This window comes from Lethenteron reissneri, chromosome 47, assembly GCF_015708825.2.
Source record: "Lethenteron reissneri isolate LAM-NWPU_2019-01 chromosome 47, ASM1570882v1, whole genome shotgun sequence".
In the NCBI taxonomy this organism is placed as follows: domain Eukaryota; kingdom Metazoa; phylum Chordata; class Hyperoartia; order Petromyzontiformes; family Petromyzontidae; genus Lethenteron; species Lethenteron reissneri.
The window spans coordinates 6,090,816-6,234,994 of NC_083825.1; the positions used below are offsets into that span (position 1 = coordinate 6,090,816).

The 144,179-nt window shown below is 51.3% G+C and overlaps 2 protein-coding genes across 5 annotated transcripts; both read left to right on the forward strand.

Moving 5' to 3' along the window:
• Positions 1 to 7,792: 7,792 nt before the first annotated feature.
• On the forward strand, positions 7,793 to 25,111 carry LOC133354433 (PDZ and LIM domain protein 5-like). The gene is given in 4 exon segments (XM_061571254.1): positions 7,793 to 8,158; positions 17,267 to 17,423; positions 21,948 to 22,101; positions 25,088 to 25,111. Coding segments are annotated over 3 exon segments (285 nt in total). The 5' UTR covers positions 7,793 to 8,158; positions 17,267 to 17,316.
• A 3,607-nt stretch (positions 25,112 to 28,718) lies between these two features.
• Positions 28,719 to 115,923, forward strand: LOC133354343 (LIM domain-binding protein 3-like). 4 transcript variants are annotated; one of them, XM_061571109.1, is made up of 16 exons: positions 28,719 to 28,843; positions 64,129 to 64,204; positions 76,197 to 76,222; positions 78,773 to 78,997; positions 81,448 to 81,468; positions 83,316 to 83,497; positions 84,431 to 84,467; positions 85,277 to 86,014; positions 87,514 to 87,633; positions 88,195 to 88,338; positions 89,249 to 89,418; positions 93,576 to 93,870; positions 101,324 to 101,504; positions 107,858 to 107,978; positions 109,337 to 109,452; positions 110,262 to 115,923. In XM_061571109.1, the coding sequence occupies exons 1-16, from the start codon at positions 28,734 to 28,736 to the stop codon at positions 110,349 to 110,351; spliced, it is 2,652 nt and encodes an 883-aa protein (XP_061427093.1). In that variant the 5' UTR covers positions 28,719 to 28,733; the 3' UTR covers positions 110,352 to 115,923. The 4 variants fall into 4 exon arrangements, with proteins under 4 accessions (XP_061427093.1, XP_061427095.1, XP_061427094.1 ...); XM_061571111.1 differs by lacking the exon at positions 78,773 to 78,997; XM_061571110.1 differs by lacking the exons at positions 76,197 to 76,222; positions 78,773 to 78,997; positions 81,448 to 81,468 and adding an exon at positions 71,458 to 71,546.
• Positions 115,924 to 144,179: the final 28,256 nt, after the last annotated feature.

Sequence of the window (144,179 nt, forward strand, 5' to 3'; positions counted from 1 at the left end):
AGAGAGAGACACTGCAAACTCCAGGGTCGGGATCGAACCCACGACCTCCTGTATACCAAGCGAGATTGTTAACATCTTCCTAGCAACCGAACTATAAACCTCCGTCCATTTCACGAGGGCGGTACGCGCCGGTGTGTATACCGGCGAGAAGATAAATACGGCTGGCGTGACATACTACACCTGCAAAAGAAATGAAATAAAACATCTGCTGGATTATACTGTCAAGGTTTACACCGCTGCAAAACACACTCGACCCGCGCTCGTTTCGTTTACAAGCGGTTTACTCTGCTGGTCGAACAGAGGTGGTGGGGGAGATTCAAGAAACTTGCTTCATAGGTCATCGGATTCCTCCAGTGTCATTACACATTTTGATTCTGACACTACGGAAGCATCCCTACGTATAGTGTATAATGTCCTTTACATAAAAAGCACTATTGATGACGTTACGTAGTACATCATTCTTGACTTAAAGCTTTCGTGACTACAGGAATTCATATTGTTTGGGTCTTTCGGTAAAGCCACGTAGATAGAAAAATAATACAAAATATCACGAAGTTTCGATCGCAACACAAGCAATATGTAGTACATGATGTGTATTAAATTCACTGCGTAGTAGGTAAGTACAACTGTATTTCCTGCTCACGTGAACATCGATGCCGGTGATTGCCTCCAGATTTTTACAGCACTGAGCCAGTGGTGAGATTTCGGCTTTCCACATTCCTGTGACGGGGGCGAGTTTAGGTAACCTCTGGGACAACAATTGTTGACTTCCCAATCACAGGTATCGACCTTGGATGAGTCAACCTCCAGTCAGCATTACGAACTCGCAACCTTCCGATTGAGAGCCACTCGCTCTAAACTCCGAGTCAGTCATCTGGCGAGCCGAGAGCGCACTGCAAGTACATCATATGCGATGTAGCCCACAGTGTATGTTTTCACCATTGGAACCTAATTTTCCAGTAAAAAATATAATTGGTGTTTTACCCTCCTATCTGACAACAAAACTGACACCTCTTTTTTACAAGGAGTCATGTTTGCATGTTGCCAGATAGAAGGGTAAAAAACCAATTATATTCTTTACTGGCAAATGAGGTTCCAATGGTGTAAATGCTTACCCCTAGCTCTCATACTTTGATGGTGCATTGTCTTTGAGTTGTGCGCCTTTTGGCGTCATCTGGTCCAACCCATGTGAGACTAGGCTCTAAGGACAGCTGTCTCGGGTGTGGACCAATCAACTTCAAGGACAGTGCATACATTATCAGAGTTATGTTTTACTGTTTGCATTATGACTGCAGGTATTGTGGTCTATGCAAACATGACTCCTTGTAAAAAAGGTGTCAGTTTTGTTGCCAGATAGAAGGGTAAAAAAACAATTATCAGTGTATGTTCTTTTTTTCATTTAGTGAATCCAAAGTCCCGAAGCCAAGCCTTTGCCCTCCGGTCCTGCTGTGTTGAGGCTGAGCAGGCCTCCTCTGAGTTTGTGGATCGGGCAGGCTTAGGGGCCGTCCATAAATGACGTCATGCACCTAGGAGGGGGGGGGGTCTCAGACATTTGTGACGATGTGTGACGAGGGGGGGGGGGGGTGAGAAATGTGACGTCACATCAAAATGCGCAACTTCAAATAAATATAGAATTGTTATAACAACACTAATTGTTATAACAACACTCCTACAACATCAGAGTGCAGCGCCACATTAAATACGCACTACAATGACAATAGTTTAAAGCGATTTGAAGAATTTTTATTTTCAAAATGTAAATATGGTGGGGGGGGGGGCGGCAGAGCTTTGTGACGTCATATTTGAAGGGGGGGGGGGTCTGACTTTTTGTGACGCCGTGTGACGAGGGGAGGGGGGGGGATCAAAAATCGTCCAAAATCGCGTGACGTCATTTATGGACGGCCCCTTATAGGATGTGGTTGCATTGTTTGCTCCACCCCATAGGCACACAACGGACTTGCTCCTATGGACCATCGGTGGAGGTGAGCGAGGCATGAGCCGTGACTGGTCCCGAACCTCTTGAGGGTAGACCCACTCCTTCACGGGGAGCTTGACACCAAAGGGGCTGTTGTGTGGAGGTAGTAATGCACTACAATACGATTTAACGCTTTCGTGACTGCAGGGATTCATCTTCTTGGTTCTTTCGGTAAAGTAACGTAGAAGGGAAATAGTAAAATAATACAAATAAAACATAATAAATAATTCCATTCAGACGCCGTCTCCCCGACAGACCTGCTCTTCACCTGAGGACGGCTGCTTGCGTTGTGGCCGAAACGTCGTGAGAATAATTTTATTATGTTTTATTATTTATTATTTTATTATTTCCATTCTACGTGACTTTACCGAAAGAACCAAGAAGATGAGCACTACAATACGTTATTAAAACTTACGCCCATCTAACCCAACAACCGTAAAAGCACTTTTGTCGTGGATAGTATTGGTCGCAAAAGCCTTCGTGTTCAACTGTTATTCGCTCTGTAATGCACGTTACATTCATACGTTTAATTGTTGGGTGAGAAGTGGGGAGACCAAATAGCCGTTGTTTGCTCGAGTGGCATGGGTTGTTAGCACAGAGCGTACCCGATGCAACGTACTCGATATGCTCGTCATTAACACGGCATTAAAATTAGAAAACATTATCATCACCCGTAAGAAGAAGGATACATTGCCTGCTTGCATGTGAATGATAATATAACTAAATGACTTGATTACTATTAATAGTATAATTGCCCGTCTTGTTTCAGGTTAATAAATATTTTATTTAATGTTAAAGAGCAACATTTAAAGATTGTGCTGAATGTATTTATTAAAAAAAATGTCTCGATCGCCTTTGGTGTAAATTGACGATCATCTCCCAAAAGTTTTCAATGAGATTATTTTTCGTTGAATTAGCACTTTGATGTTAATAATAATGACTTATACATTTAGCAATACGTCCTTAATCTTGATTTGAAGCTTTCGTGACTGCAGGAATCCATACTCTTTGGTTCTTTCGGTAAAGTCACTTAGTTAGAATTAAATAAAAATTCAGAATAAACGTTTTTTGGGTTAGATCGCGTTATTTATAAATGTGTCGTAACCCTCCACCACCCGCCACGGCCAATCAGCAAAAAAGTGTCACGTTGACAAAAGACAAATAGTTCACTACTTTAGCCCACCGGTGTGTTGAAGAGTGAAACATTGTAAATGTTGTGGTCGGGTGGTGGAGGGTTACGACACATTTATAAATAACGCGATCTAACCCAAAACCGTTTAATATGAATAATATTGGCCGCGAAAGCCTTAAGTGTAAAACTAAAATTAAACAACAAAACAATTACGTAAAAATCCACGTGGCCTACCCATCGTCACACGCAGCGTAACAGAGTCGTCAGGCGTTCGGCATAGATCACCACAACGTTCTGTACAACAGTAACATCCACGCGCCAGCCGGCAGGTGGCGTGAGACGCACGCTTTCTGACTTCGTGGATTGCTGCCGCCCATAATCACAAGATACCTGTACCGTACCCGATACCCGGCTACCCGTACCCGTTTGCGACCCTGGTGCGGCCGAGTACGGGTAGGCCGTGAGTCACCGGTGAGTAATCGTTTGTCACTCATTTCCCAACGTCTTGTCTCTTCTCACAATTCAAGTTCCTAGAATCAACCCACCCGCGCCTGCAATATGGCTTCATCCCAGAGGTCGCAATCGGGTACCCGTATCCGTACTCTACCCGATACCCGGCCGGGTACGGGTAGCCGGGTATCGGGTAGGGTACGGGTACCTGATTGCGACCCTGGTGCAGCCGGGTACGGGTAAGGAATCAAAACACGTTTATGACCTCTGGTCACGGTCGTGGGCACGGGGAGGCGCTCACTCACCGAGTTACAGCCCCTGATCACGCTGTGACATTTCGCAGTCATGTGGCGGTGGGTGGGGGGGACATGACGAGCGTATTGGAGAACTCTTTAAGAGACGCTTCGCGTCCTCTCACGCGGCCCCTAACAGATGGACGGAGCGTTTCACGCGTCGTTCCTTGAGTTGGAAAGTGTCAACATAAACCCGTGGGGGAGCATCTTGAGCTCGTAACTTCAGGAGGCGCGTAATGGTGTAATGTTTTGCAGAGATGAGTAGGCCGGTTGGAATAATGTGTAGAGCTTGCCTTTTACGAGGACGAAGCCAGTCGTGAGATGCGTGATTAATGGCGAGGAATAAAAACCGTACATATTCGTGGATTCAGTTGTGCTCTTTTAATACGCGTTCGCCTTAATAAAAGACGTTACGTTTCAAGCCTCACAACGAGATGACATCGCCCATAATGACGTCGTGGGAAGGACGGGGGTTGCTATGTTTTATTTTAGGACAGTTTTTTGTGTGAATCATTTGAGTCTCCATCTCCGCGTAAATATATGTATGTTTGTTGAACTTCTTTCGCACCGTACGCAGACAACCGTCGTGATCGGAGGTGCGGGAACACTTTGATATTTTTTTTTATAATAAACGTTTTTGGGTTTAGATTGCGTTATTTATAAATGTATCGTCACCCTCCACCACCCGACACGGCCAATCAGCAAAAAAAGTGTCACGTTGACAAAAGACAAATAGTTCACTACTTTAGCCCACCGGTGTGTTGAAGAGTGAAACCACAACATTTACAATTTTTGAGTGCTGTGACGTTTCGCTGGTAATTGTATCCAGCATCATCGAGCAATTCGCCAGAATGGTGAGGCTCTGCTGTGTCTCCCGTTCTTAAATAGAGCAGCAGCAGGGTGACGTCATCATTTAACTCATCAGGTGCAACGATTTGAGGCAGAGAGGGGGGTATTGTAATTATATACTAGATTGGTAATCAGGCAATTGTTACGATGTGAGTTGTAGATTAGTAATCAGTTGTAATGTGCGTTATTGTTATAAATAACGCGATCTAACCCACAAACTTTATTATGAATAATATTAGTCGCGAAAGCCTACGTGTTAAACTTTGATATCTTTGCTGGTTTTCTAGAGGCAATGCTCCTAATGGGAACACAGCGTTATACAAGTGTAGTACTAAAGTTGTGTTCATATTGGATCAACTTTCCTAGAGTCACCCCCCTCCCCTTATCCAGGCCCCCCAATAAAAGGGACAGAATGATTGCATTGCTGCTTTAACCTTACTTTCAGCACATGAAACATCATCTGATCTCGCCACTCCACACGGGCGAATGCTGTCGTCATACTTTAAGATAAGCAGACCAGTTGGCATAACGTGTACGGCTTGCATTTCACAAGGGCGAATCCGTCCTGTGCTTGATAATTAAAGTACAAAATACATATTGCCCAGTTTCGTTTTCAGATCCCGTGCTGAGCAGCGACTGATTAGTCAGTGGCAACTTAATAGCAGCTGTTCAATGGGAAAACAAAACTATCACCCGCCATGGCAATGTGGAATTTCACCGTTCGTACGATGTAACCACCACGTTCGGTACGGACGTATATCCCAGATGCAAGAGCCTCCTGAAGCAGAGTAACCAGACTCAGGATTTTCAGTGAAAGTAATTCGCATTCATAATTATCTGTGCATCCATTTCGCAAAAAGGCCTCTTCCCATGTTGATCACGGGCCATGGTTTATCCACTGCTGGATAAACACCTCGCTAACGGCACTTGCCCCAACAGTCTGTGAAGGCTATGCGGGGGGGGGGGGGGGGATCTTCGTCTTGTATGTTGAACTTCTTTCGCACCCTACGTAGCCAACCGTGCCAATGGAAGGTGCGGGGGAAGGATGACGAACTAAACACTTAAAAGAAGTTCTAAAGAAATTAGTTCGTCGATATAGACGATTTAAAAGTACACAGCTCCAGTGGCGTCCTAACACTGGAAGGAAAAGAGCGTTCCAGATGGCAGCGGAAGCGCATCTGAAAGCGCAGCGATGCGGCGACCGTCTTCGTTCGATGTCTAGCGTCGATTGTCCTCTACGATGGATGTCTGCCCTCCAGCCTTTAGCTGCCATTCCGTCAGCAGTCTCGACCGCTGCTCATCAACTTGTCACCGTCATGACGTGTCCTGCACCCAAACCAAACTTACTTTCCTTAGCTGTCAATATGACGAATGGACATCAATCAGAGGTATAATGAGCCGCTAAGAAGTGTCTGTCCTTCGATAATGTTAACTAAACACATTCCTGCGGAGGGAGCTGGTAGGAACATTGGGTTGCTCGGTCAATGGCCAGTGTCAACGGTGGCGTGGTGTATTCCGCAAATATGGCCGACTGTGAGGGCGGGTACAAGCCCGCGTGAGTAGGTTAAACGTTGAGTTTTATAAGGGCACCATGGGGTGACCAGCCCCTCCCCACCCAGCCCCACTCCTCCCACCCCCCCACCCAGCCCCACCCTCCCCACCCAGCCCCTCCCCACCCAGCCCCTCCCCACCCTCCCCACCCAGCCGCTCCCTGGACGACGGACACAATAATCCCCTGTGGGCTGGTGTAACCAGGAGTTTCCTACCAGTATAATAATTGTTCTCAGTAATGTAGTACTACAGAGTACTGTTTACACACACACATATAAGGGCATTGGTCAGAGCCAACCATAATAATCAGTGTCGAGCACCGGGGGGCATGGCACAAATGCATTCGCACATGCATGATTAATGCATCTATTTTAATTAAAGTTTGTGTATTTCACTTTGGTTAAACTGTACATGCCGGGGTGAGCGTTGGCTCGGTGATTACCGCAATGCACTACGGACCCGGCCACTTGAGTTCGATTCCCAGCCACTTGTTAAGGTCAGCGGCAAGTGATGTCTGTCTGATCCCGAGGCCTCCTGGGGGCCGTCCATAAATGACGTCACGCGATTTTGGGCGATTTTTGACCCCCCCCCCCCTTCGTCAAACAGCGTCACAAAAAGTCATTGTAGTGCGTATTTAATGTGGCGCTGCACTCTGATGTTGTAGGAGATTTTCTTTAAAAAGTGTATTTAATTAAGTAGAACGTGTTGTCTATATTTATTTAAAGTTGCGAATTTTGATGTGACGTCACATTTCTCAACCACCCCCCGACCCCTCGTCACACATCGTCACAAATGTCTGACCCCCACCCCACCTCCAGGTGCGTGACGTCATTTATGGACGGCCCCCTGGGTGGGTTCAGCCTCAAATGAGTTTACCTGGTGAGAAGGTGTGTGCTGGCCTTAATAGGTGCTCGCTAATGTGGGGAATAGTCCTGCAAATATGACCACCCCACCCAAAGGCGCTGCCGTGGTGGCCCGGACACGGAGCTGGTTATCCCAGGGTGTCGATGTCATTGTCCGTCAGCGGGGAGCGGTGGCGCAGTGGTTAGCGCGCACTGCGCTGAGAACATCTGTGACAAATATCTGAACCGGTCCCGGGGAGGCCCCTCCCTCCCCTAGGTCGATTCAGCCTTAAATGAGCACCTGATGCGGTGTGTAAATTCAGAACCCGGGGGGGGAGACAAAGGCGACACGGGGGATCTTTGCGACTATTTGTCAAGTGTGGCAGCGCTGTGCACGAGAGAGACCAACATGCGAGCGATGATCTGAACCGGTCTCCCCCTTTGTCGACTCAGCCTTCAAATGGGCTCCCTTTGGTGCGGTGTGTTACACGCATCGCCACTGGGGAGACGAAGGCGGTCGGGCGTGGTGGCGCTGTCCAACCGAGCCCTCTCTCTCGCGGTGCCGTGCCGTCCTGCATCGGTTGCTCCTCGCTTAACAGCACTTGCCCCCGCAGTCGTGCGAGGGCTACGCGGGGGATCTTTGTCTTTGTGTGAGAGGGTGCGCGCGCGTGACGCATCTCTGATGCAATTGCGGCTCCGCCTTCTCGCCACTGCCTCTCTCAGGAAGGGAGCCGTCGCTTGCTGCACGGACCCGAGTCACAACTCTCCATTCTCTCTCCCTGCTGCAGCACAGACAGAGCCACAACTCTCACACTCTCTCTCCCTGCTGCAGCACAGACAGAGCCACACTCTCACACACTCTCCACTCACACACTCTCCACTCACAACTCACACACTCTCCACTCACAACTCACACACTCTCCACTCACAACTCACACACTCTCCACTCACAACTCTCATACTCACTCCCTGCCTGCTGAAGCACAGAGCCACAACTTCCACACTCACTCCCTGCCTGCTGCTGCTGCCGCTGCATCACCCCCTGCCTCGCCACCACGCGACCCAGGTGAGCGAGCTCGCTTCATGTCGTAGGACACGTGTCTGTGTGAAAACGAGCTTTATAGCTCGTCGCATTCCTTCCGTATACGCGCACATTCTGACTCTGTTCGATTTCAACTTACATTCCTCATCCTCACCCGGTTCGCATCCTCAACACCATTACGGTCTTGTCGTGCCATCATCATCATCACCGTTCAGCCACGCTGAATCTACTGCTGGATGAAGGGAGGCTTCGTCTCTCTTCCCCCCAAGCAGCGGTCACACCACTCACGACCATGCGAGGTGAACGAGCCTGCAAGCCCAGCAACCTGGCTGGGTTGCATCAACTCCCAGCACAACTTGTGCCGGCGAGAGTTGCATCAACCAGCGAGCGCTTGTAGATGTCAGTTTCGCTTTGGCCAGCTCTGAGTATAATGATCGTCTGCGCAGCGCGTGAGAGATCACGGCACTTTGCGATTGATTGTTTGCTAGATGTTTGGGGAATAAGCAGGGCTTCCCAACCACCCCAACTAATGATTAAACGATTCGTTACAACCGTTGGGAGACGCCCTTGTAGGAAGCGGGGTCTCCATGCAGCATGTGGGTCGGTCGTGGCTGATGATGACTGGGAGTGCACGCGTGATTATAAAGGTGTGTGGTACGTGTCGCTGTTACAGAAAAGCGAACGTGTAAGTACGCTTGAGTTTAGACAACACGTGTGTGTGTTGTGGTGGGTGTAAAAGAGTCCTCGTGTCAAATCCACCGCTGGATGATGGCCCCTCTCCACGTGTGTGGCTGGAGCCAGGCCACACACACACACACACGGGCCACTGAGAGCACTTTGCCCCAACAGTCTTATGAAGGCCACACGAGGCTGGGGGACCTTTGTCTTTTGTAGGCCACGCACCGCGCTCAGAAACCCCGGGGCCATCCCCAGTTCACAAGTGGCGATTATTTGAACCGGTCCTCCACTAGGTCGACTCGGACTTAAAAATCGGTAGAGTACTTGGTGTGGTATTGTTAACATCGCGGCTAGGGAGACAAAGGCGGTCGGGCGGGCGTGGTTGCAGTACCGGCCTCGCAAACACCACTTGCCCCAGCAGCGTGTTGAAGGCTACGCGGGTGACCTTTGTCTTTGTGGATGTGAGCTCATACGAGTTGTGTCCGTGGGGTGTCATTTGACCATACTTCACCACGCCGGTCATTCGTGTGTCGTGGTGAAGGCGGACTCCGACATGCAGCGCAGTATATAGAGGTCGTGATGATGATCACAACATTATAGCTAATCGGATTCCTCCAGTATGAATACAGATTCTGATTCAAAGCCTGCGGGGGGGAGGCGTTTGGTACTGATCTGGTCACGGAATCTCCCTCCGTTATGAAACGATAATGAGGCGTTTGTGCATCGGCTATAATCGACTGTGAGAAGTTTTAGATTCCTAAAGCTTAGCTGCAAAGATGGTGTGTGCATGAATACCCGAACTGTACGCACTTTGCATCGGGTAGGGCTATTAGAACACGTGTTGGAGATTAATGTTGTCACCTGCTTAGCGTTTTACATATCATCGGTTATTGCAATCTAAATCTAAATGTTGTGGATTTGCTCTCCAACACACCGGTGTGCTGTACTAGTGACAAATTGGCCTCGTTCTGTTTTACGTGACAACCCTTACTAGTTGGCTGTGTCGGGTGGTGGCGGGTTGAACGACACATTTTTACGCGATCTAACCCCCCCCCAAAAAATAAACCTGTATTATGGGCAATCTACGTGGTGTATCTCCTGCTAGATGAATGCCTACCTAACAATACTATCATCACGATATATCATCATCAGTCGTGGGATATCGAGTATGTGATTAAGGCCGTTCACATCTTAATACGATTCATTTTTAGCCACGGCCTATCCACTGCTGAATGAAGACTTTACCCCAATCGCCATCGTCGTTATCACGATTCTAATCGCCACCGTGAGCCGTGGTCTCTATCCACTGCTGGACGAAGGCACCCTTCGCCCACGCGGTCCTTCATCGTTCACGGCCAATGCGATTCCACCAGAAAAATAAGTATAACCCGTAAAAACAAAGTTTTTCACTCTAAATCCTTTATATGCGTGGCGGCTAGAGTCCTCTCGTCCTCTGGCTTGAGATGGCTGCCACCTATGGGTTAGATGATTGTCTGCCAGTATTAAACAATTGGTAATTAAATATTTAATTTGTTTTCCCTAAACAGTGTAAAATTTTGGAAAAAAATTTTCACGAACATTAATTGTCTCGCACAACGAGTCTGTGTGCAAAATGTCAGCTCGATTGGATCACGGGAAGTGGGTTAAAAAACGACCGAAAGGTTTGCACGGTCGTAAGCAAGCAAGCACGCAAGCAAGCGAACTTAATATAAAGGATTTAAAAACCCAAATCCATCATCCCGCGAAAGTCACACGGAGCCGATCATCATCTCGTCGTCGTTGCATCGCCGCGGGCGTGTGTCCTCTCCCTTGGCTCTCATTCCATCACCACTCGTTGCTGTTAGTGCCGTAAACCAAACCAAGTTACGTGTGTGGTTTTGTATGTTGACCATGTAAGGCCCACTGAGCTGTTTAGCTCTTTTTCAGCAGCTACGTGGGCTATCAAAGAATGGTAGCTCAACGAATTTGCCTGTATCGCCACGTGGACGTTTATAGCAGCCAAACACTCTAAACGTGTGGTGACGGTGATTCTAAACGTGGATAGGGAAAAAAAACCGGAGGACCCGGAGAAAAATCCACGGGGAGAGAGAGAGAGACGCAAACTCCCAAGTATACAGCAGACATCATCATCATTAGATCTCCTTTTCCAGTACCAAAATATAATAATAGGGGTTTTCCGCTTTTTTCTGGCAACAAAACCGAAACCTTTTTACAAGCAATCATGTTTACTTTAACCACAATACTTGTGGTCTAATGATGTAGATGCTTACCCCAAGCCCTCATTACTCTGATAGTGGCATTGTCTTTGAGCTGTACGCCTTTTGGCGTCCTCTGGTCTAGCACCAATTGAGACGAGGCTCAAAAGAAAGCCGTCTCTGGTGTGGACCAATCAGTTTCAAAGACAATGCATATACAGTAAAACCTTGGATTGCGAGCATAATTCGTTCCGGGAACGTGTTTGTAATCCAAAGCACTTGTATATCAAAGCACTCGTACATCAGTTGTGATCACGTGACGCTCGGCAGACAAAGCGTATACGTACTACTCGTATTGCAAGACCTCGCTCGTTTATCAAATTAATATTTATTTTAAAAATTTGCTCGTCTTGCAAAATAGTCACAGACCAAGTTACTCGCAATCCAAGGTTTTACTGTATTATCAGTGTGTTTTATGTTTGCATTTTGACCACAAGTATTGTGGTTAATGCAGACTTGATTCCTCGTAAAAGGGTTTCAGTTTTGTTGCCAGAAAAAAGGGGGAAAAATTATTATATACAGCAGACATCGACTACTTGCGTACCAGGCGAGGGAGTTAACATCTCGCCACCGTGGCGCCATGAACACCTTCTTATAGCCACTCTGTGTTCGGTCCAAGCCCCACTTACAGTCGAGTAAATTTTAAGTTTTACGAACGTGGCGACTTCCTGGCACCAATCTGCCACTCGAAGCGCCATCGACAACAGCCAATGGGCGTCTCTCTAATTTGCGTTTGTTCTCAGATCCGTAGACGGTACAATGTGTATGCAGTATTATCAGTATGATTTCCTAGATTTGTTTAACAAAAACAAAATATCTCATGTGTGTAAGGGCCAGCTAGTATTATTGGTTGTAAAACGACAACCGGTAAAACCGGTAACCGTTTTCAGAATCGCTGAACCGTTTCTAGTGGAATGTCAGTGATGGACGCACAGGTTGGGGGCCGTCCATAAATGACGTCACGCACCTAGGGGGGGGGGGGTCAGACATTTGTGACGATGTGTGACGAGGGAGGTTTGAGAAATGTGACGTCACATCAAAATGCGCAAATTTAAATATATATAGACAACACGTTCTACTTAATTAAATAGACTTTTTAAAGAAAATCTTCTCCTACAACATCAGAGTGCAGCGCCACATTAAATACGCACTACAATGACAATAGTTTAAAGCGATTTTAAGCATGTTTTATTTGGGGGGGGGCAGAGCTTTGTGACGTCATATTTGAGGGGAGGGGGTCTGACTTTTTGTGACGCCGTGTGACGAGGGGGGGGGTCAAAAATCGTCCAAAATCGCGTGACGTCATTTATGGACGGCCCCTTGGCACGTGTGGAACGTACAAACAGACCGAACGGCGACCTAAGTCACCGCGTGGTAACAAGTTGCCCCTGCTTCTCACCTTAAAGGGGCAATTATTCACCTACCAACTAAGAGGGAGATCTCGAGTGGTCATTTGGTCTACTCTTCCGCTCCGACCGGACGTGACTGGATGGGATTGATGTACCCCATGACACTTGGCCCCACCACACGTGGATTTAAGGAACTTGCCACTCCCCCCCCCCCGTTAAATTGCCGCGCCTGGAGATTGAATCGAACCTGCGAATACTGGATCAGAAGCTCTGGCCAGTGTGCCTCAGAGGTCGCATACGGGTTTTGATTCCTTACCCGTACCCGTACCCAGCCGCACCAGGGTCGCAAACGGGTACCCATACCCGTATCCGGCCGTACCCATACCCGTATCCGGCCGTACCCGTACCCTACCCGTACCCGGCCGGGTACGGGTAGGGTACGGGTATCGGGTACCCAATTGCGACCTCTGGGATGAAGCCATGTTGCAGGCGCAGGTGGGTTGATTCTATGAACTTGAATTGTGAGAAGATACAAGAGGTTGGGAAATGAGTGACAAACGGTTACTCACCAGTGACTCACGGCCTACCCGTACCCGTACCCGGCCGCACCAGGGTCGCAAACGGGTAGCCGGGTATCGGGTAGGGTACGGGTATCGAGTACCCGGATGCGACCTCTGGTGTGCCTGCTAACCGTCACACCACCGTGGTTAGCTCTTGCTCGGGACATTTGTAACTGGTTTGTAACCGGAGTGTTTGGTGTTTGTCCATTCGTTAATCGCTATTGCAAAACAACGATTTAGCCCAAGGTAGAGTATGTATTACATTAGACGCAGTGGTGACTCGTTGAGTGATGTTCTGTAAGGACTAGCAAACTAAAACTTGTTCAAGTTCGTTTACCCTTAGAAGTGGTGGAACAATCCGCATTGCAAAACGTTCAAATTTGGGCTCCCAAAGGTTTTGTCCATAGCTGGGTTGGTTTCACTTATTGGGCAGGGCCCGTCTACAGTTCCACGTTGCTGGAAGTCACGTACTATAAACACTTCACGAAAATGTCAGATCCCACAATTATCAGTGAACCGAGTAAGTCGCCATACCGACGTTTGTGACCCTGAAGCCAATGGGAAGCAGATGAAGCCGCCGACAGATTACACTGCCATGGAACGTGCAGGTCCAACGTCAGGCCAACGTTGGCATCCCAACGGTTACGACGTCACATTTCTCAAACCCCCCCTCCTCGTCACACATCGTCACAAATGTCTGACCCCCCCCACCCCCCAGGTGTGTGACGTCATTTACGGACGGCCCCTTAGGTTTCCGTGTACCCGTGCTGTGGTTCCGCAAGCGCAGAGTTGGGCATGCGGATGCTCTGTGCTTACTGCCCCGTGTGTGTGTGTATGGACTCTATACCGTACACGTCTGACGGTTGTCCCGTTTTCTCCAATGGATGAATGATTAATGTTGTGCAACCCCCTCCACTACCACCACCACCACTCTCCAGAGGTCGCAAACGTGTTTTGATTCCTTACCCGTACCCGGCCGCACCAGGGTCGCAAACGGGTACCCGTACCCGGCCGTATCCGTACCCTACCTGTACCCGGCCGTACCCCGTACCCTACCTGTACCCGGCCGGGTACGGGTAGGGTACGGGTATCGGGTACCTGATTGCGACCTCTGGGATGAAGCCATGTTGCAGGCGCGGGTGGGTTGATTCTAGGAACTTGAATTGTGAGAAGAGACAAGACGTTGGGAAATGAGTGACAAACGGTTACTCACCAGTGACTCGGCCTACCCGTACCCGGCCGCACAAGGGTCGCAAACGGGTACCTGTATCCGGGTATCGGGTAGGGTACGGGTATCGGGTACCCGGTTGCGACCTCTGCCACTCTCTCTCTCCCTCTTCACCTTGTCCAGACACGTGACAGCAGTAGTGCCGGCACTCTGGCATTCGCTCAATATCCCTTTGATTTTTGTTCGACTTGCAGATGGCAGTGAGGCGGTGACTGTTAGTTCCCTCCATTAAATATTTCGAGCCCACTCTCCCCATCTCAGGTTTCACCTTCGGAAGAGGAGAAACAAAAACTGGCTTTTTTTAGCGAGGGAGGGAATATTTTGCGCGCAGATGTTTTGGCGCGCTGCGCGTGCTTCTTAACAGCTGTGCCGCTCGAGTGATCAGCGGGACGATGGCTATGCACGTACGTACGCTGAATTTCTTTCACACCGTACGTAGCCAACCGTGGTAATCGGAGGCGCGGATACACGTCTTGTCAATTAACCAAATAGTCGCATTGTGATGATCACGATGGTGGTGGGTGGTGGGTGGCGAGGGGCTTAGGAGGCATGTTATTAAACATTACATCACCTTGCAGGGTGCAGTTATTCAACAACGCAATGCACTCAGTTACATTTGCACACTGTACCTGCGTGCCGTGCATGGGGAGGGCGAGACAGGGTTTGAAGTTTTAAAGAGTGACGTCTGTTGGCACAGATTTCAAACCTGCTTCCGCAGACACTTTGAGATGTTGCTTTGGCATTCTATATAGTGTACACTTACAAAACAAAAGATCTATTCACCTTTCCAAAAGCATTCTATCGAGCGACAGCAGCCGTAAAGCGTGTTTTTAAAGCGGAATTCGACAAAGAATGCACAGTAGCAATATGCCTAAAGAAATGAAGCTTTCAGTCGGTGAATGTGACGTGCGGATCAGCGGCGTGGTCGTTGATGGGGACGGTGGAACAGAAGCTGAAAATTGTGCACAGGAGCGCGGAGAGGTACCTGCTGGGGATGTAAACAAGAGTACACACGCATCAGGGGGAACACGCGTGACATTTGTATTGAGACGCCGTTGATCACTTTTCAGGAAAGCTTGGGCAGGACGTGCGTTGCTTGAAGCGATGGTAACTGATGGTCGAGACTGACGACGAATGGCAGCCAACGGAGAGGGGGGTGAACACTGTGGAGATGGAGCGATTGGATCGGCACGAGATGGATTGTAGCTGTGTAGGACTGTGAGGGTGGGTGTCGGGGGAGGCCTTTATCATGGCTGATGATGATGACGAAGACATCACATTCCTCGGCAAGAGGCAAACTGACTTCCTCTCTGCCACATAGCTTCCTCAATCCCCTCCACGTTGCACCAGTACAAACAACCGCAGTATCCTAGACCACAAAACCCAACCCTCCTTCATTGTAATCCGCTTGTCACACCCACCAACCCCCCACTAAAGCCATCTCTTACTCCACATCCTCCACCCCTCCCATCTCACTCACCGCCACATCAGGGATGTCCGTGAAATATCGGGCTAATGTAGAGCTGGCGTGGCTCAGCACATCAGTTGTATTAACAAATCGCCCGTTCATTCTATGAAGGCCAAATGTAATCCACTTACACCTTCCACCGGAACGAACTTCCCTTGCACGTCAAACGATCGACGCCTCGCTGTTAATCTTTTGTTCATCCCTAAAAACTCGCTTGCTTACCCACAACTCCCACTCCATTCCCCACCATCATAATCACCATCATAATCACCATCATCACCATCATCCCCTCTTCCCAACTTCCCTACCCACCCATCGCGCTCGCTCATCGTCAACAACTCACTCTCACTTTCATCGTCGTTTTTTCCCCCCCCACGCATCATCTTCGCGCACTGCCACCGTTCTCATCCACTCACCTCGTCGCATCCCGCCTAAGTCTCTGTTCAGTGCTTTGACCAAGGCGCCGTATGAATTAAAATCAGATGAGGTGTAATCCACCCCCTTCTCCTCCTCCCCCCCTGTCCCTTTCTTCCCCCCCCCCAGTATGCTCTTAGTTATCTCTCCCCTTACCCTTTTCCCCTACCCACAAGCGAACGTTCACGTTCCCCACTCGTGCTTTCCATCCCGAGGATGGGGCAGTGAGCGCTAGGGCCCTGTCGCGCCACGCTTGGGGGCTGTTTGCGGAATTTCTGTTCCGCCGCCACGGCGATCGTCGCTTTGCGTCGGGGCTCGGCTCGCGTCGAGTTTGCGAATAACGAACGAGGCGAGGGCAAAAGCGACGGGCGCGAGCGACGCCGCGCCAAGCGGCACGGCGCGGCGCGTCGTGCCATCGGCAGTCACGAGCCCAGCCGCATGGCGCTTCTGGGGAGGCGGTTTTCGCAGGAGGTGGTGCGGTCAACTTTCATTGTGGTGGCGCTTCTCAACGTGCCTCTTTGAGACTTGAATGCGCGCGTCAAAACGCGACATCGCACGACATCGACGGTGGTGGTGGTGATGAGGATATTGGCTGGGTTTCCAATTAGGAAGTCAGGAAAAATACGATGGGGTAATTGGAATTTAATGTTATTCCTACAAGTGATTCGTATGTCGAACATTCTTCCAGCACTGAGAGAACGCTGCCGCTCACGCGTTTGGTGGCAAGAACCTCCTTGAGCTGCAAGACTCACGGTTCAGGAGAGTCCTGCCAATTTAGCGCAGCAGGGGCGACATTGCTGCTGCTGCTGCTACCGCCCCCCCGTGTAATCCCAGTTGAGTAATTGGCAGGGGTATTTTCAGCAGTGGGGTGATCTGGCAATACTCAATAAACACTGTGTGTACGTTAGCTATGGGAGGAAACTATAGAACCCCGGAAGAAACCCATACCGGACAGTGGGAAAATATACAAAGCTCACAAACAGAAACGCACCCGAGTCGGGAATCAAACTCGGGCCCTTCTTGCCGGGTGGCACAAGTGTTGCCACTGAGCCCATGTGCACGATGGCCGTGCCGCGCATCACTCTGTGCCCGTGTGTGTTTCTGTTGTTTGCGTTTGGCCCTCTCGGCCTTTCCCATCGATTATCCGCTGGGCCTGAAATGCAGCACCTCTGCCTCCCAGTCCCAGGGAACCTCTCCTCTCCAGCAGCTGGGCCGAATCCCGCCTACGCCATGAGCGGATACAGCGTGACCCTGGAAGGACAGCCGCCCTGGGGCTTCCGTCTCCAGGGAGGCAAGGACTTCAATATGCCGCTCACCGTCTCACGGGTGAGTACGCTGTGTGTGTGTGTGTACGTGTGAGCAGCAGCGGTGTAGCGGTTAGCGTGCCGCGCTACGAACCCGGCGATCCGAGTTAGATTCTGGCTCACGGCCGACACCAGTGAGGATTTTCTGAACTGGTCCTGGGCCTCCCCTAAGTCGACTGAGCCTCAAATGAGTACCTGGTGTGGTGTGTAAACATCGCCACTGGGGAGACAAAGGCGGCCGGGCGTGGTGTTGATCACCCACCCCCTCGTGTACCGTGCCGGCCTTCATAGGTGCTCGCAACAGAACCTGCCCGAACAGTCTGTAAAAGGCTATCGGGGGGATCTTTGTCTTTATTTGTCCAGATGTGATGTTTGTGTGTGTGTGTGATGTTTGTGTGTGTGTGTGTGTGATGTTTGTGTGTATGTGTGAGTTGAGCGACACAACAACAGCGAGCAGAGCACTGGGTGGATCAAAGAAAGAAAATTGGCACAGTGGGGAGCAGATGTGGTGCATATGCCAGTCATGCCAGTCAGTCAACCCATAACACTGGGGTCTGTCCCGTGACTTCCTGCCAGCAAGTCCACCTAGCCTGGCACATGGCGATGTCACCGCCTCTTTGTTGCAAAGAGCAGCTGTTGCTGTTCTTGTGTGAGTGTGCACGTGATCTTTGTGACCTGGCAAATGATTCGCGAGCATAATGCACGTCCGTGGCAACTGGAATCTGAAACTGGCCTGAACTTCCCCCAAGATGAAATCGGTCTAGAATTGAGCGGATGGGACCCGTTGGCAAACATGGTCAACGGGGGGAGACAAGAAGGCAGTTGAGATCGGTTTCGAGGCATGCCACCTCCCTCGTTGGTATGTTGTAAATAACTCGTCGCTTGCAAACAGACCTTTGCCTCGCCCGGCCCATGTCCGTGGCTTTAAAGTCCACGTGCATAAGCCGGGGTGCGTAACGATAACGTCCTAAGCTCACGATGTCTGCGTGGAATTAGGAATGCGTCAGAATCGATGGTCGGTGCCCTGCCGTTTACGTTGCACGTAATGGGTTCAAGCGATCGCTCCGGTGATTGGTGACCGCCACATCGACCCCAATGTTAAAAACCGAACCGATTCTTGAATCAAATCGCGGTCCCGAACCACGGCTATTTCATCGCGTCGCTCGGCATTCGCATTGTCTGCATGCATCGTATGTCAGCGTGCATTTGTCACGATTCTGTGGGGTGTTTTTGTACAAGCTAGGCAACGAGTCCGCAACCAAAACAACAAGAAGAGGCATTTTTTTCGAATAAAAACTCAACATTTAAAGCAAGCTGCAGTGCACTGCGGTGAATACGATGGGTCCTGAATAAGCGACAGTCCTCGAAGAGCCCGCAGGTTACTGACCCCTGAGCCAGGCAAACTGACTTGTCGTATTTGTAAAAGCATTGTGTGCATTCATGACGGCGCATGAACACGCAAAGAAGACAAAGTGCTCGCCCGTGATAGCCTTCAGCAGACTGTTCGGGCAATCGCTGTTAGCGAGCGCCTGTTAATGTGGGCAAAGCTCATGTTTACAGAGCGCATCAGGTGCCCATGTACGGCTGATATCACCGAAGAGAGGCCGCGCACCGATTCCGGATGCGACTCTCCGCTGTTGCTGGGAATTGAACTCGGGTTGGCAGTTTCGTAGCGCGAGGCCCGCCGGTTCCCGCCAATGCATACACGTGCACGCTGTGCGAGTGCTGTGTGTGTCTGACCATAGACGTGCACCTACTACGTGCTTGCCAGTATGTGTGTGCGTGCGTGCGCCAGTATGTGTGTGTGTGTGTGTTGATGTGTGGGGAGCGGTAGTGCAGCGGTTAGCGCGCTGCACTACGAACCCGGCGACCCGGGTTCGATTCCCGCTTACGGCCAACGCCGGTGACGATTATCTGAACCGCTTCTGGGCCTCCCCTAGGTCAACTCGGCCTCAATGAGTACCTGGTGCAGTGTGTAAACATCGCAACTGGGAAGACAAAGGCGGCCGGGCGGGGTGTTGGTCAGCCACCCCCTCGTGTGCCGTGCCGGCCTTCATAGGTGCTCGCTAACAGCACTTGCCCCAACAGTCTGTTACAAGCTATACGGGGATCTTTGTCTTTGTGTGCGTGTGTCAGTATGTGTGTGCGTGTGCTCGTCAGCCATTGTGTCTGCGTACAGTTGCGTGAGTGAGTTCTTGTCGTCGTTATATGTGCATGCGTGTAAGCGAGTTCACGTCAGTTTGTGCTTGTGTATGTACGTTGAACATCTTCGCCACCGTACGTAGCCAACCGTGCTAATCGGAGCTCTGCGTGCATATCAAGTGCGTGCGAGTGGGCACGTCGGTGTGTCCTTGCCAGCGTGTACGTGGTAGTGCGTGCGTGTGTGTGCGCGCATGCGTGTGCTTTGTCAGTGCGCTAGTGCGTGCTTACCAGTGTCCGAACGCACTTGTCCAAGTGCGTGTGTCGGCGTGTGTGTGTGTGCGTGCGCGTGAGCGCCGTCGTTTTTTTATTTTTTGGCACCTCGGGATAACTGGCATGGCCCAACGTTCAGCGGGTGAGATATTGCGACCCGGCACGGTGCTGGGTTTTCACAGCTGCTCGAATTCCGTCCGCGCGCAGCGGCGAGCAAAGATAGAACGGCGCGTCACTCGCCGATTTCCTGCACCCTCAACGGGGTTACAGGCACGCACGCACACGGGCGCGCGCGGTAGGAGGATGACCTCTTTAACTCCTGCCGTCAAAGTCACCAGAGGTAGCGTGCGCGTGGGACGGTTGTGTCGACGTTAATTGCGCAGGGCCCAGGATTGGCAACCTGCCGCTTCGGAGACGTTTGCGGCACTCTTAAGGACTGCATTTTGGCTTTTGAAATACCGAATGTTTTTTTAGGCGAATTCAAAAGAGCTGCTCTTCTTGTTAATTTGATTTCTGACCCCTGACCATGGGAGTCCAGTTTTACCAGAGAAGTCCAGTTTTACCATGGGAGTATAGTTTTACCATGGGGGTCCGGTTTTACCATGGGAGTGCAGTTTTATCATGGAAGTCCAGTTTTACCATGGAAGTCCATTTTTACCATGGGAGTCCGGTTTTACCATGGAAGTCCGGTTTTACCATGGAAGTCCGGTTTTACCATGGAAGTCCAGTTTTACCATGGAAGTGCAGTTTTACCATGGAAGTGCAGTTTTACCATAGAAGTCCAGTTTTACCATGGGAGTCCAGTTTTACCATGGAAGTCCAGTTTTACCATGGAAGTGCAGTTTTACCATAGAAGTCCAGTTTTACCATGGGAGTCCAGTTTTACCATGGGAGTCCAGTTTTACCATGGAAGTCCAGTTTTACCATGGAAGTGCAGTTTTACCATAGAAGTCCAGTTTTACCATAGAAGTCCAGTTTTACCATGGGAGTCCAGTTTTACCATGGAAGTCCAGTTTTACCATGGAAGTGCAGTTTTACCATGGAAGTGCAGTTTTACCATGGAAGTGCAGTTTTAACATGGGCAGGGATCGTGACGTGATTTATTAAGGACCACCGTCTCGTGTTCACCACACAGTGCGTTGGCGGCTCGTGAAATATGGAGCTCGAGGTTTTAGCCCCGGTGAGATACCTGCGAATCCCTTTCTCTTGTCATCAGTTGTGGTCAATCCACTGCTGGATGAAGGAACCCCGCCTCCCCCCCTCCTCTCCCAGCAGTGACGGGAGCAAGCTATTGCTGGGCTGCATGCTTTTTGAACATAAGCACTGGGAAGACAAAGACGGCCAGGTCCCGATGCTGGTCCACACCCTCGTCTTGTGCACTGTCCCGGCCTTAATAGGCGGGCACTGAAGTTGTGTAACTCGCCAGGCTGTGTGTGAACTAATTTTAATGCCCATGTAAGGCTCAACATTAGCAATGTCAACAATGTGCTTGAAAAAAAAATGTGCAGAATGGAAAATAATTATTTAAAATGTTCTGGTGTGTGTGTGCAAGTGTTCATTATTTTTATTTTATTCAGACAGGAATGCTGCGGTGAGTCGCGTGACCTTTTCAGGAGGGTCCTGCGCTACAACACATGACCAGTTCACTTATTTAATCTGTGCGAGGAATGCGGAATACCCACATACAAGTCCACACAGACGGGCACACAAGTCCACTGACCGGCACTCAATTCTCCTAGCCCTGTCAGCAGCACGACTGGGAGTAGAAAAAACAAAAAACTCTTGCGATCTATCAACCCTTGCCTCCGAGACACCGGGCCCAGCGTGGAAGAGCAAACTGAAAAAAAACACACCCTCTCCCACAGAGCCCCTCCAGAGCACACCCAGACGAGTTGGCGTGCGCGGGCACTCATCGTAACCCCCACACATCACCACCCCCAGACACGCTGAGACGAGGCCACCACGACGGGCACCGCGGGCGAGGGGGGGGAGACGCAGGTTGTGCCCACCACCACCGTCTAGCGGCGAGACCCTTACCGCCAGCAGTAGTTGCGCCCGAGCAATTTCGGGGCCCCCGCCCCTCTTGCGCCGCGCTGCGCGGTGACGCTGTGCCGACGCCTCCTCCGTGCCCGCCTCCGGCTGCAGGTGACCGCCTGGCAGCAAGTCGGCGCAGGCGAACATGAGCTCGGGCGACGTGGTGACGGCCATCGACGGGGTGAGCACGGCCGGGATGACGCACCTGGAGGCCCAGAACAAGATCAAGGCGAGCATCGGGAATCTGAAGCTCAGGCTTGCAGAGGTACGTGTCCCTCTGCTGCCCGCGGGGGGGGGGCTCTCCTGCAAGTCTGCCGACCCTGTGCGCGGTCGGTGGTTCGTCGTGATCGCGTCGGCCTGGTGGTAAACTCAACTACGAACAGTTTTTTATTTTACCTGGGTGAGGCCCACTGAGCTTGCAAAGCTCTTCTTCAGAAGCGAGCTGACTCTCGCAGACGATAGCCCAACGAAGTGGCTTACCATCGTGTTGAAATGTATATAACAGTGGGCAAATACTCTTAGACGTGGGTTTCAAAATGTGGAGGGAAAAAACTGGAGGGGGCCCGTGTAGAGCCGTACTGAGTCAGGGTCTTATGCCACATCACATCTCGTCGTGGTCGTCATCGTCGTCATCATCAGGGGCGAACCTCTCACGGCTAGGGGAATCTAACCAAAAGCCGTGGAGATTCATGGAGACGGTGAGTGTCCTCTTGAGGTGGATGTGGGATTGGATTGCGAGTCAGTGGAAAGATCTGAGTATTGGGACGACGGATGTGGTCTCATTGCGACACACTCGGGCAATACTCTCGTGAGCGTGTTTCTTATTCCTCGCCACTTGTGAAGGTATCCTCCTGGCTCTCAAGCCAAATTTCTACACGACATGTTGTTTTGTTGTTGTTGCAAGCAACTTCAGAGCGAGGCTTTAGCTGTGCCTAGGAAACGGCCTCGTGATCGGCTGCTCGCCACCCCGTGATCAGATTCGTCGCGGTTCCCAAGCAAACCACATTGTGCGTTGTTCTGTAATTGATTTACATAAATTATCGGCCTAATGAGCGTGCCCCCCTCGGCTGTCTTTGCGGCCTCTGTCTCGTCCGGCCTGACCATGTGTTTCCCATCCACGAGCCGAGTTTTGTTCAATTGCTGCGCTGCAAAGTAAATGATCTTCCGGACGCGTTGTTGTTGTTGTTGTTGGGGTCTCCAGCAGGAACCTTTTACGTCGGAAGTAGCGCACGCACATGCCGGCGCAACGTTCGGTCAACGTTGGGATGTGGTTGGTGGAACCGCTGGGCCAATGTCAGCCCAACGTCACACATTTCCTGTGGATTTAGAACGCGTGGATAATAGTTTTAGCGCATCGGCCTGTTGGCTTTCCAGACCAATATTATCAAGCAGCAGTTGGTTGAGCAGGCACACTCCGCCTTGGATTCGACCACAAGAGATGGTACAGCTTGACCCATCATCGTCACCACCCATCATCGCCATCATCGTCACCACCCATCATCGCCATCATCGCCATCATCGTCACCACCCATCATCGCCATCATCGCCATCATCGTCACCACCCATCATCGCCATCATCGCCATCATCGCCATCAATAATATCTAGTATTATTATCATCATCCTCATTTCAATAATGTTTCACCACGAACACCGCGCCATTTAATAAGTAAAGGTTGAGTCCGATCTAAGGGAGGTAGAGGAACGTTCACGTCATTTATGAATGGGTATGCAACCCAGCGATGAAGTGCACCAATCAATGCACCGCCGCTCCTGTGACACACACGCACAGATTTGTGTTCTGTTGGATCAGGTGCTGCTGCTGGTAACCTTTGTGTCTCGAGGAGAGGCCTAGGAGGTGATCAGATATCACCGTCCACTGGCGTTATCTACGGCCGTCAGTCCACCGCAGCTGAAATAAGTAATATTTAAAACAACTTCTTTTTAACACGCTTTTATGAAAAGTACTTGTCATGGCGGAACTCCACAACTCCAGGAAGTGGTCCCGAAGCTTGCCACAACGTAAGGGACCGTGGTGATTTACAGCCAACGTCAGTTGAGCGTGGACAATTAGAGCGAAGCCGAAACATAACATATAAAAAAGAATGTTTAAAATTTTTTTTTTTTAGTGTCATCAGTATGACATAAGTATACAAAGTTTGCAGTCGATACCACATTGGGAAGTGGGTTAAAATTGAGTTACAAGATTTGAGGATACAACAACAACGACAACAACAACAGAGTGGAGTTAAAAGCAAGCGTGTAATAAGACAAAGACCCCCCGTATAGCCTTCACAGACCGTTGGGGCAAGTGCTGTTCGCGAGGATCTATGAAGGCCAACGAGCCCCACGAAGGGGGTGTTGTGGCCATTGCCGCGTCCCGGCCGCCTTTGTATCCCCAGTGGCAATGTTTACAGAGTGCAACAGGTACTCATGTAAGCTGAGTCAACCTGGGACAAGCCCAAGACCTGTCCAATATTCACGACTCTAGATTAAAAACTCATTTCTTTAGAACTGCTTTTAGTGCTTAGTTTATTGTCTAAGTCCTTCCCCCGCACCTCCAATTAGCACGGTTGTCTACGTAGGGTGCTAAAGAAGTTCAACGTACAATACATGTTCAAATCGCAGTCCGCTCACTTTCACTGCGCAGAGCATGAAAGAACACTCGTGGATAAAAATGAAAACTTGGCAACGCTCATCGTCAACGTTCTTAAAAAAACGTAAGAAATGCCCACGAGGTGACGTTTCGGGCTACGGCCCTTGTTCATGGCACACGATGTGCCGGGTAGGGGCCGGGCAGTCGCCGCTTTGGCAGCGCTGCCGACGCCGTCTCTCCGGATAACTCGCGGAGCCCTTGGGGTGATGAAGTCATCACCGCGGCCGGCGTTCGTGAAAGTGCTCAAAAGAGGCTCGTGCTCATCTCCGCCAAATATAACCTGGGTCTGGCTTCTCTCGTGCTCTTGCGAGCAAGGGCCCAGCACCACCATGGCTCCATTTTGGGACCCCCACCACCACCCCACCCAAGTTACGACTGGACATATGTGAAAAAGAGCTTTATAGCTCTTTGGATTCCTCCGGTATAAATATACATTCTGATAAGTTCACTCTCTGAAAGTGGCAGATCACTGTAATGGTGCCCACCCCACCTCTTCCCCCACACACAAAATATTTACTTCCCGCCCCCCCGCCATCCGAGAGGAGCTGGAGCCGTGCGTGAAAGTCAGGGCGGCGTTTTCCCCGTTACCCTGGGCAGGTGTGGGCTCTCTTCGAATTCTGACCACGCGTGCCAACGTCGATCCGACTGGCGTTGTAGTTTGTTCTGAACGCGGGATAGAGTGCGCACGCTGCTGCCTGCGTCAACGGTTACCTGCTGGAGACCCCAACAACAACAACGACGACGACAACGCCAACAGTGCAGCAACTTGAGGCTGCGGTGGCTTCGTACGTTCCGTTCGGCTCCAGACCTTCCGGCCGTTTTTAACTCGAGCAGGCGCTGCGACTCCGACTTTTACCGAGAGCCATGAATATTGTCCCCGCTTTCCCGTCACGGGATGTTCTGCCGTGCCGTGCGTGTTCATCTCTCTCGAGTGATTTTGTGGCTCGGTTTCAAGTCTTGATGGGCGCGGGGGTACGATGCTTTGCGCAATGTGCTGCTATGAAGCTGGCGGTGATCTGAGCTTTATTTTTGGTTTCGAATTTTTACCAGCGGTGGAGTGGTATCTGAACCGGTCCTGTGGTTCTCCTCTTGACCGTCTCACACTGGCCAGCGTGGTGAAGTATGGTCAAACAACTCCCTCAAACCGTCACCCGGCCACCCCCCCCCACCACTCCTCCATGACCAGCAGTGTCGTTGTGATGGCTTACCATGGCATGGCGCAAAAGAAGCTGTAATTATTATTGTCTGTAGGCCTTCATCCAGCAGTGGATTGAGAAAAGCAGGTGCTTTATGAACGGGAGATGGCAACGATACATCATTTACGGGGAAGTTGTTTTAACGGAAACTCGTTTTTTCAGCAACGCGTGTACAGCTGGCGCATTCAAAGAGGACCCGCCGTCTAGGGCCCGGCCACATTGTCGTGAACGCACCGTCTAGGACGTTATCATTGAAGTCTTCTCTTCGTGATTGTGCCCGCCTACACCGCCTGCATCGAATTCCCATCCGGAAGCCAAAGCCTCCGCAGCTCATCCCACCGTCGGCTTGCGCCGCTTAAACGTTGAAATATGCAGCGGACGATTTTCATATTTCGTGTGCCCTCGCCGGTTTTCAAGCTCCCCTTGCTCCAGCAGTCGAGCATCGGATTCTTGTCTCGGTGTCCCACGTTTGCGAGCACAGATGGATCATGTGTGGGGTTAAAGTAAAAAAACACTCACAAGCCACGTGGGGAGTTTTTTTTTACCCTTTCATAAAATGTGCTTCGTTTTTGTGGGTATTTTTTGTTTATTAGCGATTGCGACATCGCGTTTCGAGAGGCACGACGGCTTGGCAGTTGGTAGCGACGTCGCAAGGTGACGTCACAAGGGGGGGGGGCGTGGGTGGGTGGACCTGGGGGATGGGGGGGGGACTGGGGGGGGGGGCTGCACGATCATCTTGGCCAGAGTTTGGCAAATCCATTTAGCGAAGTTTTTATTTTTAACTGCCAATTAAAAAAAAATTCAATGTATCCGTTTCTTCTCGAGGGTACAAGCCCCCGAATAGATGGCAATGCAAAACTTTAAACGAAAATTTCATTCGTGTTGAATCATCTTTGCGAGAGTTATTATCTGGACCCTACGGAGCCCGATGCGTTAACGCTTTTTTGGCCTAATTAGAGAGCGTTCATCGGCTCTACACGTGGGAAACAATAAGGGGCCATCCATTTTGTACGTACGCATGGAGGGGAGAGGGGGGGGGTTAATCCAAATGTGTTCGCTTGCGAATGGGGGGGTCTACTGACAATGTACGCATAGGAAACGGTGGGGGGTGTGTGAAGCCTCGATAATAATTTGTCTACATTGGCCTTCAAATGAGTTAGATAGTCCGGTGGGTGGGGTGGTGGGTGGTGGGTAGTGGGGTGGTGGGGTGGTGGGTGGGGGGACTGGTCACATCCCTAGGCCCTCACCTCCACGACGCGTTCTGCCAACCGAGCACGGCTCCGCTCAACATCTGAACGGCGCTTCTTTCCGGAGTTATTTTTTTACTGCTGGATCAGCCGTCGCTGTTTTTCCCGTTTCCAAGGATGACGCTGGCGTCTGTTAATAGCGCGGCCGCAAAACCTGCAGACAGAGACGGAGGGGCGGGGGGGGGATTTATTCGAGGATTTTGGAACGGGGGAAAGCTGTTGCCGGCCACGGTGTTGTGGTTAGCGTGCCGGACGTTGATTTCCCGGTACGGCAAATTGAAGCAACGGTGCAGAGGTTTCTTTAACGCCTTTTCCCATTCCGATGACGTACGTACGTGTACATCATCGGAACGAGACCGCAAGACAAACTAAAATAAAGTAACTTTGTCGGTACCGAGGCTCCCGTAAGGCCATGCGGGAGGGCGTGTGCCACGGAGCTATGTAACTCTTTTTCAGAAGCAACCCGGCATGTATACCAGGCGAGGTAGTCAACATCTTCGCCACCCTGACACCCTCTGGAGGGTGTGGTGGGGGGCCTGGAGTTACCCTCTAGCAGTGGCATGGGCAAGCAGTTACAGGGGCTGGACCTTGATCACGTTGGCATCGATCACGTTGGCATCGAACGGGAAGCAATTGGCAGGATTTAGGACACAGGCTCGCAAGGTTTTGGGAGGCAATGGGGGGGCCACACGTGGGCTTGTGTCTACAGGGGCAAGGAAGCGTTGCACCCTCTGAATAAAGAGCCACGCACGTGTCTGAGAATAGAAATGCGGGGGTGGGGGATGAGGTATTTGAGGTCATTATGTTACAGAGCTGTTCCGCTGGATATTCCACTCCAAACTTGTAGCGCAAACATTGGCACTTGGAATAGCCCCCCCCCCCCCCCCTTCGGCAGAGCAGCCACAGTGAGCAGAGTAATCTGGGGCTCGCTGTGCTCTGACGTGGTAGCGGGTGTTTACGCGCTCGGGGGTTAGGGGGCCGGTGAATCGAGGCTGGGGTCACGTGGAGAAGACTACATCGGCTGTGCGCTTCGCCTTCCGTTTGTCGTGAACGGAGAATTGTATTGAAATAAATGTGAACGCGCATGTCAGCAAAAGCAAACGACGACGGCTCGCCAACTCGAATTTGGCAACTGTGGAAAGTTTTCAATGACGAGCGGGAAAGTCTTTCAATCGTTGCGCGTTACTCGTTTACGAAGCGCGGAAGCTCGCAAATAAAACAGGGAATACATTTTTTGCAAAGTGCGAAAACAAGCGCTTGAAGAGGGCGCCCACCCGGTGTACCGGTGGTACGAGCTACACGGCGCGATGTACTGGTGGTGCGGGCCACACGGAGCGATGTACCGGTGGTACGAGCCACACGGCAATCTTGGCCATTCAGGAAAGTGGGCTCATTCCAGGCACATCCTGGCTGGAGGAGCTGTCTGCTTTTTTGTTATTTTTTGCTGAGCACAGGACCATCGGATCCTGCAAACGCCGAGCAGCCAACAACACGCAGCATTACAAAAGCTGTGTGAGATAACAGTCGATGCCTTTTTTGAATTAAGTACGTTTCAGAAGAATTTGGGATAAGAGATGGGAGAGAATTAGAGATTGTGGAACAGTGCGAGGGACTAAGCAGAGAGAGAAGTCAGGTGACCTGCAGTGTGGCGAGCGGGTGGGTGGGTGAGTGGCTGAGAGAGTTTAGTGCTTTCGTGAGTGGTTGAGTGTGTTGGCGTGGTCTGACTGGTGTGGAGGTGGTTGAACGCAGTGTGGGATGAGACACAGACTCAGAATATTTTACTTATACTGGAGAAACCCTATGCGCGATGATGCTTCTTTGTTTCCCCCACAAGATGTGGCCACTAGTTTTCACAGATGTCCAGTGAGTCCGGTGGACCGACTCCTCAACATTCCTGGAGGAGAGAATCGGTGAGTTAAAGGTGACCGGGTGTGGCCAGGCAGCGAGCGTGGAGAGGAGCAGAGCTTCCCCGCGTGCTCCCCTTGCCTTGTAGCTCGTCAGGAATGTCTGGCCCGGGGCCCAAGCTCGCTCGGTGCCGGCCACGGTGAAATGCGGCATGTCGACGTGTCGTGGTGGCTGCCAGATCGGCTGGATTTCTCCGGGGCTGCAGCTGTGGTTGTGTGTGTTGTTGTAGCTGTGGTTGCGCGTGATTGCGCGTGGTTGTGAATGGTGGTGTGTAGTGCGTGGTTGTGTAGTTTTATGGTTGTAAGTGGTTGCACGTGATTGTGAATGGTTGGGTGTAGTGTGTGGTTGTGCAGTTGTGTTTATGGCTATGATTGCACGTGGCTGTACATAGTTGCGTCTGGTTGTGGTTATGCTTGCGTGTGATTGAAAATTATCGTATGTAGTGTGTGGTTGTGTAGTTGTGGCTGCGCGTGGTTTTGTGTGGTTGTTCTCCTATGCGTCATAGGAGAACAAACTGGACAGGCCTCACTTATTCATCGCAGGACTAACCATCATCGCTATCATCATTGCCATCATCATCATCGCCATCATCATCACCATCATCATCGCCATCGTCATCATCATCGCCATCGTCATCATCATCGCCATCATCATCATCATCGCCATCATCATCGTCATCATCATCGCCATCATCATCATCATCGCCGCCATCATCATCGCCATCATTGCCATCATCATCATCATCATCATCGCCATCATCATCATCATCATCGCCATCATCATCATCGCCATCATCATCATCATCATCATCATCGCCATCATCATCATCATCGCCATCATCATCATCGCCATCATCATCATCGCCATCATCATCGTCATCGCCATCGTCATCATCATCGCCGTCATCGCCATCATCATCATCGCCATCATCATCATCATCGCCATCGTCATCATCATCGCCATCATCGTCATTGCCATCATCATCATCGCCATCATCATCGCCATCATCGTCATCATCATCGCCATCATCGTCATCATCATTGCCATCATCATCATCATCGCCATCATCATCATAATCGCCATCATCATCATAATCGCCATCATCATCATCATTATCGCCATCATCATCGCCATCATCATCATCATCGCCATCATCATCATCGTCGTTGTGACATCATCATCCCTTAGCTGTCTGGCTCCAACGGTACGGAACAGCTTCACCGTAAACATCAGGGTGTTGAGATCAATACGTGCGTTTATTCGTCATAAACGCACGCCTCCTCAGTGCGAATAGATGCGTCGAGCCGGGTATCTGCTTTTTTGTTACCGTGCCATTCCTCATTTTTTGTTATCGATCTTAATCGTTACCTCGTATTTTGTTAGTTTTTCATCGTGCCGCTTCGGTTGCACTCCGGGTCAAATCTAATTGTCTCTGTTCAAAGTGGAGTGTTAACGCGATGGTGCTTGGAGCGGCAGATCTGTGCCAAAGAGGCGTGCAAGTTGTGGAAGCAAAAGTAAAATGTACTTGACATCAACACGGGACCTCCTTTGCCAGTCATTCCATCACCACTCGTTGCTGTTAGGGCTGTAAAGTAAACAAAGTTACGTGTGTGGTTTTGTATGTTGACCATGTAAGGCTCACTGAGCTGTCTAGCTCTTTTTCAGAAGCTACGTGGGCTATCAAAGAATGGTAGCTCAACGAATTTGCCTGAACGCCACGTGGACGTTTATAGCAGCCAAACACTCTAAACGTGTGGTGACGGTGATTCTAAACGTGGATAGGGAACAAGTAAACCCGTAAAAACAAAGTTTTTCACTATAAATCCTTTATATGCGTGGTGGCTAGAGTCCTCTCGTCCTCTGGCTTGAGATGGCTGCCATCTATGGGTCAGATGATTGTCTGCCGCCATTAAGCAATTGGTAATTAAATATTTAATTTGTTTTCCCTAAACAGTGTAAAATTTTAGAATTTTTTTTTTCACGAAAATTAATTGTCACACACAACGAGTCTGTGTGGAAAATGTCAGCTCGATTGGATCACGGGAAGTGGGTTAAAAAAGGACCGAAAGATTTGCACGGTCGTAAGCAAGCAAGCAAGTGAACTTAATATAAAGGATTTAAAAAAAGCCTGGAGGATCCGGAGAACAATCCACGGGGAGAGAGAGAGAGAGACACGCAAACTCCCACGTATACAGCAGACATCATCATCATTAGACCTCCTTTGCCAGTACCAAAATATGAGAATAGGTTTTTCCCATTTTTTTCTGGCAACAAAACAGGTGTTAAGATGTGAAAACACCAAACTGAAACCTTTTACAGGGAATCATGTCTGCATTAACCACAATACTTGTGGTCAGAATGCAAAAAAACATACTCTGATAACACTGGTCAACACACTTTTTCTGGCATAAGGTATTCCAACGGTTTAAGGTAATTTTGGGGTGCTGATTCCAAATCTGGCATCAGATATCATATATTGCATTTTCATTAAAAACTGCAGAAGAAAAATATTAAATAAATGTGGATATCTACATAAAATGATATTATAAACACACTATCCTAAAAATACAGCACCATATTTTAACACTAAAGCAGTCACGGAGTCGCAACAACTTGCAATCATAAGTGACAGAGTTAATTTCGGGTAAAATAAATGATAATGGGGTATGCCGATAGCATAAAAATGAGATGTGATAGAGCAAATTTGAGATCAGATTTAGAATCAGCACCCTGAAATTAGTCTAAAACAGCTGCAAAAGTCCAGGCTAGAAAAAAAATCTTTTTTTTGTTGACCAGTGTAATATATGCATTGCAAGACAATGCATTGCAAGAGAATGGATATATTATTAGCGTAGGTTTTTTGTGGCCAGAAAACAGGGTAAAACCTATTCTCGTACTTGACATCATCAACCCTTGGATACATTTGCCCCGGGTTGTCCACGGCGTCAGTCCCTAAGAGCGGGTCAACTTGACGCCAAAGTTCCGTGCACCGTGTGGCGTTCGATCGTCCTGACCATAGCCGCCGCGTTCGGAGCGCGGCGGAGCGCCGATTGCTGCACCGCCGCTCCCCACGTCCCCGTCATGGCAGGGCGAAAGCGGCGCACCGTGACTCCGTTTCAACCGGTCGCTTTCCGATGGCTCCAGAGGTCGCAACCGGGTACCTGATACCCGTACCCTACCCGATACCCGGCTACCCGTACCCGGCCGGGTACGGGTACGGGTAGCCGTTTGCGACCCTGGTGCAGCCGGGTACGGGTACGGGTAGGCCGTGAGTCACTGGTGAGTAACCGTTTGTCACTCATTTCGGGTAGGGTACGGGTACGGGTAGGGAACGGGTACCCGTACCCGGCCGGGTACGGGTACCCATTTGCGACCCTGGTGCGGCCGGGTACGGGTAAGGAATCAAAACCCGTTTGCAACCTCTGCCGATGGCTCCAGAGGTTTCCATAAGAGCCTCGTGCGCGGGGGGGGGGGGGGGGGGGAATTATTATTTTATATTGATGTGAATTAGAAGCACATTTAATGCGTCCAAAATAAATCTCGTTCTCAATTAAAAAAAGCAATATCCGACGATCGGCTATTTAAAGAGGCAATACGTCCGAGGTTGGGCACCATTCCAATTTCAAAGTTCTCTCTTCAAGCTGCTTGGCTTTGTCGTGTGGCCTTGTCTTGATCTCTGGTGGAGGTTAGGTGGAGGAGGGGAATGGGACCATAAATAGGACAGAAGGCCACCTCGTGTTTAAAACAGAATACTGATCGGCCGGCAGGACTGAATGAACGCCTCGTCGCCACTTAAAGCGCAGCTCGATTCTTGATCACTCGACAAACTTTGTGAATTTTTTGTGGCTGCGTGCTCATTCATAGCCCCCCCCCCCCCCTAAGAGAGAGGACTCAACGCTGCAGCTTGTGACGACGGGGATCGAGCGTGATTTATTGATGACGTCCAGCGCTCGGCACGAACGATACCAGACCGACGCCGTGGGGAGGGGGTCGGTGTTTTCTGGTGCCCCTGGCCTCCGTGGACGTGCGCGTATTTATAACGCTGGCACGGGCTGGCTCGGGTGTATTTTTGGTACCGGTATGAAAGTGACTTGTATCAGCTGCCCTGAGTGTACTCAGGCACGCGCGCGTGTATGTGTGCGCGTGTATGTGTGCGCGCATGCGCGAGTGGTGGGGAGCGGTAGTACAGCGGTTAGCGCGCTGCCCTACCAACCCGGCGAACCGAGTTCGATTCCCGCTCATGGCCACCAACACCGGTTCAGTTTCAGTTTATTTGGCATAGCCCTGTGAGCCATTCGGCTCTTGAATCGGGTGCAGCCGCAACAAACAAAAAACAAAAACATGAACAGGAAAACATCTTAAAGTGACTATGTGACTATGCGCAAACAGAAAAATCCAGGAAAAAACTGCAAAGTCTTCCAGAAAAAGCACCGTACACCAACGCTGTGTGCAAAAATCCCAGTGGGATGCAAGGCAAACAACAACAACAACAACCACAAGACAACTTAGATTAAAGCCATCAGTCTAACTCCGTACTACAACAAACAAAACATGGCCAAACCAAAACACTTTTCGAAATCACCAAAATAAAGCTATAAGCAATGTAACAGTAATCATAGTAACTGTGACCGAATTTTCACAATAAACAAAATAAACAACATGTACCACAAAACCCTGTATCTGAACCAGCAGCCTTGCCTAGGCCAACTCAGCCTCAAATGAGTACCTGGTGCGGTGTGTAAACATAGCCACAATAGAGAAAAAAAGGTCGGTCGTGGTGCTGGCCACCCATCCCCTCGTGTGCCGTTCCGGCCTTCATAGGTGCTCGCGAACAGCCCTTGCCCCTACAGTCTGCTGAAGGCTATACGGGGCATCATCTGTTTACGTTTTGTGTACGTGCGCGCGCGCCTACCAAGCTCTCGCCTCGGTTTTCTTATGCCTGTCACTGCCATTGAGACACGCACGGCGATACACACCCAGAGCGTGCACATTGCTCTCCCACGCATGCGTCCACGCACACAAAGGTCGTTTCTGTGGCTTAAATTAGACCGGCGGAGTGATGTGAAATGAGCCGTATCTCTCCCCCCCTCCCACTCCCCCAGTTTGAATTCCGAAATGCCAGTTGAGATTGATAGTTACCTCTGGCGTAGAAACTCCTGTTTTTGTTGTCCATGTTTGGCACACCTGGTTAGGGGAATTGAGATTGGTCTCTTGCAGATCTCTCCCTGCCCAACGATAGATGCAGCGCAAGGCAAATTGACGTTTCGCACAAAGCGTCGAAATGCACCCAGACGCTTTTTGCAGGAAACGCGAACGCTTTAACAAACAGGTTAGGTGTGAAGAGGGTAAGCTGCACGGAGAAAACATTTTAGCCACATGCGCACGCAAACAAACGGGGCTTAAGTCTCTGCTCAAACGGGGGGTGGAGGGTGGGCAGGTGATCAGAGTTTGCATTCTCGCACGAAGTTCACGTGGAAGAAAATCTTAGACAATTGACGGGTCACTGGACTAACGTTGGACCAACGTTGGAGCAAAGTTGGTCGATGTAAAACACCGCAAAGCGGCCACTCTGGACCAACGCTGGAACAACAAATCTGGCTGTCACCTGAGGAAGCTAGTTGTAATTACTGGCGAAACGTCGTACTCAGATTGTAAATGTTGTGGCTTGGCTCTCCAACACACCGGCGTGCTGTATTAGTGACGAATTGGCCACGTTCTGTTAACGTGACAACCCTTACTAATTGGCTGTGTCGGGTGGTGGCGGGTTTAACGACACATTTATATATTTACGCGACCTAACCCAAAGAAACCTCTTTTATGGCTGGAGCAACGTGGACCCAACAGTTTCCAACCACCCACATGCCAACGTTGGTTCAAGCAGCGTCGTTGGCACCTTTGCTGGGGTTACTGTCTCAATTGGCCCTTACCTGCTCGTAAACAAAACGATAATTGGCGTCATTTGCAGGATATTAGGGTGAACAACATAGATGGGCATCCATCTGCTCGTAAACAAAATTAATCTGTTAGCTCTGCAAAAAAAACCCGGCAGTTTTATCGTAGAGTGAGAGTAACGCGTTGTGTACTGGCAATATGGGGGCGCCACAGTGGCAGGATGTTCACTACCTCGCCTGGTATGCAGGAGGTCGTGGGTTCGATCCCAACCAGAGGTCGCAAACAGGTTTTGATTCCTTACCCGTACCCGTACCCGGCCGCACCAGGGTCGCAAACGGGTACCAGTACCCGTACCCGGCCGGGTATGGGTACCCGTACGCTACCCGTACCCTACCCGAAATGAGTGACAAACGGTTACTCACCAGTGACTCACGGCCTACCCGTACCCGTCCCCGGCCGCACCAGGGTCGCAAACGGCTACCCGTACCCGGCTGGGTACGGGTAGCCGGGTATCGGGTAGGGTACGGGTATTGGGTACCCGGTTGCGACCTCTGATCCCAACCCTGATGCCTGCTGTATATTTGGAGTTTGCATGGCTCTCTCTCTCAACCCTCTCCACGCGGTTGTGTGGATTTTGCTCCGGGTCCTCATCGCGCGTTTCGCGTATTTGGCTACTGGTATAATTTTTGGCCAGGTCGCGTCTGAAAAAGAGTTACATAGCTCAACGGGCCTTAACTGGTAAAAAAAAATATTTTAGCTTCAAAATGTAACGGTTTGCAAGTCTGTCATGCGTATGGTGCGAAACAACTTCATCATACACATGTACAAGTTATGAACAAAGTAATGATTTACATTGCGCGGCACCAATGACTCTATTACCGACGCTTTCCCCTGCAAACGGGGCCTCACCTGCTTAAATAAAGGAAATCGAATTATTTACACAGCTGACACTAACCAGGAATTATAACATCACTCCAGTTATTTTTTGGGCTCCAACTACCGTAATTGAGTCCGCGTGTGCCTGCTGCCAGATTTCACTGCGGGCCTGAGCTATGAAACACAGCGAAGTGTGCACACAGAGGGCACCATGATAATCATCGAGCGTCGCGGTGAGAGAATCTTGCCAGAGATAGAGGGAGGGGGTGGTCCTTGTCTTGAAACATCTGACCATTCACCAGCGCTGGTTTGAGCAAGGCCGACTTGTTTGCTGATGAGACACCGATTCATATTCTTAGGTTGTTTTGGTAAAGTCACGTAGGTGAAAAAAATGTAAATTAATAAAAGTAAAATAAAAATAAAATAAAATTCACGACGTTTCGGAGGCGACACAAGCTTCCGTCTTCAGGTGGAACCGTCACAGCACGATTGCTGTATCAGTAAGAGAAATTTCAAGAAAACAGTCTTTGTATATATACTGTATATATACTGTTTTCTTGGAATTTAATTTAATTTGAATTTACTTTTATTAATTTGAATTTTTTATCACCTACGTGACTTTACCGAAAAAAAACTAAGAATATGAATGCTTGCAGTCACGAAAGCTTGAAATCTAGAATTGAGACCCCGATTGTTGTTGCTTCCGTTGGTGCCGCTGTAAAGATGCCCTCCCGGGTGCCCGTGCGGCTGATGGGATGTGTGGAGTAAAAAAACAACTTAAAATGTTTTACATGGAGAGGCAAAAGTGGGTAGCGGATTAATTGTCCATTTATTAATGATTAGCTGTACTACCCGGCTTCGCCCCGGGACTTGGATCCACCACGCCCGGCCGTGTTTGTCTCCCCAGTTGGCGATGTTCACACACCACAGCAGTTACTCGTTTTGAGGCTGAGTCGACCTAGGGGAGGCCCAGGACCGGTTAAAATAATCGTCACCGGTGGTGGCCGTGAGCGGGAATCAAACTCGGGTCGCTGGGTTCGTAGCGCGGCGCGCTAACTACTACACTACAATGCGTTACGCTTCCACGTGCGCGGGTCACGTGACAGATTTGACGTCACAGCTCACTTTCCGTGCAAAAAGTTTCTGCATTATTGAGCTCCCCTCCCAAAAAAAAGACACGAAGTGTATTTTTATAATTTTTGCATGGTGTACAGTCTGGAAAGTACCCACATGGCAAATTTCAAGTTTGTTGCATGTCGGGAAGTACGCTAAGCATTTTTAACAGATACACATCTTTGCCTTTTAAATATATGGAGATTATTATTTTTGCGATAGAATTGTCCAGGGGGGTAGGAATGGATTCGGTCCCCCCGCGTGGCATGTCGACAAATCGCCACAATGCAGAGCTGTGACTCTGCTCAAGATTCGAGGATTGTTAACGCGCTCCATGACAAAGTATTCTTAGGTTTTTTCGGTGAAGTCACGTAGGTAAAAATATTAATTAATAAAAGTAAAATAAAATTTAAATAAAAATCACGACGTTTCGGAGGCAACACAAGCTTCCGTCTTCACCTGAAGCTTGTGTTGCCTCCGAAACGTCGTGATTTTTTATTTTTATTTTATTTTTATTTAACTTTTATTAATTAACATTTTTACCTACGTGACTTTACCGAAAAACCCTAAAAATATGAATACTTGCAGTCACGAAAGCTTCAAATCTAGAATCCATGACGAAGGTTGAATGCGTTCATGCATCAGCTCTGTGTGTGAGTGGCGGTGGGGGGGGGTTACAGGTGGAGGGCGGGGCGAGAGGGGAACTCGTTGGGTGGGGGGGATCTCGTGGGGGGGGGGGGGGGAGGCAACTCGTAGGTGTAATCCAATTAGAGCCCAGCACGAGTGTAAGGTTGCATAGCCCTTGAGGACTGAACCCTCACACAAACTGTGGCCACGTTGATCAACGTTTAGCGGCGAGTGACATCTCAATCTGTTCCGAGCAGATTGAGATGTCCCCCCCCCCCTTATCACCCCAAGGGTGGCACAGTCGGGTTTTTTACAATCGGGTTTAGTTGTCTTTTTATATTAAACCCGACCATCTGAGATTGGGAGAAATCCGGTTTAATTGGTTCTAATTGCAGAACCGCAATTAGAACCAATTTCTCAACGATGGGCTTCATCCATTCCAAGCTAAGGAACTCACTGGCGCCCACGATTGTGGAGGAGAAGCTCGTGTTCATCAAGACCAACCTGCCCGCCGCATTCTACGACTACCCCGTGCCCGACGCCCCCCCCCCCCCCCCCGAGTACGATAGCAGCACCGATGAGGAAGCAGCCTAAGCCTTGGATCAGAGTTCCGTATTCATTAAACCAGGTTTTAATTCCCCGAAATCGGGTTTAATTGTATTAAAGAAAAAACTTGATGCTTGCCGCTGGAAAAATCGGGCATTTTCCACCCATGCTTCACCCACACCCGCTCCGACCGGCGTGCTCTCAAGTACGGGCGGACATCCCTCGGCAGAGGATCTCATCCAGCAGTGGACAGAGCAAACGGCCGGCCGTGCACGGTGGGAATGGGATTGTGGGAATGTGAGCGACCGCCGTGCGGGCCATCATTGAGCGTGGCCACGCGGGCGAGGTTACCGGCGATGAAACAAACCGCACGTGCCGGTCCAATGAGCGAGCCTTGCCGATGCCGCCAGAGTGACTTCTCTCTCGTGCTCTAGTGTCCAGATACTTAAACGTGAGACGCCGCTGCTTGCGTACGTGGGTGCGTGCGTGCCCAGTGATATATTTTAACTGTTACACAATGCGAACCAATAATTCATGGTTTGACAAGCAGAATGTAATCAAACCTCAGTCGGGGCTCGTTCACGGAAGTTTGTTTAAGCTTTTAAATGCTCCCTTGTTGGATAATGTTGCTAGCACGCACATGCACATAACACACACACACACTGACACTTTTATCACAACCATGTGTATTTGCTCGTGTACATATATATAATGTATATGTTCTTCCGCATAGTTACGCGAGGATAAATATAACCTAGTTAGATTCCTGGCCGTGGCGAGCACCAGCGGCGAGCGACATCTCAACCGGTCCTTGGGCCGTTCCTCCCCTTCACTAATTCGGTGAAGTATGGTCGAGCAACCCGCATGGCTGACATGACGCGGGGGGAGGCCTTAATCCAGCAGTAAATCGAGACATGGCTGTACATTTGTATTGTCATTGTGATATGCAAGTTAATGGCCACGTGAATGGATAATCTCGTTCGTTGGAACGCGTCTCGCCGCACAAAGCAAAGGGGACCCCTGACCGTACGCGATGGCTGTGAACGGCCAGCGCACTGGCCTTGCGATCCAGGGGTCGCACGGTTCGATTCTATCTCCCTGGCGCGGCGGTTGAAAACGACGGCTTCCGTTCGCCCAGCAGTATGAATGTATGCACCGCAGTCGGATCGGTTGGCAAGGTCAGGGAAGGCGCGGTGGGCAAAGGTGCGGGTGCCCGCTCGTTCGTCGTGCGCGAGTCGGGCAAAGTTCCTTTACACGGAGGGGTTCTCCGTAGCTCCCTCTGGCGGGAAGGGCCGTCCGGCGGCAGTGGCGCGAGCAGGCAATTTCAGGGGCTGCGCCTTTTCCCGCAATTCGCGCGCAAGCCCCAAGGCACACACGTGCGGCAACTAAGGCACGTGACGGTCAAGATGCGTGATGATTTTACGAGGCAGCGGCCTTTGGCCGGCCATCGAACAAAGCCGGTGACGCGCGTTTTCGGATGTGCTTCTGCGGCCGTCTGGAACGCTCTTCCTTAGGAGCTATGCACTTTTAAATCGTCTAGGTTGAAAACAAATTTCTTTAGAATTGCTTTTTGTGTTTAGTTTTTTTCGTCCTTTCCCCCGCACCTCCGATTAGCGCGGTTGGCTACGCACCCTGAGAAAGAAGTGGAATTGTAAACATGCTTTGAGTAAGTCTGGACTCGCTCCGACACCTTTCCCAGGCAGAGAGTACGACGATGATGCCAGCTGTGAGAAATGTGCGCCGGCCGGTACGGTACGCATCAAGAGGGAAAAAAAAAATAACAACGTAAAAATAACGCCAAATACTGTACTGTGCACCGAGACTCAAGGTCGTGTGTAGGGGACTGCAAGAGATCATGGGGATGCCTCCAAGGCTTTCATTGCAGCCTCTGGCCAGAGGGCAAAGGTAGTGGCTGCCGTGGAAGTTTTGTGTTGCGAAATGCGGATAGACGAACAGACAGACAGACAAACAGACGGGCGGGCGGGGGTGGGAACATGCGGGCAAAGCGGCAGGAGCAACGCAATCACAAATCACACTCGCCAGCGTGGTGAGGTATGGTCAAAGAACCCCCATTACTGACAAGGTGGGGCAGCCCTTTGGCATCGGGGGATGAGATAGGGCTTGTCCCCCTCGCCCGCCCCCACCTCTAAAGGCTGTGCCTCCCTTCTAAATTCTTGTGGTCAAGCTGAAGTTCACGTTTGATGAGCATCGAACGTATGTGTGTGTCCGTTGAATTTCTTTTCGCACTGTACGTAGTCAGCCGTGCTGATTGCAGGTACAAGACCAACACGTACAATACCAACACGTACAAGACAACGATTCCCCGTATAACCGTAACATACTTTTTGGGGCAAGTGCTGTTCGCGAGTCGCACCTACGAAGGCCTGCGCAGCAATACAAGAGGTTGTGTGGCCAGCGCCACGCCCGGCCGCCTTTGTCTTTCTCGTGGTGATGTTTACACACCGCACCAGGTTCTCATTTGAGAGAGGCTAAGTCGACCTAGGTGAGGTCCAGGAGGTCACGGGAGAGACCCAGGTGCCACGAGTTGATTGACTGAGGAAAGATCCCTGATACAGCACCTCGACAAAGACGTATCCCCGTGTAATAGACTGTTGGGGCAAGTGCCGTTAGCGCGCACCTAATGAATGCATCTCCCTGGTGATGATATCTACACAGTCGACCTAACGTAGCGCCTACACAAACACGTGTGTGTGTAGGGAGCGGTAGTGTAGCGGTTAGCGCGCTGCGCTATGAACCTGGTGACCCGGGTTCGATTCCCGCTCACGGCCAACAACACCAGTGATGATTATCTGAACCGGTTCTGGGTCTCCCCTAGGTCTACTTGGCCTCAAATGAGTCCCTGGTGCGGTGTGTAAACATTGCCACTGGGGAGACAAAGGCGGCCGGGCGTGGTGCTGGCCACCCACCGCCTCGTGTACCGTTCCGGCCTTCATAGGTGCTCGCTAACAGCACTTGCCCCTACAGTCTGTTAAGGCTCCGCGGGGGAACTTTGTTGCCTGATAAACGCCTTGCGCAGTGTTTACCGCGCTCTGTGGCGCAAGCATCCCGTCTCTGGCAGCGAGAGACTGTGGCAGGTCGTACACTGCCGGGTCCTGTACAAACCAGCCCAGTCTTGAACTCGTCCTTGTGGGCGCGTCTGGGCGCCCCCGGCACGGCGAGAAACGAGACCGAGAAGGATGATGTCTCGGCTCGAGTTCGCGCGGCTCCACCGTAAAAATATACGACGAGGCGTTGTATTTGCAGTGGCGCGGCCGATACCTGTCCAAGGACGCTCGGAATCGTTGACCACACCAGAGGTGTTGCAGAGGTTCAAGGTTCGGCTCCAGTGGCCGCCCCGGTTAATTACCACGGTACTAGTCGACCGTAATTGTTGAAGATGCCATGGCGCCGTTTGCAAGGGCAGGCCATCGCGTGCCACCAGTGTCATGGTCCCGATTTTTCTTTTTTTTCCACTTCTCCAAACTTGTCAATTGGGAATGTGACTGGGTTCCCTCCTTCGGCTGCCACTCTGTTGTTAGTCTCGATCACCGGCCATCGTCGTCGCGTTCACCGACGCGTCCTAAACAAACCCACTTTGATTATGTTTCCAAGTCGATTGAAAATTGTACTGAAGATGTAAATCGGTAAGCGGGGAATCAGAACTGTGGTTTCCGTGTTTGCCTCTGTGTCGTTTCTCACGCTCAAACAGTTTCATTCCCACCTATAGCCTCAATGTAACATTATCATACGCTTTGCAAATATAAATAATCTATTCGCACACACATGATTAAACGTGTGTGCGTGTCATCAATCAGTAAAACTCTATTTAAATATAGAGGCCTTCACAATACAAATGTCCACAGGGCATTTGGCAAGTAAACATAACGTAAGCTTTCGTGACTGCAGGAATCCATACTCTTTCTTTCGGTAAAGTCACTTCGGTATAAAATAAAATAAATCACGACGTCTGCCTCAGCATGGTCTGCTGTTGAGGCAGACTATTTCAAACAGTCTGCCTCAGCAGCAGACCATGCTTTCCCACCTGATGATGGACGCTTGTGTTGCGCCCGAAACGTCACGATTTATTTTATTTTATACCGAAGTGACTTTACCGAAAGAACCAAACAGTACGTATGTATGTTGAACTTCTTTCGCACTGTACGTAGCCAACCGTGCTAGTCGGAGGTAACATTACTCCAGTTCGGATAACGTTACTCCAGTAACGTTTCGGTTGTACAAAACAATAAAAGGTGCACACACATTCCACGTGAACACAACATTGACCGGTACGCTGCACCATGAGCACCCCTCTACACGCAGAGCCACGTTACCCCACGAAACCAAAACCTGGAAACTCACAAACCTGGACTCGGAATGCACGAACCCCGAGTTAGGAACCCATCAACCGGTGACCATCGGAATTGATTTTTACATCATTCCGTGCTTGCTCATTTCTGCGATGGATTTAGATGAAATGAAGTCGCACGTACACGCGCGTTGTTGTTTATAGCTTGTTTACGTTCGGATGAGCCGGTTAGGAAGCGCAAGGATTAAGCAGTCGTCCTTGGGTCCTTTTGAAAAAAAATTAAAATACCTCGGTTATTTTCGTAAAGGGGCTCTCTGATTGCGACAAAGCGTGGACGGAAGGTTCCGTTCTGGGAGTCGATGAGAGCTGCTAGCGCCTCGACTGAACCCAGCCGCTCCGCTTTCCAGACTCGCCGGCAGCCGTTGTTTCGGCAAGTGAGCCCTGCCCTGGCTTCACCGTTGTGGGGCACGTCAGCGGTGGTCAGGCTCGCCAAACAAATACTGCCAGCTTACTGGACGATATGATCAAGGGCGCCTCCACTTAAGCGATGGGGTACCGTGTTGCAGAGGTCGCAAACGGAGTGGCAGCCAAGGATTGGAACGCGTCCGAGGGGGCATGGATCGGGGAGAGGGAGCGCTGAAATATGTCTCGTTCGCTGGCACTGGGTGGATTGTTGCATCGCAGAATCGTTTGAGATGGAGACGCCTTGGAGGGAGGACGGGGGGGGGGGCCTTAATCCAGCAGTGGATTGACCATGGCTGACGGTGACGATGATTGCCCGGACTAGTCCAGGGCCCGTCTGTGTGAGGTTCCGTCCGTTTGGCTCTTTGTTTTCGGGCTGCGACCCCCTCACCACCCCCCCGTCTCCCTCCTCCTCCAGGCAGAGCCACGCAGACATCTCCACGGCCAGATGGGACGGACGAACGTTGCCATGGCAGTGCCAAATTCGGATCATTTCCAGATGTGGAAGATTGATGGGCGGTCTAGACTGGGAGCTGGAGCCTCGGAATCCTCCATTCATTGGTTGTTTTTATTTGTTTTCTTTGAATAATTACACGTGTTTACCGAGGAAAGCCTCCCCCGAGTCCCAAGACTCTCTTTCAGGAGGGTCCTGCCAAGTGTTAGCAGTATGAGGGGGGGGGGGTGTTTTTTGTGTCATTTGCTGTTAATTCTTCAACATTGGGCGGTTTGGCCAATACTGGTTACACGCGATGTTATTGTTGCTTTGAGAGGTTAACCGGACAACCCAGAGGGAATCCCCTGCAGAACAGGTGGAGAGGACATCCAAACGCCACACAGAGAGGGGCAACCCTGTTGGGGAATTGAATGTAGGCCCTTTTTGCTCTGGGGCACGTCCACATGGTTGAACGCACGAACCCTTAACCCTTGTGCCCCCTTCGCGGGAGACGTGTATCTGGACATCGTGAATCGGCTTGCGACAGTTAAACGGGTCCGTGAGGTTGCTCCCCAAACGCACGGGTGGTGCTGCTGAAGCGGCAACACATTGGCGCGTTTGTTCACGAGGTAGCAACTTTTTTCATCGGGGGTGCCGGGTGGAGGAGGGTGGCACGACACACATTTGACTTGCGTGACAAGACCCAACAAAATTGCCTGCGTGTTAAATGGGTTCGCCACGGTGAGTCGGCCTGCGTGCCACGTGGGACGGGCACTCGTGTCTCTTCCAATGCGTCGAGCCCGCGGTCGCTCGGTTACGCGAGTGCAAATTTACGTGTTGGCGATCCTAGACGAGAGGGACCAGAATGCACTTCTTCAGAAAACGCTGATGTTCTTTGGCTTGTTTGACGCATTTTTGCGTCCCGTTCAAAACTTCCCAGCCTTTGCGATTCTTCAAAAAATTTTTTTTTGAAAGATGGTGACGATAATGATGAAGGAGGCTTTTATAGTCATTTGCAGATTTGATGTTTCACAGCGTGGACGATGTGGGCCATGATTATCCACAGGTGGAGCCCCCCCCCCCATCCACCATCAGGGGCAAGTCGTTGAACGGCTGCGCCCTTACCGTCCATAAATGACGTCACGCGATTTTGGACGATTTTTGACTCCCCCCCCCCATCGTCACACGGCGTCACTAAAAGTCAGATCCCCCCTCAAATATGACGTCACAAAGCTCTGCCCCCCCCCCCCCCCAAAATAAAACATGCTTCAAATGGCTTTAAACTATTGTCATTGTAGTGCGTATTTAATGTGGCGCTGCACTCTGATGTTGTAGGAGAAAACATTTATCAAAAAGTCAATTTAATTAAGTAGAACGTGTTGTCTATATTTATTTAAATTTGCGCATTTTGATGTGACGTCATATTTCTAAACCTCCCCCCTCGTCACACATGGTCACAAATGTCTGACCCCTCCCCCCCTTAGGTGCGTGACGTCATTTATGGACGGCCCCTTATACCCGGGGGGGGGGGGGGCTGCTGGGAAAGTGAGAAACATTGTTGTCCTGGCATCTGTGCTAGGGATTCCTTTTTTCTCTCGAAGGCATAATCCGTGCCTGTGTGTGCAATTCCACGTACAGTACCACCGTACAGTGCTGTGAAAAAGTGTGCATACGCTCTCTATATAATTATATTAATTGCCTTCATTAGGCCACGGAAATGTGCAATGTGGTCCCTAATTACAAAATTACTTAGCGCCGAATATTACACAACCCTTGCAGAGTGATACGAGTTGCGTGCATGCGGACTGTGCACACACGTGCCACGGGTATCCGCGAAATGTGTGAACGCGTGTCCTACGGCTGAACGATTTGGGGAAAATATCTAATTGCGATTTTTCTGGCAGATATTGCGATTTCATTTGCGATTAAATTTGTTTAAGGCAAGCTTCAGTTGAATATTCACTGTGTAATAGATTTAAAACACGTGATGGAGCATTACCACCACGTGATACCATCAAAATATGAACTGCTCTATATATTCTAATGCAAGGATGAGAACTTAAAAAAATATGAATTTCTTCCAACATACATTTATTAAAATGTTTTAATTGAAATAGAACAATCAAACATAGAACAAGTGTTACGTTGAATAAATAAAGTTATAATAATAAATAAAACAATTATAATAATTAACTAGATCTGACCACCTCACAGCCCAAGTTTATACACAACACCTGGTATACACACCAAGGTAGTCGTCCCATCCAGGTACTAACCAGGCTCAACACCCCCCCCCATCCTGCTTGGCTTTGTATTTGTGTCCAGTTTATTGTCCTTCCCCCGCAGCTCCGATTTGCACAATTGGCTACGTACGGTGTGAAAGAAGTTCAACACGCATACATCATCTGACCAACACCGCCCCCCCCCCCTCGGTGCGTGCGAAATTCAGCTGTCTTCCTGCCCCACTACCACCTCCCCCCCCCCTATTTTTGTTTGGCTTTGTGTAGATTTATTTTTATTTCTCCGACCACGTGTGCAAACAAGTGTGTGTGTGGGTGTACGCAGCGTGGCTGCGTTGGCAGGCTTGAGCAAGCGCGTTGCTGCTCTCAAGAGCATTCGAGAGGAGAGAGGTGGTGGGTTTGGAACTCTGCTTCCAACTACAATTCTTTCGCGGTGCAGTAGGAGCTGGGTTTAAGCCGGTTATTTTGCGATGTTGCTGCTGCGTTGGCAGTGGTGCACATGCATAGTTAGCAAACCAAAAAACTCAACTATTTTTTATTTTAACGGGTAAGGCCCACTGAGCTGTTATAGCTGGTTTTCAGAAGCTACCTGGCCACTTGGTTGAGCTATCATTTGTGTCCAGGTCGCTTCTGAATAAGAGCTATGCAGCTCAAGTGGGCTTTACCTCCTGGTAAGATGAAAAAAATAGTTTAGTTTTTATTGTATATTTTTAAAGTGATTTATTCACCTTTCCTATACTTTGCACTCCTATCGTGTTTTTGTGGTTGTAACGTCCTGATAAAGAGCTTTATAGCTCATCGGATTCCTCCTAATAAATATTCTGATTATGAAATATCCTTATTCTGAAGCAAAAATATAGACGTACGTACGTAGGTTTTCACGGCCGGTGTTACGTTTATTCCACGCGCCGGGAGCTTCTTCAAAAGCTGAAAATTAACCATTTGGAGCGTAACGTCAGCACGAGAGCGCCGAGCAACGCACGGCACGAGACGCCTCCGCTCGTGCCTGTTCCCTGCGGCACAAGCGGCGTTGCTTTATTTCTTCGTTTCCAAAAAAAAAATCCAACATTTTTAAATCGCGTGTTTTTTCAATGAAAAAAAATGTATGCGAGCAGTCCATTTACGTACAAATGGAATGCTGACCTAAAATCCAGCAATGTTGTCGTTTGCATCTTACTTTGGGAGTTGATAGCGCTTCATTTCCTCTGTACATTCATATCATTCATGTAACCACACCACCGCCACACTCCTCTCTCTCATTCTCTCGCTATAATTCTCACGCCCACATATCCCACTTCTCTCCCGTGCCCCAATCCTCAAGCCCCCTCCCCACTCATGCCGATGTGAGGCTGTTTGCCGGTGTGAGGCTGTTTGCCGGGCGATGTTTTGCAGTCGGGGCGACATGCCCCTCTCTCCTTGTTTGGTCTAAATCACTCCGCTGCGTGGTGATGCAACTTCACTTTTGCCGCAGTGGCTTTTTAATATTATTTATTTTAAGGCCGCGCCGCTGCCTTATATGGAAGTCCCGTCTCTGCCTTTCCAAGCTCCTCCGAGCGCATTTCCCTTGCTGTCCAACAGCAAGATGTGAGAGAGTTTGTGGGGTTTAATCTCTTTAGCAAATTAATGGCTTGAGCGGTTGGAAAATATACAGTGCGCATGGCACAGATGCGTATCCCTTATTAAGTAAATAAAGCTATTTAAACGGTTTTCACATTTAAGAAGGGCAGATTTATTTGAACAGATGGAAATCATGAAGGTGCAGGCATTCGTGCTTGTGACGTCCCGGCTCTCCGATGCGTGACCTCGTGTTGTTCGGCGCGATGTCTGACGTTTTGCTCCCACGTGCTGGGATATGAGACCATTGAGATTGAAATCTCTTGAGCCAAGGGAGGCCGCTGGGGGGGGGGGGGGGTTGATCAAACAGATATATACGAAATCAGGTACAAAAACAAATCTGTGAGCAACAGAAGATACCAAATGACATAGATTAACACCTAGGCTTTCGCAGCCGATATCCATAATCTAGTTTTAGTTTTTTAGGTTCGATGGCGTAAATTTAAATGTGTTGCTAAACCCGCCACCACCCGACTCAGATTGTACTTCGATTGTAAATGTTGTGAGTTGGCTCTCCAACACACCTGTACTAATTCTAGATTTGAAGCTTTCGTGACTGCAATGATTCATATTCTTAGGTTTTTTCGGTAAAGTCACGTAGGTAAAAACATTAAAAAGTAAAATAAAATAAAAATAAAAATCACTACGTTTCAGAGGCAACACAAGCTTCCGTCTTCAGGTGGTACCGTCACAGCCACGACAGCTGTATCAAGTAAAGCACACTTTTTTATTTACTTGGCCTTTTCGCCCCCCCCCCTCTCCAACCATTATATAAACGGAGTGGTAGCTCTGCAATCTCTCATTTACTTGATACAGCTGTCGTGGCTGTGACGGTACCACCTGAAGACGGAAGCTTGTGTTGCCTCTGAAACGTCGTGATTTTTATTTTACTTTTTAATGTTTTTACCTACGTGACTTTACCGAAAAAACCTAAGAATACACCTGTACTAGTAACGAATTGCCACGTTCCGTTTACGTGACAACCCTAACTAGTTGGTTGTGTCAACGACGATCGTCATAGATTGTCTTTCCGAAAACCGCAGCCAAGCCCAGGTGTGTAGTCACTGATTTGGAACCGTTGGGCAGGTGCACAGGATGTTATTGACGAGGGGTTCTGCATAAGGGCGGTGTTCACGCGTCTACATGCTCCAAAATGTGTGGGTCATTCCTCGGCCTCCGTTGGGTCTGCGAGCCTTAGCCACGTCAGCCCCTCAGTCTGTGCGAGTCTCGGGGTCTCTGTATGCAGGTGCTTGGTCTCTTATGTGCATCACTCGGCAGTATTGTCACCAGTCGTTGCGAGCACCAGTGTCAGCTCTGTGGGTCTGTGTAACTGTTACGGGTCTTTGTAACATTATGGTCCTCTTTTTTATGAATCTATGGATTTGTACGCGAGTCTGTGGTTCTCTATGTTAGTTTATGGATGGTTTTATATGGAAGTCAGTGGGTTTCTACGCGAGTCTGTGGTTCTCTGTTAATATAAATATGTGGCTCTCCGTGCGAATCCACGCATCTCTGCGTGAACCCACGCGTCTCCGTGCGAATCCCACGAATCTCTTTGTGAGCCATTTGGTCAAATTGTCACCGCCCTCGCCGCTCAATGTGGAGCCAACCCCAGGGGTCTTGGCGGTCAGCGCCAGGGGGGGGGAGAGTTGTTTTAAAGTAACCCGGTTCTCTAAGGTCACGGTCATTCTCCGCCATGCTTGTTAATCTTTAGCCTCCCCTTGGCGGTGTTTTGGGGTGAGAGGGTTCGCCTCAAGCGAAGTGTTTTGTGGACTTGAGCCTCTTTGCGAGCAGGGCGCACGCGTCCCGCCACGCAGACCGAGTTGAGGGTTGCAACTCTTCATGCTGCTCGATGCAGCGACTAGGCCAGGGGTCGGCAGCCTGCGGCTCTGCAGCCGCATGCGGTGGCTCTTTACGGAATGCTTCTTGACGTAATGTATGTAGAGAGACTCCTCTACTTACGAACATTCGACATACGAACTTTCATAGATACGAACGAACCTCTTCGTATGTCCAGTTGCCTGTTTTGACCGAGTCGGAAGTTCAACCGCCGCGCAATAGACGGCAGTGGTGGCATTTACATCTGCAGAACGTGAAGAACCGGTGGCATCTACAGGAGATTGAATATACAACTTTTAAAGCCATTCCCAGTGTTTAGTGTGCATGCCGTACAACATGTTTGGAATCGACAGGATTAAAGTTGGACTCGCGAACAAATCGACTTGCGAATAGACCTCTGGAACCTGTAATCCCGTGCATCGCGGCTCTTGAAATACTGAGTTTTGTACCGAATTTGAAAAAAAAAATACTCTTCGAGTTATTTAGGTTGCCGACCCCTGATCTAGACTCAAAACAACAGTCTGGAGGCAGCGTGGACACAGGCATTTTTGCAAAATACAACGGAGGCTCACTTTCGAGACTGGCTTACCCAGCGTTTTTGTGCACCGCACGCTGCCACAGTTGGTGCACGGTTAATGGTGAGCAGTGCGGCAGTTGAAATGGTGGGGCAAGTTTCTGTCCTCCCGGCCAGCATGCAGTGCAAGTACACGGGTACACCAGTTTGTTGATCGGCAGGTTGCGTGTGGCGGGGGTAAGATGTGGGTGCTCACTTACTAGACGTCTTTCCAGCATATGAAGGGGTCAGGATTCCCTCTGGAGGGGTTCTGGTGCTTTGTCTCCTGAAGGGGATCTGGAGCTGCCTCTAGCGATGGCCCTTCCACCAGCAAGTGGCCCGAGGTAAGCAGTTGCAGGGCTGCACCTTTACTCTTTTGCGCACAACGAAGGGGCGAGGGCTGCGGTCGAGGTGCGACCTGAACACGTCTTCGTGTTGGTCTGGCTTGCCCTCCTGGCTGGTTTCCTGCCGATGATGGCATTTTGAAAATCGGCTTTTAACGTTCAACATTATGAAAGGGTGTGGCTCTGCCTCTGCTGAAACATAAAGCTGGTTCGCACTGTAGCGGGGGCAAGAATGTTCGTGATTTTTAAATAATTTGTCTTAATTCCCACCAAATGCGCTGCCCTCTCTCGGCTTCACTGAATGAATGTGCCGCACAACCTCAATTTGACAGCGATTCTGCTCCACGAAATCACGATCACGGGACGAAGGCAATTCCGTTTTGGAACTCCGCAGCGAGCGGTGCAACGCCCCGTGTCAAGAGAACAATCCTGGGAACAAAGCCGCCTTGTGCCGGCGAGAGACAATTCTCACAGGGCGCCAGCGGGGAGAGGAGAGCCGGTGCAGGGTCCATTGCCCTGCTCGCCAGCTCCGGCTGATGCCTGTCGGCTTTGCGTGCCCCCCCCCCCCCTCCACGTCTGGCTTTGGAATGCGGCGAAGGTGAAACAGGTAGGGCAGGAACCCCCAAGTCTCGGTGGGTGTGGTGCCGAGCCGATGTGTTCAGTGGCTGGCTCAGGGGCTGCTCACGGATGGCTCAGGCTCCCTCTCGGGCCTGGCTCAGGCCTGGGTCGGGCCCGGCTCAGGAGCCCGGGTCGGGGCCGACTCAGGAGCCCGGGTCAGGGACAACTAAGCAATGGCTCTAGGATGGCCTGTCTGTTGGGGAGGGGTGGGGGGGGTGCAGTTTCCTGCAGTGAGTTTCCCCGGTGAGGCCGTAGCGTCGGCATGGAGACAGCGAATAACAAAGTGAATAAGCAAGACATTACCATCTCCGTCAGACGCGTGTCCCAGCACGTATTCTTGCAACATGCCAATTGGCCACCCTACTTTCATTGGGCCCACACTGCCTTCTGGCGGTGCATAATTTAAGCAACTATACAAGAGACGTCTGCTCCTCCGTTTAAGGTTGTCTGCGTGTTTTTGTCTGTATGTGTGTTTAGTCAATGAAATGTGGACAAGTCTACAATGTAAAAGGCCTCTTTGAGTCTCAAGACTTTTCCATGGGGGGGGGGGGGGGGGGGGGGGGGGGGTGTTCTCACAAAATGTTTGAAGTATAAAATGGGACCTTTTTTGCTTGTATCAAAGTAGGGAAAAATAATAATAGGAAAAAAAAACAGGAGGTGTTAAGATTTTCAAACACCAAATAGAAACCTTTGGCAAGGAATTGTGTACTGCATTAAGCACACACGGTACTTGCGGTGAACGTGCAAACAAACATGCTCTGATAATATAATTATTAAGAAATGGCATTGTCTTTGAAACGGATTGACCTACACGAGAGACGACAGCAGCCTTCTTTAGGGCCTTGTCTCACCAGTGTCACACCAGCGAACGCCCAAAGGCGAACAGCACGAAGACAATGCCACCTTCTTGGTTCTTTCGGTAAAGTCACGTAGAAGGGAAGTAATAAAATAATAAAAATAAAACATAATAAAATAAAATTATTTTATTATATTATATTATTATATTATTTTATTTTATTATGTTTTATTTTTGTTATTTTATTACTTCCCTTCTACGTGACTTTACCGAAAGAACCAAGAAGATGAATCCCTGCAGTCACGAAAGCTTTAAATCGACAATGCCACCATCAGGGCATTTATAGGTCGGGGTGAGCAGCTACAACATGGGACCTTTTTGCCAGTATCAAAAGATGCAAAAATAAGAATAGTTTTTACCCTTTCTGGCAATGAAATATGTTCATATGTTCAAATACCAAGTAGAAACCTTTTGCATGGGGGGGGCGGATGTTGCTGTGCCTCAAATGAGTACCTGGTGCTATGTGTAAACATCGCCACTGGGGAGACAAAGGCGGCCGGGCGTGGTGTTGGCCACCCATCGCCTCGTGTACCCTGCCGGCCTTCATAGATGCTCGTGAACAGCACTTGCCTCAAAAAGGCAGCGAAGACTGTAAAGTGGGATCTTGGTCTTTCTACGTGTGTATCTATGCGTGCGGGAGTTTCTCTGGCTGGCCAGGTTGTGATGGCTGGCTCTAGGCCACATACTGAGCCACCGCATGCCCAAAACAGATGATGTTTGGCAAGATCGAGGTGGCTAAACGGGCACGGCACATGACGGAGAAGAGTTGAGATAATAAAGCACTGAAGGGAATTGGCACTGAGTGGACTTGCCAATAGCTGGTACCAAAGGTGTCAAGGAGGCTCGATATGGACGTGACTTGGCAGTTGGGAGGTGGCCACTTAACAAGTGGATCGCAGGGGTGGCGAAAATACGGCACAAGTGGGGAGGCAAAGGTGGTGCATCTGCCAGTCATCTCGGTTAACACGCAACAACTTGGGTCTGCATCGTGACCTCCTGCCAGCGAGCATTCGGCACTTCGTGAGGCCTCGCAGTGCACCTCGCCTTGCACATTCAGCGTGGTGATGTCACCGTCGGTGAACGATGCCTGCTTGTTTTAGTTGCTAGATTTTTTTTAAATGCTCGCGCGGGGTTAACGTTGCAGTGAAATACACGGTGTGAAACGTGCGTGAGCGCTTTCGCACGGCCACGCTTCCTCCGCAGCTCCCTTGGCGCGAGAGGAATCTCCCGTATTGTGTGCAAACGCGACGCAATACCAACGGCGTGTGTCTACGGGGATGGATGTGTGTCTGGAGCCACAGGACACTTCGCTCCTGTGACTTCCTTCACAACGCACGCACGTACGCACGCCCAGTATGTCTTCCTGACAATAAAAAAAATCCATAATGCAGGTTTTTTTTGGGTTAGATCGCATAAATATAAATGTCGTTAAACACGCCACCACCAATTAGTAATGTTTGCTCGTTACTAGTACAGCACACTGGTGTGTTGGAGGGTAAATCTACAACATTTACAATCGCCACATTTATATTTACGCGATCTAAGCCAAAAAAGCCTTTATTATGGATAATATCGGTCACGAAAGCCTAATACGTGTTAAACTAAAAAGACCCTTTTCTTTAACTCTTTCCAGCAAAGGTCGAACGCGTTGATCCATTCGACGTACACCCATCTGTCTGTCTGTCCGTCTCTGTAACAGGGGGGGCACGATAACTCCCGTAGCGATGATCCAATGTCAGTGGAATCTCAGCACTGTATAAGGTTGTGTTGGTAATAGGTCTCCTACCCTATAGAAAACCAGTCACATTCGTGAAGGGTATTCCATTTCCTGGTCATCAACAAACCCCAGCAGTAAATGGAATCAGCCTTTTCGGCCAAGTTGATGATGCCGTGTACCAAGGCCGTAATTATAATATATATTCAAATATGCTCAAAATGTCCCCCCCCAATATATTGCTATAAAATAGATTTCTGTTTATATGATTGTGGTTATGGTTGTACTTTATTAATCGCTAATCTCTGCCATTACATACAATGAAACAATAAAAGGTAAAGAAGAAAAAAACAGAGCAATGTAATACAATACACTATTAGACATTATTGTAAAACATTAATAAAAAGTCAATCCCATGTGTTAGTGAATCTTTTATTATTTTTGGCAGGATATGAGTTTTCAAATTTAGATTTTTTTTTCTGAGGGGGACCCCCAGACCCCTTGGAAGATTTTGTCCCCCCAAATGTTGATTACATGGCTACGGCCTTGCCGTGTACCATGCGTGTTGATCGCCTCCCCGTGACATCATCCCAAGCGATGTCCCGTGAGGATGCGTCCGTTGAATGGATTTCAAACTATCGTGTTTCGCCGCACACGTCCAACTGCGCATCTGAGAATCTACGTCTGCATGCGTTGCTACTCCGAGCGACGTCGAATCGACTCGGGATTCGCTCCGGCCCGAATCGCGATCGCAGTTCCGCCACGCGCGGCCCCGGCGTTCACCTCCGCTGCCTTCTCCTCCCGCCCCCCCCTCCCACCCCTGCCCCGTCGTCGTAAAGCATCGCGCTCGCACGCATCTGTCACCCTCAGCGGCTGCGAGTCGCTAAGGCGAGGCAGCGGCGAGGGCGACGACAGATCGGGATGAGGAGGAGGAGGAGGAGACGCAATGACGCGCGGCAGCTAATCCGGCTCCCGCCCTCTCTCACCGCCGTCCCGGGCGGCGCGGTGGACTGGCCACGACTTGAGACCTCTGGGGCAGGATATTCCTGGGATGTGACTGATCCCCACGTCGGGAAAGGGGGGGGGGTGACTGTGGGGGTGCGGACGTCTCTGTCATTTCGACCCCCTCCCCCCCCGCAGCTTACCGTAGTTAACCCCCAGACAGGACCGATGAACGACTGAAGTCGAATACGACTTTGCGCTAAGACTGAATGGCCTTAGCGTGGGCGACTCAAATTTTTAACAAGTGCTCGGCTTCAGAGGCGGTGCTGTAGCTTAGAATGCAGGCCTGCTATTTGCCTCGTCTATGACCGTATTCTCTGGATTATTATAAAACGTGATTTGATCCCTACAATAACCCAGACCAGAGTTTGGGGGATCGGGGTGTATCTTATAATCTGGCAGGTGTGTGTGTGATGGTGATAGAGCAGTTGTGGAGAGAGTGGAGAGTTTTCAATACCTGGGCAGTGTGCTTATGACCAGCTCCGGATTGACAGCTGAGGTCTCACTCCGAAACAGTCGGGTGGCATTATCTTTTCATCGGCTCCGCACGAAGCTTCGGGTCTTCTCGGCCACAGTAATGCCCTCCCTTCTCTATGTTTGTGAAATGTAGACCCCTCTAATAGAACATCTGCGCCAGTTAGAAACATTCAGCTTGGCATGCCTATGATTAATCCTGGGTTTGACCAGGCTGGATTGTGTGAGGACCTCACAAATTCTTGAAATATCTGGACACATTCCCATTAGTGAGCTCCTCTGGCAGGCAAGGCTGCGTTGGCTGGGTCATGTAGCCTGCATGCCCAAGCAGGTTCTGTTTGGCCGCATAAAGGGGGCTAAACGGACACGACATGGGCTGGAGAAGAGATGGATTGATACGGTACGGGAGGATGTGGAGCTGAGTGGACTTGCCGACAACTGGTACCAGCGGTGTCAAGATCGGCCTCTATGGAGGAGGCTCGTGAAGGACGCTGCTGTTACTGGACAATTGGAGGCAGTCGCCGTCCAGCAACAAGGCAGGGCAGAGGAGTGAAGCTCACAACAACGAGCGGAGCACCGGACGGCTAAAATGCTGCAAGTTGGCACAGTAGGGGGTACAGCTGGTGCATCTACCAGTCAGCCAACCCATGGCACCTACTGGGTCTGTCTCGTGACCTCCTGCTAGTGAGCCTTCGGCACTTCACGTGGTCTCAAAGTGCACCTGGCCTGGCACAGGCACCGTGGTGACATCACCGTCACTTAGTGGCAAAGGGCGGATATTGGTGAGTGCATGCTCACCAATACCGTGTCTGTGTTTTGTCTCTCTCTCAAATTTAGCAATCTTTGTAAGAACGTAATCAATCAGGTAGGGTGTTGACACTTGTGTTGGCTGTGTTGTGTTGCAATGCATTTCTGGGTTTACTGTTTGTTTTCTCATTCATTATTGCCTGATGATGGTTGCTTGTGTTGCAATCGAAACGTTTATTATTTCATTTATTTTCTTTCTATGTGACTTTACCGAAAGAACCAAAGAGTAATCTCGTGGAGGAGTTAAACATCAGCTGGTGCTCATTCGAGCAGCACTTGAGCTACATTTTTAAAAATGTTACCAGGTAATGCCCACTTAGCTATATGGCTCTTTTTCAGGAGCGACCTGGCCACAAATGATAACTCAACGAAAGTAGCTTGTCATCACGTCGAAATCTATGGCAGCCATACACTCTTAAACGCGCATTTCTAAATGCGGTGGGAAAAACCGGAGGACCCGGAGAAAACTCCACGTGACGACGGGGAGAGAGAGACGGAGAGAGAGACACGCAAACTCCAAATATACACAGCCGGCATCGTCAGGGTCGGGATTGAACTCGCGAAGATAGTTAACATCTCGCCGCTGTGAGCCCCGCGCCGGCTAGAGTGCCGTGCCGTGCTGTTCTGTTCTGCCACCCCTGGTGTCAAGCTGTTTGCTGGCGGTGGTCCGGGCACATTGGGGGGGGGGGCACCAGCAAAACATATTTTTGACTGCCCCCCCGCCTCACCTCTTTCCGCCCACCTCCCTCCTCTCATTTGATAAACTTCGAGTGAGATGACAGACAGGATATAGAGAGACACTAATCAGACAGACTTAGTGCAATAAAAGAGCTGCAGACATGGTGGAGACAAAGGCGATTAATCGACGTCAATTGGCTCTGTTGCCATCTGAATATGAGCAGCCGTTCGCTCCTCCCTTTTTCTCTTCATGAATCCCAGGCTGCTTGAGCTGCCGGGTTGGCTGTGTGCGGTGCAAAAGAAGTTCAACAAACACGCACGCACACCGGGGCCCCTCGTCCTTGGCTTCGTTTATTTATTTTCCGCCCCACGCGCCGCCACTGCTGCTGCTTGGCAGCGTTCTCTCCTCTCTTGCGCCCCATGCGCCTCGAGCCTCAGTGTTCCGTCTGCCGACCCCCCCCAACACTCCCCCCCCCCAACACTCCCCCCCCCAACACTCCCCCCCCCCCCAACGCTCCCCCCCCCCCAACGCTCCCCTCCCCCCAACGCTCCCCCCCCCCAACGCTCCCCCCCCAACGTTCCCCCCCCCCCTAACGCTCCCCCCCCCCCAACGCTCCCCTCCCCCAACGCTCCCTCCCCCCCAACGCTCCCTCCCCCAACGTTCCCCCCCCCCAACGCTCCCTCCCCCAACGCTCCCCTCCCCCCAACGCTCCCTCCCCCCCAACGCTCCCCCCCCCCAACGTTCCCCCCCCCCAACGCTCCCCCCCAACACTCCCCCCCCCCACACTCCCCCCCCCCCAACACTCCCCCCCCCCCAACTACTTCCCCCCCCACTACTCCCCCCCCCCCAACTTACTTCCCCCCCCCCAACTTACTCCCCCCCCCCCAACTTACTCCCCCCCCCCCCAACTTACTCCCCCCCCCCCCCAACTTACTCCCCCCCCCCCAACTTACTCCCCCCCCCCCCCAACTTACTCCCCCCCACCCCCCCCAACCACCACCACGGAGACTCACGCGTAGCGGCTCGGCTTGGCGTCGGCGGGAGACGCTGACAACGGGCCGAGGGAGCGTCGCTCTGCGGCCTGCGGAATCGACGAGCCCGCGCCACCACCGCAGCAACATTTCCTGTTGTTATATAATATCCGCACTCGAGTACGTGCGCGATCCGTGGGGAGCGGTGGCGTAGAGGTTCGCACGCCGCGATACGGTACCGGGGTACACGGGTTCGATTCCCGCTCACGGCCAACACCGGTGACGATTGTCTGCACCGGTCCTGGGCCTCCCCTAGGTTAACTCAGCCTCAAGCGGTGTGTAAACATCGTCACTTGGGGAGACAAAAGTGGTCGGGCGTGGTGCTGGCCACCCACCCCTTCGTGCGCCGTGTCGGCCTTCTTAGGCGCTCGCTAACAGCACTTGCCCCAACAGTCTGTGAAGGCTACACGGGGGGATCTTTGTGTCGTGTATGTGTACATTCACTGGCTCTGGATAGCGGCTTCAATGCCTGTCTTAAATCGGTATGACTTTATTTCCGTGCGTTGCTCTGTGGTCTCGAAATAAACCGGAGGTGTGGGGGGGGGAGTCGGTAATTGAACACCCTCCCGTGTCTCGCTGAGGAACTATCTCGTTATTATGTTGATTAGCACTCCGAGGGGCGATTAAGGGTACGTGACTCAGACTGCCAACGAGCGCTTTTAAAGGAGTCGTCTAAGGCTCTAATCTGTGACGTCCACGGTGGGGACAGCCCAGAGGTCGCACACGGGTTTTGATTCCTTTCCCGTACCCGGCCGCACCAGGGTCGCAAATGGGTACCCGTACCCTACCCGTTCCCGTACCCTACCCGAAATGAGTGACAAACGGTTACTCACCAGTGACTCACGGCCTACCCGTACCCGTACCCGGCCGCACCAGGGTCGCAAACGGGTACCCGTACCCGGCTGGGTACGGGAAGGGTATGGGTATCGGGTACCTAATTGCGAACTCTGGGATGAAGCCATGTTGCAGGCGCGGGTGGGTTGATTCTAAGAACTTGAATTGTGAGAAGAGACAAGACGTTGGAAAATGAGTAACAAACAGTTACTCCCCAGTGACTCACGGCCTACCCGTACCCGGCCGCACCAGGGTCGCAAACGGGTACCTGTACCCGTACCCGGCCGGGTACGGGTAGCCGGGTATCGGGTAGGGTACGGGTATCGGGTACCCGGTTGCGACCTCTGGGACGGCCTGTCACCCCATTCGATTTCAGCCGCTCGGACCGAAAGCACAGGAGGGTAACCAGCACCGCGGCAGCGCTGCTGCTCCCCGAGTCCTGGCACACGAGGCCACAGTCGCCTCTGGGAAGTGAGCGAGCCCACGCTGCTTTTCAGCAAAGTGAACGATTTGTGATTCGTATTGGAAACGGCAAAGGAAGGTGCAGCCCAACGATTGCTTGCTCACGCCATGTATGTATGTACGTATGTTGTATGTATGTTGTATGTATGTCGAATTTATTTCGTCACTGTACGTAACCCAACGTGCTAATGTACACGTTTCGAGCTTCTTTTGCACCGTACGTAGCCAATCGTGCTAATCGGAGGTGCGGGGGGAAGGACAACAAACTAAACACAAAAATCAGCTCTAAAGAAATTTGTTTCCAATCTACCCTATGTGAAATCTCGACTAACCTCCTCTCGCGGGAGGCGCTTTGGCCTTCTCTTCCTTGCTGACCAGACGTCTTGGAAGAGTTGGGAGTACCCACATTTGACTCCGTCGTACGCGGCCTTCCAATCGGCTTCACTGTGGTTGAGACCCATCTGTGTTGCTGCGTTGACAGAGGCGCGGGATGGGATTTGAACAATTTTTTTTAATAAAAAGCAACACCTGACCATTGCTTCAATCGTCAGCGCCCACCGGGAGATCGCATCTAACCAGCGGCTCCGGATTGCAAGTCCGGTGGGGATGACCAATCACCACGACTCGCATTGCATGGCCGTTGGAACCCAGACGGGACAGATGCAAATGCAGCAGAAAGCAGCGGGCCCCTTAAAGGAAATGTTTATTTGGATTGAAAGGCTGGGGGGGGGGGGGGGGGACTCAGCCATTCTGATGAGGAATGTGAGAAATTTGCTCATGTGACCAAAAGTAAACGGTGCCTGGTTTCTGAAATTTCCCCCTCTGGTTTCTGAAGAAGTTACCCTTTTCCGTAGCTGTGCATCGTATTAAACGAGCGGTGTGCCGGGAAGTGCTTCCGTTGGCCATTTAGGAGCCAAAATCTCCGACAGGCAGGTTTTCCCAGCAACGTGGACGCTCGTGTATCTCCACAGGGGACTCCTCACTCACTCAATCGACCACCACTCAAGAACTCGCTCAACCAACTACTCGCCCACCAATTAGCTCCTTCACTCAATCAACCACTCAAGAACTCACTCAACTACTCACTCACTCGTTCAGTCAACCAACCACTCAACAAACTACTCACTCGTTCACTCAACCATTCAACCAACTACTCACTGACTCGTTCGCTCAATCAACCACTCAACAACTCGCTCAAACAACGACTCGCTAACCCGTTCACTCAATCAACCACTCAACCAACTACTCACTCACTCGTCCACTCAACAACTCACTCAAACAACTACTCACTCGTTCACTCAATAAACTACTACTCACTCGTTCGTTCAATCAACCACTCGAGCAGCAGACCTTACTCCCACCTCGGACACCCGTACTTCTCCAGGGGGACTTCTCACGCGAGCCACCTTTTTTAAAATTTCTTCTGACCGGTTAAATAAATTCGAGTATATATGAAGAAAAAAATCTACACGCAGCTTGGTAACACCCTTGAAATGTAGGTATGTCTGCTGAACTTATTTCGTAGCCTACTCAGCCAACCGTGATAATTGGAGTTGCGGGGAAGGACAACAATTCGGGCATGTTGGTGGGAAACTTTCTCTCCGGATTTCGAACAACAACAACAACAACATTCTGATGCCCGAAACTGGCCTGTAAGTGGAATTTTGAATATTTGAATAATGCCATATGTTGATAATAATGCCATATATTTATCTGGGAGTGCCTCACTTAACCTCTAGATAATTTTCACGACGATTCCGCAATGGGATCGCTCAGCCAACTCAACTTGGAGAGGTAGAAACTAGAGTACGTAAAAAAACAACTCGCCCATACGCTCATCCATCCATAGAGATGTACGTACGTATGCTGAACTTCTTTCGCACCGTACGTAACCAACCGGGGTAAGAGGATGGTGCGGATGGGTTCACGAACCTCCACCCCCGGCTACCTCGCAGCCCCGGTGGGCTCGGGGAGTTTCACAAAAAATCTAATCTCCATATGCCCCACCAACCCCTGGCTCCAAAGCACCGGGTCACAGGCGTGTACCGCCACCACCACCACCGCCGGATGGGGAGCTGCTCCCCAGGGCTGTGGCTGTAGCCAGGGCAGACACGGCCACTGTGGGAGACTTAAACCTTCTCCAGGCCAGGAGACGCCCACGCAAAACTGTGGACAAATTTCCTGGTTGTTTTTTTTTTGTCCTGCGTTTTCTCCCATCGCTACAGTGACGTATATGCCAATCGCGCCGATGGCTGAACCTTTAAACGCACGACGGAGCAGGAACGGCAGGCCTCGGGCACCGAGTCCGTATCCAGTAGCCGCGTTGATTTGATATGATTACAGCGCAGTAGAACCCATCTTGTCCATTAAAACGCAGGCTATCTTTGCAGATCCTGCCTGTAATCTAAGCAGTAACCGCTGGAAAGCATTTTCAAGTCGCCAAACTTCCACAGTGCGGCTGGGCCGCTGGCCGGAGCGCTGGTCTGTGTGTGCGCGCGTGTGTTTGCCTGTGTGTGTGTGTTTGTGAATGTGTGTATGTGTGTGTGTGTGCGCGTGTTTGTGAATGTGTGTGTGCGCGTGTTTGTGAATGTGTGCTATGGTTGTGGGGAGTGGTAGTGCAGCAGTTAGCGCTTCGCTGCGCTACGATCCTGGCGACCTGGGTTCGATTCCCGCTCACGGCCAACCGGTCCCAGGCCTCCCCTAGGTCGACTCAGCCTCAAATGAGTACCTGGTGCGGTGTGTCTATATCACTACTAGGGAAACAAATGCGGCCGGGCGTGGTGCTGGCCACCCACCCCCTCGTGTGCCGTGCCGGCCTTCACAGGTGCTCGCTAACAGCACTTGCCGCAAGTCTGAATAAGGCTTTACTGGGGGATCTTTGCTATGGTGAGTGGTGGCGCCGTCGTTAGAAGCGAAGTGGTTACCGCTCTGCGCTACCATAACCCGAGTTTGATTTCCCGCTCGCGAACAATAACAGTAACGAGTATTTCAACAAACCCTGGGCCTCCCCTAGATCGACTCAGCCTCAAATCAGTACGTGGTGCAGCGTGTAAACATCAGCACTGGGGAGACAAAGGCGGCCCGTGCACCGTGTTGGCCAACCCCCACCCCCCCTCGTGTTTCCGTGCCGGAACGGGGTGCCATAGGTGCCCGCTCACGGCACCTGCCCCAACAGCCTGCGAGAGGCTATCGGGGGGGGGGGGGGGGGGGGGGGGCTTCGGGGGTGATCTGTCTTTGCGTGCGTGTGTGTGTGCGTGTGTGTGCATGTGTGTGTGCGTGCGTGTGTGCGTGCGCGTGCGTGCGTGCGTGTGTGCGTGCGTTGTGTGCGTGCGTGTGTGCGTGCGTGTGTGTGTGTGCGTGTGTGCGTGCGTTGTGTGCGTGCGCGTGCGTGCGTGCGTGTGTGCGTGCGTTGTGTGCGTGCGTGTGTGCGTGCGCGTGCGTGCGTGCGTGTGTGCGTGCGTTGTGTGCGTGCGCGTGCGTGCGTGCGTGTGTGCGTGCGTTGTGTGCGTGCGTGTGTGCGTGCGTGTGTGCGTGCGCGTGCGTGCGTGCGTGTGTGCGTGCGTTGTGTGCGTGCGTGTGTGCGTGCGCGTGCGTGCGTGCGTGTGTGCGTGCGTTGTGTGCGTGCGTGTGTGCGTGTGCGTGTGCGTGCGTGCGTGTGTGTGTGCGTGTGTGTGTGTGCATGTGTGTGTGTCTTGGCAGCAGCACCGCCGGACACGGCAGCGGCACTCTTCTCCCTTGATGCTAAATCGAGTTCCCGGCATCACGCCGGTTCAGATTTCTTCTCCCCGTTGTCTCTCGTCACTGTTTTTTTCTTTTCTTTCCGAAGTCTCTTAGCGTTGCGCGCGCACGCGGCCGGCTTGCCGGCTGGCACGCGCAGACCGTGTCCCCCCCGGCTCTTTGGTGGAGGGCTCTCGCTCGCTGTCTCGCTCGCTCTCTCGCCGAGCTCTCTGTCCGTCCGAGACCTTACATGGCCAACGCTCTTGCGCTCGCACGCACGGGACGGGACGGCGAGGGGTTAAACAATTTTGCGCTCGCTGCGTGACATCATCGCGGTTTGTACGGGGCTCGGTTTTTGTTGTTGTTGCTGTTGCTGCAGAACTTAGGCAGCGAAATAAAAAAAAAACGTGGGCGTGGGGCTGCTATTTGTTGCAGCGCCGATTTAAATGAAAAAAAATTCGTTTCCGTGTTTTATTTTTCTCCCCCCCCCACATTAATGAATGGGGGGGGGGGGGCGTAGGAGGCAACGTTTCAGGTGTGGTCGCCACGGCACCGGTGCTTGCGTACGCGCGCCGGAATGCCGCGGTGAAAATCATCGCCCCGCAGCTGCACCGGGCCAGCATCCCCCACTGCCCTCTTCCACCCCACCACCGTTCCTGCCTCTCCCCCGCCCTTCAACCACCATTGCTCTGAGTTTGACGAAGCGAGTTGGTTGCTAAGAAAACACGGCGCGGTTTTGGGTTTCCACGGGCGGAGAACAGCGCAAAGCGGAGTTTGTCGGGGCTCCCGGCTCAGCGTTGTCGTAGTTTCGACCGGCGGCCTTTGGGAGTGCGTCCGCTAAATAAATTAACCGCGCGCCGGTTCGTCCGCCGCAAGCCCCTGGCTCCTCTACTTTAACCCCTGGGAGTTCATCGCTCGTTCTGTAGCGGGGATGGGAAACGCGCAGGGCTCCCCCCTCGTTGTTTCACACCGGGCCACGGCCACGCGGGACCGGCTACCGTTCCGCACCGATACTCATCCATGAGTCCGTAAAGGCATCTTAGCCGACGAAACTAATCGGGTTCTAGACTGGGGGAGGGAGGGGGATGTTTTTTTGCTGGCAACAACAACAACGGCAACAACGCTGCGTTTGTAATTCCCGCGCCACTCTCGTTAACTTCTCTCGCTGCAAGGGCCTCTTTGTGCCGTGTGGACACGCCTGCTGTTTTGCGTGTTGTCGGATAACGCTGAGGTGCGCGTGGGTGACGAGGGGGGGGGGGTGCGGTAGCATGGCGGTCAGCGCTACGCCCCGCTACTATCCCGGCGACCCGAGTTCGATTCCCGCTCACGACCAACACCAGTGAGGATTATCTGAACCGGTCCTGGGCCCCTCCCCTAGGTCGGTTTGGCCTCAAATGAGTACCTGGTGCGCGGTGTGTAAACATCAGCGCTGGGGAGATAAAGGCGGCCAGGCGTGGTGCTGGCCACCCACCCCCTCGTGTCGGCCTTCATAGGTGCTGATCGCTAACAGCACATGCCCCAACAGTCTGTTGAGGCTACAGAGGGGATCTTTGTCTTTGCCTGCCACACCTGTGTTGAGAGCGGCGATTGTGCAATTTAACTTCTGCGGTGGTCATAGGAGCTCATCCCAAGGCCACTGTGCCCACGACTGGAATGAAACGTATAAACTGGAAATGCATTGAAGACCTGCCCTTCCCCCAGTAGTAACGCAACCTGAAGCTGAGGTGCATTAGTAAGACGCACACGCAACGAGAATGTACGTGTCGTATACCGGTAACGGCAAAACATTTCTAAGAATTTTTTTTTTTATATTTGAATGTTCATGGGCTTTTATATATTCGTGTGGTTTCTTTTTATCTTCTTCTTGTTGCTCTTCATCAAAACAGAATTCGCCACGTGCTTCATGATAATCGGAGGTGCGGGGGAAGGACAACAAACCAAACGCAAAAATCAGTTTCTAATGAAAGCAGTGTTTAATCTAGACGATTTAAAAGTGAATAGCTCCCATTGGCTTCCGAACATCGGAAGGAAGAGCGTTCCAGACGGCCGCAGAAGCTCATGCGAAAGCGTGATGATGCGGTGACCGCAGTCTTTGTCCGATGGCTCTCGCTGCTGCCAGGACCACCGCTTGATGATGGTTTAGGCTCTTTGACGAGATGAGCAGCTCCTGCTGCTGCTGCTCCCACCACCATTAACACGACACTCGTGTGTTTTGTGCTGCCGCTACCTCCGCTGCCGTTGCTAATTTCAGGGGTAAACGACCAGCCCCCGTGCCCACGGCCACCCCCATCATCGAGAGCGCCCCCGTCGTCGTGCCTCACCAGAAGGTACACACACACACACACAGACACGTGCGTGCACACGCACGCATACACATGCACGCATACACACGCACGCATACACACACACAGACACGCGCGTGTCTGTACACACACACGCATACACACGCACCCATACACACACACAGACACGTGCGTGCACACACACGCATACACACGCACGCATACGCACAGACAGGCGCATGTCTGTGCACACGCACGCATACACACGCACGCATACTCACACGCACACATACACACAGACACGCGCGTGTCTGTGCACACGCACGCATACACACACACAGACACACGCATGCATACACACACACACAGACACGCGCGTGTCTGTGCACACGCACGCATACACACGCACGCATACACACACAAGCTCACATACACACACCACATACATGCCGCATCCAGCCTGGCTCATACGTACACACAACGCAGCTGGCACACACGCACACAACAACAACAACCGCCATTCGCCACTAAGTGGCGGTGACTTCACCACGATGCTTGTGTCCACGTTGAGGCCATGTGAAGTGTTGAACGCCTGCTGGCAGGAGGTCACGGGGCAGATTGTAGGTGTGGTCAGGCCAGCTTAAATGTTTCTAACTGGCGAAGATGCTCCATTAGGGGGGTCCACGTTTCGCAAGCGTAGAGAAGGGAGGGAATAACTGTGGCCGAGAAGACCTGAAGCTTCGTGCGGAGTGACAGACCAGGTAGTTTCCACACAGCGTTACGCAACCGATGAAAAGATAATGCCGCTCGACTGATTCGGAGTGAGACCTCTGCTGTCAAACCGGAGCCGGTCATGAGCACACTGCCCAGGTATGGGAAACTCTCCACTCTCTCCACAACTGCCCCATCACCAATTGGGAGTTATTGGGTGGAGTGTTCGATGGTACAAAATACCCAGGCAGGTGCTAAGTTTTGGTGGGGCTGATGGTAAGGCCCCACCTCTTAGTGGCAAGCTCCAAGTTCAGCAGCAGCGCCTCCAACTCTGAGTGAGCAGCAATTACCAGATCATCGGCATACATAACATGGTTGAGCAATAGGGAGCCATCCCTTGACCGCACCCGGGCGTCGATCAGCCTCCCAAAGAAGGCTTCACGAACTACGTGGTCGAAATATATGTTTAAAAATGTGGGAGCCAGAGAAAATCCCTGTCGCACCCCAAGGAGAACAGGAAATGGCTCCGACTCCTGACCACGTAGTTTTACCCAGGCCCGCTCACCATCATGAAGGTCCTTAATGATCGTGAGCAGAGGGTCAGGGACTCCAAAAGCACGAAGAACATCCCAGAGCCCAGGCCTGAAACCGCATTGCGGCTCCGCAAGCCTCTCCTCAGCGTGCCTGGCAAGCTGATGTTGAATAATCCTTGCCAGGACCTTTCCCGGCACACTGAGGAATGAGATGCCCCTGTAGTTGTTACAGTCTGTACGGTCCCCCTTTTTAAAGAGGGGGGCCACCAGGGCATCCGTCCAATCGTGCAGAACCCGTCCAGTGGTCCAGACTGTTGTTATTATGTCATGTAAGGCAGTCTGTGCACAAACGCCACCCTCCCTAAGCATTTCGCTTGGGAGATCATCTCTGCCTGGTGCCTTTCCTGGTCTCATGCTGTTGATCGCCTCCAGTACTTCCTCAGCAGATGGCGCCTCAGCCAGCCACTCACAGGCACCGCAGCCTCAGCAGGATCATCCCCATTTTGTCCCACAATGTTTTCCAAGCTGAGGGATTTACCCTCCCCCAGGACCCAACATAAATACTCAGCAAATCTGCAAACCTGTTCCTGGGGGTCGGAGATTGGATCACCGTTCTTTCCCCTAATGATGGTAATAGGTGTAGCACTGCAGGTTACTTTTTTGATGGAGTTAAAAAGAGCGATGTGTGATCGCGGGCCATTGAGACAGACTCCATCTCCTCAGCAACCCGCGACCACCACCCATCCTTGCAGCGCCTCATGGCTCTCCGAACCTCCGAGCGAAGGCTGCGGTAAGCCTGCTCATTCTCTGACGTGGGATGCTGTAGATGATGAGAGTGGGCCTGTTGCTTTTTCTCAGCCAGCCTGAACACCTCCTCTGTGGAGGTATGGACTATGTACCCAGAGCAGCCATTGCAACTGCATGAGCCACAGTCCTAAACCTTGCCCATTTCCCATCGACATCAGGAGAAGTGGGGGACGATGCCAACCCCAGCCGCAAGCGATGATGAAATTCTCGCTTGCAACTTTCATCAGCAAGCAGAAACCATGCCACAATTTGTTTGAATCGGGTCCTGGGTGTACACCCACCAGGCACATCTTACAGATGACAAGTCGATGGTCAGTGGGCAGATCAGCTCCACGGTAGGTCCTGGTGTCAAGGACATGGGCGCTCATCTGCTGTTCCGTCACTATGTAGTCCGGCAGATGTTCTTGCTTGGACCCGGCATGCATCCATGATGTTGTGTGGATGCGCCGGAACAGTGTGTTGGTAATTACAAGCCCATGGGCTGCACAAAAATCTAGCAGCCTCCTACCGTTGTTATTGAGCTGATCTGGCCCATGCCTTCCAATCACTCCAGACCAGGTGCCAGCATCATGGCCAACTCGGGCATTTAAGTCACCAACGAGGAGGTAGGGGGTTGTTTTTGCCGGACTAGCCTGGCTCGTACATACACACGTAAACGCAACGCAGCTGGCACACACACACACGCACACACACCCAGCCTGGCTCGTGCACACACACACGCACACACATCCAGCCTGGCTTGTGCACACACGTGCTCGCACACACACGTACCACACTCACCCCAGTTCGTACACACACACACGCAGACGCACACACGCAACCCAGCTCATACACATACACACACACATGGCACCCAGCTTGGCTCTTGCAAGACAATGTCCGGCTCGTGCACACACCACACCCACACCAGTTCGTACACGCGCGTACACACACACACCACATTTGGCGACAACCTTTCCCTCCCTGTACCTCTCTTCCTCCTGTTCCTCCTTGGTCCTTTCTTCCGAACTCACCGTGGGCTCCGTGGTGTCATGGGGTTACTCTTCTTCTGGACTTGCACTGCAGAGGCTTCCCGGTTCGATTTGATCTCCCCGAGTGGCAAGTTTGAAACAATGGGCAGGTGTCTTAAATCTCTCCCGCATCCGCCCGCCCGCCCCGCGGTATGAATGGCGACGCGGTGGATAGTCAAAGTTCAAAGTTTATTTATTAGGTATAGCCCTGTGAACTATTCGGCTCTTGAATCGGGTGCAACCACAATAAAAAAAAATGAACAAGAAAACATCTTAAAGTGACTATGTGCAAACAGAAAATCCAAGAAAAGACAGCAAAATATTGCAGAAAAAATCACCGTACACCAACCCTGTGCAAATATCCCAGTGGGATGCAAGTCAAACAACAACAACCACAAGACAACTTAGATTAAGGCCATCAGTCTAACTCTGTACTACAACAAACAAACATGGCCAAACCAAAACAATTTTCGAAAATCACTAAAATAAAGCCATAAAAGCAATGAAACAGTGGTCATAGGAACTGTGATCGGCGGGCCGCGTGCGATGGGATCTAGTCCTGGGTGCTCCTTACTTTCCGTAGACATTTGGCCAGTGTGGAAGGGTAGGCCAACTTCCCTCTCTGGAGGGGGCGATCTTGAGTTCCATCCTCTCGTAAATGCCCTTCTGGCAGCATTTGGCACGAGAGTTTCCTTATTACATTTTTACTTATGCTTTTTTTATTTTTGATCTGCTGCTCGGCTCAGCCGCATCCATCACTCGCCCCCCCCCCCCCCCCCCATCTTCTGCTCGATTCCATTTCGGGGACCCTCCTGAGCTCACCCCTCCGTGCGAGGGCCCTGTCCTCCGAGCAATCTCTGCGACAGCAAGCAATCGCAGGCCTGCTCCATTATCTCCGCCTGAGCCGAGTTCTTAGGGACGCGTCCCGACGTCTCCCCCCCCCACCACCTCCACCCCCCCCCTGCCACCCGGACCGACCCCAGTGGCTGATCCGTAAAATCCTCAATTTCTCTCTCAAACGATTGCCCGACTAGGCTTGGTTGCACCCGGAAAGGGGCCTCTCTCTGCTTTGGCTGCGCCAGACGGAGCTGATTACTGGTCGGCGCTGGGAACGGCAACGAAAAATTCGCCTTGGGGGGGGGGGGGGGTGGTAGGGGGTGGGGGGTCACTGAGTGGCCCGGCCTCCCACTCCCCCTTGCTTACAATCCTCCCCATCGTTGTCTTTTTACCGATTTCCCGTAACTTTTCCTCGATTCGCGAAAACCCCTTATTATCTCGCGCAACTTTTCACTGCCGCGTGCCGTTTGGGTGGCCCCTCTCGCCGTTTTGGGGATCCAAATCACCCCCGGATCACGTCCCATCTCGTCAGAGCTCGGAAGCGAAGCGGGGGTTTGATCCTGGTTAGAACTTGCATTGGAGACTGCCTCGCAATGCCGCCAGGTGTTGCAGGCCTAGGCCTGAAAAATGGTCAGTGGATGGCGGCCATTGCAGTGGATTTACGATCCACTGCCCTGAATGCGAATGCTTTTTAAGGACATTGGCATCGCAGGAAACCACCGGATACCGGGACACATTTCCCCATAGTAACATCACAATAGACAATCACAAGAGAAGAGGGGAAGGACTTGAGCCTGGACTGAATAGGGACAGGGAATTCGTCAGCACGGATGGCTGAGGGGAGAGACTTCCAAACTACGGGTGCGGTGGAAGTGAATCTGTCTGTGTACGGAGCTTCAAGTGGTTATTTCTTAGTACTCCTCGCAGGTTTCCTACGGGCTTAGGATTTTCTTCCCACGTGCCAAATTCTCGTTCGTGCAATTGGCCAAACATCTAAATTCATGCCACACTTGGCCAAATATCCCAATGCAGGATGTTTGTAAAACTTAGTCCTGAGACTCGGTGAGGCTTGGCGTTTGTTAATATAAAGGGAATTCTTTTTTTGGTTCATCCTTTTGAGTCTGAAGGCAATGGGGCTCTGTAACTTTGTGTGGCAGGAACTACCAACAGCCCAGTGAGCAGCCCAGGCATACATGTCTTATTATTTTAGCTTTGTAGATGCGGCCTTTGCACATTTTTTTTCATCAATTGTTGATAGATTTCTCTGGGAAGTTTCCCTCCCACACGCAAACAAACTGGACAGGGATTTGACCAAACATTGTAATGCAAGACACAGCCGATGAACGTTTCCTGAGACTCAGTGAGGCCTTTTCCCGTGCGAATAAAATACTGTTCTACATTTTTGTTTGCTTCCGCCAAACAGTCCAACTCACTCGGTATGCACCCGTTGTCGGCACATCTCAGAAGCTAAGCAGAGCGGAGCCTGGATAGTGCTTGGATGGGCGAAAGACGGGTGTGCTAGGAATTTGCTGTTGTTCTGTACACAGCCTCACCTCCGACACCGATCCGTACTGACCGGCGTGGTGACGTACGGTCAAAACATCTGCCACGGTTTGAAAGGCATGGGTAGTGCCCCTAATCCAGCAGTGGATTGACAAACGGGCCGTGCGAATGAAAAGGCCATTCTGAAATTGGATGAACTGGTAGTTGCATTTTCACACTCATAATAAAGGTTTCTGGGGTTAGATCACGTTATTATAAATATGTCGCAACCCTCCACCACCCGACACGGCCATTCAGTAAAAAAGTGTCACGTTAACAAAATGCCAATTAGTTACTTCTTCAGCCCACCGGTGCGTTTGAAGAGTGAATCCACAACATTTAGAATTTGAGTACGACGTTTCGCTGGTCATTACATCCAGCATCTTCTGTCAATCATCCGAATAATACTGGTCGCGAAAAGCCTACGTGTTAAACTGCATTTTCACACGTAGGCTTTCGCCGCCAGCATTACAAATTCACAGTTGGTTTCCTTTGCGTGAGATTATCGTGGAGGGGCAATGTGAATCTGGGATGTGCGCACCACCCGGCGCCTGACCAAAGCCAAACGAGTGGAGTTGTCACATGCACAAGTGTGCCCGTCGACTTTGTCTCTCGGCAAACTCGGTTCCGTTTGAGAAGCGAGCGAACGTTCGATGGTTTTGCACGACGCGTCGCCGGCGTGCGCAAGTTCCGTTCGTACGTTTCGTCTCAAACTTGTAATTGAGTATTTGGGGGGGGGGGGGGTCAAGGAGCATGCATGATTGAGGGATTCGTTTGAGGTTAATCTCTGCGGCACTGTTCTCTTCTGCGTTCTTCCAGGTTCCCCCGGAGCGAATTCTTGCTTTTCCTCCTTCAGTCCTGCTGCCCTCTGCCCTCTGACCTCTGACCTTGTGCCCTGCTGCGCACGACCTCATTTCCTTTCCGGCCTTGTCGCCCCTCTTAAAAAGATAACGAAAGCCACACGACACGACAAAGCGCTTTTCATTGTCGTTAGCGTCACACATTTAAGCGTACGCAAGTCTGAACATGAAATAAAATTTTATCATATTGAATTATATCATTATGCGTTTAAAGTTCAGGGTGTCTGCAATTCCTCCTGCCTCTCTCCCCAGTTAACGTAGGTTTGAGGTGTTTGGGTGCCGGTATTGCGAGTCTGCGTCCTCAGCACAGGACGGTTGCAGGGAAGCCCCATTGCTGCGCTGTACTATGCTCCTCGCTATTCACCAAACTGCACTATCCAGTGTGGTGAAGTACGGTCGAGCAGTTTCCCCCACATTGGTTGGGTAAGCTGAGGTCGCGACCTTGGATCGCGGCAATTTGTCTAATTGATAGCGGGGGAGCGAGGTAATCTGCGGCTTCCCATCGGTTGCCCCCCCCCCCCCCCCCCCCGTTGCTGCGGTAGAGCAGCGAGTGAGTCCCAAGTGCCTCCAGACGACCCTCCATTTGGGGGTCATCTTGTTCGGGGTTCGACACGTGTTCGTAATTGGTAGCTCCCTCCATGATGTCAGTGTTCTGGGTTCTCGAATGAGAAATGAAGAGAGCGGGAGCGAATCGTCGGAGGCCAAATATTCCGACACTCCTCATTCGTGTTGAGCCAAGCGTCGCTTATCAGACAGAGAGCAGCAGGGCATTGTGGACACCCAGCGGAACAAAACATTCGGCTCAAAACACTGCCCGATAAACCGCTTTCACGACGTGCCCGTGGGGCCGTCCTCCGACCATTCTCCGCGTTTTGTTTGACTTTACATTGCATAATTCCCACGCATCTCGCCGCCTGGATACAAGAAAAAAAATAACCAAAAGGTCGTCGGTGTGACCTCCCCCTTCCCGGCCGCGCCGGCCTCAAAATTTGGCGCAGACCAAGGTCTACAACTCCCCTGCGGGTCTGTACGCGGGCGAGGCGGCAGAGGGCCAGAGGCGAGGCACGTGGGAGGAGAAGCAAGATGGGTAAGATGAACTTCCCGCCCGCGCGGGATCGGCGTTCGCGGTTGTGGATGGTGCCGAGACGGTTTTCTCCGCGCGTGCGCGGGAGCTTTCTCGAGAGAAGGGAAATGTCAACGTGGTTTGGCCGCGGCTCCGGACGAAGCCTTTCCCCAGGAGCGAAACGTCGGGCGGGCGTCGCGCTGAATAAGACGTGGTGGTGACGCTGTGATGACGCTGTAACGACGCGGTGGGGATGCGGTGACGATGTGGTGATGCCGTGATGATGACGCGGAGAGCGAAGATGGGTAACGTGTCGCTTGCAGCCAATCCGTGTAAGTCTGTGGCTCAGCGTGTAAGTGTGTGAGAGTCTACGGGTCTCTGTGTAAGTCTTTGGCTCAGCGTGTAAGTGTGTGAGAGTCTCCGGGTCTCTATAAGTCTGTGACTCATCATGTAAGTGTGTGAGAGTCTACGGGTCTCTATAAGTCTGTGGCTCATCGTGTAAGTGTGTGCGAGTCTATGGGTCTCTATAAGTCTGTGACTCATCATGTAAGTGTGTGCGAGTCTCCGGGTCTCCGTGTAAGTCTGTGGTGGCTCAGCGTGTAAGCGGTGTGGGGTTTGTGGCTGGGAGAACTCGGAGCTCCCCTGCGCGCACTGCGTTGCGGAGAGTTGCGGAATTCCTCGCCGCTGACTTTGGTGACATATTTGGACATTTTTAAGAAGGCGTTTAAGAGGTTTGCGTTTTTGGCGATTCGGTGGTGGGAGGGGAGGGAGTGTGGGGAAACCCGCTCCTCCCAACTCCTTTATCGGAACGAACAGCGCTCATGGGGAGTGGTGGCACATCGGTTTAGCGCGCCGTGCGATGAACTCTGCGACGCGAGTTTTGTTTCCGGGGCGACTGCCAACCCCCGTGGCGAGCAGCGATGGTGGCGGGGGCCACGCTCCAGCAGCACGGTGAGGAACGGTCAGAAAGACCCCCATCAATGACACCGCATATGGAGGCCTCCACCCACTATTTGGATTGCTGACGGCCAGACGTTTTTTTATTTACCTGCATATTATTATTATTATTCTTTTTTACCACGGTTAGTCTCCTTGCAATTTACCTTCTTGATGACATCTTTTTAGCATGAAAGAAGCACACTAATGAAGGTTCTAATCAAGTACGAGTTATTTATTTTCTAGTTATTTTTTCATCCTCTCTTTTTTTTTTTGGAGTGATGTCCGGGTACGGTGGTGGTTTCGTCACCTACACGATAGTTTCAGTTCGCGTACTAAATGTAATGGCTTATTGCCTCGCCGGCGGTGTGTGCATTACGCACTTTGCAGGTCGTAACGTTGCAGTGATCCATAAATATACATGGGGCAGGCTTTCGGCGAGCGAACTGCATTTGAAGAATGTACAAAAATGACCTTCCCCCCCCCCTCCCCCGAATGAAAGTTACAGCAAAGCGCTAAAGCTGCACGGTAAAACAAAACAAAAAATTGCCCGAGTTAACAACAACGACGACGCGCACTGGTATGAGAGCTCGGCATCGCACCGTCGCCGATCGGTGACGGCGCACGCAGCTCGTCCGCCGGCCGCAGATACCCCGGGCACGGAGGGACCAAACGTCGGCCTCCTGCCCCTCGACAAAAGGGAACGTTGCGGGCTCCACAAGCTACTCTGGTGACGTCCGCAATTCTTTCCGTGACGGCTGTGGCTGCAGTTGGGGGGGAGGGGGGGGTGGGGTGGCCCCCTCTGGTGGCCCCCCCTACCACCACCCACCCAGCCGCCGCCTTCTTCCGCGGCGGCAACATCGGGGCCAAAATCAACCGCCTGCGATCAATAAGTCAGATGTCCCTTATAAAAAAAAACGAAGCACGACAAATGCAAAGAAATCAATCCGAGGGCCTCCGTGCAAATGGTCTTGTTTCCCCGCCGCCCGACGAGATTGATGCCGTGTCAATGTTTTGAAATGAAATGCGGCTCGGCCCATGCGGCTTCCAGGTGGCCCTGGAAGTTGGTCGACACAGAGACGCCCTCTTGTGGATTCAAGCGCATGAGAGCAGAGATTCGCTTCTGTGCCTGCTCCGCACGCAGAAGTTCCAGTAACAACTATTATTCCGGAGCACGTCCAGGGTCAGGCGATCATTGTTTTTTTTTTTCCAGAGCAATATTAACCAAGCAGTGTTTGTCTAAGTCAGCAAACTCTGGATTGGTTTTGACCTTCTGGGTCTCATCAGCTGAGTCGGGCTTGTTAAGCATGAAGCTGCGAGATGGCTTGATATTATTGGCAAGAGCACTCTCAAGTTAAACTAAATTCATGATCAACGTTTTTGGGTTAGATCGCGTTATTTATAAATGTGTCGTAACCCTCCACCACCCGACAGGGCCAATCAGCAAAAAAGTGTCACGTTGACAAAAGACAAATAGTTCACTGCTTTAGCCCACCGGTGTGTTGAAGAGTGAAACATTGTAAATGTTGTGGTTGGGTGGTGGAGGGTTACGGCACATTTATAAATAACGCGATCTAACCCAAAAACGTCGATTATGAATAATATTGGTCGCGAAAGCCTACGTGTTAAATTAAACTAAATTATTTGTATTTTGCCAGGTAAGGCCCATTGAGCTACATAGCTCATTTTCAGCGGCGGCCTGGCGACAAATGAGAGCTCAACGAAGTGGCTCATCACGAGGAATTCATAGCAGTCAAATACTCTCAACACGTGATGTTGATTCTAAATGTGGATGGTTAAAGCCGGAGGACCCGAAGAAAAATCCACGCGACCACGGGGAGAGAGACACGCAAACTACAAATATACAACAGTAGGCGTCAGCGGTCGGGATCGAACCCACGACCTCCTGAATACCAGGCGAGGGAGTTAACATTTCGGCATTGCGTCACCCCTATCCTTTGGGAACCCCGTTCAAGGAAAAAGCAACACCATAAACAAACTCAATATGCGTTGCCGTGGAGCATTATAAGTAAAAGCAATATGAGCACAGCTCATTCTGTCTCCACATAAAATAACAAATAAAGAAATATGTACCCCACGAGCCCATTTATTGGCATTCCTGGCCATCGTTACCGAGCGGATATCGCCTCTCGTGGCTCGGGTCGGTGTGTGTACGACAAAGAGTCTGACAAAAGTGATTTATGAAATTCGAATAGTTACGTAATTTTATTGTTCAAAATGCATGTTGCTCTCGTTTGGGGAAAGTAAGTCTTTTCACGTGCCAGCACAGCTGCAAGCCCTCGCCAGTGGGGACGAGCCGGCAACAAAGTTGGCGCCCTTTACTTTGAGCCGGTCGTTTTTTTTTCTCTTTCAAAAAGCGCCCTTGGGCGCAGCTTGGCCGCTCTTGAGGACGCAGAGACTCCCTTACGTCCGCGATGGAAGGCCGTGAGGGTTCTTGTGCTCCAAAAGGTGCGGCCAGCGACGCCGAACTGTGTTACGTCCAGCGAACGACGGCTCCTCTTGGGACAGCCTTACACAGGGCCCTAGGCTGTGTTGATGTTCCATCACGATTGTTACTATTGTCGATTTAAAGTTTTCGTGACTGCGGGGATTCATCTTCTTGGTTCTTTCGGTAAAGTCACATTCAGACGCTGTCTTTCCGACGGACCTGATCTTCACCTGAGGACGGCTGCTTGCGTTGTGGCCGAAACGTCGTGAGAATTGTATTTTATTATGTTTATTTTTATTATTTTATTATTTCCCTTCTACGTGACTTTACCGAAAGAACCAAGAAGATGTTGCTATTGTCTTTGTTGATGATTGTTACGCTTGTTTTCACCAAGGGAAGCCTCGCCGAGCCTCAAGACACTTTATCAGGAGGGTCCTGCCACGTTTTGGCAGTAGGGGAGGGGATGATTTGATGTTGCTGCTGCTCCGTTGTGCATAATCCGAATTGAGCAAGTGCAAGTATTTATTTTTTGCATTGGGTTGTTTGGGCCAATACCAGTTACATTGCATGGTTTTTGTAGCTTTTTTATGAATAATAATCCAGTAGAAGCTGGATACTAGCTCACCCCTTAGGTGGCTTGACCCTGGGCTTGACCCTGAAAAATTCGGGTGGGGAGAGTTCACAGATTATGGGGACAGCAGCAGAGCAGGACTAAACTCCCATGAAGCGCAGATTGACCGAGGGGTTTTCCAGGAGGCGTTGATGGCTGCAGCGCACAGTACGAGAAGGGAAGTGAAGTGAGATGAGAGATGAAATGAAAATCAAGGATATTTATTCATACTGGAGGAATCCGATGATCTATAAAGCAAATTTTTTAACAGATGTCTAATAGAAAGGGAGAGATAGGCAGGTCCCAAGTCCGTCCAGAGACGGAGCGAGAGACGCGGAATGATCCAATGGAGAAACCAAAGCTAATTTTTTAACAGATGTCAAATAGAAAGGGAGAGATAGGCAGGTCCCAAGTCCGTCCAGAGACAGAGAGAGAGAGAGACACTGAATGATCGAATGGAGTAATCCATTGTTTTATTTGAAATGGCCAGGCCCTATCTTGTAGAGGAGCCCTACGAGTGATTGAGTTCCCAGCGGACCAGGAGCACACGCCAGGGGACTGGCCTGACACGGTCGCAATGACGGGCGATGGAATCTCTGGGGCAGCTTCCCCGAGCTGACGTGCTTTCGTAGCCGCAGGGCGCCTGCACAACTCCGCACGTCTCTCTTTGTCTTTCCAGGTGGTTCAGATCAACGTTGGCAACAAGTTAGTACGCCGCGTGCCTGCTCGTGCGTGCGTGTGTTCTGCATCGTTGGCTTCTCTAACACGTTTCTCTGTGCCGACAGCGCCATCGCGTGTGAGGGCGAGTGTCCCTGTGCCTCTAAAAAGCAACTAAAAACATTTTTTTATTTCGCCAGCTTAAGGCCCCACTGAGCTATATGGGTCTTTTTCCCGAAGCGACCAGGCCACAAATGATCGCTCAACAAAGTGGTGTATCACGTGGACACTTATAGCAGGCAAAAACTCTCAAACGCGCGGTGACGTTGATTCTAAATGTGGAGGGAAAGACCAGAGGACCCGGAGAAAAATCCACGCGACCACGAGGAGAGAGACACGCAAACTCCAAATATACAGCAGGGGTCAGGGTCGGGATCGTACCCACGGCTTCCTGCGCACCAGGCGAGGGAGTAAACATCTCACCACTGTAGTGCCCTTTGTGGTCTCTAAACAAAGGTCCCCCGTGTAGCCTACGCAGACTGTTGGGGCAAGTTCTGCCAGCAAGTGGGGTTAGCGCAACCCCACAGTACCACGAACCTCTCCACGGTAGGAGTTCGATTCCCGCTCACGACCAACACCAGTGACGAACGTCTGAACCCCCTTCCTGGGCCTCTCCTCTCAGTTTACTCGCCCTTAAATGACGACCTAGCGCGGTGTGTCAAACATCGGCGCTGGAGGAGACGAAGCCTTGTGTATCCGTCGCTCGGCCTTACGTGCGAGGTATATTTTTTATATGCTTCCTGGAGTCGTGTAGTTCTGCCATTACGAGTACGGTACATTTCATGAAAGCGTGTCTAATTTTTTTTTTTAATATTACTTATTACGTTTGTTGTTGCAACGTTCTTACTCCGCGCCCCGATTGGACATCTGTGAAAAAGAGCTTCATGGCTCATCAGATTCCTCCTCCAGTGTAAACAAACGTTCTGATTCTCCGATTCTGATTCTTTATCTCTGAACACGGCGAGATTTAAAGGTCGCACTGGAAGGGCTGCACGAACAAATGAACGTCACCTTGTTCGTCATGCGAAGTCTGCCTTGCAACAGTACAGTGCTGTTTTTATCCTATTGAAACGATGACAAGGGCAGGACAAGCAGCATCGGGCAGAGTAACAACGGTGTCTGCGTCAGTGTGGCGGTTTTTCAACAGCCATCGATATCATACCATTAGCGCCGGTCTTGCCACTCGACTTGAAGTTTACATTTATTTTATTTTAGTTCGTCTCATTAATAGTGTGTATCATTTGGTTTGTCTCTCTAAACTGTGGTTCCTAAATATGTTATTGTTAGTCTTAATGTTATGGGAGAAACGCTTTGTCTGTGCCCTCCAGTTGCCTGGGTGAACTGCAGTTGGCTAAGTCTTGTCCAGCCCTGGCCAGATGGCTCTACAAGTCCATAAACAAAAATACAGATTCATAGAGATACATGGAGACGCATAGAGATACATAGAGACTCAGAGTTGGATAGAGACTCATAGAGATACATAGAGACTCAGAGATGCATAGAGGCTCATAGAGATACATAGAGACTCAGAGTTGGATAGAGGCTCATAGAGATACATCGAAACTCAGAGATGCATAGAGGCTCATAGAGATACATAGAGACTCAGAGATGCATAGAGGCTCATAGAGATACATAGGGATACATAGACTGGGTGAAAAGGTGGGCTAAGTTTTGCCCAATCTTGGCCAGCTGGCTTAAAAATGTATTCAACTAACGTACTAACGAATATCCTGCGGCTACTCCGGTACTGCATGCTGGTTGAGGTTAATCCGTGACTTTTGTTGTGCAGTCATTAAAACTTTTAACCGATTAGGCGGCGCTATGCTAAAAGTCAAAAGCGCATCACATTCCTACTCTCCGCCCTCTTGGTGCCTTGTGTGTCTGCTCTGTTTTCTTTTTCGACGTTCAATACCTTCCTTTTGCAATGTCGCTGTCTTTTGCGACGATTTTTCTTCAACACGTTTTCTGTTTTGATGCTGCTGTGACCCCCGTGATGGTCAATGCTGTTTCTCTCATGTTACTTGCCTCTCATGTGTCTCTGCTCTTTGCCATTCTAATGTCCGTCTCTCTTGCGAGTGTCTCCCTGCCGGTCTCGACCTCTCCTGTTAACATTTATGTCTCTTTGTCTCCCCTGTCTCTCTCATCTCTCTCCACGTGTCTCCTGCACTTCTCCCCTTCCCCCACCCGTGGTGTTTCCCCTGTCTCTCTCATCTCTCTCCACGTGTCTCCTGCACTTCTCCCCGTGGTGTCTCCCCTGTCTCTCTCATCTCTCTCCACGTGTCTCCTGCACTTCTCCCCTTCCCCCACCCGTGGTGTTTCCCCTGTCTCTCTCATCTCTCTCCACGTGTCTCCTGCACTTCTCCCCGTGGTGTCTCCCCCGTGCCTTCGCTTCCCCTGTCCGCTTCCCTCCCTTTCCTGCCCATTTCCACCTCCCTCGTTCCTCAAAACCGCCGCGGCCGACCGGCCCGGCGCGACCGGCAAAAAACCGCGACGCCAAAACCAAAACGTAACTAAACGCGCGCAAAAACTCGCACGAAGGCCCGCCGGCGGCCGCGCCGTCCTGAGCGGGGAGGCCCTGCGGGCGGCGGCGGCGGCGCACCCCCACACTCCCCCGCCGCACATCGTCGGCGTGGGCGCGATGCTGGGCGGGGGCGCCAGCGTCGCCCTGGCGCAGTACAACACGCCCGTCCTGCTGTACTCGCGGGACGCCATTGCCAACGCTGTCGCCGGGCAGGCCCGGGCCATGGGCTCCGAGATCGCCGGGTATTTGTGACACGTTCCGAACGGGGGCGGCGCTTTGTTCGACGATGGGCAACCCGGACTAACTATGAACTGTTTTGTACTTTGCCGGGCAAGGCCCGCCGAACTGCGTAGCTCTTTGTCGGAAGCGACGCGGCCACAAGGGATAGCTCGACTAAGTGGCTTGTCACGGGGAAATTTATAGCGGCCAAATAGTCTGAACGCTTGGTGATGTGGATTCTAGATGTGGAGGGAAAAACCGGAGGACCCGGATTAAAATCCACGTGACCACGGTAAGAACACGCAAACTACAAATGTACAGCAGGCGTTGGGGTCGGGATCCAACCCGTGACCTCTTGCATACCAAGCGAGGTAGTAAACATCTCGCCACCATGGCACCAAGATGAGTTGGTGGGTCACCATGAGGCGGCCGTACTTCACCTCGGTGGGCTAATCAGAATCAGGATCTTTGGTTATCCTGGAGAAATCCGATGAGCTATGAAGCTCTTTGTCACAGAGCTCCTGTATTGGACGGGGTCAGCAAGTTACAAACATGAAAAAATACGAAAATTATTTTACATAATGGTAAGCAGGTCCCGAAATCTAAGTTTATCAAGATTGGGCAAGGCAGTAGAATCAACAACTCAACAGTGCCAGTCCACACCAAGGTAACAACAAAGCAGTCGTCCCTCAACAGAATGGCACCTGACCCCACGCATCGCCCTCGACACACCTAGGCTAGGCCACCATAAGGGACCCTGCAGGACACGGGTTGCCCACCACAGCTGTAGACGACGAGAGAAGGCCACGATCATGCAAGTACAGTCTGTTCTGCCATAACGCGGTAGTAGTAGTTGTTGTTGTTGCGTTCCTGAAGAACACCGTGTTATGGAAAAATCGCGTTACTGTGAATAATACATAATATAGTATATGTAAAGCACAGTCCACGATGACACGTGAGATGCGTACGCAGGCTGAACAAAGACGGAGGCGCGTGGGTAGCATCCAGAAGCATCCAGCAGCATCCCGCCACCTTGTGCGACGCTACGCCGAGGCAGCCGTACAACCGCTTATTCCTACTCGTAGTTCCGTTCACTCGATCGCAATGTATATCCAATTGGCATCCGCGTCATAAAAAATGCGCTCCCCTGTGCATTCATTGCGTTTATATCCAAATTTACGTTACGAAAACACGCAGCGTCATGCGATAACAAACTGTGCTACACTGCATGGATGCAATGCTCTCAGCCTTGTCCACACCACCAGCGCTCTCCCAGAGGGCTACGCGAGTCCGTCCGTATTATTGCTTGGATCAACGGACTCGAAGCATTTGAAACTGTGACCGTCCCGACAAGCAGCAGTGAGGCCAGAGACGACTGCGGACGGTTGTTGTTGTTGTCCATCATTACGACTCCGTCGGTCATCGATTTGTGTGCGCGCGCCAGAAATGTTTTTGAATCGCGGCAGATTTTTTTTCTCCCGTCGCCGATAAATTTGCCAGTCGGCCGACGGTCGGATTCGTTTCTCCGCCTGGGAAAATAATGACAGTGGGTTTGTGCATTTAGGTTTTCACGCAATTCTGAGAGTGCAAGGCTATCACGTAGAGGATATGTTTCACAGACGAGCATAGTCTGCCGGTAGGCGGCGATGTTGCGACGTGGTCGATTAAGTAATTGCCCGCTAATGTTTCCAATTTGCCAAAATTGTAAACGGCGACACCGGCACACACGGCCCCCAAAAACGTAACGGGATCTTGAACGTCCCTCTGTGAAGCAGATGCGGGCCGTGTTTAGTGGTTCATGCACGCCGCCGCAGTATTAACCAGGGAGGCCGCTGGGCTCAAGCCGCGAAACCTCTGCAACGAGCGGCGAAGGCGCCACCTCTCGGCCACGTCACAGCCTCGTTCCGTCCGTCAGCACGTGCATGAGTGTGCGCGTCCGTCTGTTCGTCCGTCCGTCCACAGCACGTGCATGAGTGTGTGCGTCCGTCTGTCCGTCAGCACTTGCATGAGTGTGTGTGCCCGCCTGATGACATCTAAACGTGCTTTCACGAAAAAACTAAAACCCGAAACTAAACGGAGCTCCTCGCCGTCCAGACGCCTGGCTGAAGAAGCGTGCATGCCCACGTGTGCGTGTGGCTTCCTGCGCCGCGTGATTATCGCCTTGTAAGCCTCCGCTTCTCCGTGTCTTATCGCTGTCATGTTTAAGCCGCCACTTGAGGGTGGCGCTCTCGTTTCCTTTCTGTCCCCTCCCCCACCCCTGTGTCTCTTCCCCCGCCTGTCCACGTTCCCCACCGCTTTGCCCTGCCTGCCGCTTTCTGCCGTCGGATGATTTCCTGTTGCTGGCCACTCCATTACCTCGTCCTCCTGATCCTGCTGCTGTTGCCGCCGCTGACGACGATCATACGATGATGATGATGACGCTGACAACGATCGTCGTCATCGCTGCCCCCCCCCCTCCCCCTACCCCGCTCAGCGATGGCGATGCACCGAGCCCGTGAGTCACCGCGTGCCAACGCCTGGGCGTCAAAGCGCGCGCGCTGCGAACGGAGGTTCAATTTTCTTGGTTCTTTCGGTAAAGTCACGTAGAATGTAAATAATAAAATAATAAAGATAAAACATAATAAAATCATTCTCACGACGTTTCGGCCACAACGCAAGCAGCCGTCCTCAGGTAGAGAACAGGTGAGGACGGCTGCTTGCGTTGTGGCCGAAACGTCGTGAGAAATATTTTATTATGTTTTATTTTTATTATTTCATTACTTCCATTCTATGTGACTTTACCGAAAGAACCAAGAAGATGAATTCCTGCAGTCACGAAAGCTTTAAATCGGAGGTTCAATTCTCGCGCCCCGACGTGTTCCCGTGCGCCCTTCGGCGCGGTGCCTGACGCTTCGCACGCCGTGCTGGGCGCTTCCTCGGTGTTCAGTTCCTGAAGAAGCTCCCGGCAGGTGGAGCGAAACGCGGGACACTGTGCCAAGCAACACGCAGTGCGACCCGAAAGCACTTTTGTAGCCAATGGGTAAGAGCAGAATCTGGCAGCACCTGAAGTAGCAGAACTCTAGGCCATGCCGATCTACTTACACAGCCATTTCTTCATGACCGAATCGTTTCAAATGGTTATCGTGTAATTCACCGTTGCTGGCCAACATTGAGGGATGATAACCCGGCACCAGCAAGGGAACTCTCTCTCAGGCCCTGGGCTCGCGGACTCACCAGGAGTGCTATCCAGCGCAACGACAAACAGCCTACGTGGTAGAGATTAAATTGGCATTGCCACTGGCCCGGACTCACCTGGTGAGCGTGCCCTTGCGCGTATTGGCCCAGAGGGCATAACGATTTACACCCACACCCCGTCCCCCCTTGAGATTTTGACGAGTGTCAAGATTCAAGGTCGCGATTCGGTTGTACCCTTGAATCAAATCTACTTTGTCTGACTCCAGCGACCGCTAGTGGCGTGTAGGGGGTCACGTGCAAGAATAGAAACGTCGGAGAGCCGTTTGGCGGTTGCCCCCGCGATTCTATGTGCGCGTCGCGGGCTTAAGCACCGAGCGTGCACGCCGCCTTTTGCGTATTCCTGAGCCCGCGCTCCCCACCCAGTTGTGTTCATGTGCGAGTTGTAGCGTTGTTGAGTTTTGCGCGCAAGGCGTGTACGCGCGTGGCGTTTGTCGATGTCCCCGGCTGCGTGTGTGGCGCCGCACGTGTGTGCGCTTCTGGCCGCTGCGGAAGCAATGAAACGCTGGCTTCAGTCGACTGGCTTATCCGGACTACTTCCAGGAGTGGGATTTTACTCCATGCTACCGTTGTCATGCGTTTAAGACCATCTTGTGTATGTCAGTGTGTGTGTGAGCGAGTGCGTGTTTTTATATGCGGTGGTGGATTGCACAAGCGTATTGCGCTGCAAACCCGGAGGTCCAAGTTAATTTAACCGCCATGGCTAACATCAGTGGCAAGTGTAAACGGAACCTCTTAAGGACCTCCCCTCGGTCGACTCGGCCTCAAATGAGTACCTGGTTCGGTGTGTGAACATCGCCAGTGGGGGAGACAAAGGCGGCCGGGCGTGGTGCTTTGCCACCCGCCTCCCTTTGCGTGCCGTGCCGGCCTTCATAGGTGCTCGCTGAACAGCACTTGCCCCGACAGTCCGTTAAGGCTACACGGGGGAGGTGCAATCTTTGTGTGCGTGTCTGCGCGTGTCCGCGCGTGTCTGCGCGTGTCTGTGCGTGTCTGCGCGTGTCCGCGCGTGTCCGTGCGTGTCTGTGCGTGCCTACGCGTGTCTGCGTGTGTCTGTGCGTGTCTGCGCGTGTCTGCGCGTATCTGCGTGTGACCGCGCGCTTTTCCGACCAGCGGCCCGCCCAAGGAGGTGGTGGTGGACACGAGCACGCCGGTGTTCCAGGCGGTGGCGCGCCGGGAGGCGACGGCGCGTGGCGACGGCCCCAGCACTGCCGACGAGGACTGGGCCAACAAGAACAGCACGGCGCAGTCGCGCTCCTTCAAGATCCTCGCGCAGATCACCGGCACGCACGACGGTGCGTGCGCGTGAGGGTGTGTGTGCGTGTGTGTGGTGAGTGGTAGTGCAGCGGTTTAGCGCGCTGCGCTACGAACCCGGCAACCCGAGTTCAATTCGTGCACATGGGCCGTTATCTGAATCGGTGCAGGGCCTCCCCAAGGTTGACTCGGCCTCAAATGAGTACCTGGTGCAATGTGTAAACATCGCCACTAGGTCGACAAAGGTGGCCAGGTGTGGTACTGGCCACCCACTCCCTCGTGTGCCATGCCGGCCTTTGTAGGTGCTCGCTAACAGCACTTGCCCCCACAGTCTGTTAAGGCTGTACGGGGGATCTTTGTCTTCGTCTGCAATGTTTAGCGCGCTGCGCTACGAATCCGGCGAGCCGAGTTAGATTTCCGCTCACGGCCAAAGCCGGTGACGATTATCTTAACCGGTCCTGGGCCACCCTAGGTCAACTCGGCTGCAAATGAGTACCTGGTGCGGTGTGTGAACATCGCTACTGGGGAGACAAAGATGGCCGGGCGTGGTGCTGGCCACCCACCCCCTCGTGTGCTTCAACCTTGCTCCCTTGTCGACTTGGGCCAATATAATTCCACATTCAGATAAGCCCCTCCCCCCTTAACTTGTATTTAAGGGCTGGTCTCTTGGAATTTTGCCTCACTTGATGCAGTAATTTTAGCTGTCACGGTCCCACCTGATGACGGAGACTTGTGTTGTCTCCGAAACGTCGTGATTTATTAATTTATTTTATTTTTATTAATACTTTTAGTAATTTTATTTTTTACCTACGTGACTTTACCGAAAAAGAAAAAAACCTAAGAGTATGAATCCTTGCAGTCACGGAAGCTTCAAATCTAGAATCAGTATAATTCCATTGTACATTCTCCCCGGTGCCCTATAAACGTTCGCATTAATGGAAACATTTTTTTTGCTGCCCTGCTTTTTTTTGCAGAGGAGGCTGGTGAACTGGAGCCCGTGGAAATGACCAGGTAAGGGTCGCGTGACGAAACGTCGCCTGGCCCATGTCCACGCGCCCACCCGCGTCGCCACCCGCAGAGTGGTCTCCTCCCGCGGGGTCACTCCGTGACACCATGTTGCACGGAACATTAATAATATCATCATGTCAGGAGTATCTTCGCTTATTCTATTGCGATTTAAATGCCCTTTGGTTCCCGACGCAACGTACGTGAAGTTGCAGCCTCGGTCGTTGCATTTTTAGATAAAAAGCTGCCGTCTATTAAATCCGTGCTTTGCAAAGCGTTATCCAGGGCAATTGTTAAAAAGGACGATATCATGAATTGAATTGTTTAATCCGCGCATAACTTGACCGCATCAGCGTCGCGGGTTGTCAAGCGGCAATCGGCAGAAAACTTATGGCAAGGTTGTCATTGAGGCAACTGCAGTTGAAGAGCTTTTATCCAAGTCGTCTTTATTCGTACTGCATGCACAGCAACATTGCAAACTACACTCACAGAGTTACGGGAAACGGCCGTTGAGTAAATCCTAACGCTCTTGTCAAAATTTGTTATCTTATGAGGATTTTCAAAGGCGCTTTACAGCAATTGTGAAATTGTACATAGGGTGATCATGATTTGAGGTGAAGGATTGGGTTTCTGTAAGTGGCGAAGTAGTTTTAACGACAGTAGAACAAGGAGGGATTGATAAGGTGGGGGTTTGGGATAGGCCGTAACTAGGGGGGGGGGGGGTACCTCAGCGGCGAACCTGCTTGTGTAACGAGCGAAACTGCCCGCTCTCCCCGCCCCCCACAATTCCGCGTGCACGCGCACGCCTCAAAAAGCCACAGCCGCTCCTCCCGCGCAAAGAAGCACAGGTCGCGCAAATCCCGGGCCAACTACGCCAGCAGCAGCGACGCGGACGATCGGAAACCGCCGCGGAACTCGAGGAAGGGCGACGTTCCCGTCAACGGGCCCCGGGCCCCCGACAGCGGCAACGCCGCCAGCGCCAAGCGGTCGCGCGTCGCCAACAAGGGGCACTCGGTGCGCTTCGAGGAGAACAGCAAGGGATCCGTCGTGGACGCGGCAAGCACCGGAGCGCAGAAACAGCAGCAGCAGCAACAGCAGCAGCAACAGCAGCAGCAGAAGGCGCCGAAAGAGAAGCCCAATGGGCCTGTGACGAAGCCTGTGGCCTACCCTCGTCGCGCGAACTCGTCCGTGTCCGCGTCCCCGATCCGGCACGTGGAGCCGTCGCGCCGCCGCTCGTCGGCAGGCTCCTCGCTGTCGGCCTGGGGGGGGGCTGCCCCCCCCTCCTACTCCTTCTTCTTGTCGTTGGGCGCCAAGCCGTCGGTCGCGTACCCCTTCTCTCCCGCGGCCTCGCCCCCGTCACGTTCCTCCACACCTGCTCCTCCTTCTCCTCCTGCTGCTGTTCTACCTCCACCTCCTCCTCCTCTTCTACTTCCTGGTGATGGAGCATCTCTGGCTCCCAGGAGCCTTGTGGGCGCTGCCCCGCAATGCTCCCCTTCCTCCTTCTCCGCAGCCACGCAACCTCGCTCCCTCGCTTCCTCCAACTCCCCCGTGAGGTAAAACACCTTCTGCCTCTCGAACGAAATGTCGATATTTTTTGCGTCTCTCTCGTGCGTCCTTCGGCTCTGGTGTCGCTGTCGCTCAACTGATTAGATGGCCCGGTTGGCGCGTTTGGCTGCGTGCGGTGCGAAATAAGTTCAACATACATACACATGTGTGCATCACACGTTGTGCTTGCTTTTTAACGAAACATTATTCTAATGGATAGAAGCTCATTTAACATGTACGTTTTTTCCATATTGATATCTGCATGCCTCGTGACCCGGCACTTTTATATCACGCCTAAGAAGTTGGGACATTAAACAATGTTAAGTCCTGGCATCTCACACACTTGCGGCCAGTTGCTTCAGCGGAATTTACAACGTTGCTTTGTAATCTTTGTGATTTTTGAATGACCGTTTCACCTCATATTTTGATACCCTTCTGCGACCATCCAGCATGCTCTCCCTTGACAACTCATTTCTTTCGAACCGCTTTTTGTGTTTAGTTTGTTGTCCTTTCCCGGGACCTCTGTTCAGCGTGGTCGGCTACGCACGGTGCAAAAGAAATTCACCACGCGCGCACGCACGCACGCACACACCCACCATGCACCGTAGGTCGCAACGTTCCAATTCCTCGTTTCCTCAATCTGTTCGGCCTTCGACCTTCCTCCCATTCCTCGCTCTTGCCACGTTCCCGTAACTTGGCAAGAGCGAAGACCGGTCGGGTGGTGGAGGGTTGCGACACATTTATATTCGCGCGACCTTTGTTATGAACTTTGCTCAGTGCGAGAGCGTGCGTTCTCTCGCCTGTTCGTGGAACCCGCCCGTCACCTGGTTTATCGACGTTTTCCCGATAACTTTCCTCGATTCAAGAAACACCCTCGTACCTCCTCGCCTGCTGTGCGATCGCTTGTGCTCTCTGCGTCGCTGGCTGCTTTGTGTTGTTGACGACTTTTTAAAACGCCTGAGCAGGAGAATCCACCGTGAAGGAGGTTTTTTGTGTGACCTGCTGTTGGGTTCAGTCGCCAGGACATAAACTATGGGGACCCTTTGTTTGCAGAATTAAGATGATAAAAATACACACAAAAAACCCTTTCTGGCAATAACACAGGTGCGATAGGTGTCTACTCGGTGTTTTAACATCTTAGCACCTGAACTTGATTTGGAGCTTTCGTGACTGCAGGAATTAATCTTTGGTTCTTATTGCCAGAAGTGGTGAAGCCCTTGATGATTATGTTTGTATCAGTAAGGACACCCACGCGTATCGCTGCCTCGCACGGTGCCGCTCGGCTCATGGAGGTTTGCCAATTCGTCGATGGCGACCGTGTCCCTACGCTTGCGATAGGCGCTGCGGTGGCTGGGAGATGTTAACTACCTCGCCTGGTATCGCCCGGTGCTTACCGACGTCTTCTGCTGCGTCTCCTCTGTGCCTCTTGTTTCTCTCCCTTTTCCCTCCTGGTTTTTTTTTCTCTTCTGCATCCACCTGCCTGCCCGACCGCCCTTCACATCGTTAGCTGGACGGCACAGAGCTCCACCGTAAGGACAAACTCGTCGGTTTCATCTCGAGCCGTGACTGGCTCGCAGCTGGCTAGCGCACGTGCTACGATCCGGGCTGCCCTGTCCGGCCAGAGCGGGTACACTCCCCCCGCCTCTTCACCCCCCTCCCTCTTCACCCCCCATCCCCTCTTCACCCCCCATCCCCTATACCCAACTCTCTACCCTCCACACTCCAAAATCCTTCCCTGTGTGTCCCCATCCCATCGAGAAGTTCCGTCCGCGCTTTGTGGCCAGATGTTAGGGAGTTCTAACAAAACCCACGTCCGTCACTCTCACACCGCCTTTGGACATTTGTAATCGGCCGATGTGTCGGGTGATGGCCCCTTGCAGCCGGAACACAATCGCCGGCCTTGATCGATTCGCCGCCGGTCGAAGGTATCGTCAAAAACGCTCCGCAGCGCGAGAGCGTCAATTGAAAAAAATTCCCACCGATATTCTCACTTCTTCTCTGACTCGACTCGTTTCCACTTTTTCTGTTTTCCGTTTTCTGTGACCTGTTTTGTTTCTCTTCCGTTTCCTCCTCAAACCCCTTCCCACCGGGCACCTTCACTTGCCGCACTGTCGCTCTCGCGCATTCCTCTCTCGCCGCGGTGGCGGCGGCGGCGGCGGTGATGGCGGTGGCGGCGGTGATGGTCCAGGCTTCCCAATGGGCCTCCTTCGCCACCACGGCCCCAGTCGGCGCTCGAAGCGCTTCATCTCTCGCCGTCGTTTGGGCCTCCGCGAGTTCTGCCCAGACCCACCGCTCGGTCGCCACGTTTCGGTGCCCACACCGCTGGGCCCAGGTACACGAGGAGGAGAGTGGGAGGGGTGGGGGGCCCTTACGTCACATCGAGGAAGCGACAAACATCAACAACAACAAAACAACAATGTAACACGAAAGACAACGCGCAGCAGCACGTGGAGTCTAACCTATGAGCACGAACGTTGCAGGCTATTTAACCTTTCCAGACCATTTCCGTGAATGAAATCCATTTGTGTTTATGTGGCACACTTTGCATCAAGAAATTCTGCACACAAAAAACAACTGGACTTGAATGCCCCCAACGCTTACAGTGTATAAGTGTACGAGACATTTAGTTTAAAATAGCAAAGCGATGTGCCCTCAACTCCATAACTTCAACTGACATTTCTGACTAACTTTTGCTGCGTTTCAATTATAGCTATTTAACTGAGGTGTTTATGCAGCTGTGCGCAGAGGCTGGTACGGACGAAACTGGGAAAGGGAAAAACATGTCCAATACAATTTAGCGCGAAAGGTTATACATTTGGTGACGGCACTTGCCCCAGCAGTCTGTTGAGGCTTTACGGGGGAGGGGATCTTTGTCTTTAGTAATAGGTTTTTACCCTTTCAACTGGTACAAAAACGGATACCTTTATACAAGGGATCATGTTTGCAATAACCACAACACAAGCAGTCAAAATGCAAACAAAAAGAAACAACTCTGATAATGATATGCACTGTCCTTGAAGTTGATTGGTCCACACCCGAGACAGCGTTTCTTAGAGCCTAGTCTCCATTGGTGTTGGACCAGATGACGCCATTGCAAACATGATCCCTTGTATAAACGTATCAGTTTTTGTACCAGTCGAAAGGGTAAAAACATATTACTATATGTTGCCACTGGTAAAGGAGATGTCTCATAGTATAATCTTTTGTCTTTGTGCATGAATGTTTATAATCCCCCTCCGCAGCAGGGACGAGCCTGTTCCCGTCGCCACGGCGACCATGTCGGTGAAGACGTCGACTCGGAAGCCCCCCGGGACTACGACGGGGCCCCCCAAACCGACGGCCGAGCCCATGGGCCCCCCACCGCCCTCCGTCAAGGCGCACACCGCTCCGCCGCAGGTCGTTAAAACCGCAGGTACGAATGTACGCACAAAGGCAAAGGTCACCCGTGTTGCGTTCGCAGGCTGCCCCGGGGCAAGTGCTGTTCAAGTTCATTTATTAGGTTTAGCCCTGTGAGCCATTCGGCTCTTGAATCGGGTGCAACCGCAACAAACAAAACACAAAAACACGAACAAAAAAACATCTTAAAGTGAATATGCGACTAAGTGCAAACAGAAAATCCAAGAAAAGACGGCAAAATATTGCAGAAAAAAATCACCGTACACCAACGCTGTGTGCAAAAATCCCAGTGGGATGCAAGTCAAACAACCAACAACAACCACAAGACAACTTAGTTTTCGATTTAAAGCTTTCGTGACTGCAGGGATTCATCTTCTTGGTTCTTTCAGTAAAGTCACGTAGAAGGGAAAAAAATAATAATAATAAAATAATTCTCACGACGTTTTGGCCACAACGCAGCCATCCTCAGGTGAAAACCAGGAATGTCGGGGAGACAGCGTCTGACGCTGTCTCCCCGACATACCTGAGGACGGCTGCTTGCGTTGTGGCCGAAACGTCGTGAGAATTATTTTATTATGTTTTATTTTTATTATTATTTTATTATTTCCCTTCTACGTGACTTTACCGAAAGAACCAAGAAGACAACTTAGATTAAGGCCATCAGCGCCCCTGAAGGGCCCCCACTGTGGCACACGAGGGGGCGCTGTGGCGAGCACCACGCCCGGCCACCCATGTCTCACCCTGTGGCGATGTTTACACACCGCACCAGGTACTCATTTGAGGCCGAGTCGATGGTATTGGTGGCGAGATGTTAGCTGCCTCGCCCGGTATTCAGTAGGTCGTGGATTCAATCCTAACTCTGCCTGCCGCCTCTATATATATTTGGAGTTTGCATCCAGTTTTTCGCTCCGCATTAAGAATCATGATTTTAGTGTTTGTCCGCTATAAATTTCCACGTGATAAGCCATTTCGTTAATCTATCTTTGGCCAGGTCGCCTCTGAAAAAGAGTTGTATAGTTCAGTGGGCCTTACTTGGTAGAATTTTTTTTTAGTTTTATATATCGTTGTAGTTGTGGTGGTGTCGGTGCCGGTAGTGGTACTTAATGGTAGGCAGCAAGCAATCGTCATCGTCACTCTTGATCGTTTTCATTCACTCGGAGTCATCGGTGATTAAAATATTTTAAAAAACCCCACCCCTTCGGTAACTGTTTCCTTTACCAATAGTCATTGTTCTCGAGTAAGGCGAACTCGAATACACGCAGCAGCAAGGTGCAGTAGCGGATAGAGGTCACGAGGGGGCGCAAGAGGATCACCATCGCTGCTCTTGCAACCCAGGACGCAGTCCCGGACACCGGACACGCATCCAGTTCTTTGGTTCTTTCGGTAAAGCCACGTGGGTAGAGATATAACAGATCACGACGTTTCGATCGCAACACAAGCGATCGTCGTCAGGTGGGACAAACACAGCAAGATCAAGCAGCTGAAGTAGTTTTTTTCTGCTGAAGTCGCTTTTTCTAGCTGCGGTTGTCCCACCTGATGTCTTGTGTTGCGATCGAAACGTCGTGATTTATTTTATTTTCTACTCTACGTGACTTTACCGAAAGAACCAAAGAGTATGGATTCCTGCAGTCACGAAAGCTTCAAATCAAGACGCATCCACTTGCCATCGAGCGTCTTGCTTACGGCCTCGGCACGCGGTTGTTTTTAAAAGCCGCATTTACATTCGGCACTCTCGGTTGACAGTGGCTGCGATCGCGGTTGGTTCCTTTATGATCACAGTGGCTGTGGTGATAACGGTGGTTGTGGTCATGAAGGTGGTGCCAGCGGTGATTTGAGGTTGTGATGGGCACAGCTGTGCCACTCGTAGTGGTATGGGGAGCAGCAGCTCAGCGGTCGGCGCAACTGCGCTGCAAACTCTGCCGCCCGAGTTCGAGTCCTGCTCACGGCCAACACCGCCGACAAATCTTTGAAACGGACCGAGGACTCCCATAGGTGGACTTGGCCTTAAACGAGTACCTGCTGCGGTGTGTAAATATCGGCAATGGGGAGACAAAGGCGGCCGGGCGTGGTGGTTGGCTATCCATCCCCTCGTATGCTCTGCCAGCCTGGCTACATGCTCACTAACAGCACTTGCCCCAACAGTCTCTGTAAAGGCTACAAGGGGGATCTTTGCCTCTGCTACTGGTAGTGGAGTCGATGATGGTTGTGATAAGATGATGCTGGCGGCCGTGGTGGTGACGGCTGTAATAACGACGACAGTGCTGGCGGCGGTGATGTCGATCGCGATGATAACGTTTGCGATGAAGATAGAGCTGCTGGTGGAGATGGTGATGTAATAATGATGATGCCACTGATGATGATGAAGGGGATGTTAATTAGTTGTGATGACTATGCTGCTGCTGCTGGTGATGATGGTGGTGGTGGTGTGGGGAGCGGTGATGTAGCGGTTAGCGCGCTGCGCTACAAACCTGGTGACCCGAGTTTGATTCTTGCTCACTGCCAACAGAAGTGACGATTATCTGAACCGGTCCTGGGCCTCCCCTAGGTCGACTCAACCTTAAATGAGTACCTGGTGCGTGGTGTGTAAACATCGCCACTCAGGAGACAAAGGCGGTTGGGCGTGGTGCTGGCCACCCACCCCCTCGTGTGCCGTGCCGGCCTTCATAGGTGCTACTCTCTAACAGCACTTGCCCCAAACAGTCTGTGCAGGCTGTACGGGGGCTCTTTGTCTTTGGTGGTGGCGGCGGTTGTTCTGGTGAGCGAGAGGTCAGAAATGCGGCCCCCGCCCCCCTCTCTCCCCCCCCTGACCCGCAGTGAAATTATCTTCGGCAGATGTCACGGGTGGAAGGAAACGCGATACGCGCTCACGTTGAGTGAGAGAGGGGGGAGCCCGTCACGCATTTGTCACGCGTTGCAAAACCGCAATCGTCTTTGCCAGGCAGGGTGGACGATCACCCAACTATCATAGCGGCTGTCGGAGGTGGCAGGTCGTTGCTTTGTCCGTCCCACATTCTCGTAGCGAACCACATGACTCTGGCAGCAGTTGCTGGTCGTTTTAAAAAAAGAGAAAAGTAATGACCCAGGCTCTCTCTTGCAAATTACATCAGCAACGTGACGGGGCTAACAGCTGGTCAAGTGATTTCAACCATGCTTGGGCCTTATATAAATATATTATTTATAATTAATGTTACATCCTGGTTGCGCGATCGGAGTCGTGACGTGAAGAAGAAGAATTGCCCGCGTTGGAATTCTCGCTGCTGGCAGCACAGCTGGGAATGGCATCACGTCTCGTGAGGGGAGGGGCCAGCCCCTCCCCCGACACCCCCCCCCACCCCACGTAAGGGTGGGGAATCCAGCCGCCACCGCCTGCCAGGTGACTTCTCAAAGCCACGTGACTTCTCAAAGCCACGTGACTTCTCAAAGCCACGTGACGACCGCCGTTGTTTCGAAACGAGACCCCGTGGCCGTGCCGTGGGGCCGGTGCTTGGTCCACACGAGCAGCCTCGGTGGTGTGCGATAGTCGCATCATGAGCGTAATGATCATCGTGCCCGTGCCTGCTCAGCAGTGGTGGCACGACACTCCCGCCACGGCTATTACGAACCTCCTAACCCAGCTTGGGGAAATAAAGGACATTGACTGGAGGCGTTAAGAGGTCCACGCCTGCCATTCGGCACTGTGGAGGAGGCGAGGGTTGGCAGATCGCACACAGATTCGTGTTAAATCCCCCCCTTGCCCATGGGCGTCAACGTAACCGTCTCCTGGCTTGCCAGGGTACGATTTCAGTACAGCAAGTAGGTTATATCCACCTGGCCAGGAATTGAGTCTTACCCCCTCCCCTCTCCACCGAGGAATTTCTCTGGCTACTGGGGTTGCCTCTCACAGGTACCCTCGCTCGTTTACAAAGATGTCCAAACACCCAAACGTAGGACCGCAGAGCTCGGGAAAAAAAATGTCTTCTCGGTCGTCTGTGGGTTTCCGATGCTTCCGAATCATTGTCTCACCCGTCCCCTCCCTCCGTCTGTCTCTCCGCGTGGGCGATCACGTGAAAAAAATTGACGCGCGTGTTTTACGCCCGTGCTTGACGCGCGTGTCGACGTGCGTGTCGACGTGCGTGCTACGAACTCCTAACCGGCGACTGCGGTCCCGCCGTCCCGCCGGGTCCCTCTCCGCAGGGCTGTCGTGGACGCCCAACGGGGCCTCGGGCCGCCCCCCCCCCTCCTCCGCAGCGGCCGGCCCAGCCGCCACGGGCTTCGGCATCCAGGCCAAGACCAAGGGCCCCACGGGAGGCGCTCAGGAGGGCGTCGCTGCGGCCAAGGTGGGCTCGGCGGGCGGCGGTGGGGCCGCCGGCGGCGGCGGCATGCAGGCCGGGTGGGGGGCGCCCGGCAGCGGCCTCCTCGTGCAGAGGGCCGAGCACGTGCCCGAGGCCCTGCGCGCGCCCTTCTGCAACAAGTGCAACAACATCATCCGGTACGCTTCGCATGAAAGAGCAATATGGCTCGGTGGGCCTCACCTCGTAAAATAAGAAGTTTAGTTTGAAAAACACATTCCTGCGGTGTGTTCCGCAAATATGGCCGACTGTGAGGGCGGGCACAAGCCGGCGTGAGTAGGTAAAACGTTGAGTTTTATAAGGGCACCACGGGGTGACCAGCTCCTCCCCCACCCAGCCCCACCCCTCCCAACCCCCACCCAGCCCCATCATCTCCACCCAGCCCCACCCCTCCATTTTTGGATGTACGACGGACGGACACAATAATCCCCTGTGGGCTGGTGGAACCAGGTGGTTCCTACCAGTAATAGGTCAGTTGTAGTAACACGTCGTTCCTGTACAATGTCTAGAGATGATGCATCTCGTATTTAAGACGATCTCTAAATCTAATGTATTTTTATTATCATCGAAGGGTTTTCTTCAGACATAGTTCCCTTTACGCTTGTAAACTCCCACGCACGCCCCCTCCTCCCCCTCCTGCCCCCCCCCTACCCTGGGAAAGTTGACACGAACTGAAGGTCGTGCCTGGTTCACTATTTTAAATTCGTATTTTTTTTTCCTGTTCGTTTTGACATTTCCAACGTTGCGAAGAAGAAAAGATGACCAAAAAATGGCCCTGATAAATGACCGCACTTGCACGTGGTCTGGGCTGAACGTCGCAACGAATGTTCCATGAACGTCGCACGAGCATCGCACAGACGTCGAGCGGACATCGCATGAATGTCACGCTCCTCGATGGCCGTAGGTGTTACTTAAGGGCAGCGAACCCGGTCACCCCCCCCCCAGTGAATTATGTGCGGCACGTGTTTATGGTACGTGTTTATGGTACGTGGTTGCGGTACGTGGTTGCGATACGTGTCGCCAAGGCGCAGTTACACCAGGCAGCCACCGACAGTAAACAGCGGCTAAACGTTTAAAAGCCACGCACAAATCACCCACAAACCCTTGTTGGCGCGCTCCTGCTGTTTTTCAGAAAGGTTCTGTTACTCAATATAAACAAGTAAAATAAATACCGTTGGGTTAAAAATGTATTTGTTACACACATTTGCATTTGAAGCTTTCGTGACTGCAGGAATCCATACTCGCCTGATGACGATTGGTTGTGTTGTGATCGAAACGTCGTGATCGATTATGTTTTCTACCTACGTGACTTTACCGAAGGAACCAAAGAGTATTTACACACATTTGTTACATACATACCACGTGAAAACCCCTGTTTGGACGTCTTGAAGTAATTATGCATGACACCAGAGGACGGGATGAGTTTTAAGATAAGATAACCTCAAGCATTTGTAATACTGATAATTGATTTTTTACCCTTTTATCTGGCAACAAAACTTTTACAAGGAGTCATGTTTGCATTGACCACAATACCTGCAGTCGGAATGCAAACAAAATCATAACTCTGATAATGTATGCACTGTCCTTGAAATTAATTGGTCCACACCCGAGACAGCTTTCCTTAGAGCCTAGTCTCACATGGTGTTGGACCAGATGACGCCAAAAGGCGCACAACTCAAAGACAATGCGCCATCAGAGTATGAGAGCTCGGGGTAAGCATTTACACCATTTCAAGGACAGTGTAAAGGTGTCAGTTTTGTTGCCAGATAAAAGGGTAAAAAAACAATTATCATATTTTTCTACTGGCAAAGGAGGCTCCAATGATGTGTAATACTATTTACATTCCGAATTGTAAATGAATCTCACACGCCCGGTCCATTGCATGTAACGTGAGTGTAATATTGGACTTTGTAAAATATATTTATCCCAGTTGTGCTATCCGGGGTGAACTCGTGAAATGAATATCCATTCAAAGGCGTCAGAGCCGTGCATCTCTTCAGATCATAGAGCGCTTCCAGGGAAAGGGACACCACAGAACTACTTCTGAAAGTCTCGTGTATGTATTGCATGTTGAACTTCTTTCGCACCGTACGTAGCCAACCGTGCTAATCGGAGGTGCGGGGGAAGGACAACAAACTAAACACAAGAAGCAGTTCTCAAGAAATTAGTTTTCAATCTGGATGATTTAAAAGTGCATAGCTCCAGTGGCTTCCTGATATCGGAAGGAAGAGCGTTCCAGGCGGCCGTAGAAGCGCATCAGAAGCACGCAATGCAGTGACCGTCTTTGTTCGAAGGCTAGCCATAAGCCACTGCGAAGATGACTGGAGTTCGCGTGATGGTTTACGCTCCTTGATGAGATCAGCAAATTAACTCCACTCCATGCAGCACTTGCGCAATCTCCCTGCCACCGAGAGTAGCGCATAAATAACGCCCCGTCTTCCTGATCCCAATGTGGCACAAAGAACCACGTTATTTTGGTTTTATCGGTGCGTGCTTCCCTGCTATCACGTACGGTTCAGAAACGCGGTCATTCACCACAAATGTAGAGCAAATACTGAAAATGGCGCAAAGAAGCGTGGACAGATGCATGCTGGGAATTACGCTGAGAGACTAAAAGTGAGATTCGTGAAGAAAATAAACGCAAGTTCGAGCTGTCGTTCTATCCGTTGGGAAGAGTGAGCGGGCTCGGGCAGGACGTGGCGTCGCCAGTAAGAGAGGGGTCAGTCAAGGAATCGAACTCTGTCCGAGAGTAACATCCACTGGGTAGATGGAGAAATGAAATTGGTTCACGCTCAGCCGCTCGGTGGATTCCTTACATCGCTGGACCGTGAGCGGTGGCGTTGTTGACTTGGGCAGGGGTGGGAGTGTGCGGCTTGTGTGTACGTGTATTTTTATTTTGACCAGGTAAGGCCCACTGAACTGTGTAGTTCTTGTTCAGAAGCGACCCTGGCTCTCACAAACGATAGCTCACCGAAGTGGCTTATCATCGCGTGAACATTTATAGCAGCCAAATACTCCAAACGCACGTTTATAAATGTGAAAGGAAAAAAAACGGAGAAAAAAACCACGTGACCACGGGGAGAATATGCAAACTCCAAATATACAAGAGTCAGGGTCGGCATCGAACCCACGACCTCCTGTATACCAGGCGAGGGAGTTGGCGTCTCGCCACCATGGCACCTTCATCCAGCAGTCGATTGACCACGGATGATGATGATGATGTTTGAGGGAAGCGGCTTTGTCCGTTGCGTACGGAGCGCCCTCCGTCAGGACGGGGGCTCCTCGCGCGCTTTTGGCCGCGTTCCCCCGCTCCCCTACGCGGCGGTGCGCAAGTACAGACGGCCATTGTTCACGCGTCACCCGGGGAGCGATGACGAATAGCGAGAGGGGGGGATCACGGAGCCGCGAGGGGAAGGGGGGGAAAACGTAGCGGGAGTGGGCGGGCAGGCAGGCCATGGGAAGAAGTCCCGCGTGCTTGGCAATCGATGGCAGCCCCCTCCTCCCGCGTTGTGCTATCGGCGTCGCACATCGCTGGACAAAGCATCGGCTCCCCGCAGAGCGGTGCAGCCCGTCGTGCTGGAGATGGGCCCGCGGAACCGGATGTCACAGAGCTGCCTCCGAGAGCCAATCCACGTGACCTCTGGGTCCACACAGTCGGGAGCGACACTTTCCCGCCCACCCACCTCGAGAGTCATTTTTGAGCACGATTGTTTTCGATTTTGGAGGCAAGGGTTGGTGGGTCACATCTGGATTTGTGACTCTCCATCTTAACCTGCTTGAGCTTGCAAGGTGGCCACGCAGCAGCACAGCGAGTGGCAGAGGTCGCAACCGGGTACCCGATACCCATACCCGGCTACCCGTACCCAGACGGGTACTGGTACCCGTTTGCGACCCTGGTGCGGCCGGGTACGGGTACGGGTAGACCGTGAGTCACCGGTGAGTAACCGTTTGTCACTCATTTCGGGTAGGGTACGGGTAGCGTACGGGTACCCGTACCCGTTTGCGACCCTGGTGCGGCCGGGTACGGGTACGGGTAAGAAATCAAAACCCGTTTGCGACCTCTGGCGAGTGGGTTCATTCACCAATCTCTGCGGACCTGTCAACGTCATCGTCCCCATGCATGCGTCCAGGTTGGGTTTTCTCTGGACGAGTACAGTTCCTTCCCGCGTGAAGCAAAATGCACCCTGCGGTCGAGTTTACCAAGCATTCCCCAAACGTGGCAGCAGCACCCTCCTGACAAGCAGCCCATGAGACTCGACGACACCATTCAGCGTAAACGAAAAGAGAAGGAATGAAGATTTTATTTTTAAAAATCGCTGTCTTGCGTCGCAGCGCACGTTGGCGTCCAAAGGAATGCCACACCTCGGGCTACGTACGGCGCGAAGGAGGTTAAAAACGCGCACGTACGTACAATATCTATCGGATGTCGAACGAGCGTTGCCCGGGAGCCGGTCAACTTTAATTAGCGTGGCAGTCATCGCAGTCATTCCGACGGTCGGCGAGTTAAGCGCGGAGAAACATTCCCCGCCGGTCCACACACAGACACGTCCCAGCTGTTGCTGCAAACGGTACCGTCGGCCCAATTTTCTTTTATTACGTACGTATGTTGAATTTCTTTCACGCCGCACAGAGCCGACCGTGCGCGGGGGGTGGGGGGGAGACAACAAACTCAACACAAATTACAGAGAGGCTGTGAAATGAAAAACAACGAAAGCTGCAGCCACGCGATTGCTCGCTCACGTCGCTGCTGGCAGAAGGTCACCCAATGGAGGCAATGCTCCAGAGAGCTCCTCTGGTGGAGAGCATGTTGGCCTACTCATCCACTCGGCCCAGACGTCTTGCAAGATGCGGGGAGTGCCGACACATTACCCCGCCGCACGCGACCTTACGATGGACTTGCAGCATCAGAATCTTTATTTGGCCTGCAGGAGGAATCTGATGAGCTATGAAGCTCTTTGATGTCCTGTAGGGGGCACGGGGTCAGAAAGTTACAACAACAAACCGTACACGAACCGATAGGAGTGCAGAGTATAGTTAAGGTAAGCAAGTGGCTTATAATAAGTAAATAAATAATAAACCACATGCGTCGAGTATTTAAGTACAAATTGCAAAAGTATATCAATTCCTACCGCGGCGTTACCCGTTCATACTGCTGCTGGGGGGGACGGAAATGGTGGGCGGCGGCGTTGGGAGGTGGGGTGGGATTTCTATAACCCCCTCGCCCCCCCCCCCCCATCGTTTCAACTGCCACACCGGGGAGATGGATTCGAACCCGGCGGGGATCCGCGATTCCAGCGCCGACTGTTATTGATGCCGCGGCAGCGTCCGCGGGAGGGCCCAAAGCGCGCAGCAGACAAGGCCGAGAGCACATCGGCAGCAGAATTAAAGGCGACCCCCAGTGACGACAGGCGGTGAAGACATTAGGAATATTTACAGCTCGCCCTGGCAAGAGCTCAACAGCGCTTGGCCGTGGCTCAGCGGCGGCTGATCGGACTCCCGCGGCCTCTTGACGGCCGCCTGGGATGTCCACCACCACCACTACCACACCCCCCCACCACCCCCACCGCTGCCATCACCTCCCGCTACCCAGCCTCACGGTCGGCGGTTTACGAGAATTCTCTTCTGTGGGAAACGAAATCGTAATGAAGCGTGGTGAAAGCGAGTCCAACTTGAAAAAGTCAATGAATTTCATAGTGAGTGGGAGGGATATTAATTTTCAGCGGAAAATTAACAGCGCCGCCACGAAACGCACCGCCGCAATGAACCCCAGCGACCTGAGGTGCAGTTTTGGCATACGGCTAACGTGAGTAGCGAGCGATGCGTGAACACGAACACTGCTCGCCATATCACTGACGGTGGCTGGGTCGACGGTGGCGGCAGGGTGCAGGACACCGCTGGACACTGACCGCCTTAAATGAACGGACTACGACTCATCATTGACGGAGGCCTGGGATTAGAGTTGAATTCCTGGCCACGACTCGCATCAGTCGAGAGTGGGGGGGGGACACCACTTTCCTCCACCTAGACCTGCGCTGACCAGCATGGTGAAGTATGGTCAAGCAAACCCGCACGTCTCACGTGGCGTGTGGAGGACTTCGTCCAGCCGGGGATTGAGAAATGACTGCAATTTGATTAATTTTCAAATTTCGCAAAAAAATTACCCCACACAGCGACACTCGCACTGCCAGTACATGTGTGCGTGCGCCCCCATCGACGTCCCGCAAGGAATTCTGGGCGTTTTCCCATGATCCGCGGCGGATTTACATCTTTGACTGCGGCCCTGTTGACGCACAGAGAGACGTGCAATGTTTTTATCTGTGAGAACGCAACGCTCCCAGTGTTGGCGGATGACAATTTTTACAATTATAAAAAAAAAAAAATTTTAGCTGGAAAATATGCAGAAAAGTTTTGGCAGGGGGACAAAACGAATGAAAAGTCGAGGGGGGTTATTTTGTCTTTCGGAGTGGATGATGGTGGGGGGGCCGTGGTGGGGGAGCTGGTGTGGTGGTTAGGGGGCGGGGGGAGGCGGGGGGGGCGATGGGCCTGCCAGTGAGTGGTGGGAACTGAGCAGAAAGCTCCGGCGAGTTGGGAAAACCCAAGGAGGAGGAGGAGGGAGGTGGTGGTGGTGGGTTTCGGGGGGAGTGGGGGGGGTATAGACGTTAATTTCCCTGCTGGGGGGCTCGGCAGCGACTACCACACAGCCCCCTCTAGGGACTATTACAGTTTAGGAGTGAATTTTTTTTTTGTTCACGAATAAAAAAAAAAACACGAAACGTGCCCCCTGATCTCACGGTTTCCGCGCCTCCGAGCCGCGGGCCGCCGTCGCCGCCGCCGCTGCCGCCGCTGCCGGGAGTGAAGGCCTCGTTTCATTTTTTAACCCTGGGGAGTATTGGCGGGGCGGGGCGGGGCGGAGAGGGGGGCCCGGATTAAATATATTTATATATTTAACAGAGTCCCCCCCCTCCCCCCCCCCCCCCATTTGACAAAACGAACGGCGAAATAACTCCGAAGCGCTCGGCTTCCAAAGAACACACGGAGCAGCCACGGCACGGTGCGGTCCGCGTGCGTGGTTTTCAGTCTGCTGATAATTAAGTGTTGATTTAAAGCGACTCGTATTTTACAAATATGGTTAATGATGAAAGGTTATCCTGTACCGCGACCGTGATGAAAAAATGTTTTTATGTCTGTCTCCCATTCCTCTCTCTCTCTCCCTCCCGCCTCCCCTCCCTCTCTGTGGCATACACGTGCTCTCCCAACATGATCGCACTTGCGCATTAAAACCACAAACACATGTCTTGCACTCGCGCACGCACGCGTGGCCCCACGCGCGCAAAACCCGCTGCCATCACACGCTCGCCCCGTACGCTCGCACACGCGTGAACGCACGTGCACACGTTCAAACGCACGGACACGCGTTCAAACGCACGCGTTCAAACGCACGCACATGTTAAAACGCACGCACACGTTAAAACGCACGCACGCGCACGTACACATTCACGCACGTGAGCACATATGCCAACGCGCGCACACACACGCACGCACACACACATACCCCCCCCCTCTCCGCCGCTCCCCCATCCCCCTCTCTCACAGAGGCCCGTTTATAGTTGCGCTGGGCCGATCGTGGCACAAGGATCACTTTAACTGCTGCCATTGCAACTCGTGCCTGGCCGACACGGGCTTCGTGGTGGAGGCGGGCAAGGTGTACTGCCAGGGCTGCTACGGAATGTTCTTTGCACCCCCGTGTGGCAAGTGCAGCCAGAAGATCGTCGGGGTGGGTCAATCGCACCCCTCATTCATTCCTCGTTTCGTCGGCCTCTCACTGCGTGTGCGATGATTTTAGAAACCTCCCCTCCCGCTTACCCCGCCCGCACTTCCCACAACTTCTGCCACCCCCCGCTCCCCTAACCACCCGCCCCCCCCTCCCCCCCTTGCACTGTGTGTGTTTTGTTAACATTTTTTCGCGATTGTTTTTATTCTGTCAATCGGTCATTGTCAAGCGCCAGTCGTCGTCTTTGTTGCTCTATCCCGGCTAAACGTGCGGTGTTGGTCCGGCCACCGACGGTTGGCATGTTGGCTGGAACCTTCGGAACCAATGTTAGCTCCGTTGGTTCCATGTTTACCGGGGACCGGTGCGTATGCGTGCCGTCGTTGTTGTGGGTGGAGTGGTGGCGTAGTGGTCCGTGCGCCGCGCTACGAACCCGGCGACCCGAGTTCAATTCCCGGCAAATATCTGAACCGGTCCTGGGCAGAGGTTGCAATCGGGTACCCGATTCCCGTACCCTACTCGATACTCGGCTACCCGTACCCGGCCGGGTATGGGTACGGGTAGGCCGTGAGTCACTGGTGAGTAACCGTTTGTCACTCATTTCCCAACGTCTTGTCTCTTCTCACAATTCAAGTTCCTAGAATCAACCCACCCGCGCCTGCAACATGGCTTCATCCCAGAGGTCGCAATCGGGTACCCGTACCCGTACCCTACCCGATACCAGGCTACCCGTACCCGGCCGGGTATCAGGTAGGGTACCCGTTTGCGACCCTGGTGCGGCCGGGTATGGGTACGGGTAAGGAATCAAAACCCGTTTGCGACCTCTGGTCCTGGGCCTCCCACCTCTTTCGAGTGCGTCACCAATGAAGTACCTGCTGCGGTGTGTAAATATCAGCACTGGGGGGAGAGACAAAGGTGGCCGAGTGTGATGCTGGCCACACCACCCTCGCCTGCGCGCTGCGACAGCCTCAACAGGTGCTCGCTAACAGCACTTGCTCTCACAGTCTGTTAGTGAGGCATCTGTGAATGAATGGAGCGACAGTGTTGCGGTTAGCGAGCTGCGCTACGAGCCTGGCTACCCGAGTTCAATTCATGCTCACGGGCCAACACCAGCGACGATTATTTGAATCGGCGCAGGGCCTCCCGTAGGTTGACTCGACCTCAAATGAGTACCTGGTGCGGTGCGTAAAAACATCGCCACTCGGGACAAAAAAGGCGGCCGGGCGTGGTGCTGGCCACCCACCCCGTCTCGTGCCGTATCGGCCTCCGTAGGTTCTCACTAACAGCACTTTCCCCAACTGTCTGCCGAGGCTATTACGTGAGATCTGGGCGTGCGACTTCGATGTTCGACTTGTGTAGTCGACTCGACTCGGAGCTGCTTAGCTCTGTTACAAGTGTAGAGGTGATACGCGCTGGGATTAAGGATCGTATGCACAGTGCGTGATGATTGGCTGTGTAGGTGGTGACGCGCTGAGAGGGAGTGATCAGGTGGCAGCACAGTGTGATTGGTGGAGTAATGTTAACACGCGCTGGGGAAAGCGGATCGTAGAGAGAGTGCGTCGTGATTGGGTCATTAAGGAACGACGCTCACGTCGACGCCGCATCAGCTCCGTCCCTCGTGAGCAGGGGATATAAAAGGGGATGCACACAGGCGTAAGGGCAGTGTGTAACCAGCGAAGAAGGAAGACGGGGATGAAGACCTAGAGCCCTGCGGTACCTAGCCCCGCTGTCCTAAGGGGACCGGGACTCTGTGTAACCCAGAGGCGAGTGTAGTGGGTGTAGCCATAGGTCTACACGAGCCGAATGTACTATGTGTAGCCAGGGCATAGGGCTTACACGAGTCGAGTGTATTGTGTAGCCAGAGGCATAGGGCTTACACGAGTCGAGTGTATTGTGTAGCCAGAGGCATAGGGCTTACACGAGTCGAGTATATTGTGTGTAGCCAGAGGCATAGGGTCTACACGAGTCAAGTGTATCGGGTGTAGCCAGAGGCCTAGAGCTTACACGAGATTAGTGGAGTGTGTCGGAGGAAGAAGAGAGACCACACGTTGTATTGTGATACCTAAAGGATTTAATAAAAGTGTGTTACCCGTCAAGAAGTTCCTGCCGTCAATTCCCATACTTCACAAGGACGGCCACAGCCGAAGACCAGCGGCGGTGGGGGTGCCGTTAGGGGACATCGCCGCTAGGTAATGACGAAATTTGATTAACAGAGTACGACTTGACTAAAACTCCACTCGCCTTGGGCTGAAACCGACTTCAATAAAAAATAAACGCTGACGAAATTAACTCCGGCACGCGTGCACACGCGCACACACCACACCTCCGATTAGCACGGTTGGCTACGTACGGTGCAAAAGAAGTTCAACGTGCACACGCGCATGCCAAATCACTGAAACTCCGCTCGTCTTAGATTATTCATAATGTATATACAAAAAATGTGCATACATCGGTATGTAATGACACGTAGGTATAAAATAAAATCGATCACGACGTTTCGGGCGCAACACAAGCGTCCGTCCCACCTGATGACGGATGCAACTCAAGACGTTTCGATCGCAACACAAGCGGTCGTGATCGAAACGTCGTGATTTATTTTATTTTCTACATACGTGACTTTACCGAAAGAACCAAAGAGTATGGATTCCTGCAGTCACGAAAGCTTCAAATCAAGATTGGTATGTAATGAGTTGATGTTTTTGTAATTGGCCCGCCAATGTCTGTGGCCACAATAACGCGACGAGCGCTCACAACAACCCAGCTCGCCCCTTCTCAACTCTCTCCCCTTCTCCGCTCTCTCGCTCCCTTCTCTTCCGTCTCTCGCCGCCTTTTTCACGAGCCACTGCGCGATGAAAGGCCCGAGGTTTGCCTTGTCCGCGCGAGCCCGCCGGCTTTAAATGGCGCTGGCCGAGCGCGAAACCCGATCCGCCGACGATGATTGATGTACAAATTCCCGAGCGTAACCGGATCAAAGCCGGCGGCGCTGCACGGCCCAACAGAATCAATGTCGAGGCGTCACAACTCCGAAGTGGCGGTGGGGGGCGGGGGGGGGGCCCGCTTGTCCCCGCGATCGCGACGACGCCAGCGCCGGATTCTCAGAGTTTCTGAGAACTGTCGGAGAAAAAAGAAACACGGCAAAAAGAAAAGAACGAGGTATCCTGGGAAAAGTTGTGAGTAGGAACCACGCCGACAAGGAGCGGGTTTTGGCAGCGGTCATTTAGGCGCAGTTCGACTAAGAATCGGGCAGTGTTTGTGACAAATAACAACGGTGCTGTTTGTGAGAAGCTGCAATATGCATCATCGGCTGTGGGAGTTTGTGTACGTGTATATACATTGGGGGGTGTGATGATTGAGTCTGAAAGTTAAGAGGTTCAAAAGTTATACATTTGTAACGCATACAGATTTCCTTAGATTCGGACGAGCAAGGAAGACTGCCAGAACTGGCACGACCAACAATTGCCCGAGCTCTGTGATCCTAAATTGGGATATATGAACCAATTACATACAACGTATGCACATTTAATGTTACATATCTATGGTCGGTGCGAGTGGGTAAACGAGTGGAGGCGAGGAGCGATGTCGATTGCCCAGAAATCGAACTCTCGCCGCGAACCTGTCACCATCACTTGATGTGCGTGGTGGTGGGCGGCTAACGGAACATGCTCCTCCCAACAATTTGTTATCGCCCAAATGGCAGGATCTTTGATGTTGCTGCTGCGTGTATCTGTGCACGTTTGTGCTGCGGTAGTGTAGCGGTTAGCGCTACGAACCCAACCACCCGAGTTTGATTCCCGCTCGCAGCCACCAACAATGCTGACGATTATTATCTGAACCGATCCTGGGCCTCCCCGAAGTCGACTCATTTCTCAAATGAGTACCTAATGCGATGTGTTAACATCGCCACTCGGGAGACAAAGGCGGCCGGGCATCGTGCTGGCCACCCACACCCCCCTCGTGTGCCGTGCCGGCCTTCATAGGTGCTACTCGCTAACAGCATTTTACCCCAACAGTCTGCTGAGGCTATAGGGGGGATCTTTGTCTTTGTGTGTATGTACATATATACGTGTGTGCGTGTGCATTTGTGCACCTACGGGCACGAGTTGGCCAAGTCGCACCGCGCCCGCCCATCGGCGCGAACAGTCGCCCCTCTATTGCCGTTCCAAGCCGGGTCTCTCTCTGGAAAACGAGTTGCAGATGTGATCTTGAAAAGCGGGGCGATTACATCGCTCGCTCGCTCGCTCGCTCGCTCGCCGGAGATCACCGGCGGCCAGAGTCGTAGAGCGCTGCAGAAATTGAATCCGGCGAGGGCAGCTCCCAGAGCTGACCGCAACCGTTTCAGGTGGTGTGAGCGCAGCCTTGTGTCCGAATGCCCGTGCGTGCACGACGATGCGGGGAGCGGTGGCACAGTGGTTAGTGCGCATTGCTTTGCGAATCCGGCGGTGACTCCAGTTCGATTCCCGCTCGCGGACAACACCGGTATCGAATATCTGGACCGGTTCTGGGCCTTTCAACGAGTGCGTGAAATATGGATATCGGGACCGGGAAGACAAAGGCGGCAGGGGCGTGGCGCTGGCCAAAACACGTCCCTCTGTGTCTGCCGTGCCGGCCTTAATAGGCGCTCGCTAAGAACACTCTCGCCAACTGTTTATGGGGTATATTTGTCTGTGAGTGTGTGTGTGTAAGAGGGTGGCGGAGGTGTGAGGTACGTGGGGAGCGTTGGCAAGTTGGTCGGAGCTGCTAGGGTGACTCGGCCTTAAATGGGTACTTTGTGTGGTGTGTAAATATCAGCGCTGCTAGGGTGACTCAGCCTTAAATGGGTACCTAGTGCGGTTTCTAATCGGCAGCAAGAGGCTAGACAAACGTTGTCAGGCGTGGAGCAGGCTGACAACCGGATCAATGCGGGTTGATGAAGGAGGGAAGCCCAGGGCCGGCTCAGACACGATGTTTGCCATTGCCAGCAATCGAACTTAGGTCGCCAGGTTTGTAGCGGAGTCGCGCGGCGAACCACTGCGCGCCTATTGCGCGTGTATGTAACCCAGGCGCACGTGAGTGTGCGATAAATCCACGTGCGCGCGTGTGTGTGTGTGTGCGCGCGAGCATGTGAGAGCGCCTCTGTGTGGTGCGCGCGTCGTCAAGGCTCCGCCGTGACAGGTAGTGCTGTGTGCCCGTCTGGCGGCCGGCCCGCTTTGCCTTGGCTCGTGCCGCTCCCGTATATAAAGTTACGTGGGCCCGTGTGACCGATCCCGTACTCGCGATCGCGAGTTTTTGTCATTCCCCCCCCCGCCCCCTGCTCCTCCCCCTCCCCCCCTCCCCTCAATGTTATCGTGTTTGAGCGGTCCGCCGTCTCTTGAGCGAGACGAAGTATCCGCCCGGATCCCTCGCGGAGACAGTGCAGCCGCCTCGTGTTGTAGGAACGGCCCGCAGAAGCGGTTCATGCGGAGCTAGTTCTGAGTTCCCTTCAAGTGACCTCCAGAGGGAAGCGCTTTCCCCGCACGCTACGCACTTACGAGAGCGACGTTCATCACGTGACGGACGGACACTTTTCCCAAATTCGGTGCGGAACCAAAAATTCATCGGTGACCTAGCGGTGACCGTCAACTCGAGATCCCGGCTTGAAAATGCCGCGATTCGAACCCAGGATCTCGGCGAATTTGCGCTTACTTCAGTTGACGGTTGCCATTCGAATGGAGAACTGCGACCCTCAAAGGAATGCCCCCCCTCCCCCCACCATTGTCACCCCCCCCCCCCCACCTTCGTGACCCGTGGATCAAACAAATCACTCGTGACGCCGGTGTGCGGCAGCAGGAGCGGTCCACGCGAATGCTGCCGCAAGAGGTCACACGTTCGGCGCGACGGCTCCTTCGCCACCGACCTCTGAGGTCACCACCGCCCGGGCCACCTCGGCGCTCCCCGTTTCAATCCGAGCACGCGGACTGTGGATACCTGTAGGCCCCCCGAGTTGAAGTCGTGATTCTGAAGATGAAATGAAAAATTATCTTTTTGAATCGTGACCGCCCGCCCGCCCGCCCCAAATCGTGACAATTCTTCAAATCGCTGGGAAGCGAAGCGTGAATTGCTTCATGGCTCAATTGTAATCGGCGAATCGACGGATTGCTACGAGGTGGCTTGCCAACGCAGTCCGTTACAATGTTTGTTGAATCATTCATAATCTGTGACTCGCAATAATTCTCGTTTACCCGAGAGAATGATGCAGAGGCGCTGGAAGCCACAAACGAGCAGGAAGTCATCCCGAAACGAGCTCCTACAGTTTGCCCAAGTTCTGCGGTCCTATCTTGTGATGCTCCATTCGCCGGCGTTTCTACATTTATCGATTACCCGTGCTGCGCTTGTGGCTACAGGAGATCACGTACGCACTCAAGCAGGCCTGGCACTCCAACTGCTTCGTGTGCGCGTGCTGCAGCCAGCCCATTGGCCAAGGCGTCTTCCACATGGAGGATGGAGATCCCTACTGCGAGAAGGGTACACGCCCCAACCCACCCCAGTCGCTAGCCACGCCCACTGTTGCGTAACCACGCCCACTCGATCGCTAGCCACGCCCACTGTTGCGTAACCACGCCCACTCGATCGCTAGCCACGCCCACTGTTACGTAACCACGCCCACTGTTGCGTAACCACGCCCATTGTTGCGTAACCACGCCCACTCGATCGCTAGCCACTCCCACTGTTGCGTAACCACGCCCATTGTTGCGTAACCACGCCCACTCGATCACTAGCCACTCCCACTGTTGCGTAACCACGCCCACTCGATCGCTAGCCACTCCCACTGTTGAGTAACCACGCCCACTGTTGCGTAACCACGCCCACTGTTGCGTAACCACGCCCACTCCATCGCTAGCCACGCCCACTGTTGCGTAACCACGCCCACTCCGTCACTAGCCACGCCCACTGTTGCGTAACCACGCCCACTCGATCGCTAGCCACGCCCACTGTTGCGTAACCACGCCCACTGTTGCGTAACCACGCCCACTGTTGCGTAACCACGCCAACTTGATCGCTAGCCACTCCCACTGTTGCGTAACCACACCCACTGTTGCGTAACCACGCCCACTGTTGCGTAACCACTCCCACTGTTGCGTAACCACGCTCACTGTTGCGTAATCATGCCCTGCTAGATTGCTAGACACTTTTTTCAAAAGTATATGCCACTCAATAGCTTGTCAGTCTTCTGTATTCATTACTCCCAGAAGTCTGTCGCTGTCTTTTATAAGTCTTCCGAACCTTGTTCTGACGTTTAAAATCAAGCAAAAGTTTAGTTCATCTTCTTGGTTCTTTCGGTAAAGTCACGTAGAATGGAAATAATAAAATAATAAAAATAAAACAATAAAATAATTCTCACGAGAGTCAGACTCTGTCTCCTCGACAGACCTGTTCTCCACCTGAGGACGGCTACTTGCGTTGTGGCCGAAACGTCGTGAGAATTATTTAATTATGTTTATTTTTTTATTTTATTATTTCCATTCTACGTGACTTTACCGAAAGAACCAAGAAGATGAATCCCTGCAGTCACGAAAGCTTTAAATCGAAAAAAAAGTTTAGTTGTTACACGGAATATCCCATTTAGCCAGTATACCCAGCTAGGTTCGTTGGCAACGGCACGCAGCCACTCACAGCAGAGTCGTTGGGGTGCACAGGAGCCCAGCCAGCATCCAGCCAGGAAACTGGAGGCGTAGATCATTATTATTTAATACGTAGTAGTAGTGTTAGTACGATGACTTCCTGCGGTTGCGTTTCGCAACGACGACCCCCACCTGCGTCGTCGTAGGTTACGAGCATGCGTGTGTCCCCCCTCCTTCTCCTCCTCCCCACGCGACGCGCAGACTTCTTCAGGCTGTTCAGCACCAAGTGCGAGGGCTGCGACTTCCCCGTGGAGGCCGGCGACCGCTACGTGGAGGCCCTGGGCCACACGTGGCACGACACGTGCTTCGTGTGCACCGTACGTGTGGGGGCCCCTCCTGAGCTTGCTTCCCACCCCCCCCCCCCAACACGAAACCGAGCGCGTTCGCGTGTCATCTTTACGTCTGTCCCATCAGTGTGTCCGTCCTTCTGTCCGTCCATCTGTAAGTCGGTCTAGCTTTCTGTTCGTCCGTCCATCCGTGCATCCCCTCCGTGTCTGTGTGCTTTCGTATGTGTGTCAGTTGGGTAAAGCTGCGCAATTGTCCATCCATCCATATGTCCGTCCGTCTTTCTGTCTGTCCGTTCGTCCGTTGATCAACCCGTGTTTGTGTCGCTCGTCTGTCTCTCGTCAGTCTGTTCATCTGTCCGTCCGTCCTTCCGTGCGACCTTAACGCTGGAAGCACTATGACGCACGCGAAGATCACCCAGTGTGAGCACAGGTGTCGCGTAAAGTGTTAACGTCATGTAATAGTGGCGTTGTTACAGAAGACACGAGAGAAACAACATTGACAAGAGCCAAGTACATAGAAGAACAAGACACAACAACAGGACAATGGATGTTGTTGCACTGCCCTTGGCTGGCAATGTATCTGCAGCAGCCGATAGCAGATGCAATTTGTTTAAAAGCGACCAATTAGTTATAACACGATTAGCACGGTTGGCTACGTACGGCGCTAAAGAAGTTCAACGCACGTATCGCAGGCGTAATCAATGTTTTACCCGATGAATGGACGCATAGTCACGTGCCTGCCGTTGATAGCCCGTTCCTCCACAGCGCTCCCCAATGCTCGCCCACCTCCACCCTTTCCTTGCTCTCTTGTCTCCTCTCCTCCACCACCCGCCCCGCAGGTGTGCCAGGTGAACCTGGAAGGGCAACCCTTTTACTCCAAGAAGAACAAGCCCCTCTGCAAGAAGCACGCCAACTCCATCAACATCTGAGCGACGCGTGGCCCGCCCGCACGATGGCTGGGTTTTGGGGGAGGGGAGGGGGGGGCAGGAGCTGTGGGCAGGGGTAGTGGGCTTCTTAGGGGCAGCAGCTGTAGGAGTGGAATCGGGGGGGGGGGGTGGAGGAGGCAGTTTTGGATGGGGAAGGCAACAGGGCAGCACTGAGAGAGCGAGTGGAGAGAGAATCACTGCCGAGGTTTCGTTTCCGCGGCCTCACCCCATCTGGTGCGACGTCGTGCCGACGTTGTCTTACCGGGGTGGGTGGGGGGGAACCGTTTATATTCCGCCGCGTGGAGTGACAGCATGACGACCCAGCTCGCTCCGCGACGCGCGGAGCGGAACGTTGGACCCGGCGAGGAAGAGGCCGCCGGAGAACGCCGCCACGGGGGAGGGGGGGGGGGGGCACCGTCCTCGGGGAGACGACCGCGGCAATTGTCGATCGCGGCAATCGTCGATCGCATCCTGTAGCCCTTGTGACCTTCGTGGCCACGATCCCCATGGCCGTGGTGGGGGGAGGCGGGGGGGGTTAACCCGTGATTGTGGGCTTAGATGCTCTTTGTGGAACGGCCTCCTCATCGTCCGACGACGACGACTCGTCTGTGGAGTCGGAATAAAGAGCCACGTGGATTCCTCCTCCACCGCCGCCGCCGCCACGAACGCTCGAACGCTTTTCTTTCTCGCTCGCGGTTTTCCCCCAAACGTGTTTTTGCTTTGCTTGCTGCGTGCGAACGACAGCGATTTATTCATGTTTGCTCGTCGCCATTATCAGTTCGAGTTGAGTGAACGTCGAGGTTCGTTAGGAGGCATTCGACTTGGCGCTGGATATTATTATTTTTTTGCTGCTGCTGCTCCTGCTGCTTTGTTTAGATTCATGGTCGGAGATTTTCGAAAAGTGGTCGTTGATAGCGATATGACAATGTTGGCTGTGGGAGGGGGTGCTTGGTATTGGTGCCAGATGTTTGAAGGATAAGCTCATGAGAGTTTACTGAACCAGTTTTTTTTTCGTTTCGGTATTATTACATCTTGTCACACACGGCGTTCAAACCTCGCCCGTGTACGTTATACCAGCGCAGAGAAATGCAACGTTCGGTTTGAACTATCGCTAAGAAACTGGCGCCCAAAGGTGGAGAAAAAGAACGTGCAGAAAGTTGCGATGGTGCGGTGGGTGCTGATAAGCGAGCTGAGCCAGTTGCATGAAAACATGAGAAGCGAGATCATTGGACAAGGCGACCGTCGCGTTTTAGATTAAAACGCTTAATTCTAGATTTGAAGCTTTCGTGACTGCAAGGATTCATATTGTTAGGTTTTTTCGGTAAAGTCACGTAGTTAAAAAATTAAAATTAATAAAAGTTAAATAAAAATAAAATAAAAATCACGACGTTTCAGAGGCAACACAAGCCTCCGTCTTCAGGTGGAACCGTCACAGCACGCTTGCTGTATCAAGTAGGAGAAATTCCAAGAAAACAGTCCTTGTATATATACTGGTTGAGGGTGGGAGGAGCCAAGGTAGGCCTTGGATATTATTGTGAGGTTCGGTGCGGCTGAAGCACGCTGTTACCTACGTGACTTTACCGAAAAAACTTAAGAATACTAAAACGCTTCTTGACTACGCGTGGGCCCTTTGGCGGCGTTCGTGCTGATCGGCCCTTTCCTCTTTGTGACCGCGTGCCGCTGTTTGGGTGAGGAACGTGGAGAGGGGGGGGCTCCCACGTGACCTTCCCCCCCCCCCCACTTCCTCCCGTACGCGGAGAAGCTTCTTCGGGGTCGCGATGAACGGCGGTGACGGAGGCACGCGTCATCTTCTGCTCGGGAGATGTTTTGTGTTTAGTCACCTACGCTCGGCTTTTTACGTTTGCTGCTGTTATTTTTTTTTATTATCGATGAAGATTTTCTCCCCCCCCCCCCATCCATCCCGTGATTCTTTAAAGACCGCACGCTCACATGCCGTGAGTTCCGTATAGCGTTGCAAAAAAAGTAATATTCGAACACGGTGTTACTGGATACCGAGGACTGTATGTTTATTGTTAATGGTTTGGCTGAGGGTTGGTGGTGGTGTTTTTTTGTTTCGCTTCTTCCATTTTCTCTCCTCTGTCCCCTTGTCGGGTTTGCTTTTAATTTTATTTTCCTTCTGCCGTGGCCGCGTGGTGTGAAGGGCGTGACGGCAAGCGGTGGATTGTACGACTAATCGATGAGCCAGTCGAGTTAAGGAATTCAGAAGAGACTTTTCATCGAATGGATTTTTATTATTAATATTCTTTATTTTGTTGGTTCACGTCTCAAAACCGCCCATCTTTGTGAGAATTCTTGTTTTTGGTTTTTGCGGGGCATTTATTGACGAGACTTTGAGAAAGACGTCACTCACCGGGTTTTTTCTATGTTGTTTCTCTTCGTCTCGGTCTGAAGATTTGGCTTCAAGGGAGGGAGGGAGGGGGGTAGAATAAAAAATATAAACGGCAGTACTTACAAAAAAAGATTTTTCTCTGCTTAATTTAGACTCTGAATGTGCGAATTGGCCATGGGGTTTGTCGCAGTTCTCCCAAAATTTGCGCGGAGTTCGGGAATTGTGGGGGTGTGTTGGTGCCGTGTTGGATTTCCGAAGCAACGATAGATTCCTTAAACCAGGGCTTACGTCTAAATAAAAACATCTAATCGTAAGTTCCTTTTTGGCTATTCGAACCATTCTCACTCGCGCAAGTCTATGACGGAGGGCAGCAGCTGTGTTCCACAGGCATAGTCACAGACAGTCTGTGTTCCAGACAGTCACAGGCATAGTCACAGACAGTCTGTGTTCCAGACAGTCACAGGCATAGTCACAGACAGTATGTGTTCCAGACAGTCACAGGCATAGTCACAGACAGTCTGTGTTCCAGACAGTCACAGGCATAGTCACAGACAGTACGTGTTCCAGACAGTCACAGGCATAGTCACAGACAGTCTGTGTTCCAGACAGTCACAGGCATAGTCACAGACAGTACGTGTTCCAGACAGTCAGAGGCACAGTCACAGACAGTACGTGTTCCAGACAGTCACAGGCATAGTCACAGACAGTATGTTCCAGACAGTCACAGACATAGTCACAGACAGTATGTTCCAGACAGTCACAGGCATAGTCACAGACAGTACGTGTTCCAGACAGTCAGAGGCACAGTCACAGACAGTACGTGTTCCAGAGTCACAGGCATAGTCACAGACAGTATGTTCCAGACAGTCACAGACATAGTCACAGAGAGTATGTTCCAGACAGTCACAGGCGTAGTCACAGACAGTACGTGTTCCAGACAGTCACAGGCATAGTCACAGACAGTACGTGTTCCAGACAGTCAGAGGCATAGTCACAGACAGTCTGTGTTCCAGACAGTCACAGGCATAGTTACAGACAGTACGTGTTCCAGACAGTCACAGGCATAGTCACAGACAGTCTGTGTTCCAGACAGTCACAGGCATAGTCACAGACAGTATGTGTTCCAGACAGTCACAGGCATAGTCACAGACAATATGTGTTCCAGACAGTCACAGGCATAGTCACAGACAGTATGTGTTCCAGACAGTCACAGGCGTAGTCACAGACAGTATGTGTTCCAGACAGTCACAGACGTAGTCACAGACAGTATGTATTCCAGACAGTCACAGGCGTAGTCACAGACAGTATGTGTTCCAGACAGTCACAGGCGTAGTCACAGACAGTACGTGTTCCAGACAGTCACAGACGTAGTCACAGACAGTATGTGTTCCAGACAGTCACAGGCATAGTCACAGACAGTCTGTGTTCCAGACAGTCACAGACATAGTCACAGACGCAGTCACAGACGCAGTCTGCGGAAGCTTCTCACTCGGGAGTAAATGTTGCTGTGGCTTAACTACCTTAAAGAGTTTTCTTTTTGAAGCACAAGATTTTAGAGTTGGTGAAAAGCCTCCGCACGTGGCTATTACGCCGTGAGCGTGTGTTGGTGTTAAGGGTTCACGGTACAGCCCCTTGCGATTGTCCTCTGTGCCAGAATGGCCTCCTCCAGAGTGAGCTCCAGTGAGGGGGAGGGTGTATTTGGCCTACTCCTCCACGCTAGTCAAGCATCTTGGGAGCAGGTGTCAGTACCCACACTTAACCCCACCAGACACAACCTTGCCAGTCAACTAACTGCGGTGGTACCTATTTATACTGCTCTTGTTGCTCTATAGCGGGGTTTATTTGTTGTTTTATATATTGTAGTCTCTTCCAGAGGTGGGACAAAGTCATTTATATGCAAGTCCAAGTCGAGTCTGAAGTCATCAAATTCATGACTCGAGTCTGACTCGAGTCCAAGTCACATGATTCGAGTCCACACCTCTGGTCTCTTCCGTACCGCGCCCAGCAGCGTTGAGAACGGCATCGGTCCGATCCATTGCCGATTAAACCCTCTCTGATGGAAAAAAACACAATCGAGAGCCTTACTCGAGCCCAGCGTTCTTCACTAATTTTCAGAGTGGGGAGCGGGGGGCACTTTGGCCGATAAGACATCATCAGTGCGAGGGCCGCCCACACATCTGAAACCATTGCGGGTTTGACAGCAACACGATGATGATGGGGGGCGGGGGGGGCGGTGTTCTCAACATTTGTGAATTGTCAGGGGCCGCACTAAAGGGCCACCAGAGGCCGCCAGTGACCCGTGGGCCTTGTAATAAAGAACATTGCTCCGGAGAGCCAAAGAGTTTTTCTGCGCGTTGCATTTCACGTTGGCTACGGCACTTGCGGCGAGATTCTCTTAACCAGACACCGCTTCGTTTGCGTCGGCTGCAATCGCAAACGTGCAGAGAATGAGCGTGGCGGGGTTCCCAACGGCCGGGCGTCGAGACGCGTTTCTTATTTGTCCTTTCTTTCTCCGATTCGTAGCGAGCGGAGTGATCTTTAACGAAGCAAAAAAAATCAACGAAGAATAATTATCGAGCTTGCAGGCTTTTGTGTTTTTTAGCGTCCAATTCGAAGTTGGCACGCCTTAATGGTTCTTTCGGTAAAGTCACGTAGGTATAGATTAAAATGAATTAAATCACGACGTTTCGGGCGCAACACAAGCGTCCGTCTGGTGAAGAGAATCTCGCCTCAAGTGCGTTGATGACGGACGCTTGCTTGTGTTGCGCCCGAAACGTCGTGATTTACATTTATTTAATTTTATACCTACGTGACTTTACCGAAAGAACCAAAGAGTTTGGCACGCCTTATGGAATACGAGCACCATCGCAGGCACAGCCATCAAGAAATTCACTTTTATTCTCGCTCGTCAGCCGTGAACAGGGTTTCCCTTTCAGCTGGCTCTGCCCGGAATGGCATTCCAGAAATATATTCCCCGGACCCGGCGCACCACGTCCAGTATCACGCCTCTCGCTATGACTGCAGCTGCGACCGGTTCATGCGCCGCGACCTACTCCCGTCTGCCGGCGGTCCGGAAAATATTGGGCGAGAAATTCACGGCGCCGTCGATTTACGAACAACTGGGCACTCGGTGGCCAAAGAGTCTCGGCTGGCATTGACGCCCGCTGCGTGTTTTGCTATGTTACATGCGTATTGGTTTCAATAAAGCCAGAACTGAACTCATCACTTGGTTGCCCCGTGGACTCTGCTCACTCAGCACCGCGCGCGCGCACGTGTGTGTGTGTGCCAAGGTGAGGCAGGGGTTAGCGCTACGCCTCCGCTGCGAACACAGACACCCGAGTTCGATCCCGCGCTCACGGCCAACACCGGTGATGATTATCTAAACCGGTCCTGTGCCTCGCCTGGGTCGACTCGGCCTCAAATCAATACTTGGTGTGGTGTGTACACATCGCCGTTGGGGAGACAAAGGTTGCCGGGCGTGAAGCTGGTCATCCATCCCCGGCCTTCATAGGTGCTACTCGCTAACAGCACTTGTCCCAACAGTCTGTTCAGGCTATACGGGGGTTCTTTGTGTTTTTTTGTTCGTTGTTCTTGTACCATTGACTGAAGCCATCAACTCCCTACACTTGAAAACAGGATAATCATCGGGAGCTGCCAGGATTTGAACCCAGTTCTCGGCATTGCCACCTCACTGCTCTCACCTGAACCCAGATCTCCACAGCGCCAGCTCACTGCTGCCACCTCGGCCCCGCGCGCGTCAAGGTGGCTTTTGATGCCACATTGGCGCGCGTCAAGGTGGCTTTTGATGCCACATTGGCGCGCGTCAAGGTGGCTTTTGATGCCACATTGGCGCGCGTCAAGGTGGCTTTTGATGCCACATTGGCGCGCGTCAAGGTGGCTTTTGATGCCACATTGGCGCGCGTCAAGGTGGCTTTTGATGCCACATTGGCGCGCGTCAAGGTGGCTTTTGATGCCACATTGGCGCGCGTCAAGGTGGCTTTTGATGCCACATTGGCGCGCGTCAAGGTGGCTTTTGATGCCACATTGGCGCGCGTCAAGGTGGCTTTTGATGCCACATTGGCGCGCGTCAAGGTGGCTTTTGATGCCACATTGGCGCGCGTCAAGGTGGCTTTTGATGCCACATTGGCGCGCGTCAAGGTGGCTTTTGATGCCACATTGGCGCGCGTCAAGGTGGCTTTTGATGCCACATTGGCGCGCGTCAAGGTGGCTTTTGATGCCACATTGGCGCGCGTCAAGGTGGCTTTTGATGCCACATTGGCGCGCGTCAAGGTGGCTTTTGATGCCACATTGGCGCGCGTCAAGGTGGCTTTTGATGCCACATTGGCGCGCGTCAAGGTGGCTTTTGATGCCACATTGGCGCGCGTCAAGGTGGCTTTTGATGCCACATTGGCGCGCGTCAAGGTGGCTTTTGATGCCACATTGGCGCGCGTCAAGGTGGCTTTTGATGCCACATTGGCGCGCGTCAAGGTGGCTTTTGATGCCACATTGGCGCGCGTCAAGGTGGCTTTTGATGCCACATTGGCGCGCGTCAAGGTGGCTTTTGATGCCACATTGGCGCGCGTCAAGGTGGCTTTTGATGCCACATTGGCGCGCGTCAAGGTGGCTTTTGATGCCACATTGGCGCGCGTCAAGGTGGCTTTTGATGCCACATTGGCGCGCGTCAAGGTGGCTTTTGATGCCACATTGGCGCGCGTCAAGGTGGCTTTTGATGCCACATTGGCGCGCGTCAAGGTGGCTTTTGATGCCACATTGGCGCGCGTCAAGGTGGCTTTTGATGCCACATTGGCGCGCGTCAAGGTGGCTTTTGATGCCACATTGGCGCGCGTCAAGGTGGCTTTTGATGCCACATTGGCGCGCGTCAAGGTGGCTTTTGATGCCACATTGGCGCGCGTCAAGGTGGCTTTTGATGCCACATTGGCGCGCGTCAAGGTGGCTTTTGATGCCACATTGGCGCGCGTCAAGGTGGCTTTTGATGCCACATTGGCGCGCGTCAAGGTGGCTTTTGATGCCACATTGGCGCGCGTCAAGGTGGCTTTTGATGCCACATTGGCGCGCGTCAAGGTGGCTTTTGATGCCACATTGGCGCGCGTCAAGGTGGCTTTTGATGCCACATTGGCGCGCGTCAAGGTGGCTTTTGATGCCACATTGGCGCGCGTCAAGGTGGCTTTTGATGCCACATTGGCGCGCGTCAAGGTGGCTTTTGATGCCACATTGGCGCGCGTCAAGGTGGCTTTTGATGCCACATTGGCGCCCACGTGGGGAGGGCATCACAGGGAGCGGCTGACAACTCGAGGACGCCCGCGTCTTCGACGTTCAGAACCCACACACCGCAGGGCAGCTTGGAGTTCTAAATGGTAAAAGGGTGGCAGCAGCTGCAATGACCTTTATTGACGCAATGCGAGGAGCCAGCCGTGCCCGTACATTGAGGCGGCTGCGAGCATGACGGTCGAATGGGGGGTGGGGGGGGGCAGCGAGTGCAGCGGTCAAACGTCCATAGCCCCTCGTCCCTGCCGCTCGCTGCTTCGTCATCTTCGGCGACCTCTCAAGGCGCCTGCTGCCACCAGCGCGACGTGTCCAGCAAACATCGTGTTGGTGTTTGCACAATGCGAGCCAACCCCCCACCCCTCCGACCCACAATCTGAATGCAGATTAGCTTCATCACCCCGCACAGAAATCCTCTCTCATCGAGACGCCCATACGCCGGGGTAAAACAGCGTCAGATGGTGAAAGTCTGAGGATAGAGATTCATCGTGTTAAAGAGGCGCTACGGTTAAATGGCTACAACAATGCTCACATTGATAATTGGTTTTTTACCCTTTTATCTGGCAACAAAACTGACACCTTTTTTTTACAAGGAGTCATGTTTGCATCGACCACAATACCTGCAGTCATAATGCAAAAAAAAACATAACTCTGATAATGTATGCACTGTCCTTGAAGTTGATTGGTCCACACCCGAGACAGCTTTCCTTAGAGCCTAGTCTCACATGGTGTTGGACCAGATGACGCCAAAAAGCGCACTGGCAAATGAGTTTCCAATGGTGAATGCTCACATTAATAAAGCATTGAATGCCAAAACAAGATCGAACAGCAATACCGCTGAAAGCGATCAGGTTATTAAAACAATCAAAATACCAAATATTGCGGGAGTAACTAAAAAATAAGCTCTAAAAAAATCAGAGTAAGATTCGGCACGGTATATAAATTTCAAACGCGAGTATCTTGTACTAAAGATGAATCGCCTAAGTTATCAACAGAAGGTGTGTATCGGATTAATTGCTTGTGGCAGATGTTATATTGGACATGCGGGACTTCCCGTAGCATTAGCGTCAGACTAAAAGAACACCAAAGCAATATTAAATACTCTCAAAAACAACTGTCGGCAGTTGTAGAACATGCTTGCCAGGACACTCAAGTGATGTTGATAACGTTTAAGTGTTGTGTAAAACAAATTTTTACTGGCCGAGTCTAATTCGAGAATCCATTGAAATTGAGAGAAATGCGAATAATTGTAACCGCTCTGACAGCTACAGGCTTAGTGCGGCCTGGAAGTCATTAAGTAATACCTCTTACAACTGTATTCCTTATAGAGGAAACACGTGCTAATTAACTGATTACTAATCTATTATTTAATTACAATAATAACTCCCCTCCTCCGCCTCTGATCTCTGCACCTGATGGGTTCCGTGATGACGTTGTCCTGATGCTGCTCGATTTAAGACCGGAACCAGGCGGATGGCTTCACTATTCTGGCAATTCGCCCGATGATGCTGGATGTAATCACCAGCGAAACGTTCTATTGAAATAGTAAATGTTGTGGATTTACTCTCCAACACACTGGTGGGCTGAAGTAGTTGTAAACTAATTGGCGCGTTGTTTACGTGACAAACCTTACCGGCTGTGTCGGGTGGTGGAGGGTTACGACACATTCACACTTACGCGATCAAACCCAAAAACCTTTATTAGCAACAATATTGGTAGCGAAAGCCCCCTCCGTGTTAAACACCCCGATGTGAGGCTCGTGTTGGCCTCTGGGAAAACAATACAGATGGGAGTTATATCTTTTTTTTACTGAGAGTGAGAGCAAAGTGAATAACAGTCATGGTTCACGCAATATCCACCTCCATCAGTGTTGCAATGGAGCATTCATACTGATGTTCACATATCATAAGACCTCCCTTGCCAGTATATCAAAATATAAGAATTGGTTTCACCATTTCTGAAAATAAAACAGCTGTGTTAAGATGTTAAAACACCAAACAAAAACCTTTCGCAAGGAATCACGCCTGCATTAACCACATTTACGTGCAAACAAACGCAACGCTCTGATAGTATACGATGCATTTTCTTTGAAACTGATTGGTCCACACCAGAGAGCCAGCTTTCTTTAGAGCCTCGTCTCAAACAGTGTTAAAACCAGAGGACGCCAAAAGCCAAGCAGCACAAATTCCATCTTCATACTGCTGTTCGTGTTTAGTTTATTGTCCTTCCCCCCCACCCGCACCTGGGTAGAGGGAGCACATCAGCATACGTGTAGTGCACCTGACCGCTGATGAGGCCCAGCTTGGTGAAACCAGTCCTGAGTAAAAGATAAATTATTCTTTGTTTCTTTCGGTTAAGTCACGTCTAAAGATAAATAAATTAAAATAATAGCATATTACGACGTTTCGATTGCAACACAAGCAATCTTCATCAGGCATAAAAGAAAAATGATTGCTTGTGTTGCAATCTAAACGTCGTAATATGCTATTATTTTAATTTATTATTTTATCTTTAGACGTGACTTAACCGAAAGAAACAAAGAATAATTCCTGCAGTCACGAAAGCTCCAAAATTAAGATTAAAAGAGAAATGTGCAGCCCATGATAAATGCTTGTCACACCACCGCTGGTAGCGAGTCCCTCCAGACGGAAAGTCGCCTCCCGTCTCTACACTGCGCATGCATCCTGAACGATGTGGGAGTTCCTCGGTTCCAGCAGATGTGTTATGCAGTGTGCTATGAAGAAGGCCGATGGGCCGAAACGTCACCTGTAATATTTTCTATCCGTCGTTGTGTGTGCGCATCACTGCCACCGCTGTAAGTCCGCGTCGTGAGCACTTGCCTCTCTAAATTGGCCTTCAGCCCCCCAGGTATAATTTCGATTTAAAGCTTTCGTGACTACAGGGATTCATATTCTTGAATCTTTCGGTAAAGTCACGTAGAAGGGAAATAATAAAATAATAAAACATAATAAACAGTGTTCATTGGGACGCTGTCTTTCCGACAACTCTGTTCTTCACCCGAGGACGGCTGCTTGCGTTGTGGCCGAAACGTCGTGAGAATTTTATTATGTTTTATTTTTATTATTTTATTGTTTCCGTTCTACGTGACTTTACCGAAAGATCAAAGAATATGAACCCCCCAGGTCTGGCCGTGTACCCTGTGTGGGCTTCTCTGTACTTCCTGCTTTCCATACACGGGCGCAATGGGATCTACGGATGAAATGTACCTTGCCATTGTAAGTTATTCATGTAATTGATTTGTCTTCATAAGTAGAGAATGAGACGTGGACGAAATCCTGATTTCCGCAAATAAAATGCTTTGGGGACACGGGGGACAGCAACCTGAACGAACCCTTTGCGGAAGCTACCAAAGCCAGGAGGTTTGGTGTAGCTGATGTTACATTCAGAATAACCACAACTGAAAACAACACTCGAGCCTCACACTTGATAATCCGTGTGTCAAACCACGTTATTCTTTGGTTCTTTCGGTTAAGTCACGTCTAAAGATAAAATAATTAATTAAAATAATAGCATATTACGACGTTTCGATTGCAACACAAGCAATCATCATCAGGCATAAAAGAAATAGCAACAAAAATTTAACTAGAAAACTATAGACAGACATACAAGCAGACAAGCAGACAGACATCACAAGGACACACAGAGATGTATGTCTGCTTGTATGTCTGTCTATAGTTTTCTAGTTAAATTTTTGTTGCTATTTCTTTTATGCCTGATGATGATTGCTTGTGTTGCAATCGAAACGTCGTAATATGCTATTATTTTAATTTATTATTTTATCTTTAGACGTGACTTAACCGAAAGAACCAAAGAATAATTCCTGCAGTCACGAAAGCTCCAAAATTAAGATCAAACCACGTTGCCAGGATTTCCTGCATGAGATGATAGTGGTTCAAATAAAGAGTGGTGTTCTTGAAAGTGGTGGTGTAGTTATGGTGGTGGTGTGGGGAGTGGTGGTGTAGCGGTTAGCGTGCTGTGCTATGAATCCGGCGATGCCATTTCGCGTTCATTTATTTACTTTGATCACTTTTTTTCCCCCCACTTCCATTTGTTTTTGAAATACATCCTTGGCAAGGTCGGGCGTTTGTTCTCATCTGTCTGGAACTCTGGTGATGAAACAAGTGCCAGATTGGCAGAGTGGTGTTGTTATGTACACTTGTTAATTTGTCTCAGACGAAACCCCAAGTTCCCACTGCCAATAGTGGTGGGCCCTATCTGAATCAACCCCTTCCTCTGCTCATGGATGACAGAGGCATCTAAGTTGTAACCTCGCATTTTAAAGTGCGTAGCTGAGCGGTTGCCCATCGTAATGCGAATTGGTCATCACAATCTCCCCGTGCCATTGCGGTCATTGGAGGTTGATTGACCATACTTCCCCGCTTTGGTTGGGTATGGCTCGCCGCTGTGGCCCGGCATCAATATTAAGTCACGATGATGATGACAATGATGATTGAACCATAAAAGAGTTGTTCTTTTTTTGGTGGTTAGATATAAATGTTCCATTAAACCCGCCATCACCCGACGCCACCAATTAGTCAAGTTTGTCACCTAAACAAAATATGCCAATTAGTTACTAGCACAGCAGTGTGTTGGAGAGTAAACCCCCTACATCATTTAAGATGATCGAACCGTTATTCTGAGTAAAACCCCGATGGACAACAATGTTTACAATTTCAGCAGCCTCTTCTTATCTGCTCAAAGCCATCAAACGTCCTACTTTAGACGGGGCAGTTTTGGTTTCCAAAAGGGTCGTCCCGTTTTCCCAAATATATATATAGCTCGGTGAGCAGCCTTACTTGGTAAACTAAAACATTGTTTAGTTTACTTATGTTTGAGCTTTGACTTGAACAGAGGCGCAGGGAGTTGACAGCACAACCGGCCGGGGATGGGTGTGTGGGGGGGGGTAGGGATTTCCAGACTACGGGGGCAGCTAAGGATAACGAGCAATCTTCCGTTGAGCGATGATTGAATGGGGTGGGGGGGCTTGAAGAGACCACCTTGGTTGCCCGAGTGGGTAACACGCAGAAGGGGGCCAGTCGGGGGGGAGACGTTGAACAATAACAATGACGAATTCAAAGAAGCACACACAGAGTTGACGTGCAAGCCGTCTCACTCCGACTGCCGTGACCGCGACGATGCACGGCAGATGTGGCGTGAGTGGTGAGGACAGGGTCCTCAATTACAGCCGGGATCTTTCCCCGGGTGGAGGGGGGTTAGCGATCTCCCAAAAGATGAATATTCCACACTCGGCACGCCACAGTCAGTCAGTGTCCCCTCTCGCTATTTCAACTAATTTTCTTTTGTTACCAGGCAAGTCCCACTGAGCTATGTAGCTCTTGTTCAGACGCTACCTGGCTCACGCAAATGATAGTCAAACCAAGTGACTTAGCGTCACGGTGCACATTTATATCAGGCAGACACTCGAAATGCGCGATGTTGATTCTAAATGTAGAGGGAAAAACCGTAGGAGCCGGAGAAAAATCCACGCGACTACAGGGAGAGAGACACCGCAAACTCCAAATATACAGCAGCAGGCATCAGGGTCGGAATCGTACCCACGACCACCTGTATACCAGGCGATGGAGTTAACATCTCCTAGCCACCGTGGCGCCCCATTGCTGTGGCTGCTAGAGTTCTTGTCGATGTGTTTTTGTATTTTGTTGTTGTTGATGTGCTCACGCAGCACCACAGATTTACCGTGTAAAGTAGCACCTGGCTAATAGCATCTTTTACACGGATTTACCGTGTAAAATAGGAACGCATCTGGCTAAACGGGACCGTCATCGTCCGTGTAACGAGTCAAAGAATCTCAAACACAATGTGGTAAAGTAAACCCGACAAAGTCCCACAGACACTCACAGAGACTCACAGAGGATACATCGAGACTTGGCTCACTTAACTTAAACTTACTTTATTTGAAGCTTTCGTGACTGTAGGAATTTACTCTTTGGTTCTTTCGGTAAAGTAACGTAGAAACAAAATAAATTAACTAATAGAGTACGACGTTTCGATTGCAACACATGCAGTCGTCATCAGGTAGAACTAAATTTGAGAGAGAGACAAAATACAGACACGGAGACACACAGACAGACACACACGCAGAGAGAGACAACACAAACACACAGAGACACAAAACTGTGTGTCTATGTTTTGTGTCTCTCTCTGTGTGTCTATGTTGTGTCTCTCTCTGCTTGTGTGTCTGTCTGTGTCTCTCTCTGTGTGTCTCTGTGTTGTGTCTCTCTCTGTGTGTCTCTGTGTTGTGTCTCTCTCTGTGTGTGTCTATGTTGTGTGTCTCTCTCTGTGTGTCTATGCTGTGTGTCTCTCTGTGTGTGTCTGTGTTGTGTCTCTTTATGTTTCTGTGTTGTGTGCCTCTCTCTGTGTGTCTCTGCTTGTGTGTCTCTCTGTGTGTCTGTGTTGTGTGTCTCTCGCTGTGTGTCTATGTTATGTGTCTCTCTCTGTGTGTCTGTGTTGTCTCTCTCTGCTTGTGTGTCTGTCTGTGTGTCTCCGTGTCTGTGTTTTGTCTCTCTCAAATTTAGCTCTACCTGATGACGGTTGCTTGTGTTGCGATCGAAACGTCGTATTCTATTAGTTAATTTATTTTCTTTCTACGTGACTTTACCGAAAGAACCAAAGAGTTAAGTTAACTTTACTTAGTCACGTGCCACCTACTGCAGTCCAGCAACGAGCCGGAAACAATATTCAGCTGGAGGTTAAATCCCGGGAATAAATTGATAAATACACATTTAAAGTTGGTGATGGTTATTTTTTTGCTCCCTATTGTTCGCAGGCAGCGTTCTGACAATTCGGACTTAAAAGAAACTCGCGTGGCTTTAACGGGGCTACAGTCACACACCGCGATGTTGCTGCTGGTGATGGTTATGATGGTGGTGATGGTGATGATGGTGGTGATGGTGATGATGGTGGTTATGGCGGTGATGGTTGTGATGGTGGTGGTTGTAATGGTGGTGATGGTAGTCTTGGTGGTTATGGTGGTGGTATGGTGGTAATGGTGGTGGTAATAGTGGTGATGGTTGTGATGGTGGTGGTGATGGTGGTGGCGGTAGTGTAGTGGTTAGCGCGCTGCGCTACGAAACCAGCGACACGAGTTCGATTACCGCTCACGGCCAACACCGGTGACGATTATCTAAACCGGTCCCGGGCCTCTCCTACGTCGACTCAGCCTCAAAGGAGTACCTGGTGCGATGTGTAAACATCGTCACTCGGGAGACAAAGGCGGTCGGGCGTGGTACTGGCCACCCACGCTCTCGTGTGCCGTGCTTGCTACTCGCTAACAGCACTTGCCTCAACAGTCCATTAAGGATATACGGGGGATCTTTGTCTTTGTTGTTGGTGGTGGTGGTGGTGGTCGCAGTCAGTTCAGTTCATCGTACAAGAAGACATTCCTCAGTGTGTCATTAGCAGTTGATTCTTCACTCTCCCTGGGTAAACACGGCCGGGTCAGGGAGAGGAATGGGGGGGACGGGGGTGGCCCCCACCTCCCCACATCCCCACCCCGTCAATTCTGAGCGAAAGAAAACACAAAAATTAAAATGTAAGAGACGTGGGGTCAGGACACTGCGCTGTTTTCACAGCCGTGGTTCATCAGGGAACATCCTCGACCGATTCGTAGCGCTCGGGCGAAGTCGGTTCACGTGCCTTGGTTACTCTGTTGGTGCGTGAGATGGGGCGTCACGGTGGCTAGGAGATGTTAACTACCTCGCCTGGTACGCAGGAGGTCGTAGGGGTTCGATCCCGACCACGACGCCTGCTGCTGCTGTGTATTTGGAGTGTGCGTGGTGTCTCTCTCACCGTGGTCGCGTGGATTTTTCTCCGATTCCTCCGAGGGTTTCCCCTCCACATTTAGGAACAACATCAACTCGTTTAAAGTATGTTGGCCGCTCTACATTTCCACGCGATAAGCCACTTCGTTGGGCCATCGTTTGTGGCCAAGTCGCTTCTGAATAAGAGCTGTATAGTTTCAGTGGGCCTTACCTGGTAAAATGAAAAATAAAGTACTTTTAGGGGCCGTCCATAAATGACGTCACGCACCTAGGGGGGGGGGGTGTCAGACATTTGTGACAATGTGTGACGAGGGGTGGGGGGGTTCAAAAATGTGACGTGACATCAAAATGTGCAATTTAAAATAAATATACACAACTGCGTTCTACTTAATTAAATCGACCTTTTAATAAATGTTTTCTCCTACAACTTAAGAGTGCAGCGCCACATTAAATACGCACTACAATGACAATAGTTTAAAGCGATTTGAAGCATGTTTTATTTTTGGGGGGGGGGGGAGCAGAGCTTTGTGACGTCATATTTGAAGGGGGGTCCCACATTTTGTGACGCCGTGTGACGAGGGGGGGGGAGGATTAAAAAATCTTCCAAAACCGCGTGACGTCATTTATGGACGGCCCCTTAGCACACTGGCTCGATCTCCCGGCACGGCAGTTAAAACGGTGGGGCACGTTTCTGAAATCACCCTCCCCCCCATCAGCATCGCCTTCGCCCAACGAGCAGTGTGAACTTGCTAACATCACAGGGGCCGTCCATAAATGACGTCACGCGATTTTAGACGATTTTTTACCACCCCCCCTCCCCCCATTGTCACACGGCGTCACAAAAAGTCAGACCTCCCCTCAAATATGACTTCACAAAGCTCTGCCCCCCCCCCCCCAAAAAAAAACATGCTTCAAATCGCTTTAAACTATTGTCATTGCAGTGCGTATTTAATGTGCCGTTGCACTTGTAGGAGAAAACATTTATTTAAAAGTCTATTTAATTAAGTAGAACGTGTTGTCTATATTTATTGAAAAGTTGCGCATTTTGATGTGACGTAACATTTCTCACCCCCCTCGTCACACATCGTCACAAATGTCTGACCCCCCCCCCCCCCTAGGTGCGTGACGTCATTTATGGACGGCCCCACAGGTAGATGACCGGCAATTCGCTCTCGATTTGAGCAAGTCTGGCGCCGTGGACTCAAAGCGTGGGACTCTCTCTCAAAACTGTTTGTTGCCAGCGTGGAAGAGTAGGCCAAAGAGCATGTAGACGAAATCTCTCGGCAACCAATTTTAATTCGGTCAAAAAAAATAATTTTAAGAGCCATAATGCGTGTTAATCACGCCGCAAACACTGCTCGATTATCCTCGTAGCAAAAGTCGCGACATTTGTAGCTACAGGCCCCGCACTTTCAAGGGCGAAATGCTTTCAAGCTGTCAATTCCGGTTCAGTGATTCTGCACTTGCTCTATTACCACAGTACTATACCGCCTTCAACTTTTATGAACGACCGGGTGTTTAAGGTTAGCGATGTGTCGTATTATCTATCTGTATAACAAATGCAAATATACGATTACTTTACTACGCAAGTTAAAAATCCGTGTTTTAATATTTGCGTGTTTTATTGTATTTAGGGCCCGTTTATAATATCTGCCACAGACCTCGCCACTCGCTTAATCCGACACTGGCCACGAAGCAGTCATTGAAGAGCCGCAATGCGTGCTAAGAACTTAATTCTAGATTTGAAGCTTTCGTGACTGCAAGGATTCACACTCTTAGGTTTTTTTCGGTAAAGTCACGTAGGTAAAAAATAAAAATAATAAAAATAATATAAATCTAGTTGTGACGGTCCCACCTGATGACGGAGACTTGTGTTGCCTCCGAAACGTCGTGATTAATATTTTTTTATTTCTATTATTTCTATTACTTATTTTTACCTACTTGACTTTACCGAAAAAACCTAAGAGTACGTGCTAAGAACGTCACGCACGCGGCTCCCGATTCGCATGTTTGCCGACCCCCCTGTGCCCCAGTTGCTTCGCTAGCGGGCGGGGAGGGAGGGCCTTCTGCTTGAGGTGGCATCAAGCGAAGAATTGCGGTGGTCACGATGGCTGCGCCTTTTTACCCTCGTCCTGTCAAAGACGAGTAAGTCGATTTGCGGTGTCAAAGTCGCGAACGGGCTGTCTGCGTGCACGACATTTGGGGTATTTCCCCCTCTCCCCCCACTCAAGTCTGGCCGTTTCTTCCCCTTCTTCTACTTTAAACATTGTTTTGGTTGTTGTTTAATAGAAACCCACTCATGTATGAAACTAGGAGCAGGAGGAGGAGGGGGAGGGGGGTGCTGTTAAAATACCTCCACGGCGCCGATTCCCTGCAGCAAGAGAGCGGCGCTGCCCTGCGGCGTGGCCCCGCGTCTCCTGCCGCCACGTCTGCTGGCTGCAGCCACGGCGGCGATGAGTGAACGCGTGCGTGTGTGTGTGTGTCCGTGTGTGTGTGTGTGTCCGTGTGTGTGTGATCGTGTGTGTGTGTCCGTGTGTGTGTGTCCCCGTGTGTGTGTGTCCGTGTGTGTGTGTGTGCTCGTGTGTGTGTGTGCCCGTGTGCGTGTCCGTGTATGTGTGTATGTCCGTGTGTGTGTGTCCGTGTGTGTGTCCGTGTGTGTGTGATCGTGTGTGTGTTTGTGTGTGTGTATCCGTGTGTGTGTGCCCGTGTGTGTCCGCGTGTGTGTGTGTCCGTGTGTGTGTGCCCGTGTGTGTGCCCGTGTGTGTGTGTGCCTGTGTGTGTGTGTGCCCGTGTGTGTGTGTCCGTGTGTGTGTGCCCGTGTGTGTGTCTGTGTGTGTGTCCGTGTGTGTGTCCGTGTGTGTGTGTGCCCGTGTGTGTGTGTCCGTGTGTGTGTGTCCGCGTGTGTGTGCCCGTGTGTGTGCTCGTTTGTGTGTGTCCGTATGTGTGTGCCCGTGTGTGAGTGTGTGTCCGTGTGTATATGTATGTGCCCGTGTGTGTCTGTGTGCCCGTGTGTGTGTGCCCGTGTGTGTGCAGTAGTAGGGAGCGGCAGTGTCGCGTTTAGCGTGCTTCGCTACAAACCCGGCCACTCGAGTTCGATTCCCGCTTACTGCCAACACCAGTGACGATTATATTTATTTGAACCGGTCCTGGGCCTCTCCTAGGTCGACTCAGCCTCAAATGAATACCTGGTGCAGTGTGCAAACATCGCCACTGGGGAGACAAAGGCGACCGGGCGTGGTTCTGGTCACCCACCCCCTCGTGTGCTGTGCCGGCCTTCACAGGTGCTACTCGCGAACCGCACTTGCCCCAACAGTCTGTTAAGGCTACAGGGCGGTCTTTGTCTTTGGTGTGTGTGTCCAGTTTAACGAAAAAAACTACTACCCCGGTTCTAGATTTGAAGCTTTCGTGACTGCAAGGATTCATACTCTTACGTTTTTTTCGGTAAAGTCACGTAGGTAAAAAATTTCAATTAATAAAAGTAAAATCAAACAAATTAAAAAATTCACGACGTTTCGGAGGCAACACAAGCCTCCGTCTTCAGGTGGAACCGTCACAGCCACGACAGATGTATCAAGTAAATGAGACGATGACCTGAACCGGTCCTGGGCCTCCCCTAGGTCGACTCAGCCTCAAATGAGTACCTGGTGTGGTGTGTAACCATCGCCACTGGGGATACAAAGGCGGTTGGGCGTGGTGCTCGCCACCAAAGCCCTCGTGTACCGTTCCGGCCTTCATAGGTGCTCGCTACCAGCTCTTGCCTCTATAGTCTGTTGAGGCTATACGAGGGATCTTTGTCTGTCCACATGTACGGAGGAGCGGTGGCTTGGTGGTTAGCGAGCTGGACTACAAACCTGGCCACCCGAGTTCAAGTCCCGCTCACGACGAATATCCGTGGCGCATAATTGACTCAGGGGCGTGAGGAATCACAGACGAGCAGCAGCAGCAGCAGCAGCAGCAGAAGCCACACAGAGAGCCAGTGCCACAAACAATTGCCCGAGCTCTGCGGTTCTTTATTTATTCATGTGCCACCGGCCAATTGATGAGTATTGAAGTGCGGGAGGAAACTGGAGCGCCCGGAGAAATCGACACTCGATCACACAAAGACGGAACAGGTTGCGAAACATTTCCATGTGGCTGATGTTGCTTTTGCACGCGATGAGCCACTTCGTTGAGCTGATCAATTGTGCCCATGTCGCTTCTGACAGAGAACTATATAGCTCATATTCTATGGGTCTTTCGGTAAATTCACGTAGATAGGTTCAAATAAAATAACAAAAAACGTCGTAGTTTTTTGTTATTTTATTTGAACCTATCTATGTGACTTTACCGAAATATTTCGATTTAAAGCTTTCGTGACCGCAGGGATTCATCTTCTTGGTTCTTTCGGTAAAGTCACGTAGAAGGGAAATAAAAAAATAAAAAAATAAAACATAATTAAAATATATTATTAATAATAAAACATAATAAAATAATAATATTCTTTTATTATGTTTAATTTGTATTATTTTATTATTTTCCTTCTACGTGACTTTACCGAAATAACCAAGAAGATTTACCGAAAGACCCAAAGAATATGAATTCCTACAGTCACGAAAGTTGTAATTCAAGATTTAACTACATAGCTCAGTTGGACTTTACCTGGTAAAAACAACATTTTAAACAGTTTTATCGTTCCATCTTCTTCTTGGTTCTTTCGGTAAAGTCACTTAGAAGGGAAATAATACAATAATAAAAATAAAACATAATAAAATACAATTCTCACGACGTTTCGGCCACAACGCAAGCAGCCGTCCACAGGTGAAGACAGCGTTGTCTTTCAGACAGCGCTTTATGTTTATTTGTTTATTATTGTATTATTTCCCTTCGACGTGACTTTACCGAAAGAACCAAGAAGATGAATCCCTGCAGTCACGAAATTTTTCAATCGAAATTTCGTTCCATTTTGTTGTCGTTGTTGTTGTTGCGATGACCTCTCGCATTGCATTCACTGACAGCGGCTGCCATGAATGCGAGTCCGTGGTTGACCCACCGATTCGTGGTGCGGCAATTTCAGAGGTTGCCAACGGAGGGCCGCGTGGGCTTCAACAGCCTCGCTGCAAATCCTCGCTTGCGTGTCCCCTTCTTCCCCTTCTTCCTCCTGCTCTTCATCCTCCTCTTTCTCCCGTTCTCTCCGCAGAAAGAATCGTTGGCGATGAATTCCCCGCAAGCACGCTGTGCTTCATTTCACACCAACACGTCCGCACTCGTGTCCAGCAGGCACGCGACAGGTTTTAGTCCCCACCGCCAGCACTCCGCCTACACCCTTCCACCGCCCGGAACGATTCGATGAATAGTTTCGGTTCGGTTCAAAGCCCAAGGGGTTTTTGTGTTGGCGCTGCAATCGCCTTGTCACGCCACTGCTTGTTTCATGGTCCATCGCCAGAAGGCCCTCACTTAGCAGAGGCAGCTCTTATGGACTTTGAACAGCCCACTCTCTCACAGGACATTCGGTTTACTCTTCCAAGTTGACCAAGAAGTGGCTAGGAGATGTTAACTACCTCGCCTGGTATACAGGAGGTCGTGGGTTCGATCCCGACGACGACGCCTGCTGCTGTATATTTGGAGTCTGCGTGTCTCTCTCAGCATCATCACAGTGGCTAGGAGATGTTAACTACCTCGCCTGGTATACAGGAGGTCGTGGGTTCGATCCCGACCACGACGCCTGCTGCTGTATATTTGGAGTGTGCGTGGTGTCTCTCTCGTGGATTTTTCTTCGGGTGCTCCGGCTTTTCCCCGCCACGGTTAGAAACAACATCGCGCGTTTAGAAAATTTGGCTTCTATAAATGTCTACGTGATCAGCCACTTAATTTGTGGCCAGGTAGCTTCTGAAAAAAATCCATATCAGCGCAGTTGGACCTTACCTGGTAAAATAAAAAAAAACGTCATGAGTTTAAGTCTCGTGAGAAGCCACGTTGTACCTCACCGCAAGCGACCAACCTGCCCGTCGACTCCCATCATGTACACATTTGTAATCCACTGCTGGATGGACATAGGCGGAGGGATTTCTTGAACTCGCACCCATTGTTTCAACTGCCGCGCCTGCAGATCGAACCGGCGACGTCTGGACTGCAAATGAAGTGTGTTAGCCGTGACGCAGTGCGTACGCACGTTGAATTTGATTCGCGTCGTATTTGGCTAATTCGGCTGTGACGGTCCCACCTGATGACGGAGACTTGTGTTGCCTCCGAAACGTCGTGATTTTTTGTTTTATTTTATTTTCATTAATTTTGATGTTTTACCTACGTGACTTTACCGAAAAAAACCTAACAATATGATTCCTTGCACTCACGAAAGCTTCAAATCTAGAATTTGGCCAAACCGTTGCTCTTTGGCGGCGTCGTCACCGTTTTATACACGTGGCACGCGCGCTCGCCAATTTTCGCCCGAGTTATTCGAAGTGCACGACGTGTTGACCAAGACGCGGGGTACAATTGTGTTAGTGTAGAACAGGGGTCGGGAACCTTTTTGACTGGGAGAGCCATAAAAGCCAAATATTTCTAAATATATTTCATTGAGAGCCATATAGTATTTTTAACGTATAATAAATTAAATATGTCTTACTTTTAATGCGACGTCTGGTGCTGCATGGTTTTGCTGATGGCCTTGTAGTCTGGTGCATACGACGTGGTGAGGTTGAGCTTCATGCAGGCGTGACCCGTGAAATTTATCTTCAAAACTAATTTCTGTTCACTTTAAAATGACACAGTATTATTAAGTAATATCACAAGTATTTTAAAATCAGTTCCAAACAGATTTTTTAAAATTATTTTTTCTACTCAAAATTGTCTAGGAGCCATATGCCGTCACTGGAAGAGCCATATATGGCTCGCGAGCCATAGGTTCCCGACCGCTGTTGTAGAAGATTTGCCCTCTAGTGAGGCTTTCTCGAGCTCCCTCGAGCAGTTGCAGGGTTGCGCCTTTACCTTCACGTGGGAGGGGGGTGGAAAAAAGAATCCCTTTAATATTCCACGACGCCACGTTACGTTTCGTTTGTTTATTTACTTTGATAAAAAAACATTTTTGTCCCCACTTCATTTGTTTTTGAAATGCATCATCCGCAAGGTCGGGCCCCGTTTCTGGGAACTCGGGCGATAGAACGAACGCCAGACTGGAGAGTTTTTTTTTTTTAAAAACAATCGACGCAGCAACAATAGCCGCAAACCAAAAGCGCAACTCGGCGCGTTTACAGCGAACTCTCTGCCTCTTTCGCGGAGACAAAAGTAAATCGGCTGATGTCTGGGGGCTACATGGGCCTTATTCAAGGGCCGAAGGGCAGAGGGCAGACGGATTGACGCGTCCACTCGTTGAGTTTAAATGCGAAGTTTGTATTTTAGTTGTCAATTAATGTCTAAAAAAAGACTTGATGGGTGGAATACAAGTGTCAGCTCTAAGAGTGTGTATTACACTTTAAACTAATTCTTTTTTGTATTTTACTAGGTAAGGCCCACTGAGCTATATAGCTGTTTTTTAGAAGCGACCTGGCCACAACTGATAGCTCAACGAAGTGGCTTATCACGTGGAAATGTATAGCAGCCAAACACTCTAAAACGCGGGATGTTAATTCTAAACGTGGAGGGAAAAACCGGAGGACCCGGAGAAAAATCCACGCGACCACGGGGAGAGAGAGACACCGCAAACTCCAAATATACAGCAGCAGGCGTCAGGGTCGGGATCGAAACCCCGACCTCCTGTATACCAGGCGAGAAGTTAACATCTCCTAGCCACCGTGATTGCAGGATGGAGTACCTTGCAAAACCGAAACTTCATAATGAAAAGTAACGTAAGACTGTTGGTAAGGAAGAACGGTTTCAATCAGCACACGTGACCTGGCATGACATAGATTGTAAACACGGTCTCTGAAAAATAGCTAGGGGTAAAAAAAACACACTTCAAGGCTTGCAAGTCAGAGAGAAAGCTAACGCAATGTTCGAGACGTCGCATAGCGGCGTCAAGAAGAGCGAGTGGGCTCGGGCAGGAGGAGGCGACGACTCGGCGGGTCGGTGACCGATGGACGAGACAGGCGACGGAATGACAGACAAATGAGGGAGGAATACAAACACGTGGCGCGAGACGACGAGCACCCGGGGGGATGAAGATGCAGCGATGGGAGGCGAGGTCACGCGCGGGAGGGAGCCGAGATGGATTGCGACATCGCCAGCCTGTGAGTGATGTAGGAGCGGCCTTGATCCAGCATCCGATTGAACATGAACGATGATGATGATGATGAAGTTGACGTTTAATAAACTTGGTCTACGAAATTTGCAAGTCTGTTTCCATTTATTTTGGTCACTCCCTGTGTGTGTGTGCGTGATTATACGACTTTGTGTGCGTGTGTGTGTCGTGTACTTGATGTATGCCAAGAATCACTGAATTAGCAATAATTTGCCGTAGCAGTCCTCGACAAATCGTGGACCGCAGCGTGTAACGAGACATTCTCGTGTTTGTTTTCATTCGGCGTGTTGGTTTGTGCAAAAAAAAAGAAATGCACATCTTTGTAAAATCTTATGCAACCATAAACCCACGGATAGCAGCAGGCGGGCTCCCACGGATGGCTCGAACAGACACTCAATTTGTGTTTGAGCAGACACATGCTGGTACATTTATACATTGTGTTTGCTCAAGGACATGTTTGCTTTGCTGATATATATATACACATCAGCGATACGCGTGACAAAGGGTAGACTACTGATGTGAAATGAGAGATAGGCGCTTAGAATGTCAACGTCATTCGCTTTGTCCGTCGCAGCGCCGCGTTTGGATCGCATCGTCAGCGGACGATGACTCTCACTGCTGGATGAAGGCCTCACTCCAAGGCCGTCGCCATGCCTCGCACACCATTCGGTGTGAGATTCGTTTGCTGTTCTTCCAACCTCAGAATAACGCGGTTGGCTACGTACGGTGCGAAAGAAGTTTAACACACACACATACCCAGCGCCTACACGCGCGCGCCGATTTCATCTCAACGGAATTGAATGGATGTTTGGGAAGTGAATTCGGAGGGATGCATAGTTACACTTTCCAAAGAAACGTTTGATGCCTTCTAGAACAGGATGGCAATGCACAAACCTGAGTGTGTTTTTTTTTAATGAGAATAAATGCATTTTAAGTTTAAGTAAGCAACATGTGACAGTTTCAATCCAATCACAGGCAGGCTCTAAGTTTATATCACCCATTAAAAAACTAAACGTAAAGTGTGAATCACAGCACATGACGCTAGTAGTGGCCGCTACAGATAATGTTAAAAGGGTAAAAACCTATTACTATATTTTGCCACTGGTAAGGAGATCTCATAGTGTAAATGCTTACCCCGAGCTCTCAATACTCTGATAGTGCGCTGTCTTTGAGTTGTACGCCTTTTGGCGTCATCTGGTCCAACACCAATGGAGACTAGGCTCTAAAGAAAGCTGTCTCGGGTGTGGACCAATCAACTTCAAGGACAGTGCATATCATTATCATCATCAGAGTTGTTTCTTTTTGTTTGCATTTTGACTTCTTGTGTTGAGGTTATTGCAAACATGATCCCTTGTATAAAGGTGTCAGATTTTGTACCAGTTAAAAGGGTAAAAACCTATTACTAGTGTAGAACATTTTGACTTGTATTTTGCTGCTATAAATTTCCACGTGATAAGCCACTCCCTTGAGCTGCTATCGTTTGTAATCGCCAGGTCGCTTCTGAAAAATTAGCTAATATCTCAGTGGGCTTTACCTGGTAAGATATAAAATAATTTAGTTTAATGTGTCTTCGTTCTTTGTTTACCTTTTCGATACGTCGCACTCCTATCGTGTTCTTGGTACTGTTTGTTGTTGCAACGTTTTGACATGGCCCTGCCGAACATTTGTATCAAAAAGAGCTTTATAGATCATCGGATTCCTCCTGTAGTATACATATTTTTATTCTAGATTCTGTTTTGGAATTTGGTACTTAACGTTTACGAATATATTTTGATTCAGACTGGCCGAGTTATTTATCACGCAACTTTTTTGGAGAGCCGGTGTGTGTGAGTGAGTGTGTGTGTGAGTGTGGCGGTCGGGCGTGGTGCTGGCCACCCACCCCCTCGTGTACCGTTCCGGCCTTCATAGGTGCTCGCTAACAGCACTTGCCCCTACAGTCTGTTAAGGCTATACGGGGGATCATCATCTTTGTCTTTGTGAGTGTGTATGGATGTGTGTTTGAGTGTGTGTGTGAGTGTGTGTGAGTGTGTGGAATTGCCGATGACTGGTACCAGCGGTGTCAAGATCGGCCTCAGTGGAGGAGGCTCGTGAAGGACGCTACTGGGCAGTTGGAGGCAGTCGCCCTCCAACAACAACGGAGGGCGGAGGAGCGACGCTCACAACAACGAGCGGAGCGCCGGATGGCTACAACACAGCAAGTTGGCACAGTAGGGGGCACAGGTGGTGCATCAGCCAGTCATTTCGGTCATCTCAGTCAGTCGACCCGTGGCACCTGGGTCTGCCCCGTGACCTCCTGCCAGCGGGCGTTCGACACTTCACGTGGCCTCAAGGTGCACATGGCCTGGCACAAGCGTCGTGGTGACGTCACCGCCACTTAGTGGCGAATGGCGGTTGTTGTTGTGAGTGTGTGTGTGAGAGTGTGTGTGTGAGTGTGAGTGTGAATCCTTAACGTGCATATCGCCTTGCACAAGCGCTGTGGGGACGTCACTGCCACTTAGTGGCGAATTTCGGTTGTTGTTGTTGTTGTGTGAATCCACGATGGATGTAACACTTACTCAGGTGAAGAACCAGGCTACAGTCTATATTATAGGCTGCCAGTACACTCACCAAACTTAATAACCAGGCTACAGTCTACATTATAGACTGCCAGTACACTCACCCAGCTTAAGAACCAGGCTAGAGTCTAAATTATAGACTGCCAGTACACTCACCAAACTTAATAACCAGGCCACAGTCTACATTATAGACTGCCAGTACATTCACCAAACGTAATAACCAGGCCACAGTCTACATTATAGACTGCCAGTACACTCACCAAACTTAATAACCAGGCTACAGTCTACATTATAGACTGCCAGTACACTCACCAAACTTAGTAACCAGGCTACAGTCTATATTATAGACTGCCAGTACACTCACCAAACTTAATAACCAGGCTACAGTCTACATTATAGACTGCCAGTACACTCACCAAACTTAATAACCAGGCTACAGTCTACATTATAGACTGCCAGTACACTCACCCTAGCTTAATAACCAGGCCACAGTCTACATTATAGACTGCCAGTACACTCACCAAACGTAATAACCAGGCCACAGTCTACATTATAGACTGCCAGTACACTCACTCCGATTAAGAACCCGGCTACAGTCTACATTCATGTTTATTATTATTTGTATTTTATTTGTATAATTTTATTTTTATTCACTTTTTTTAAATAATAATTTTTCTATCACCGTGACTTTACGGAAAGAACCAAGGAATATGAATTCCTGCAGTCACGAAAGTTTTAAGTACAAATTTCAGTTTAAAGACGGGACTCATCATGTTTCGGTATGATTTATTTATCTCTCCCCCAAACCCTCCACCCCAATTTCATTGGTGAGTTAACATTGGACGAGTTGGGAGAGACCAGAAGACGCAGGGAGAAAACAATTCCTCGGATAAGACGTCACGGATGACTTTTATATGAAAAAAAACCAATGCCGCATAAGTGACCTTTGAAGGATGTTGAAAGTATTAAATTAATAGTTAGGGAAAATGGCCGTTGGCCAAGACTAACAACGAAGTGGCATCCGCAAGGAATGTGACGCATCTGAGAGTACCTTGTATGTGTTGTATGTGGAACTTCTTTGGCACCGTACCCAGCAAACCCTACTCATTGGAGGTGCGGGCGGAAGGACAACAAGCTAAGCACAACAAGCGGTTCTAAAGAGATTAGTTTCTCAATCTAGACGATTTTTAAAGTGCACGGCTCCAGTAGCCTTCCTAATATCGAGAGAGCGTTCTAGACGGCCGCAGAAGCGCATCTGATGCAGTGGGCGTCTTTGAGGGAGATGGAGCAATGAAAGTGAGTTCAGATGCCGGGTGGATTATCACGGATCGAGGTGGCAGCAGGTCAACGAGAGGCCTTCATCCAGCAGTGGATTTGACCGTCGCTGATGCTGCTCATGATGGCGATGATGCTGATAATGAAGCCGAATCATTTCTGCTCTCTTCTAAGTTGTAAACGCGGTACGCGTCGCGGTCTACTGCGCGTCTGCGTGGTTTTGGAATGTTTCTTCTTAATTTAGCCGTGGGCTAAAGCCCCTAATCTCGTGACAGTAAAATAGCCCCTTGACAAATGACGACGCGCTCGCAAACATTTAATGCAGCGCACGCCTCCCTCGCGTCGGTCTGCCGCGAAGCTAAATACATGGGATTCTGTTTTCTTTAGAGAGAGGCAGACGGAGAGGGTTGCGAGAGGCAGAGAGTGAGACGGGAAGGTAGACAGAGAGAGAGACATAGAGAGAGTGAGATAGGGAGAGAGACAGGGAGACAGAGAGACAGAAAGACGGACAGACAGAGAGAGAATTAGAGAGACAGATTTCGATCGAGAGAGACAGGAAGGTAGACAGAGAGAGCGAGAGACATAGAGTGAGTGAGAGGGAGACAGGGAGAGAGACAGGGAGACAGAGAGACGGACAGACAGAGAGAGAATTAGAGAGACAGATCGAGCGAGAGAGGCAGAGAGTGAGACGGGAAGGTAGACAGAGAGAGAGAGACATAGAGAGAGTGAGACAGGGAGAGAGACAGGGAGACAGAGAGACAGACAGACAGAGAGAGAATTAGAGAGACAGATTTCGAGTGAGAGAGACAGGGAGTGAGACAGGGAAATAGAGAGACAGAGAGAGAAACAGACAGAGAGAGAGAAATGCGGATCAATTTATAACATTTTTGACGTGCGTTTCTCTGGATTTTTGTTGTTGTTGTTCTGTCTCTCGCTGTTCAAATAAACCTACCATTAAAATAAAATTAAGGGAGAGACAGGGGGAGAGCAAAACAAAATAATTAAAAAAGTTTCGACCGAAGATGAAAGAGAAGGACGACAAAAACGCGCGCCCGTTGTGAATGTGCGCGACTTGGACGCGACTCTTTTGGCGTGTTTCTCTCTCCCTCCCGCTCTCCTATCTCTCTCAATGTTTGCTGCCTCAGCTCTGGCTGCTGTGATCACACACGCACAGAGAGAAGGGGGGGCACGGCAGCCTTGACGGTGGCCGAGCGTCACTCGTTTCTTATCGGCTCCCTTCCTGCGCGGCGGAGCCAGCGACGGCTGTTTGGGCGCCACGTCTGGGTCACGACGTCGTCTCGCGTTTCTGGCGAGTCCACATCAGGGGGGGGGGGGGGCATGGGGAGAGGGGGGGGCATGGGGAGAGGGGGGGCATGGGGGAGAGGGGGGGTGGGGAGAGGGGGGGGGCATGGGGAGAGGGGGGGTGGGGAGAGGGGGGCATGGGGTAGAGGGGGGGGTGGGGGAGAGGGGGCATGGGGGGGATGGGGGAGAGGGGGGCATGGAGGAGAGGGGGGGGCATGGGGGAGAGGGGGGGCATAGGGAGAGGGGGGCATGGGAGAAAGGGGGCATGGGGAGAGGGGGGCATGGGGAGAGGGGGGGCATGGGGGAGAGGGGGGGCATGGGGGAGAGGGGGGGCATGGGGGAGAGGGGGGGCATGGGGAGAGGGGGGGCATGGGGAGAGGGGGGGGGCATGGGGGAGAGGGGGGGGCATGGGGAGAGGGGGGGGGCATGGGGGAGAGGGGGGGCATGGGGAGAGGGAGAGGGGGCATGGGGAGAGGGGCATGGGGAGAGGGGGGCATGGGGGAGAGGGGGGGCATGGGGTTGAGGGGGGCATGGGTTAGAGGGGGGGATGGGGGAGATGGGGGGGCATGGGGAGAGGGGGGGGGGGCATAGGGGAGAGGGGGGGGCATGGGGAGAGGGAGAGGGGGCATGGGGAGAGGGGGCATGGGTTAGAGGGGGGGATGGGGGGAGATGGGGGGCATGGGGGAGAGGGGGGCGGTTTAACACGTGGGCTAACACATAGGCGTTCGCACGTTTTGTTGACGCGACACGGCTTATTAATTTGGCTGTGTCGGGTGGTGGCGGGTTTAACGGCACATTTATATTTGTGCGATATAACAACAACAACAACCGCCATTCGCCACTAAGTGGCGGTGACGTCACCGCGGCGCTCGTGCCAGGCTAGGTACACGTTAAGGCCACGCGAAGTGTTGAACGCCCGCCGGCAAGGAGGTCCACGGGGCAGACCCAGCAGGTCCCGTGGGTGGACTGACTGATGCACCACCGCCTGTGCCCCCTACTGTGCCAACTATCCCACACAGACACACACTCTGACTTACACACACAAAAAACTGTGCCAACCCTCACACACACACTCTGACTCACACACAAAAACACTGTGCCAACTATCCCACACAGACACACACTCTGACTTACACACAAAAACACTGTGCCAACCCACACACACACACTCTGACTTACACCCAAAAAAACTGTACCAACCCACACACACACACACTGAGTTACACACGAAAAACAACCTTTGGTAAGGAGGACAACCACCGTTGACTTCGCCACAAAGTGGTACCCACTTTATCGACCTTTAAAGGACCGGGCGGAGGCTGGGATGTTGTGAGGGGGGGGGGGGTGAGCTGGGGGTGGGGGGGGGGGCTCGAGAGCCAGAGTAGCTGCCCGCCCGCTGCTCGCTTCGAGGTGCGCACAAACGGGGTCCACGTGTCGCGCTGCGCTCGTGGCTCCCACTCCGTTTTGCGAATCACTTCGCCAGAAAATTGAGCGGACGGCCGAAGAGGCGGGCGGCCGTCACGGATGAACAAGGGCCGGTGCCTTTAATTTGTCTTTAAAGGTCTCTCCCCCTCTCTCTCTCTGTGTCTCTCTCCCTCTTTTGTGGATTTGGCGAAAGGAATCGAACGCTGATCTCGCACTCCGATGTGCTTGCTGAGTCGTGTGTGTGTGTTTTTGTTTGTGATTTGGATGTCAAAGACGAAGCTCCTCCCCCCTACAACCTGAACAGACCGTTACCTAATGGGACCTTTTTTGTTACCAGCATAAAAGCATGAAAAAATAATAATAGATCTTACCCTTTCTGGCAATAAAACAGGTGTTAAGCTTCTTGATTATTTCGGTAAAGTCACGTAGAAGGGAAATAATAAAATGATAAAAATAAAACATAATAAAATACAATTCTCACGACGTTTCGGCCACAACGCAAGCAGCCGTCCTCAGGTGAAGAACAGGTCTGTCTGAAAGACAGCGTCTGAATGAGCACCCCAAGCTTGGCAGCGTATATTTAAGCCGGGTTGGAGGGGGAAGGGCGCCTTGACAAAGGAATTTGCATATCAAGAGGAATTTAGCATATTGATGGGAAATGCAGGTGTTAAGCTGTCCACCCCGAGCTATAAATGCTCTTAGGGTGCATTGTCTTCGTACTGTTCGCATTTTGGCGTTCTCTGGTCTAACACTGGTGAGACTGGACCACTTCACTCGCCAGCCACGACGTCTGTCTATCTGGGCGTGCGTGGAAGATTAGGCCAAAGCCCTGTATAACTCGGTACGCTCTCTGTAGTTCCCTGTGACCCAAAGCGGAAGATTCCTCGGGTTTGATCTTTCACGCATCTCGTGGTACACTCTAAACCGCATCCACTGCACAAACCACGGCAGACGCGGATACCCGATGCCACAAATGGGAAAATCAAAAATTCTTCGAGTGGTAGTGGTGCCACTGCGGTCATCCAGAATGGACAACGTCTAACGACGACGCAATTGCCCCCATCCACGACCACGAAGGAGACATCGTGGCGAAGGTGACACACCGCTCCGCTACTGCCGATGCGTTTATCTGGCTTGACCACCCGAATGTGAAATCTTAGTGCGTTGCTCTGCATCGCCATCAGCAGCCGTACGGAAGAATAAAAATAAGAAGAAGTGGAGGCAATGCTGCCAGCAGTGGCATGAGCAACGCAACTGCAGGGCTGTACCTTTACAAATGTGCCGTACTTGGCCCTCTGTGTGTGCGTGCCCCTCGCAAGGTAACAAAGAGGAGTAGAGAAAGAGTGAGCGCAGGAAGGTATTGTCAGTGGAGTGGGAAGTATGCCGGACATTTTAATAACGGAGGAAATTGCCTGATAATCTCAGCGAAATGATTTCCAGATAGCCGCGGCGAGTGTGTGAGCATGTGTGTGAGTGTGTGTGAGTGTGTGTGAGTGTGTGAGTGTTTGTGAGTGTGTGTGAGTGTTTGTGAGTGTGTGTGAGTGTGTGTGCGAGTGTGTGTGGGTGGTAGTGTAGCGGTTTGACCACTGCGCTACGAACCCCGGCCACCCGAGTTAAATTCCCGCTCACGGCCACCACCACCAGTGACGATTATCTCAACGGGTCCTGGGCCTCCCCTAGATCGACTCAGCAGTGAGTAGATATCAGCACGGGGGATTGGAAAGGCGGCCAGATGTTGTTCTTGCCACACCACCCCTCTTGTGTGATGTTCTGGCCTTAATATATGCTTGCTAACAACACTTTCCCCAACACACTCAGTCGACCAAATGGAGAATCTGTCTTCATTGTGTATTTGCATTGCTGAGTTTGTGTGTGTCCGAGTGGCTGTATATATCGGTGAGCTCCTCCAGCTACCTTGGCTGGGTCATGTAGCCAGCATGCCCAGTCATCGCATGCCCAGCCACCGCATGCCCAAGCATCTTCTGTTTGGCCGGATAGAGAGATGGAACTAAACGGGCGTGGCACGAGCTAGATACGAGATGGAGCTGATGTGGTATATGATGATGTGGAGCTGAGTGGACTTGCTGGTACCAGCGGTGTCAAGATCGGCCTCAGTGGAGGAGGCTCGTGAAGGACGCTGCTACTGGGCAGTTGGAGGCAGTCGCCCTCCAGCAACAGCGGAGGACAGAGGAGCGACGCTCACAACAACGAACGAAGCGCCGTGCGGTTAAAACCCCGCGAGGTGGCACAGTCGGGGGCACAGCTGATGGTGCATCTACCGGTCATCTCAGTCAGTCAACCCATGCCACTCGGGTATGTTCCGTGACCTCCTGTCAGCAGCGAGCCTTCGACACTTCACGTGGCCTAAAAGTGTCCCCAGCTTGGCACAGGCGAGGAGAGTGGTTATTGGTGCTGTTGTTACAGGTGTGTCGACCCATCCGGTCACGAGTACCTGGTGCAGCAGGTCGACATCAGCGCTGTGGAAACGAAGGGTGCGCGGAGTGGTCCTGGCTTCACCACTCCCACTAGGGGCTCGCTAAACAGCACTTGGCCCAGCGGCAGCTGCAGTCTACATGGGAATCTTTGTCTTTTGTGTGCGCGTGTGTGTACGCATTTGCATTTGCTGAGCGCCGCGCGAGTGACTGCAACGTGCTGTGGGGGGGGGGGGGGCTTGCGGAAGGCGGCCGTGGAGGTTGGGAGGGGTAGAGCGAGAGGGGGGCAGGGACGGAGGGGGGGGCATCATCGTCTGGGTGGTAAGAACGACGCTTCAAGAACGACGCCTCAAGAGCAGCAGCCGTCAAAGACCTCGCAGCCGAGGAGGCTCCTTGCAGCGAGCCGAGACGTCACCGACACTGACCACGGGGCTGGGCAGCCAAGATAACATTCGGTAAAGCAAAGCAACAAAAACTCCCCTCGATGCTCCAAGAAGGCCGCAGTCCGCGTGCGAAGAGCGTCACGGAGATGTCCTTAAGGAGCCTCCGTGCAGCTCCGGGAGCCGCAGGTCTTTGCCGATCCCTGGACCCCAAAAAAATATATGTAACAATTTTTTTAAAATAATAATATAATGAGCACAATTGGTAGGTTGGAGGTGGTGCTGGTGGTGGGGGGTAGATGGGTGAAACAGAGGAAAAGGAAGGGGCGGGTTAAGGGAGGAAAGTGGTGGGATGTAATTGCAACCACATGGCTCTTTAAACGCCATGCTGCTGCTGCTGCACGCCTCAGCGTGACTGTGCCATTGTGCGGCGGTGGCGGCGATGAAGCCCCCCCATGTTGGCAGGGGCCGCGTCCAATCCAAGAGGGGGGCAGGGGGGTCAGGAGGAGGCGACCACGAGCAGGGAAAGGACCAGGGGAGGGCAGCCCCCCCCCCCACTCGACTACCTGGAGTGGTGGTGATGGTGGTGGTCACCGTCATTGGTGCTACTCGCTAACGGCAAATCGCCCGATGATGCTGGATGTAATTACCAGCGAAACGTCGTGTTCAATTTGTAAATGTTGTGGATTCACTCTCCAATACACCGGTGGGCTGAAGTAGTTTACAACAATATACACTGCACTAATAATTACTACTTTATACACTACAATATTAACTAATTGGCGCGTTGTTTACGTGATTCTTCACGTTCCGCA

Coding starts and splice junctions, on each gene's coding strand:
- LOC133354343 (XM_061571109.1), top strand. CDS start 28,734: ATGCGCGATGATGCTTCTTTGTTTCCCCCACAAGATGTGGCCACTAGT. Junction 76,223..78,772: donor CAGATCAACGTTGGCAACAA/GTTAGTACGCCG, acceptor ACTCGCACGAAG/GCCCGCCGGCGGCCGCGCCG. Junction 84,468..85,276: donor GAGCCCGTGGAAATGACCAG/GTAAGGGTCGCG, acceptor CGCCTCAAAAAG/CCACAGCCGCTCCTCCCGCG.